General features: G+C 40.7%; 1 protein-coding gene across 1 annotated transcript; it reads left to right on the top strand.

Moving 5' to 3' along the window:
• Positions 1–13,765: 13,765 nt before the first annotated feature.
• Positions 13,766–88,797, top strand: LOC132392881 (sentrin-specific protease 2-like). Its single transcript, XM_059967398.1, has 17 exons — positions 13,766–13,966; positions 20,318–20,373; positions 25,470–25,609; positions 26,991–27,066; positions 32,162–32,237; positions 32,854–32,974; positions 38,945–39,060; positions 44,379–44,479; positions 49,148–49,205; positions 55,368–55,449; positions 57,228–57,392; positions 62,494–62,625; positions 73,848–74,051; positions 75,138–75,217; positions 81,460–81,544; positions 83,315–83,410; positions 88,190–88,797. Exons 1-17 carry the CDS (start codon positions 13,857–13,859, stop codon positions 88,250–88,252), a joined length of 1,761 nt encoding a protein of 586 aa, XP_059823381.1. The 5' UTR covers positions 13,766–13,856; the 3' UTR covers positions 88,253–88,797.
• Positions 88,798–123,183: the final 34,386 nt, after the last annotated feature.

Raw genomic sequence — 123,183 nt, 5'->3', positions numbered from 1 at the left:
CTCGGAACCCCATGTAAATATCCCCTGAACATTTGCCACATTTCTTCCGTACATTTCCCCAAGAACATCTGTTTTGAATTTATGCTTCCAAGTTCCCAACTGATAGCCTCATATTTCCCCTTACTCCAATTAAACATTTTCCTAACTTGTCTGTTCCTATCCCTCTCCAATGCTATGGTAAAGGAGATAGAATTGTGATTACTATCTCCAAAATGCTCTCCCACTGAGAGATCTGACACCTGATCAGGTTCATTTCCCAATACCAAATCAAGTGCAACCTCTCTTCTGTTGTAGGCTTATCTACATATTGTGTCAAGATACCTTCCTGAACACACCTAACAAACTCTAACCCATCTAAACCCCTCACTCTAAGGAGATGCCAATCAATATTTGGGAAATTAAAATCTCCCACCACCCTGTTATTATTACTCCTTTCCAGAATCTGTCTCCCTATCTGCTCCTCGATGTCCCTGTTACTATTGGGTGGTCTATAAAAAAACACCCAGTAGTTACTGACCCCTTCGTATTCGTAACTTTCACTCACAGAGACTCCGTAGACAACCCCTCCACGACTTCCTCCTTTTCTGCAGCCGAGACACTATCTCTGATCAACAGTGCCATTCCCCACCTCTTTTGCCCCCTCCCTGTCCTTTCTGAAACATCTAAAGCCCGGCGCTTGAAGTAGCCATTCCTGGCCCTGCACCATCCAAGTATCTGTAATGGCCACAACATGATAGCTCCAAGTGCAGATCCATGCTCTGAGCTCATCTATTTTATTCATGATACTCCTCGCATTAAAATATACATCTCAAACGATGGGAATGACCGTGTCTGTTCTCTATCACCTGCCTATCCTCTGTTCTGCAACGTCTCCAAGCTTTCTCTATTTGTGAGCCAACCTCCCCTTTCCTCTGTCACTTCAGTTCGGTTCCCACCTCCCAGCAAACCTTCCCGCCAGGATATTGGTCCCCCTCGGATTTAAGTGCAACCCATCCTTTTTGTACAGGTCATACCTGCCCTGGAAGAGGTCCCAATGATCCAGAAATCTGAATCCCTGCCCCCTGCTCCAATCCCTCAGCCACACATTTATCCTCCACCTCATTCTATTCCTATACTCACTGTCACGTGGCACAGGCAGTAATCCCGAGATTACTACCTTGGAGATCCTGCTTCTCAACTTCTTTCCGAGCTCCCTATAGTCTGTTTTCAGGACCTCCTCCCTTGTCCTACCTATGTCATTGGTACCAATATGTACCACGACCTCTGGCTGTTCTCCTCCCCACTTCCAGATATTGTGGACATGATCAAAAACATCCCAGACCCTGGCACCTGGGAGGCAAACTACCATCCACGTTTCTTTCCTATGTCCACAGAATCGCCTATCTGACCCCCTAACTATAGAGTCCCCTATCACTGCTGCCATCCTCTCTCTTTCTAACCACCCTTTTCTCTTCTCTCTTCCTAACCACCCTTTTACTCATTATATCAATAGAACATCTTGGGATTTTCTTTAACCATACTTGACATATCTGTCTCATACTCTGTCTTTTTACCATCATCAAGGGATTCACTCATCTCTGCCCTTTTCAACCTAATGGAGGCTTTCTTCTATTTCTTGAGCTATGCCTCATTGTCCCTTGTTAGACTGGATTCTCTAAACTTGGCAGGTTTGCCCTTAATCTTGATAGGAACATGCTGCTCCTGGGCTTTTGATATCACTTTTAAAAGCTTCCCTTTAAACTTGTCAGCTGTTCCTTTCCCTTCAGCCAGGTTCACCCATTTGACCTCTGCTAAATCCTACCCAATTCGGAAGAAAGCTACCCTGGGTGATATTCTCCAGATGGTCCATGAAACTGTTCCTTTCACTTATTTTATGTCTCCTTGTCCTTTAAATGTGGGTCTGATACTTTTGGATTCTGTGGTCTATAAGTTTGATGGTGTGTTTTCAGGCGATTGAGCGATCTGGCACTTTGCTGTCTCTGAGAAGGCTCCAAGAGATGAGCAACCTCAAGGCTATGAGGCTTAGGTACCATGATCGATTCCATTTCCCACTGATCTCACTAATTAAAGTGTTGAGGAATATTGAAAACATCGAGGTGACCGAGTGTTCTGTGGAATCTATCAGCCTCTCACTCAGTTCTACCGGAGGAAGGTGTCTGCCTGTGAATGTCTCTCGCTCATTGCTCCCAAGGGAAGGCCCCCACATATGAATAATCTCTCTCTGTCCATGATGCTGTCGCAGGATGGTGCCGGATTAAGGTTTAATAGATATGGTTTGTGAATTGGACTGCAGTTCACATTATGTGTTTTTCTGGTTTATGGTCACTCCTTTTTCTGTTGCTATTTTGAGCCACTTTGAAGTAGGGCAGCTTGTGGATAATGAACACAGAGCTGAACTGAATGTAGATTCTTCAATTTTGTGTTTTATATTTAAGTCCAGTCAAGTCACGTCGCTTTTTATTGTCATTTCTACCATAAACTGCTGGTACAGTACACAGTAAAAACAAAACAACATTCCTCCAGGACCATGGTGCTACATGAAACAACACAAAACTATACCAGACTACAGACCTACACAGGACTACATAAAGTGCACAAAGTAGTGCAGGATAGTACAATAATAAATAAATAAACAAACCAACAATAGGCACAGTAGAGGACAAATTTCAATATAATAATAAATTATATAGATGTCAGACTATGGGTAATGAGGAGTCTGATGGTTTGGGGGAAGAAACTATTGCACAGTCTGGTCGTGAGAGCCCGAATGCTTCGGTACCTTTTGCCAGATAGCAGGAGGGAGAAGTTTGTATGAGGGGTGTGTGGGGTCCTTCATGATGTTAGCTTTGCAGATGCAGCGTGTAATGTGAATGTCCAAGATGGAGGGAAGAGAGACCCCGATGATCTTCTCAGCTGACCACACTATCCGCTGCAGAGTCTTGCGATCCGAGACAGTGCAATTCCCAAACCAGGCAGTGATGCAGCTGCTCAGGATGCTCTCAGTACAACCCCTGTAGAATGTGATTAGGATGGGGGGTGGGAGATGGACTTTTCTCAGCCTTCACAGAGAGATGCTGCTGGGCCTTCTAGGCTATGGAGCTGGAGTTGAGGGACCAGGTGAGATTCTCCACCAGGTGAACACCAAGAAATTTGGTGCTCTTAATGATCTCAATGGAGGAGCCGTCAATGTTCAGCAGAGAGTGGTCACTCCGTGCTCTCCTGAAGTCGGCAACCATTTCTTTTGTTTGGTTCACATTCAGAGACAGGTTGTTGGCACTGCATCAGTCTGTTAGTTGCTGCAGCTCCTCTCTATTCAAGCTCCTAGCTGGTGTGCTGCAAGGAGACACTCTGGCACCCCCAAGTCCCTCTGCACAACAGCATATGGTAATCTCTCACAATTTAAATAATAATCTGGTCTTCTAAGGTGGATGACCTTGTATTTACTAACATTGTACTGCATCTGCCCACCCACTTAACCTATCTATATCTCTCTGCAGACTTTCCACATCCTCTGCACAATTTGCTTTTCCATTCAATTTAATGTCATCACCAAACCTGGATACATTATACTCGATTCCCCTCTTCCAAATTGTTCATGTATCACTTCACATTATGGATCATATACAAAAAAATAAAATCAAAGCAATAGTGATAAGCGTGGACACAGAAAAGGCATTTGATTCAGTAATAGGAATATTCTTTACAGAGTTTTACATAGATTTGGTTTCCATGACACAATTATTAAAACTATACAGGCACTATATGACAATCCTACTGCTAGGATTTAAATCAATGGATATTTATCAAATAGTTTTACCTTAGAAAGGGGCACGAGACAGGGTTGTGCATGGTCACCGCTACTCTTCACATTATAACTGGAACCATTAGCTCAATACATCAGACAAAATGAAGAGATCAAGGGAATTACTATTAAAGGGACAGAGCATAATTTGGCCTGTTACGCAGATGATCGAGGGCAACCAACAAACTCTTTATCTAAATTGATGCAGTCCTTTGAACAATATGGTCAATTATCAGGATACAAGATCAGCAAAGATAAAACCCAATTACTTTCATATAACTATTGCCCACCAAGAGAAATTGAAAGTAGATATCCCTGGGCATAGCAAACAGTTTTTCAAATATTTGGGCATCATTATACCAAAAGATTTAGCGAAATTATCAGAATGCAATTATCAGCCTATACATAAAAAAATTAAGGAAGATATAACAAGATGGAACCTAATTTCCTTTTTTAAGTCTCAGTTCAAGGATTGAATCTATTAAAATGAATATACTGCCCAGACTGTTATATCTCTTTCAGACCCTATCAATAGAGATCAATCAAAATCAGTTCAATGAATGGAACAAAATGTTATCAAGATATATTTGGCAAGGTAAAAGGCCTATAGTTTGTCTCAAAACTTTGCAATTACCTAAGGAAAGGGGGGGGGGGAGGAATAACCTTCTCCTAGAGATTATTATTTTGCAGCACAGTTGAGAGCTGTGATATGTTGGTGCAACCCATCATATCATCATATGATGCTTAATGGAAAAACATTGAGGAGGGGATACTTCCCATTCTCATACTGGCAATTTTGGCTGACAACTACCTACAAAGGTACATAAATACTGTACTATTGATAACCCATGGGTAAAATGGACTCTTAAAATATGGAAAACTATTATAAAAGAATATAAACTAGAGGGAGATATTACAATTCTTAAATGGTGTGCATATGACTCGGATTTTATGTTTATGCCAAATAAACCCAATGTTAGATTTAAGGACTGGACAGCCAAAGGAATAACAGTTCTTTACAATATAATGAAAGAAGGAACACTGTTCAGCTTTGTAATGCTTAAAGAGCAACACTTATTAGAAAAACAAGATTTTTATCGGTGTTTACAGATACGACAATATGTTAAAAATGTATCCAAGGCAAGAACATGTTCGATAGAGCTATTTAGAAAAGCATATAATTCAGATAACGGTAGTAGAATCATCTCAAACGTGTCTAAGGGTTTGTCAAATCTTAAAACACATTCGACTTCATGTGTTAAAACAAAATGGGAGAAGGAAGGAGGGATAATTATATCTGAGGAAGAATGGACAATAATATGGAGGTATCAATGGAAGTGTACCAGTTCACAGAAATGGAGGGAGTTCGGATGGAAAAACTTGATATTTTATTACACCCTCTCAGAAATCCCATTATGACAGTAACCTCCCTGTTTGCTGGAGAAATTGTGGAAATCAAAATGCAAACCATTATCATATTTTCTGGGAATGTTCCATTATCAAAGACTATTGGAGTGGGATACACAATGCCCTACAAGACATCTTTAAATGTGAAATACCCTTAGAAAGTAAGACCACATATTTTGGGTATATACCTCAAGAATGGTTGAAAAGAGATAAGTATTTAATGAATATACTACTGGTGGCTGGTAAAAAGACTCTTACTAGGAAATGGTTATCACAGGAGAGCCCAACCTTAAATGCATGGATGGAAATTACAATGGACATTTGCAAAATGGAGAAGATAACTGTATCTGTTAATAAGTTGGAACAATTTGATTCATACTGGGAAAAATGGTTTAACTACATAACACCTCATAGGCCTGATTTTATCCTCACAAATCAATGAATATGTTGTAAAAGAAAATCACTCCCTACTTGTACAGTTTTCTTCTTTCGCTTGTTCTTTCTTTCCTCTCTATACCTCAGATAAATATTATGTGGAGATTTGTGGCATATATATGATATATATGTACAACATCTGAAATACATCTCATGGAAATGTTTGATGTTGAACTTCAATAAAAAAATAACAAAAAAAACAAATTGTTCATATATATCAAGAACAGTTGTAGGCTCAGCACCAGTCTGTGCGATACTTCACTCACCACTAACTGCCAACCAGAAAAATATCAATTTATTTCATTTCTCTGCTTTCTATTAGTTAACTAAAACTTTATCCATGCTAATACATTACCCTCCTCTCTATGCATCCTTATCTTATGGGTCAAATACAGTCTAGAAATCCAAATACACAACATCCACCCATTCTCATCTATCCACTGCACTCATTATATTCTCAAAGAACTCTAATAAGTTTGCCATACAGGACCTGCCCTTCATAAATCCATCTTGTGTCTGCCTGATGGAATCACTTCTCTCCAGATGTCTTGCTATTTCTTCCTTTATGATAGTTTTAAGCAATTTCCCGACTGCAGACGTTGCTAACTGGCCAATAGTTACGTGCCTTTTGCCAACATTCTATTTTTTTTTATATAACAGTGGTGTGACACTCATTGTCCTCCAATCCATCAGGACTTTCCCAGAATCCAGAAAATTTTGGTAAACTATCACAAATGCATGTACTCTGCCATTTCGTTCAGTACCCTGGGATGAATCCCATCAGGGACAGGAACATGTGTACCTTTAAGCCCAATTGTTTACCTCTTCAGTGATAGCAATTGTACTAAAGTACTCACCTTCCATCACATCCATAAGATCTGTCTCTGGCTTGTTAGACATGCCCTCCACTGTGTCAACTGATACAAAATAATTGTTCAAGGCCGTTTCCACATTACCCCAAAATTAATTCCCCCTTCTCATCTTGCAAGGGACCTACACTCACTTTTGCCACCCTTTCCATTTTATATTATCATAAAAGTGTTTACTTTCTAGCTTACTTTCATAATTTATATCTGCTTTGCTTATTGTTTGCTTACTGATGAAAGGTCTCAACGTGAAACATTGACTGTTTATTCATTGCCTGAGATGCTGCCTGAACTGTTGACTTCCTCCAGCATTTTGTATGTGTTAGTGGTTCTCAATTTTTTTTCAAAAGTTTTTCCCTTCTTCCAGTTCCCCACATACTCTTGGTGACTTTGCCTGCATGAGCTTTTAGTCTGATGCCCTGCTTTATTTCCTTTTGTTGAGCACCATGAAAAATCTCTTTGAAAGTCTTCCACTGTTCCTCAACCATCCCACTATATAGTTTGTGTTCCCAGTCTACGCTAGCCAGCTCCTCCCTCATCTCTTCATAGTTTCCCTTGTTTAGGCATAATACACTGGTTTTTAAACTATTACACCTTCCATTTGTATGAGGAAATTTAATCATAATCTAATCACTCTTTCCAAAAGGATCCCTAACTACAAGATAATTATTTTTACCTGTCTTATTGCTCAGTACCAAATCTAAAATAGCATTTTCCCTTGCAGGTTTAGTAACATGCTGTTAAAGAAATGTATCATGGTGCATTCTACGAAGTGGTCCTCAAGGCTGCCTTGACCATCTTAATTTGTCTGTGACACTTTGCAAAGTACAAGTTCAGTACTATGTTTCCATATAACAGAAATGATTATTTTTAAACTTAGTGATACAGCATGGTAGCAGACCGTTCTGGCTCAACAAGACCATGCTGCCCAGCTGCACCTATATGACCAACAAACCAACTAACCCATATGTCTTTGGAACACAGGAGAAAGCCAGAGCACTCGGAGGAAAGCCACACAGTCATGGGGAGAACATACAAACTCCCTACAGACAGCAGTGAAATTGAAACTGGGTGGCTGATATTCTAATAGCATTACGCTACCATGCCATCCACAATGTAATCACAATTAAATGACTAAAGTATATTTGAATGCTTCTACAGCAATCATGAAAGCCTCTAGATAAATATACACACATACGTCCTGAGGCCTCTTCCAATGCTGATGATGAAAGGTGACATTGAACACTAATTTTGGGCTGTGGGGAACCCACATAGGGAAGGGCAAAGAAGAATGGAGGCACCCATCATTCCCAGCCCTTCCCCTGCTGTCAGACTATCACTCTGAACCTATACTTGGATTATCAATATCAGTGATCACGTAGAGCATTATACACTGTGGCTACTTTATTAGCTATAGGAGTGTACCTAATAAAGTGGCATCAGGAATGGACTGGCATGGTCTTTGGCAGCTGCTGCTGTTTCCACACCAAGGTTCAATGTATCGTGTGTTCAAAGAGGCTCTCTTCTGCACACTACTGTTGTAATGGGTGGTTATTTTGTTAATTGTCACCTTAGTTAGCTTGAGCCAGTCAAGACATTCTCCTCTGAACTCTTATTAACAAGGTATTTTCACCCACAGAATTTCCAGCATCTGCAGATTTCCTCATGTTTGCTCTTTGGATGTTTTTGCTCCATTCTCTTTAAACTAATGAGACTGTTTTGCATGAAAATCCCGGGAGATCAGTAGTTTCTGAGAAACTCAAAACATTCCTTCTGGCACCAACAATCATTCCATGGTCAAGAACACATTTCTTCCCCATTCTGATGTTTGGTCTGAACACCAACTGAACCTCTTGACCACGTCTGCATTATTTTACACATTGAGTTGCTGCCACATGCTTTGGCTGATTAGATATTAGCATTAACGAGCAAGTGTACAGATGAACCTAATAAAATCACCACTAAGTGCCTGTTAAAAGTAAGCTTGCTATCTCTTGTCTAACTTGGAGAAGAAACACATTAAAAAGCACATGACCTACATTGTTGTGAACCCTATCTTCCTGTCACCCATCATGTCCATTGTCCTGGTCTTGCTTCTTCTGAATGCAGAGCAAGAGATTACTCGGCCTTTCACATCTAAACACTTGTGAAAACCTAGACAAAGCAGCTCTCTGTCCAGTAAAGAACTCAGACAGAAGCTTGTACAGATACATGAAAAAGATAGAGGGAGATGGGCCAGATGCGGGCAAATGGGACTAGATTAGATGGGAACGTTTGTTCGTATATAGGTAATGATAGGTCCCTTAATAACCATTGAGGTACAGAGAGATCTTGGCGTCCAGATCAATAGTTTACTGAATTTGGCTAAGCAAGAATCAGAATCAGGTTTAATATCACCATCATATGTCACGAAATTAGTTAACTTTACAGCGGCAGTACAATAAAACAAATGATAAATATAGGGGGAAAAGTGAACTACGATGTGTGTATACATATATATAGTTAAATTAAATTGTGCAAAAATACAAATAAAAAACTATTAAGGTAGTGTTCATGGGTTCAATGTCTATTTAGGAATCGGATGACAGAGGGGAAGAAGCTGTTCCTGAATCACTGAGTGTGTGTCTTCAGGTTTCTGTACCTCCTTCTCGATGGCAATAATGAGAAAAGGGTATGGCCTGGGTGATGGGGTCCTTAATGATGGACTAAGGCACTGCTCCTTGAAGTTATCCTGAATACTGTGGAGGCTAGTACCCATGGCAGAGCTGACTAATTGTACGAGTTTCTGCAACTTACTTTGACCTTGTGCAGTAGCCTGCCCCCCCACCCCCCATACCAGACGGTGATGCACCCAGTCAGAATACTCTCCATGGTACATTTGTAAAAGTGTTTGAGTGTTTTAGTTGACAAATCAAATCTCCTCAAACTCCTAATGACAGAGCCACTGTCCTAAAGAGTTGCATCAATATGTTGCGTCCAGATTAGGTCCTTACCGATATTGACAACCAGGAATTTGAAATTGCTCGCTCACTCTCTCACTTCTGATCCCTCCATGAGGATTGGTCCATGACAAAACATTTCACAAACATTTCACTTCTGTAGGTGTGAGTGCTACTGGACAATAGTCACTAAGGCAGCTCATGCTGCTCTTCTTGAGCACTGGCATGCTCAATGCTTATGGTTGCCCTTTTGAAGCAGTTGGGAACTTCTGACCATAGCAATGAGAAGTTAGAGATGTCTTTGAATACCCCCACCAGTTGGTTGGCAGAGCCCTAATAGGTATTTCATTAGTGTATGTCACCTTGCGAGGGTTCACCTTCTTGAAAGACAGCCTGGTGTCGGCCTCTGAGCTAGAGCTCACAGTGTCACCGGATGCTGCAGGGATCTTTATGGATGTGGTTTTATTTTCCCTTTCAAAGCAAGCATAAAAGGCAATGAGCTTGTCTGGTAGGTTGTAAAGAGGTTAAGGCTTGCCAGGTCTTGCCAGGGTGCTGAATAGAAGAGTAAGGAAGTCATGCTGGAGTTCTATAGAACTTCAGACACTCCACACTTGGAGTATTGTGTGCAGGTCTGTTCACCCTGTTGGAGGAAGGATGTGGAGACTGTGGAGAGGATGCTGTCTGAAATAGAGGAACTAAGCTAAAAAGTGGCAAACTTCGACTGTTTTTCCAAGAGATGAGGCTGAGGGGGGACTTGATAGAGGTTTTAAATAAAGTATGACAGACATAGATAGGGTAGACGGTCAGAATCTTTTCCGTAGGGTGACAATGTCAAGCACCAGAGGACATACTTTTAAGGTTAGAAGGGCAAAATTTAAAGACGATGTGAAGCAAATTTCTTTGTATGTAGGTACCTGGAATGGGTTACCAGAGACAGTGGTGGAAGCAGGCAGACTGGTGGAGTTTAAGAGGTTTTTAGGTATACACATGGACACGAAGGGAATGGAGGGATAGGGATGATACACAGGAGGAGGGCATTTAATATACACCGCCTAGCCAGTGTTATAATTTTCTGTGTTCTAAATAATTTTAATTTTTCTGAGGGGAGGCTGGACTTGCAAATTAGTAAGTTGCTCTTGATGGTTATGGTAGCAAAGAAAGTTTTAAGATACCAGTGAGGTCCAAGTGGTGGGAGAGCCCATTTGGCCAGTGGCCTGTTTCTGTGCATATGTGGCATCTAATCCTATGTATATTCTCCAAAAAGGAGGCAGATCCAGTTGGAGACTGATTTTAGGTAATGTAGTCAATCAGAGTTAACTGCGGTGACAATATTCAGCAACCACAACTTTGACTTTAACTGTTGTCTTGGTGAGGGATAGGAGCAGATAGCATGGGAAAGTATTTAATTGTGGAAAGGCAAATTATCATGCTATTAGACAGGAACTGAGGAGCATAAATTTGGAATGGATGTACTTAAGGAAATGCACAACAGAAATATGGACATTGCTTAGGGAGCATTTGTATGGGGTTCTGGGTAGGTTTGTCCTGTTGAGGCAGGTGAAGGAACCATGGTTGACAAAAGATGAGGAACATGTAATCAACAGGAAGAAAGAAGTTTACTTAAGGTTTAGGAAGCAAGGATTAAACAGGGCTCTAGAGAGTTACAAGGTAGCCAGGAAGGAGCTGAAGAACGGACGTAGGAGAGCTAGAAGGGGGCATGAGAAGACCTTGGCAAGTAGGATTATGGAAAAGCCCAAGGCGTTCCATGCATATATGAAAAACAGAAGGATGGCCACAGTGGGTTTAAGACTGATTATAGTTGGTAAAGGGAATCCTTAATGAATACTTTGTTCAGTACCCACCCAAAAGAGAGACATTTATGAGAACAGTGTAAACATGCTGATATGCTAGGACACGTCAACGTTAAGAAAGAGGACATGCTGGAACTTTTGAAAAACATCAGCATAGCTAAGTCCCCAGTGCTGGACGGGATATACCCCAGGTTACTATGGAAACAAGAGAAGAGATTGCTGTGACTTTGACAATATTTGCGTCCTCACTGGCTACAATAGTAGCAGATGATTGGAAGGTAACAAATGTTATTCCTTTGTTCAAAGAAAAAGGAGTAAGGATAAACATGGGAATTATAGAACAGTGGGAGACAAATTTATTGGAGAGAATTCTTAGAGACAGGATTTACGAGTATTTAGAGAAGCATATCTGACTAGGGATGGTCAGCATTGCTTTGTGAGAGGAAGGTCGTACCACACGAGTCTGATTGAATTATTTGAGGGTGTGATAAAACACATTGATGAATGAAGAGCAGCGGATGGTGATGTTTATGGATTTTACTAAGGTGTTTGATAAGGTTCTTTCATGGTTGGCCCATTCTGAAAGTCAGAAGGCATGGCAACCAGGGAAACAGGGCTATGTTGATACAGAATTGGTTTGCCCATAGAAGGCAGAAGGTGGTACAGATGGAGAGTCAACTGCCTGGTGGTCTAGATGTTCTAGAGGCATCTGTTCAGGGACCCCTGCTCTTTCTGATTTTTATAAATGACTTGGATACAAAAGTGGAAGAGTTTAGTAAGTTTGCAGATGACACGAAGATTGGTGGAGTTGTGGATAGTGCGAAGGGTTGTTGTAAGTTGTAATGGGACATTGACAGGATGCAGAGCTGTATCGAGAAGTCACAGAGTTCAACCTTGGAAGGTCAAATTTAAATCAGAATTAATATCAATGTCATATGCTGTGAAATTTGTTACGGCAGAATACAGGGTAATGGCAGGATGTTTAGCAGTGCAGAGGAACAGAAAAATCCTGGGGTCCACGTCCACAGATCCCTCAAAGCTGCTGCACAAGTTGATAGGGTTGCTAAGAAGGCATATGGTGGGTTGGCCTTTATTAGTCAGAAGATTGAGTCAAGGTAATATTGTAGCTCTATAAAACCCTGATTAGACCATATTTGGAATATTGTGTTCAGTTCTGGTCACATCATAAGAAGAATATGGAATCTTTAGAGAGGGTGCAGAGGAGATTAACCAGGATTCCACCTGCACTAAAGGACAAGTTTTATGAAGATAGGTTGTGTAAGTAGGGTTTTTCTCTTTGGAGCAAAGGAGGATGAGAGGTGACTTGATAGAGGTGTAGAAAACATAAAAAGGCGTAGAGAGAGACTTTTTCTTCCAGAGCAGAAATGGGTAACACAAGGGAGCATAATTTTTTAAGGTAATTGGTGGAAAGTAGGGGGGGGGGGAGAGAAAGAATGTCACAGGTAAGTGCTTAACAGAATGGCAGGTGTATGGAACATCCTGCCAGGAGTGGTGGTAGAAGCGGATACATTAGGTGCATTTAAGAAATTCTTAGAAAGGCACAAGGATAAGAAAATTGAGGGTTATATGGAAGGGTTAGGTTGATCTTAGAGTAGGTTAAAAGGCTGACAATAAGACATAGAATTAGCCTATTCAACCTGTATAGTTTACTCCACCATTTGATCACAGCTGTTTGATAGTTAGTCCCTCTCAAAGCCATTTTCCTGCCTTCTCTCGATAACTTTTGATGTTCTTACAAATCAAGCTATCAATCTCCGCTTTATATATATCCAATGGCTTGGCCTTCACAACAGCGTATGGCAGTGAATTCCAGATTCACCGCTCTCTGGGTAAAGAAATTCCACTATTCTCAAGGGACGTCCTTCTGTTTTGAGGCTGTGCTCTCCAGTCCACGACTCTCCCGCTATTGAAAGCATCTTCTCCACATCCACTCTATCCAGGCCTTTTAATGTTCGATATGTGACTTCCCCGCCCCCCCCCCCCCAATTTTCCACATTCCAGCGAGAACAGGACCAGAACTATCAATCTCTTCTAATAAACTGACCCCTTCATTACGTTTCTTCCTGTAAACCTCCTCTGGAGCCTCTCCAACGCCAGCATATCCTTTCTTAAATCTGCATTACTAAAGGCCAACATGCAGGTGAATTTAAGCAATTAGAAAATGGCATTTCACCCTCGTTATAAAAGGGCTTGCATACAAATAATGTTTTCCTGCAATTATTAATAACCTTAACGAGACTACATTGGGTGTACTGTGTATATATATTCCTGTCTAAAAACATTCTAAAAGTCCGTAAAGGACACAAGCGGCTGTAAGCAGCCCACAAAATGAAGGAAAACGCTGGGATGTCACACAGCAGTGCGGCTCTACACTAAACTTCGTGTCCTGAGGTTACTCACTGACCGTGGAAGGTAACGAGATTAACTAAAGCAGAGTCTGTATTTTCACACAGCGCCTGTAACCTCGAGATAAAGTCTGCGAGGTTGCTTCATCCCGCCGCCACCAGAACGCACTACGCCTGCGCGTCTGCTTTTGTTTCCACGGCAACGGGCGGCCTGGGGCCTTGCAGCTCCGATGTACCAATGGATCCGCGGCAACTTCTCCTCGCTCTTCCCCCCCGGGCCGGAACCTCCACCACCCAGCGATTCTAACTGCACCGGCCCTTTGAAAAGAACCTACGAGAGGTGGGTGTGAGAAGCGGGCGGGCCCATGGACGTATGGGGGCGTTAACCAAGCGTATCTCCGCAGTTCACGACCTCGGGCCTCTTATTGTTCCTTCGCGGCTTGTGGACTACTAACCATTGTCATGTGTAACTTGAGTTCCAAATAATAAGAAAAACACGTAACCCACCACTGCCGAACCATCAACCATGGCTTCTATACCTGCACGTTTGACTATTCCCATGCATTCTTGGTTGTTGCACCTCACAAGGTCATGGTGTGCGTATTAATCAACTTTTTGTCGGATTTTAGACCTAACTGAAAGTGACAGACAGGGGAATACCCAAGTACGAGCAATCCTCTGCATCCGAGCAGCAGATTGTGACCCAAAACTTTAGCAGTTTGGCCTCACTCCATTTGCAAGCTTCTCCCTAATTAGAATGGTATTTTCCACATTTTTTTTTGTCGTGGAGATTTAAAGAACAATGTTACAATAATTTGCCGTTTAGGAACTAACTACCGTGACAGTCATTAGTTGTGTCTAGTTTTTTGAAAATGTACCTGTGAAGTGCTTTAGAAAGTCAAAACTGCTACACAGACTCGTTGCTATTTTTCAAGTTTTGCTGTTACATTAATTAATGTTCAGTAGACAGCGCTGTAAATGTGTCTCCAAGCCTTCAGAAGTTTATGTTTAAACTACATTATGTGCAATGAAATAAATACATTGCAAATGTCACTCCAATCTTTTAGAAGGGAGAAAGGCAGAAAAGAGGAAATTATAGACCAGTTTGCCTGACTTCAGTGGTGTGATGATGTTGTACTGTAGTCCTTTATTAAGGATGAGGTTTTGGGGTACTTGAAAGCATATGATAAAGTTGGCCAAAGTCAGCATGGTTTCCTTAAGAGGAAATCTTGCTTGACGAATTTGTTAGAACTCTTAGGGGGTGGGGGGGAACAAGCAAGATAGACAAAGGAGAATTAGTGGATATTGTTTACTTGGAATTTCAGAAGACCTTTGACAAGGTCCCGCACAAAAAGCTGTTTAACAAGCTAAGAATCCATGGTGTTACAGGAAAGATCCCAGCATGGATAGACAATTGGCTGATTGGTAGGAGGCAAAGAGTTGGAATAAAGGAGGCCCTTTTATGTTTGGTGGCCGGTGCCAAGTGATGTTCCACAGGGGTCAGTTTTGTGACTGCTTCTTTTCAGGTTATATGACAAAATTAATGGCTTTCTGGCTAAGTTTGCAGATGATACTATGATAGGTGGAGGGGCAGGTAGTGCTGAGGAAGCAGGGAATCTGCAGGAGGGCTTTGACAGGTTAGGAGAATAGGCAAAAAAGTGATTGAATATAGCGTAGAAGATATGGTTTTGCACTTTGGTAGAAGGAATAAAGGCATAGACTATTTTCTAAACAGGGAGAAAATTCAAAAATCGGAGGTGCAAAGAGACTTGGCAGTCCTTGTGCTAGATTCCCTAAAAGTTAACTTGCAGATGGAGTCAGTGGTAAGGACAGCAAGTGCAATGTTAGCATTAATTTAGAGGGGAATAGAACATAAGAGTAAGGATGTGATGCTGAGGCTTCATAAGGCATTGGTCAGACACACTTGGAATATTGTGAACAGCTTTAGGTCCCTTAGAGTCATAGAAAGCTACAGCACTGAAACGGGCTGTTCAGCCTATCGTGTGGGAGGCAGAGTGTGAACTGTGAGTGGCCCAGAACCTATGTAACAGGCTCTCATTGGCTGATTAAGTGTTTACTATAATGGCTGTTGCTCTTGAAGTTTTAAGTGTTGTTTAGAATGAATTTTTTGTCATTTTTAACAATTTCAATAAAAAAAGAATAACCGCTTTGTAATGAATCAGTGCTATGCAGGCTATCGTTATGCAGGGTCTGAGTGTACTCTTCCAATTTTATTTACATCTTTCCTGTAGGTAAGTGACCAAAACTGCAGACAATGCTCCCAATTAGGCCTCACCAATCTATCATACAACTTCAATATAAAATCCCAACTCGTGTACTCAGTACTTTGATCTATAAAGGCCAATTCTCAAAAGCTTTCTTAATGACCCTATCTACCTGTGATACCATCTTCAATGAATTATGGTCCTCTATTCCCGGATCCCTTTGTTCTCTTTGTTCACTTTTCTGTGCCCTCTCTCTCACTGTGTAAGACCTATCCTGGTTGGTTCTCCCAAAGTGCAACATCTCACACTTGTCTGCATTTTATTCCATCTGCCATTTTTCAGCCCGTTTTTTTTTCCAGTTGGTACTGATCCCACTGCAAGCTTTAATAGTCTTTCTTACTGTCCATTACATTCCCAATTTACCTTGAAACTAGTAACATTATGATCACTACATGCAAAGTGGTCGCCTATACAAACTTCTGTCACCCGCCCTGTCTCATTCCCTCATAGGAGATCAAGTATTGCAAACTCTCTCATTGAGACTTCTATGTACTGATTAAGGAAACCTTCCTGAGCGCATTTGACAAACACTATCCCATCTAGTCCTTTTACAGTATGGGAGTCCCAGTCAACATGGAAAGCTAAAATTATGTACAAAAACAAACTTGTGTTTCTTGCTACAATCTGTGATCTCTTTGCAAATTTGTTCCTCTAAATCCCGCTGATTGTTGGGTGGTCTATAATATAACCCCATTAATGTGGTCATACCTTCCTTATTCCTCAATTCCATTCGTAAAGCCTCACTAGAAAGTTATCCAGTCTGTCCTGACTGAGCACTATTGTGACATTTTCCCTCACTAGCATAACACCATCCCTCCCCGTTTTATCCCTTCCCCCTCTATCATATCTAAAACAACTGAACCCTGAAACATCGAGTTGCCCATCCTGCCACTCCTGCAACCAAGTCTCATTAATAGCAAACAATATCATAATTCCATGTGTTGATCCATGCCATGAGCTCATTGCTTTTCCTACAATACTTCTTGCATTGAAATATACACAGCTGAGAACATTAGTCACACCATGTTCAACTTTTTGCATCCTGACTTTGTCTGAGGTCTTAACAATATCTGTCTCCATAACCTCTCTACTATCTATTCTGGCACTCTGGTATCCATCCCCCTACATCTCTATTTTAAATCCCTCCTGCAGTACTAGCAAGCCTTCCCACAAGGGCATTAGTCCCCTCCAGTTTAGATACAAACTGTTTCTTCTGTACAGGTCCCACCTTTCCTGGAAGAGACCCCAATGATCCAAAAATCTGGACCCCTCCCTCCTCCACCAACTCTTTAGCCACATGTTAAACTGTATGATTTTCCTGTTTCTGTCCTCACGGGCATGTGGTATGGATAGCAATCCTGAGATCTTGGTAGTCCTGTCCTTTAACTTAGCACCTAACTCCCTGAACTTACTTGCAGAACCTCGCCCCTCTTCCTACCTATGTCATTGGTACCAATGTGGACTATAACCTCTGGCTGCTCACCCTCCCACTTCAGAATGCTGTGGACTCTATCTGAGGTGTACTAAGCCTTGGCACCTAGGAGGCAACATACAAACAAGAATCTCATTCTCATTCACAGAACCTCCTTTCTGTTCCCCTAACTAACAAATCTCATCACCACAGCTTGCCTCTTCTTCTCCTTTCCCTTCTGAGTTACAGAGTAAGACTCCGTTCCAGAGACCTGACCACTGTCACTTTCCTCAGCTAGGCCATACAACCAACAGTATCCAAAGTCTTCTACCTGTTGACGAGAGGGATGGTCACAGGGGGACTCTGCACTGGCTGTTTAACTCCTATCACCCTTCTGACTGTCACCCAGTTTCCTGTGTCCTGCACCTTAGGAGTTCATCCAGATCTAGCTTCAGCTCTTAACACAAAGTGTTATAGAAGCTGCAACTGGATGCTGTTCTTGCAGGTGAAGTCGTCAGGGACACTGGAGGTCTCACTACCTTCCCACAACCCACAAGAGGAGCATTCCACTATCCTGCCTGGCATCTGAATTGCCCTAACTGTACAATAATAAAAGAGGAAATAATAATAAACTGAACACTATCTTTATCTGACAATAGATGTACTGGCATTGGAGATGGTCCAGAGTGGGTTCAGAAGAATAATTCTGAGAATGAAAGGGTTAACATATGAGGAGCATTTGATGGCTCTGGGCCTGTACTCACTGGAGTTTAGAAGAATGATGGGGTAACTCAGTGAAACCTATCAAATATCGAAAGGCCTACACAAAGTGGATGTGGAGAGGATATGTGTGAGTCTAGGACTAGAGGGCACAGCCTCAGACGTCCATTTAGAACAGAGGAGAGAAGGAATTTTGTTAGCCAGATGGTAGTAAATCTGTGAAATTCATTGCCGTGGACAGCTGTGGAGGCCAAATCATTAAGTATATTTAAAGCAGAGGTGATAGTTTCCTGGTTAGTCAATGCAGCAAAGTTTATGGGGACAAAGCAGGAGAATGGGGTTCACAGGGATAATAATGCAGCCATGATGGAATAGTGGAGCAGATTCGATGGGCCAAATGGCCTAATTCTGCTTTTATGGTTTATTATCTTATATTCATAAGGACTATCATGACTACTTATTCAACTGCCTGCAGGCAATTTTTTAAAACCAAATTACAGATGGATATGAGCACTGAAGTAGTAAATAAGTAAGCATGCCAAATACGATTTTCTGAAGAATATGGTCCTCTGACTAAACAGTTCGTATAGAGGAAAAGCTCTGACTATTCTTAAAACTGAAGTTTTTCTTTTGGAAGTAGTTTGCTGAATTAAAAACTTAAAATGATGTAAAATCTCAGGTCAGGCACCATCAATGGAAAGAGAACTGTCAACAATTTGGGTCTGCAACCCATCATCAGAACCAGAAAGAACCAGTTTTCAGTAGAGGAGAAAGGAGCGGGATTTGTTTGTGATAGGATGTGTTGAAATGGCTTAATGACTATTTAGTTAACAGCACCTTAAGCTGAAGACATAAGAGACCAACGAATGCCAGAATTTAGAGCAAAAAAAAACTGCTGGAAGAACTCAGCAGGTTGAACAGCAACTGTTGGGTGGGGAAGTAATTTTTGATATTTTGGGTGGAAACCCTGCATCAGCACATTAAGCTTAAGCTGTTTGATCTGTGTAACAGATAAGGTAATGGAATTTGCCCAGTAGTTCGACTTAGTGAGTAGGATTAAGCAAAACTGAGTCAGCATGAGGAACGAAAATAAACAGAAAGCACTGGAAAAGCTGGACAGGTCAGGCAGCATCTGTGGATTGAGAACCAGTTAAAGTTTCAAATGAAGTACTCCTATCAAACCTGACAAAAATACATAAGTGAGTCCATACATCTGCAAAATGTGGATGAAACAAAGGTAATTTGTCGGATAAAATGAAGGGTAAGGTTAAGTCATTATCTTTATGTAATGTTACTTTTGTGGTTTTTGACAGTGGGAGTTGCCCAATAGGCTAGAATATGCACAGAGAAGAAAGAAAGGATGGCAGGTAGAAACAGTTCTTGTATAGACAGGAGAAAACAAAAACATGATATAGTAACACACAAGATGCTGGAGGAACTCAGCAGTTCAGGCAGCATCTATGAAGAGAAATGAAGAGCCAACATTGCTGGCTGAGACCCTTCATCAAGACTCTGTTTCTCTGGATTTCCAGCATCTGCAAAATGTTTTCTGTTTATGATATCTAAAGCTGTGTCCAAAAGGCTTTATTGTGTCTTGATGGAAGATGAGGTGTTTGTCAGAAACAGGTCATTTGCCTCAACCCGCTCATGCTGAAGAAGGTATCTTCCTGAGCTGGTCCCATTTGCTTGTATTTGTTTTGAGTGCCTCTATAACAGCAGCAGCAGGCTAGGTTACATATGGGTTATATGTTACCTTGGTCAGTGTTGTTCCTTGGGTTTGCATTGGGTCTTATTTTAACAGTGCAAGATGCCGCAAGCAGATAAATCAGAGTAGGAGTGGGATGGAGAATTAAAGCAGCAGACAATGGAAGCTCAAGGTCATTCCTGCATCCTGAGTGCAGATGATCCATAAAGTGATTGCCCAAATTATGCTTCATTTTGCCAATACAAAGGGGGCCACAATGTGAGCACTCAATGCTATACCCTAGATTGAAAGAGATGCAGGTGAATCGCTGTCTGCGTCCAAGAATGGCGAAAAGAGATCTCCTCAAAATACAGAGAAGGGAGTATGTGTCCAGTCTGGAGTAGGGGGAAACTGCAGTTTGTTAAATGTGGAAGGGCCAGGGGAACTCTGTTCTTGTCCTGTCCAGAGGGAGAAAGGGTGAAAGTAGAAGTGCAGAAAATAAATGAGATAAGCTGTACCAAGGACTGTGTCTACTGCAGTAGAGGGGAAGTCATGGCTAAGAAAATTTCTGAATATTGTCTCTTGCTCTAGTGTCCAGGCTTCCGATGATGAAACTGAATGGATATCAGTAAAGAGGCAAAAGCTGGGTAAGATTTTTTATGTTAATATCTTTTATTAAGCTAACTATGTTGTATAACCAGTTTTTCATCTATACTTAAACAAAGGCCTGGTTTGGCCATACCCAGGATTCCATGAGCAGTTCAATTGCAAAGAGAGTAATTAAAAATTGGAACTTGATTGTCAACTTTAAATTTGAGATTGATGGATTTTATATTCATCAAAATTGTGAAATAATGTGAGAAAAAGGAATGTGGTTTAGGTCACAGATCACACAGATTCTCAGTGTATTTAGTGGCTATATTTAATTTAAAAAATGTCATTTCCCCCTCTCTGGCTCAAAAACTGTTTGTTTGTTTGCTTGCTTCTTTGCCTTTGTGGTAAATTGGCTCAAATATTACCTGTTTTCACAATGTGTGGAACCTTTACTGAACAGATAGGAGAACAATTTTGGACAGAGTGAATAATTAGTATAAATTGAAATCATAGCCATGTGGAATGAGTTAATATCACAGTAACTCTGTCTAATATCTGTTGATTTAAGTTTCATACTGACATTTCACATAAGACATAGTCATACAGCACAGGCAGAAGCCTTTTGGCCCATTTAGTACTCGCCAAACGTCAAACACCCGTTTACACAAATCTGACACTAATCCCATTTTATTCTCCCTATGTTGCCATCAACTCCAGTCCTCCCACTCATAGCATACTTGTGTTGCTCACCAACAGACTAGGGATAATTTACACAGGCCAATTTATTTAATAATTTGCATATATTTAGAGATGTGAGAGGATTCAGAGTATCTAAAGGAAATTTGCATGGTCACATGGAGCCAGCATAAACCAACACTGATATCATCAGAGGCCAGGATTGAAATCTGGCCACTAGAGATGCACCAGTCCCACTCCAAAAGTTGAATTAAGATAACTGAAATGTTATTAGATCTTGTTTTTTCTTTAGCTGTCCCTTTTCAGGGGAAAGAAGTATTTTGCTAGATGCAGGACAAAAATGGAGTGAGTGTGAAAAGATTCGGAGAATACAAGTTGTGATTACAAATGAAATAAAATGGGAGCATTTAAAAACATTAAGAAAGAATAAATGGTTTGGGAAGAAGCTCCAGAGAATTTAGGCTTATTGCAGTTGCCAGCAATCCACTGGTGGATGTAGGAGAAGAGAACTGAGATTGTATTACAGGGGAAGAGTATGACCAGTAGCTACATAGGCTTGGAAGATTACTGGGAAGCTGGGTACTACATGCTAAGAAGGAGAATCTTGCATTAGTTTTGTTTAGGAGGATATTGGAGCTTTGGAAGGCTAGAATAATGGTTTGTTCATCGTTTGAAATGAAGCAATACTGTTTTGAGCTACATTTAGTGGCCACTTTGTTTGGTACAGCTGTACACCCGCTTGTTGATGCAAATATCTAATCAACCAATCATGTGGCAGCAACTCAATACCTAAAAGCATGCAGACATGGTTAAGAGGTTCAGTTATCGTTCAGACTAAACATCCGAATGGAGAAGAAATGTGATGTAAGTGACTGGCCATGGAATGATTGTGGTGCAAGATGGGGTGGTTTGAGAAACTGCTGATCTGGGATTTTCACTTACAACAGTCTCTAGAGCTTACAGAGAATGGTGTGAAAAACAGGAAAAAACATCCAGTGAGCAGCAGTTCTTTGTGTTTTTAAAAAAAAAAAATTTTTAAAAATGCCTTGTTAATGAAAGAAGTCAGAGGTGAATGGCCAGACGAGCTCAAGCTGACAGGAAGGCGACAGTAACCCAAGTAACCGCACATTACAACAGTGGTGTGCAGGAGAGCATTTCTGAATGTACAAGTTGCCAAACCTTGAAGTGGATGGGCTACAGTAGTAGAAGACCATGAATGTACACTCATTGGCCAGTTTATTAGCACAAGGGGTACCTACTAAAGTGGCCACTCATGAGTATTCCTTTTGAGCTGCTGTATTATACTTCAACATGCACTATTGGTATAAATATTTCTCTTAAGATGCAGAACAAATGTGGATAAGTCTGCACCATAATGTTTACAGTATTGTTTGCACGTCTTTCACTGAATAATGTTGGTATAATAGAAAGCTAGGTGCAGGTCAGTTGGTGAAAGACATGTTTATTAATTTCTTTTTTTAAGAATGACTGCAGGGATAAGTCAGGTAACTACAGATTCGAGTGCCTTATTTTGGCAGTAGGGAAATTATATTAGAGAAGATTCTAAGGAATAGGATTAATGGAATTGGTGGATTAATCAGGACCAGTACATTTTGGCCCAATTAAGTGGTTGCCCCAACTAGCTGAAGTTCCATGGAAGTAGTTAAAAAATATAAAAAAGACAAACTACCCCTTAACTGAGTAAAAAATATGTATTTAAATAAAATACAGAACAAATTAGGATACTACTCATACTACTATTGTACTATAAAACTGTATTAGTTCCTAATAATTATCAACAGAGGCATTCATCCAGTGTATTCTACCGTGTTTTTTGGATTAACCTGTAAATTTAAAAAAAGTCAGTGCAGATGCCTAGTGCAGATAGTGGACTGCATTCATATAATGCTTTTGATGATTGCATCCTCTGAATCTTCATTTTGATTTCAACATTCAAGATGATTGTCAATACCTTCAAATTCTTAGTAGTTCTTAGCTGCTTGAAGTTGTGAAATCATTTCATTTTCACTCCCAGCTGTTTCTAGTATCTCCAAGCCTGAATGCTTGCAACTGCAGTGAGCAAATTAATTCTGAATGCCTTGTTGTTTATGTCTCACCAACTATCAGTGACAAAAATTACTACTTTTTGAACACAAACTAAAGCAAATGACGCTATTTATAAACTGTTCACTCTAAGTACAGTGTAGTGTCTAACAGCCATGCAAGTGCACACAATTGACATTAGTTACAAACTTTAACAACACTGTCCTGTCCCAATTAAGTAGCTAATGTCCCAGAATAAATGATTATATTTTCTTCTTTAAGTGTCCCAATTAACCGATGGCTCAACTATCCAGAATCCACTGTATTTACAATGGCAGGGGCAGTTTTTTGAGATACTCAAACCACACTGTCTCGCATCAGTACTCCATGGTCAAAGTCACTTGGATCACAATGCTGGGAAGGTTGATGATTAGGTTAGTCCAAAATGTGTAGGTGATATAAATTGAGTCTTTCAGTCAGTAAAATATGAAAATAGTGACACTGTGCATTGGAACCCCAGTATCATTAAAATGGTGGGTGCAATAGTGCACCCGCTTAGTTGTGTGCAATGAGTGAGGAAGCTATTGTGCCAATGTGGTTTTTCATCTCCAGGAAGGTGGCTCCCATTTGCTATCATATCATTTTATTTTATTGGCTCCACTCAACCTTGGAACATCTGAAGATGCATACATCAGGGTGCTCTTCATTGACTACAACTCTGCATTTAATGCTCTCAACCCCTCAAAAGTAAACAATAAGCTCCAAAACTTAGGCCTCAATACCTCCTTGTACAGCTGGATCAAGTTTGCTGATGACACTACTGTCACTGGCCAAGTCAAAGGTGGTGACAAATCAATATATAGGAGGGAAATTGAAAATCTGGTGGAATGGTTGTTTTCATTGTCAATTAAAACAAAGGGCTGATTATTGACTGCAGGATGAGGAAACTGGAAATCCAAATGCTAGTTCTCCACAGGGGATCAGGGGTGGAGAGGGTCAACAACTTTAAATTCCTCAGCATTATAATTTCAGAGGATCTATCCTGGGTCCAGCATGTAAGTGCCATTACAAAGAAGGCATGGCAATGACTCTGAAGTTTGCAAAGATTCAGCATGTTATCTAAGACTTTGACGGACATCTATAGATACAAGAGTATATTGACTGGTTACATCATGGTCTGGTATGGAAACACCAATACCCTTGAATGGAAAAGCCTACCAAAAGTAGTGGATACAGCCCAGTTCATCACGAGCAAAGCCCTCCCCGTCATTGAGCACATCCACATGGAACAGTATCACTGGAAAGAAGCATCCATCATCAAGACCATGCTCTCTTCTCGTGGCTGCCATCCGGAAGGTGGGACCCACACCACAAGGTTCAGGAACAGTTATTACCCCTCAACCATCAAGCTTTTGAAATATCAGGTTCACTCAACTTCACTCTGCCAAACATTGATCGGTTCTAAGGAGTTTTCATCTCATATTCTTGATATCTATCTATCTATCGTCGTCGTTGTTGTTGTTGTTTTGGTTTTTCTTTCTTTTTGTATTTGCACAGAGTTTGCACCAGTGCATTTTGGCCCCTTAAGTGACTGCCCCAATTAGCTAGAGTTTCATGGAAATAGTTAAGAAAGACAAATGAGTAATAAATTATGTATTTAATTAAAATATAGAGCACTACTAATAGTACTACAGTACTATAAAACTGTGTGTTAGTTCCTAATGGTTATTGAAGGAGGAATTCATCCAGTGCACACAATGAACAAAATCAGCACAGACACCGAGTGCAGACACAATACTTCCTTCATATAATAATATCAATATTGCATCTTCCAAATCTTCATTTTCATTGTAACATTCAAGATGAATGTTTAGTTCCTAACTTGTTGAACTAGTGAAGTTGTTACATTTTCACTCCCAATTGTTTCTGGCATCTCCAAGCCTAAATGCTTGAAATCACAGTGAGCAAAATAGTTTGGAATTGTCTTACTACTTATTTCTCGTCAACTATCAGTGACAATGAACACAGCTTTTTGAACATAGATGCTATTTAAAAACTGTTCACTCTAAGCTAGTGTAGCGTCTAAGGGCCACATGTACATGCAACTGACGCTAGTTAGAACCTGTTCAGAAGTCTCCTGCCCCAATTAAGTGGCAAAGGGAATTCCGGCAGTATTCTTGATTTTTGTTAACTTTAAGAGTTGTCCCAAATTAGTAGCTGACCCAATTAACAAGAATCCACCGTACTTTAATAGTTTATTTAGAACTTTGAACAACCTTTCAATGAACTGCAGGCTTTAGCTGGGGCCCTGCAATATACCTTCAGTCTGTCTTGGCAAGCAAACATGGTCAGAAGAGGGAAATGGAGCAAAATTCAGTCACCAGAAGAAAAATTGTTCTTTGTTTTCTAGATGACTTTGTGAATGCCATTAAGAAGTCTTTAACAACATTTGTCAGCTATATAAAATCAGTGTCACCTTTTGGTTACCAAGTCATGCAAGTAGAATTCACATCCTCAGTGCAGAGGAATTCGAAACAACCATCGAAACAGGTCAGTGATGTGATCAGTCATGCCTAATTTTTTGAAAATAGTTAAGATAGTCAAAGGAAACCATCATGATAAATGTATTGTCTGTAATACTGTAACTATAAAGTTATAACTTGTAGAGGAGATCCATGGGGAGGGTATTGGAGCTGTTTCTCCACAGCTATCCCTTATGATATGAAGAGCCTCTCTGTTACTTCAGTGTAACTGCTGTTCAGGGAAGATCATGTCCGTGAATTATGCGAGCCTCATAGATGGATGCCTCGTAGTTTTAAATACTTCTTGTGTTCCCTCTAGTTCCTTATTCAGTCAAGCTTCTTGAGGATCTGGTTAATAACTGAGAGTCTCAGCATCTGACTTGCATCATTCCAAGTAGCTAGCCATAACCTGCATTAATTTTGTTCTAGCTTCTTAAGTTTTTTGCTGCATCCTTAGATAAATGTAAAGTTAATGTTTTTTGAATCTTGGACTTGATGTACTTGAACCATCCTGAATGAACTTCCCCACTAAGCGACCATGGGCCAGAAATTCCCAACAGTCAGTAGAGATGTTGCATTTCTTTTCCATGGGGGCACAGAGCATGTCTTTGAATCTTGTCTATTGTCAGCCTTGTTATATTGTCCTATGATGTGATTTAGATTAGTGTCTGTTTCAAGAATCAGTGATATACAAGCGACAAGGCTTGTCCAATACAGCCGTGGTGTAATTAGGGCCTCATTCTGGAGATGTTGACCGGACAGAAGATGCTGACATTGGCTGACTTATCATTCCATTGCATTTAATAAAGGATTTTCAGAGAAGGTATTGGTGGTATCTTTACATATCCTAGGAATTATCTCTCAGTGATTAGATCTTGTTGATGAATTTTACCATCACCTTCCGTATAGCAGCGCAGCTGTTGACCTCTTGAGGAGAAGGGTATGTGAGAACAAGCAAGGCACTTAACATCATAACGTGATGTACTGGGTAGCAGTGAACCCTACCCTCCTGTATTCTCCTGAGTTCTGGACTACTTACAGTAGCACCATAAATTTTGTTCTTTAATGGGCAGATAAACAGCATTTATGAAAATTACAGAGGTGATGTCCTTTTTTGAGTCCATTCACCACGTGACAGGAGTCTTTTAATTATTAATGTGGTATTTCACATCTCGCAAGTTAACTCTTTCTCTTCAGCCAGTAACTAATGATTTGCATTGTGCATTGCTTTTGTACGTAAATTATTGCCCAATTTAGGGGATAAACAAGGTGGGAAAATATGGAAAAACATTGATTAAGTTAACATTTTAGTGTATTTGACTATCCAGAATCTTTATTTTTACAACGCAGTAATAGATTATTATGTTTTGTTTATATTAGACATTACTAATCCATCTCCCTCCTTTAAGGAACTTTCTTCCTCCCTGACTGATCTTCGTGACCCCAATTCTTGGCACCCTTTATCAAGAGCGGATTTAAAATTGGGTGAGTCTAAGCTTACATTTGTTGGTACAGATCTTCCCGTAGTCTGCCACGTATTTCTATGTAATTCTCTATCTCTTGTATATATTGAAAGCCTGGACTTGGAAGGAAGAATGGTTCCCCTGCAGTTCATATTGGAATCTTCAGAGATATGGAAGCTGACGTTGGCTCCCACTCTGTCTCAATGGTTCTCTCAAGTGATGTTATGCCTTAGTTTGGAGAAAATTGGAAGTTGAACCTTCGAACCTATGTTTGATTTTGAGAAAAGATGAGGTTCATTTGCTCGTTACTACCATTTGAGTTCATTGGTAGATTTCCTCCACAATCTAATTGTAAATTTTGGTATAATTTTTTTTTGCTGGCAGTTTGATGTTTCATCTTTTGAAGCTTTTTGTATGACGCATGGCTCCGAGGTTGAACACCTAATGGGTTTTTTTTTCACCTTTTTCTTGCTTTAGTAGGTTTTTTCTTTCTTTTTTTTGTGTCACCATATTTTTCAAACCTTAATATTTTTTTTCCCTTTCAGACATTGTAAATGTTATACTTACTTCGATGTACTCTTGTTATTTTGGATAATAATAATAAAAAGATTTTAAAGTAAAGGTATCTTCGGGGATCTAAGATGACTGATATTAACATCTAATCATCCAACAATTCTAACTAAACCATCTGATCAGAACCAGTGAAGTCTGCTCTTCTCAATGTTAATGTCATATATCATCTATAATATAGAAAAAGAAATCTATAAAAACAAATACTGGAAATCTGAAATTTAATAAGAAAATATGAAGTAGTTTAGATAGCCTCTGGAGAGAAACTTGCTGAAGATTTTCAGAACATTTGATGTATTTTTAGAAATTAAATCCTACTGTTGCTAAATCTCCACTATATTTTAGGGCTCTCTGCCTAACTTTCATCTTCTGAGATTGATTTACAACCTGTAGTTGTGATGAGCCAACAGGTGTTGAAGCTTCTTATTTTGTTCTTATTGGGCTCCTGCTTCTTGTTCTTTGTTAATTGCTTTTGAGCAGAAGTTTTTGGCATTCTAAATTTTTGATACTAGTTTGTGTGCAAATTCTCATTGTGTGCAATTCTGGTTGCTCAAGCATTACATGAAGGGCATATAGAATTTGAAAAGGTTGCAGAATGTTGCCTGGATGAGTCATTTTAAGCTGTAGGGAAAGGGTGGACAGCCTTATTTTCTCAGGGGAGACCTAATATAATTTCATAAAGTTGTGAAAGGAATAGACAATAGACAGTAGGTGCAGGGGTAGGCCATTCGGCCCTTCTAGCCAGCACCGCCATTCACTGTGATCGTGGCTGATCATACACAATCAGTACCCCGTTCCTGCCATCTCCCCATATCCCTTGACCCTGCTATCTATAAGAGCTCTATCTAACTCTCTCTCGAATGCATCCAGAGACTTGGCCTCCACTGCCTTCTGGGGCAGAGCGTTCCACGTATCCACCACTCTCTGGGTGAAAATTTTTTTCCGCATCTCTGTTCTAAATGGCCTACCCCTTATTCTTAAACTGTGGCCTCTAGTTCTGGACTCACCCATCAGCTGGAACATGCTTCCTGCCTCCAGTGTGTCCAATCCCTTAATAATCTTATATGTTTCAATCAGATCCCCTCTCATCCTTCTAAATTCCAGTGTATACAAGCCTAGTCGCTCCAATTTTTCAACATATGATGGTCCTGCCATTCCAGGAATTAACCTTATGAACCTACGCTGCACCCCCTCAATATTAAGAATGTCCTTCCTCAAATTTGGAGACCAAAACTGCACACAATACTCCAGATGGGGTCTCACCAGGGCCCTGTACAGCTGCAGAAGGACCTCTTTACTCCTATACTCAATTCCTCTTGTTATAAAAGCCAGCATGCCATTAGCTTTCTTCACTGCCTGCTGTACCTGCATGCTTGCTTTCATTGACTGATGTACAAGAACACCTAGATCTCGTTGTACTTCCCCTTTTCCTAACGACTCCATTTAGGTAGTAATCTGCCTTCCTGCTCTTGCCACCAAAATGGATAACCTCACATTTATCCACATTAAACTGCATCTGCCATACATTTGCCCACTCACCCAACCTGTCCAAGTCACCCTGCATTCTCATAACATCCTCCTGACATTTCACACTGCCACCCAGCTTTGTGTCATCAGCAAATTTGCTAATGTTACTTTTAATCCCTTCATCTAAATCGTTAATGTATATTGTAAACAGCTGCGGTCCCAGCACCGAACCTTGCGGTACCCCACTGGTCACAGCCTGCCATTTCGAAAGGGATCCGTTAATCACTACTCTTTGTTTCCTGTCAGCCAGCCAATTCTCAATCCATGTCAGCACTCTGCCCCCAATACCATGTGCCTAATTTTGCCCACTAATCTCCTATGTGGAACTTTATCAAAAACTTTCTGGAAGTCCAGGCACAGTACATCCACTGGCTCTCCCTTGTCCATTTTCATAGTTACATCCTCAAAAGACTCCAGAAGTCTAGTCAAGCAGATTTTCCCTTCATAAATCCATGCTGACTCAGACTAATCCTTCTACTGCTATCCAAATGTATCATAATTTCCTCTTTTATAATTGACTCCAGCATCTTTCCCACCACTGACGTCAGGCCAACCGGTCCACAATTCCTTTCTCTCTCTCCCTCCCTTCTTGAAAAGTGGGACAACATTAGCCACCCTCCAATCAGCAGGAACTGTTCCTGAATCTATGGAACATTGGAAAATGATTACCAATGCGTCCACGATTTCTAGAGCCTCCTCTTTAAGCACCCTGGGATGCAGACCATCAGGTCCTGGGGACTTATCAGCCTTCAGACTCAACAGTCTATCCAACACCGTTTCTTGCCTAATATAAATTTCCTTCAGTTCATCCTTTACCCTAGTTCCTTTGGCCACTATTACATCTGGGAGATTGTTTGTGACTTCCCTAGTGAAGACAGATCCAAAGTACCTGTTCAACTCGTCTGCCATTTCCTTGTTCCCCATAATAAATTCACCCATTTCTGTCTTCAATGGCCCAATTTTGGTCTTAACTATTTTTTTGCTATTTATATACCTAAAGAAGCTTTTACTATCCTCCTTTATATTCTTGGCTAGTTTACCTTCGTACATCATTTTTTCTTGGTGTATTGCCTTTTTTGTTATCTTCTGTTGCTCTTTAAAAGCTTCCCAGTCCTCTGGTTTCCTGCTCATCTTTGCTATGTTATACTTCTTCTCTTTTATTTTTATACTGCCCTTTACTTCCCTCGTCAGCCACGGCCACCCCTTACTCCCCTTAGGATCTTTCTTCCTCTTTGGAATGAACCGATCCTGCACCTTCTGCATTATTCCCAGAAATACCTGCCATTTTTGTTCCACTGTCTTCCCTGTTAGGGTATTGTTCCATTGAACTTTGTAATAACTAATTGTAATTGTATCGTAATAACTAATTTCAAAACACAGCAGATGCTGCAAGCCTGAAACGGAAAAGTTTAAAGTATATAAATCCTTGAGATTCATCTTTTTGCAGAAAGCATTTATGTAGAGCAGCATTAATGGAGAGAAACAGGAGCAAAAGAAAAATAGAAGCCAAATCTCTACCTGATATTGAGTACCTCCTTAAGACTCCATTTGCATTTCCTAACCTTTTCCCTTCTCTCATTTAGTCTTCAGGATTTCATCCACAGACCTTTTCTTCACAACCCATTTAATCTGTATCCCTCAATATCTTCATCTTTTCTCATTTGTGATGCAAAACCATTAACTGGAAATGCAGCATTTGTAACAAACGTGGACAGATTCAAATAGCTGGCATATGCAGTCAGAATCTTTTTCCCAAGATGGAAATGTTAGAAGACATACATTTTAGTGAGAGGAATATAATAGTGTGTTAGGAGACATTTTAGATAGACTTGCAGGGAATGGAGGGATATGGATCATGTACAGGCAGACAAAATTTAGTTTGGCATCATGTTCAGTGTAGACATGACAGTCTGAAGAGCCTGTTCCTATGTTGTTTTTATTCTATTTCCTATAGTCCTAATCTTTGTTTCCCTCTGCCTAGATTTACCATTATCTTTTGCCTTTCACCTCCATTTCCACTATGATCCCTTGAAGCTCCTTTCCAATCATAGGCTATTTATTTGGTTTGGAAGATAGTTCCCTTGGACACGTTGTCTCAGTCTAGAATAAAGGCATGGGAGCCAGGTTCTGTATTGAGGCACAGTAATGGGCTGGTGAACAAGAGAAAATCTGCAGATGCTGCTGAGTTCCTCCAGAATTTTGTGTGTGTTGAATGGACTAGTGAAAGCCATTTTTGGTCATGAATAAAACCGAGCAAGGACTATTTGGAAAATTTGTAAGAAGCCCATGGAGTTGGGAAAATACTGGGTTTCCTGCTTTCTTTGAAAGAAAATGGGTGGGGATCACTTGCTTTGTCTGCTGGGTTTGGAGCTCCTTTCCAGGGAACACACTAAGATGGTAGTGTGATATTAATACACAGCAGCCTCTCCGGACTCTGGATTGGGGATTGCCAAACGTTATGTGGATTTTCTGGTGTAGTCTGTTTTGTCATATGCTTTTGTGATATCATTCTGGAGGAGTTGTCTCATTTTTTTAACTGCTTTGTATTTGTGGTTTCTAAATGACAATAAACTGAAATTCAATTCAATTCACAACCTAGTAAAAATCTTAGTCATGCTGATTTAACATAAATTGTAATGCTGTATTTTGTTACTATGTCCAAGCATCATTAGCAAATTTTAGAACCATTGTGTATTTCACACTTAACTGTATATCTGTATTATTTTTACAATAAATTATGATTAATTCTATCTCAGTATTCCTTAGAATTGTCTTGATCGGAATGTTTCCATTTAGTGTTGACATTTTTCTCTATATTTTGTCACATTGACCTTCCAGTGACAATTTTAACATAAGTCAAACAAGGAAAATGTAATTAGTGAGATTCAATGCTTTATATAATTTAGCACATTAGATGTGCACCTTTGACTATTCATTGTGTAATTAAAGCAACTTCTTACAGGGATGATCTGGCCTAAAGATGCAGATTCATGGTGCTTTTTGGTTACTAATTTTGTTAGATGTTGACCAAGAACTGAGGAAGGAGATCCGTGGGAATGAAAGGAAAGTGTGTGAATTTGACAAGATAAAGCAAAAGTAAGTATAGCTTGATGTGTAACAAAGCCAAGTTATCTGTTATTTTTGTTGGTCTTGAAATACATTTGTGTGTTTGCAAGCATTGCTTCAGTGGCATTATGCAGCAGGAATACTGCTAAGTACTTGAAGACAAGTCACTAAAACTGCTGGAGAGTAGCATCACACTACAAAAACACTGAGATAGAATTTTAAATTTTGAATAAAAAAAATAGTATAGTACCGAGTACATAGTATTCTTCTATGTGAAATTAATAAAATATTGAAAAGAATTTTTAAATTCTAAAAAATCTCTATTTTTGTGTGATTCTGCTTGCATTTTACCTTAAATGAAATGTAAAAGAAAATATATAAGACTGACTGTCCTACTTTAAACAAGTAAAATCTTTCTCCCAACTGAACAATGTTACTCTTGCTATACTCCAAAGATATTTCCAGCCAGTTTCTCGTGCTGAACAACACACAGCATTGGGGTCATTATTTGCAACTTCTCATTCCTAAATTGTCCATTGGATGGAACATTGCTCGTGTTCCTGGACAGGGACATATCAACAGCATTATAAAGGCACTGAGTAAATTTGAAATGGTGCTTAATAAATCCTGTATTTTTCTTTGACAGGAAAGTCCATCAGCTTCCAGGAGAAGCTAGTGAACTGTGTTCTTTTCCCCGACAGCACCACAGTCTTCCATCGACGCCGCCATCAATAAGGAAAGATGTCAGGCACAGTACTGTGAACCAGGTGAACAATAGAGCTGAAATAATATTAGAAATTGCTGGCAATTCTCACCATTTGTCAAGTGTGACTAGACAAGTTGGATTTATTTTCCTTAGAGCAAATGAGTTGAAGGGGAACTGATAGAGGTAAGCAAGATTTTTGAGAGGCAAGGTCGTGGTAGATAGTAAGAAATTTTTTCTCCGTATTCTAAATCTATGTCCTCAAGCTTTTAACACCATCATCAGGGGAAAAGGTTTCACTGGAATCTGGAACACCCTGACTGAGGGGGTGGTGGAAGCAGGTACTCAAACAGTATATATCTAGGTAAGTACTTGAATTGCTGAAGCATAGAATGCTATAGGTTAAGTGCTGGTAGGAGGGGTTAGTATAGCTGGGTACCTGATGAACGCCTGGATGTGGTGGGCCAAAGGGGCTATTTGGATGCTGTATGGCTTGGATTGTAAGACATTCTGTGGTTTGATGGCATGGAAAGATAATGGTACAAGGCAAAAAAAAGAGCAGTTGGAACATTGCAGCACAGTATAAGCCCTTTAGGTAACACTGTTGTGCCAGTCTTTTAACTGACTCTAAGATCCTTCCCTCCTACATGTAATCCTACATAACCCCACCTTCCATCCTAAGATCCTTCCCCCTCCATGCTTCTATCATTCATGTGCCTCTCTAAGAGTTTCTTTAATGCCCCTAATGTATCTACCTCTACCACCATCCCTGAAACCACTATTCACTGTGTTTTTAAAAAAGCATCTTTCATATCCTCCCCCTAAACTTTCCTCCAATGTGGTTTATTGTCTACAACCATTTATTTTGCATCTGTGTACACATAGCATGCTTATAGATGTTACTCAGACACTGGCAATCACCATTCGAGGTTTAGCTTCAGGTGGAAGTCAACAGGCTGTAACGGGTAGCTATGAACTGGTGTCAAGCAACCGGAAATGCGATGCTACTAAGTGGACCAATCATAGTTGTTGCGGTCTCCGTTGCTACGACGTGTAGTAACATTTTTGGGGAGGTGTGTGTCAGGCTAAGGCATAGGGTATGTGGCTATGCCATATGGCGTAGATTTGACACAGATGTATAAATTGGCCTTTAGAGGTCGCTCGACCTATTTTCATAAGACATGACCTCTAGTCTAGGCAGTATTCTGGTAGATTTCTTCTGTACTCTCTCTAAAGCTTCTACATCCTTACAATAATGAGGCGACCAGAACTAGACACAACATTCCAAGAGTGGTCTAACCAGGGTTTTAGAGAGCTACATCATTATCTCAATCCTCTGACTAATGAAGGCCAACACACCAACATACTGATCAACTCTTTGGTCTTGTTGACATTGAGTTCAGGCACCACTCGGCCAGATTTTCGAGCTTCCTCCTATATGCTGATTTGTCACCACGTTTGATTCAGTAATGCCAGTAGTGTCATCAGCAAACTTAACTATAACATTGGAGTTAGGGCTTAGCCTAAATTCATAAGTATAAAGTGATTAGACTAGGAGGATAAGCACACAGCCTTGTGGTGCACCTTATGCTGATGGAGATTGAGGAGATGTTTTTACCATTTGAAACTGAAGTCTGCAAGTGAGGAAATTGAAGATCGAATTGCACAAGGTGGTATTGAGGCTAAGGTCTTGAAACTTGTTGATTAGTTTGAGGTGATGATGGTATTGAATGCTGAGCTGTCGTTGATTAAAAAGCATCCTGATGTATGCATCTTCACTGTCCAGATGTTGCCAGGTTATGTGAAGAGCCAATGAAATGGCATCTGCTGTAGACTTGTTGTTCTAGGCAAATTAGAACAGATCCAAGTCACTTCTCAGGCAGGAGTTGATATGTTTCATCACCAGCCTGTCAAAGCACTTTATCACAATCAGGCTCATGAGGCATGATTTACCTCTCACAAAGTCATGCTGACTATCCCTAAACAGACTATGCTTCTCCAAATACTCATAAGTCCTGTCTCTAAGAATCGTCTCCAATAATTTGCCCACCACTGAAGTAAGACTCTCTGATTTATAATTCCCAGGATTATCCGTACTCCCCTTCTTGAACAAATAAATAACATTTGCCACCTTCCAGTCACTTGGTAGTACTCTTGTGGCCAGAGAGTATGCAAAGATCTTCACCAAGAGTGCAGTAGTCTCTTCCAAAATTAACCTGGGCAACATCCCATCTGGCCCTGGGGATTTATTTATCCTAATGTCTTATAGAAGTTCTAGCATGTCCTCTTTATTAAAATCAACATGACCTAGCTTATGTTTTACATTGTCTGCATAATTGTCAAGGACTCTCTTGTTATTTTCCTACTGAAGAACATATTCATTAAAGACCTCCCCTACCTCCTCTAACTGCAGGCTTGTGATTATTTACCATCCCTGATTAGTCCTACCCTCCTTCTATTCATCCTCCTGTCCTTCATATACAAGTAGAACACCTTGGGGTTTTGCTTAATCCTACTCGCCAAGGTCTTCTCATGCCCCATTCTAGCTCTCGTATGTCCATTTTTCAGCTCTTTTCTGGCTACTCTATAATTCTACATCCCTGTCTAATCATTGCTTCCTTAACCATAAGTAAGCTTCTTTCTTCCTTTTGACTAGATATTCTTCATCTTGTGTCAACCATGGTTCCTTCACCCTGCCACCCTTTCCCTGCCTCAGTGGGACAAACCTATCCAGAACCCCCAGCAAGTGCTCCCTAAACAACCTCCATATTTCTGTTGTGATATTTCCTGAGTACATGTGTTTCCAATTTATGCTCCCCAGTTCCTCTTTAATAACATAATTAAATATTTTCCCCTACCGTCCGCTCCCAATCCTCTCCAAGACTATGATAAAGCTCCGAGAGTTGTAGTCACTATTTCCAAGGTGCTCATCCGCTGAAGGATCTGCCACCTGACCTGTTTTATTGCCTAGCACCAAATCTAGTATGGCCTCTCCTAGTCGACTTGTCAGCGTATTAAGTCAGGAATCCTTCCTGGAAATACCTAACAAATTCTGGACCCATACAAACCTTTTGCACTGAAGAAATACCAATCAACATTAGGGTAGTTGAAGTTCTCCCGTGACAACAACCCTGTTATTTTTGCAACTTTCCGACTGTTCTTCCTGATCTGTTCCTCAGAGTCCCTGTTGCTATTGAGGGTCTATACCAGGCATGGGCAAACTACGGCCCGCGGGCCATATGCGGCCCGTTAAGTTTTTTAATCCGGCCCGCAGAACTTGATGAAATTATATTAATAAACCTTGTTAACGTTTTTTTCCCCGCAATTCTGGCGTTTTCCCAATAGATGACGCACTCTATATAGATTTGTGGCAACCCATTTCCTGGCACATCCCAACCGGCTCACAATTAGCCAGCGTTCCGGCTAAGGGAGATAGCCTGCGGGGATGTGCGTGCACAGAGCTTTGGAGCCTCTGTGCCACGGGTGGCAGGTTGAGGGAGGCTTAAAAGTGAGGCTGGGGATTTCGAATAAAGTTTTTTTTCTTCGACTGCAGTTACCAACTCCATGTCGTAATTTTAGCACTGCATGTAGCACACCGCTACACATTGATCTTTGTTGAGGTGCAGCGTATTACTCCACATTTGCGCTTTACTCTTTGTTCGGCTCGACCTATTTGTGTGAACAGGCGTTCAGCGTCATGAACATCAACAAAGCCAGCCACAGATCCAAGTTAACTGACCAACACCTCAGATCCATCCTAAGAATCGCCACAACAAAACTAAATCCAGACTTTGATGCGCTGGCTAAAAAGGGAGACCAACAACACTGTTCCCACTGAAATTAAAAATAAGTTTCTTCGTTGTGTTATGTAAAAAATGCATTTGAAAATATTTTTCTCAATAAGCCTTACATGTTACATGTCATTTCTGTTAAGTGATGGACATGAGTAGTGCGCAGGTGCACGTACGTTCTCAAAATAAAAAATGCACTCCAGATCAAATAACGCGCTCCGCATACTGGCGCGCTGTCAGTGTTCTGTCTTTGTGCTGGTCGTTGTTGAGTTTTGGCATAGGGGACAATTGAATAAGAAGGAGCAGGACAAGTAGACCTGCATCTCCTACCGTTTTTGAAATAAAGACAGTCAGGAGGAGAGTGATGATGATAATATCTTGAAGGATAACAGAATTTTCAGTGCTCTAAGATAATAACTGTTACTATTAAAAAAATCTGTATTTTATTCATTTAATTTTAAGTGTTTTAAAAGTCATTTCAATAAATAGCTAAATACCATGGGACTTCAAAGACAGATATTTTGTTGTAATGCATTTGTTCATTTTCAATTGAAATTAAAGCAAATGTTTTCTACTTATCCCATGATATTTTATTTTCTCTTATGAGGTGTATTACCAAAACACTCCGTCCATCTGCTCCTGGTCCCTGTCAAATTTTAGAACCCTTTGTGGCCCACAAGTCAAAAAGTTTGCCCACCCCTGGTCTATACTGTAGATGACTCCTAATAGAATGACTGTTCCTATCCTGTTTCTGACTTCCACCTACACTAATTCAGTGGACAATCTCTCCACAACATCCTTTCTTTTTGTAGCTATGATATCATTCCTGATTAGCAAAGACTCTGCCCACCTCTTCTACCTCCTTCCCTCTTCTTTTTGAAACATATAAAATCCCGGAGCATCTAGTATCCAGCCCTGCCCTTGTGACAACCAAGTCTCTGTAATGGCCACAACATCATAGTTCCATGTACTGACCCATGGTCTAAGTTCATTGCCCTAGTTCCTAATAATTCTTGCACTAAAATAGACACACTTCAACCCATCCCACAGACTGGAATTTTGCCCTATAAACTAAGTGCCTATCTTTCCTTGCAGACTCTGCACGCTTCCTCTACCTTACACCAATTACCCCATCCTTGTACCTACAACAATCTCATTCAATATCAGCAAAACCAAAGAGCTGGTTATCAACTACAGGATGAAGAAGCCGGGGGTCTATGAGCCACTCCTCATTAGGGGATCAGAGGTAGAGAGGGTCAGTATCTTTAAAGTCCTTGGTGTTATCCTTTCAGAGGAGCTCTCCTGGGACCAACACGAAAGTGCCATCCCTAAAAAGGCACAGTAGTGTCTCTACTTTCTTAGTTCATAAATTTGCCATGTCATCTAAAGTGTTGACAAACTTCTATAAATGCACAATTGAGGGTATCATAACTCACTACATCACAACCTAGAATGAAACATCAATGCCTGGGAATGGAACAGCCTTCAGGAAGTGGAGGTCACAGCCCAATCCACCACTGAAAAAACCCTCCCCCCCCCCCCCCCCACCCACCATTGAGCACACTTATAAGGTGCGCTATCACAAGAAAGCAGCATTCATTATCAAAGACCCCTATCACCCAGATTATGCTGTCTTCTCACTACTACCATTGGGTAGGAGGTACAAGAACCACCAAGTTGAGAAATATTTATTACCCTACAACTGTCAAGCTCCTGAACCACTCCTCTCCCCTTCCCCCCCCCTTGCTTTCCTCCTTCATTCACTACATCTCTAAACTTATTCCACAGCCTACAAACTCTCTATCAAGGACTCCACAACTCATGAGTTTGCAAATGATGTTCTGAGTATTATTTTTTTAATTACACAACTTGTCTTCTTGCGCACATTGGTTTTTGTCAGACTTTGTTAATGTATAGTTCTTCATAAATTCTTTTGCACTTCTTTATTTTTCTATGAATGCCTGCATGAAAATGAAGCTCAAGGTAACATGGAGGTGCTTTGACAATAAGTTTACTTCGACTTTGAACTGTTGTTGGTTTCTGTTCTTGATGGTTATTCATGATCCATCTATCATGCAGGAAATGTGCATGTGACCAATGATTGAACTGTCCGGCACTAACAATCTTGATTTGCATGTATAAAATGGTGCCACAATTCTCTACTACTTTTGTATGAACTTTTGGAAAGGAAGCCTTGGGAGAGATGTTCACAATTTAAATCTTGTTTTCTACTTTCTTTGTAGAGCATAGAAAAGGATGAGAAGGAGAAGTATAAACTCCTGCTACGCCTGGTAGCTGCAGGATTAGAGAAGAAGTCTCAACAGCAACCCTCAGTTTCTACTTCCAAAGCAATACATGTGTTAGTACCAGAGATTTATATTTCAGTCTGTTCCAGTAGTAACTTGTTTTTATTCTGTGTCTGCATTCAGTGCAAGACTGAATGTGATTCAAAACATGATGTTTCTCAAAGTATGACATCAAGGCTAAGCAGGATGCTGCCTGAACTAGAGAAAATTGACAATAAAGAAAGGTAGGACAACCAGGGTTGTTCTCTCTAGAGAGTCAGGGGCTGAGGGGTTTTCTGGTGGGAGAAAATAAAATTTTATGGTGTAGATAGGGTAGATAGTTAAGAGTCCTTTCTTCCCAAGGTGAAAATGTCAAATACTAGAGGCCATAGCTTTAAAGTGAGAGAGACAGAATTTATAGGAGATTTTCAAGGCATGTATTTTACAGAGTTGTAGGTACTTGCAACATGTTGCTGGAAAAGGTGATGGAAGCAGACATGATAACATAATTTAGACAGAAAGGTGAACAGGTGTAAATGGAAGGATACGCAAGCAAATAGGATTAGTTTGGATTGACATGGAGTCATAGACTTTGAGGGCTGAAGGATCTACTGTGCTATACTGTTTTATTTTCTAACAAAGTGGTACTGGATGGGTGATCAAAAGCTTGGTTAAAGAATTATAATTTGAACTGAAATATAACTCAAATATTGCTATGAAAAGAGAGGCAGAATGTTGAGAAAGGAGTTGTTGGAAAATTAGGAGTGATCAGAAGTACAGAAATGAAAGGTTGAAGTTTTCTGATGGTTACAGGACTTGATCAAAGACTGGGAGCGGCGATACACTGTGAAATCTGAAAAACAGAGTTCGTTATTTTTAAATTGAGGCAGTGACAGAATAGGATAGAATAAAATCCTGGTTGGTTAGTGAAATGAAACAGCTGTCCCTCCTGACCATCCATGGATGCAAGTACTCCTTTCATGTAAAGTGGCAATTCACTTGTACTCTTCCAATTTAATGCATTGCATTTGGTGCTTGTGACAAGCCTGTATAGCAGAGAAACCGAATGACTAGTGGTGTTCCGCAGCGGTCGGTGTTGGGACTTCTTTTTATGCCTTATCTCAATGACATAGATGATGAAAGAGATGGCTATGTTGTTAAGTTTACAGATGATACAAGGATTGGTGGGGGGCAGATAGTTTTGAGGAAACAGGTAGGCTACAGAAGGACTTAGATTAGGAGAATGGGCAAGAGAGTGGAAAATGAAATACAATGTTGGAATGGTCATGCATTTTGGTAGTAGAAATAAATATGTAGACTAATTTCTTACAAGGAAGAAGATCCAAAAATCTGAGATGCAAAGGGTCTTGGGAGTCCTTGTGCAGAACACCCTGAAGGTTAACTTGCAGGTTGAGTTGGTGATGAGGAAGACAAATGCAATGTTAGCATTTATTTCAAGAGGTCTAGAATACAAGAGCAGGGATGTGGTGCTGAGGCTTTATAAGGCACTGGTGAGGCCTCACCTTGAGTATTGTGAACTATTTTGAGTTCCTCATCTGGTTTTGGAGAGGGTTCAGAAGAGGTTCACAAGGATGATTCCAGGAATGAAAGGGTTATCACACGAGGAACTTTTGATAACTTTGAGTCTGTACTCACTAGAATTTGGAAGGATGGGGGGGGGGGGGGAATCTTATTGCAACCTTTTGAATGTTGAAAGGCCTAGACAGAGTTAGTTGATTTGGAAAGGATGTTTCCCATGGTGGGAGAGTCTAGGACAAGAGAGCACAGCCTCAGGGTAGAGGGGTGTCCATTTCTTTAGCCAGAGGGTGGTGAGTTTGTGGAATTTATTACCACAGACAACTGTGAAAGCCAGATCGTTGGGTGTATTTAAGGCAGAGTTTGATAGAGTTTTGATTGGACAAGGCATCAAAGGTTATGGGGAGAAGGCTGGGGAGTGGGGCTGAGGAGGGGCAAAAAGGATCAACCATGATTGGTGGAGCAAACTCGATGGGCCAAATGTCCTAACTCTGCACCTATGTCATACAGTCTTGTAGTCTAAACCAAATGCAGATTGGATATTTTGCTTTGTAGAGCACCTCAATTTACAAAACATCCTCTCAAGTCTTCAAGGTTGTTTAATGTAGTTTCCAGTATACAATTGTAAAGGGGAAAGAAATAATACTCTGGCTCTAGTGCAGCACAAAAATAAATACAACAAGATAAAGAACACAATAAATATAAATACATAAGATTGCTTATAAATATTGATTGTATGTTCATAAAGTGACGCTACGCACAGGTGTGTCTGTATGTAAGGAGACTGATGGGAAATGACAAAGTAGTGGTAGAAGAGGGTGTGGAGGGGTGGGTTAATGGTTATGTCCTTGATGGCAGGTAGGCTTGTGCCAGTGATGCTTTGGGCAGCTTTGACTACCTGTTGTAGAACCTTTCTGTCAGCCATAGTGCAGTTTCCATACCATGCTGTGATGCAGCTTGTTAGGCTGCTCTCTACTGTAAATCTGTATATCGCTGTGAGCATGGATGTGCAAAGTCCAGCTCTCTTCAGCTTCCTCAGAAAGCAGAGGCATGGTGAGCTTACCTGATTATATAGAATGTGTGCTGGGGCCATGAGAGATTGAGCAAATTGTGCAGTTCCAGAAGTTTGAAACTGTTTGCAGTTTCCACCACTGCGCTGCTGATGTAAAGAGGGGTGTGAGTTCTGAAGTCAATAACCATCTCCTTTGTCTTATTGACATTGAGGAGGAGGTTATTTGCCTGTCAAAAGGCCACGAGCTCTTCTACCTCCCTCTCAGGTGATGAACCCCACCACTGTCTTGTCATCAGTGTACTTGACAATATGATTACTTGGGTGTTTATTTGTGCAGTCATGTGTGAGCAGAGTGTACAGCGGTGGGCTCAGCACACATCCCTGGAGGATGCTTGTATTGAGGATGATGGGGGAGAAAGAATGGTTATGCATCCTGACCATATGAGGTCTGTTGCTTAAGAAGTCCAACATCCAATTCCATAGTGGTGTATTTAGACCAAGGGTAGTCACCAAGGTCTGTGGGACCGAACTGAAATCCAGAAACCACAATCTGACATGAGTCAGAACAGATCTAACAAAAGAGGCATTGACAAAGTATGACAAAGTAGTTAAGAAAATTATCCAGCGGTTAGATTTGGGGACCATTGATTCTGGGATACAAGTTCAAATTCAACCAAAAAAACTGGGGAATTTAAATTCTAATAATATATGTTGATTGAAATTTAAAAATTAGTTTCAATACCAAACAAACAGTAATCTGTGCTTTGCTGTTTAAAGCCTCATCTGTTTTATTGATGTCTTTTAGGGAAGGAATTTGGCTGTCTTTAGCCAGTATGGCCTGTGTGTGACTTCAAATCCAAATGTATTTGACTGCTAACTTCTTAAGGAGCAATTGGGGGGTGGATAATAAATACCAAACCTTGACCAGTGACATCCATTTCTTGCAAAAAAAAAAAAAATTCATCTAGACTTATCATCCTGATTTAGAACTTGGTTACAAGGAATTGAATTTGCACTCCTAAGCAACTTAGAAACTATTCAAGAGTTGATTATAGTGTAAAAGCAAAATTCTGACCAGCTGCAGGGAAACAGGAGATAAGGATATTTTATTATTGTGGTCACTCAACTCTTTCATTTCTTTGTGGCAGTATACTGACAGAAATGTTGTTAGGATAAATATCATGAAAAATTATCATGTTAGTTTAACTACTGCAGTCATTTGGGTGACTGGATGCCTGTCTTTTGTTTGTAGTTTATATAATAAAGGTTGATAAAAATTTAAGAGATATTGATAGGATAGATAGCCAGAGTCTCATGGTAAGGGTGTCTAAAACTTGAAGCCATAGGTTCAAGATGTCAGGAGGGTGCTTTAAAGGGGATCTGAGGGGTAACATTTTCGTACAAAGTAGTTGGTATCTGGAACAAGTTGGCAGAGAAGGTAGTGGAGGCAAGAACAGTAACACCATTTAAGAGAAATCTGGACAGGTATTTGTGTGAGCAAGGTATAAAGGGATATGGAACATGCAGGTAAGTGGAATTAGTATAGATAGATATGATAATGTATGATATTCGATCATATAGATACGATATCATCCATACTTCAACTTTTAATTTTTATATAAATCTTTATATTTTACAATTATTGAATGTTGTTGTTTTTGTTCCAAGTTGTACCAACACACCACAGCAAATTCTTAATACATGTAAATGTATATGGCAAATAATGAAGATTGTCAGCATAGATAGAAAACCTACAACACAATACAGGCGCTTCGGCCCACAAGGATCTAAAGGGCCAAATGGTCTGTGTTCAGTGTTGTGCAATTCTGTGTCTCTATTCTGTCCTAACCTACCCTTACTTAAGGCATTACATTTTTTTTCACACCTCAGTAAATAACGAGAAAAGATGGTAAAATACAAAATTGCTAGAATTGCATTTATTACATCTGATGTACTTTGTAGTTTTAAAATAAATATAAGGAGACTCAAACAAAACAAGATGGGACAGATTTAATGGGGATTGCAGGATTAGAATGACCAGGTGTGGGATTTATACACACAAATATCTAAATGTGGTGCAACCATCATTCTTTGAATGTTAAATTTCTAAATGAAGACATGGTCCAAAAAACAGGGTTGTTTTCAGTGAGGTTTCTACTAGGCTAGATCTGAACCTTTGCTGCTGTTCACACTGATGAACTACACCCATAACAAAGCTAATTTCTTTGCCTCTAAAGTTTTTCTCTCTCTTTGTCCAACAAAAAAATTACATGCATATTCACCCATTATTTCATTTTCTCAGCAATTAATGTTTTCATCAAGTTTTATTAAGTTTTTTTTACTTCAAGAACATACAGAACTGAGAACATGTGCCTGAAAAGATATTGGTCATGTTCTTTCAAAATAGTTGTTTTATATATAGTCTCATAGTCTTTTGTTTCCTCGGTCTGGAATCCTGCAACTTGGTCCTATTCCCTTTTAAATTTATGACTCTAACTTCCACCAACTCTTTAAATAGACCATTCCAGATCCTGGCAACAATGTAAATATTTCTCCTCATTTCCTCCTTGTATATTTATAATCCTCCATATATATTATCCTCCATTTATTAACAACATTCAGTATTTATATTTATCATATTGCAATGGGGCTACCAAAAAATTTTTCAAAATTGCAGGAAACTCCTGAGTATTCTCAGCAGTCTTGCGTTTTTGCTTAATTTAGTTTTGTTAAGATAAAGCTTTCCATTTGAAAAGTGGATATTAATCAGAAGATGATTCCTAATTATTTTCACTTGACACCAGACTTCTCAGCAGGCTTCACACATATTGCCTTTGTTTCCAGATCAGCCAATCCCCACCAGTGCCATCAATCAAGGACAGGATACAAGGAAAAACAAGACCGCTTTGAAAGTAAAGCATTATCACTCAGAGTGGATGAAGTAGGTGAGTGGGGCTACTTTAGCAACCTTTACTGAGAGAAGTTTAAGTTTGATTAATGTTGGAAGATCTTCAAAGTAACTTAATGGTTACATGTGGTGGAGACAATAAGCAAGGATCTTAATTTGGAGATCAGAATAAAATAAACATGCTGAATATGAAATAAAAACAGGAAATGCTCAGTGAGTGCAGGTAGTGTGTCAGAAAACAGAAACAGTTAATGTTTTAGATCAAAGACCCTTCATCAGAGAGTTTGATATTCATGTTTACCTTTCCATCATAATTTGGAGGTTCAAATTAGTGGTGAAGCATTGAAGCAAGCCATACCATAGCTCATTTACAGTTCAGTAAATCACCTTCTCTTCCTTCTGCAATCAAAATTATTTCCAAGTCCCACTTTTGCTTGTACCTTCACCTTTCCAAAGTAAAATATGCCAGCCCTCTAAAACTTCCTCAATAACTAAAGACAGTTATACCTGGTAAAGGCTCTTTTTTGAACAATATTTTTTGAACAAGTAGAAAAAGTACAAGAAGAAAGATTAGGTTAATTAAGCTTATAAACACCTACAAAATTCTAATAATACAGGAGAAGCTACATGCAGGTAGGGTGTTCTGGATGGCAAGGCAGTCCAGCTGCAGGATCACAGTCCACAAATGAAGGATAAGCTATTAAAGACTGAGATGAGGAGAAATTTCTTTTCCCAAAGAGTAGTGAACCTGTGGAATTCTCTACCACAGAAAGCAGGTGAAGCCAAGTCATAAAGGAGTTGTATGTTATTCTTGGGGCTTGGGTGGTGGGGGGGGGGGGTTAAGGGATCTGGAGAACAAACAGAAACAATTATCATGTTGAACGGCAGAGCAGATTCAAAGGATTGAATGACCTACTCCTGTTTTCCTGTGTTTCTACGAAACATTCAGTACACCAGCTGGAAACCATATATGCTGCTTCTATGGAATAGAATTCATTGAGAGTAAAGAAAGCTCTAAACCTCACCACCTTTCACCACTCAAAGAGTCTAAGAACAAATATATCTTTGGATCTTCTAGGTATGCAATACTCTGATGTTTATCCTGGCTCACTCATAATCTTTCAAGTAAGATGCTTAAATTCCCCACCTTCAGCAGTTAAAAAGGGAAGTCCTGAGGGCAATGAGGACGAATGTAATATTAATGACTGTCACTGCATTGTTCAGATTCCACAAATTTTGCAAAATCTACCATAAGTGACCCCAAATTTGATTTACTGGTGGAGTTGATAACCACAAAGGATAGGATTACAATGTAATACAAGGGAATCCAATGAAGGGTAGATGTTGGCTTAATAAATTTACCTACCTTGTACTTGATCTCGATTGAACACATGCTGCGCTGGTTTAAAACACTTGAACTGTAATGCTCGCTAATTAGCACGACACAATGAAACTGGCGTCAGCTGCTCTAATATGACACCTCATCAATAAATTTTCCAATTTCAGCCCATGTGTTCCTTTCCTACTCTCCCACTTTGGCAACCTAGATTCATTACCCTTCCCCCATCTGCCCGTCATCCACACACCTTTTTATTCCACAGTCTACTTTTCCTAACCCAGCTGGCTCCATCTGCTCATCATCCTCTATGACGCTGGATCCATCATTTGTCTACCAACCCTCTCTCTCACCTCTTTATATTATTTGTCCTCACTCTCTCAGTTCTGATGCAGGGTCATGACACAAAATATTGACTATACCGTTGCCTTCACCAGTTTGCTATCAGTTCTGGTTCCATGTTTCTGTCCAATAGCATCTGGATCAGTCAGATGAAAATCAGTCAAGGATCCTCTTCCTATCTAATGTCATTTCTGTTTAAAGACTAGAAATCAAACAGCTATCTCCCCCTACTCTTTAATGAAGCAGTTTGATCCAATGCATTAACTCTCCATTTTTCTCTAGATGCTGCCTGACCTACTGAGCTCCTGCTTTGTTTTTTGCTTAACTTAGATAATTTTGTTTCTTTGTCCTATCATAGATATTTTTGGCACAGGAAGAAATCTTTTACCCCATCATGCCAATCACTAATCCCAATGTCTTTTTTTCTCCCAAGATAAATATAATCAGTTTTGCCTTAATGGGATTCTGTCACAATTCTGTCACAAAGAGAGCCTATAGTAAGCACTCCAAATCTACAAAGTAGTTATAGACTAATAATGACATCTTGCAAGGCTCATCAGCTGTATTATTCTATCCACTACCACTTAATAGTTTCCCTGATGTACTCAATTCACTATCTACTTCTGAGAAAGCGCCCATTTTCTTAGTTTCTTAAGTCTTTTCTCAAATTCCTGTTATCTACTAAGAACTTTGGTGTCAGAGCTGAGTATGTTACTGAAGGTGTTCTCTAACTAAACAATTGTAGAGAAGCCATTCTCTGTCTTCTAGTCACCTAAATATATTGTGCAGTTGACTTTGATATACGTTCTTTATGTTAAAGGTGCATTGTTCTCAGTAATACACTTATCCTTTAACTGAGAATCAGAATCAGGTTTAATATCATTGACATATGTCATGAAATTTGTTGTTTTGCGGCAGCAGTATAGTACGATACATAAAAAATACTATAAATTGCAATAAGACACATAGTAAATATATTTACTATAGTGTTAAGCGGCCTCTGCATGTGTATATATAGTAAATATATTTACTATATATATATATATATATATATTCAGACTTCACGTAATGCTGAGGATGCATTCCTTGGAGGTAGAGTGCTATGTAAATTGTGACATGCAGAGTCATTATAACATAATGTAAATAGACATGTGTCCCTGATTTAAAAAAAAATCAAGCCCGTGATATATGATATTTTATGTATGCTCAATAATCCGTTGGTAAACAAACACAGGAATAGGCCTAACCTGTACATCAGTGGAGGGAAGCGGGTGGTGGTTACATCTTAGAGGAGGGACCAGGCTGTGGGTCCTCCTTCTTCTTCATGTAGGCATCAAGATTTGACTGCTTTTTCTTGAGCTTCCTCTCATGAAGCAGTTCTCGGTAGCAGGAAACCTCTCTTTGCTTTGTTGCTTCGTTCCCTTCCAGAGCCATTATCGATGAACTGGTCCATGACTTTTGTGATCGGGGTGATGCTACTGCTGAGGAACTTTGTGGTGAGGTTTCTTGCTGGAGTTTTCTCTTCTCCATCCTTGTCCTCAGATTCACTCAGGATGCGTTGCTCTGCTAATTCTCACAGCTCTTTGTTATTAAGGCTCTTGTGGTCTGTACTAGTCACTTCACCAGAGATACATATGCTATGGAGGTTTTCTGCACTGCTTAACTCTATCAAGCTGGCCTCTGCTGGTGGTGAATGTTACTAACGTATCTCTTTCTTCCTCTTGAATATAATTGAAGAAGCTTCTTGCCTTTTCCATTATTATCAGCTAGCTTAGGGCATGTTTTGTTATGTTTGGTCATCCACCCTTATATTAGTCTATTTTCCATTTTTTTTCAAGCAAGTGGCTCCTTGAACAAGTCACCTTTGATAACTTTTGAGGTCTTTGTTGCAGAAACTTTTATCTTGTATGCATTTTTAAATAATTTTTCTGATTGTCAATATACTCAATTTCAAAGAGACACCAACATCAACCTGACGCTCACCAGCTTCTAAATGCCATAGCACTTGCAGTGTCACATCCATGCTAATAACTTTTCCAGACATCTTTGATGTACTACCCTCACTGAAAGTTGCAGGTCATTTTCCAGATATTTTGGGTAAAAAAAAAATGGAATAAATCAGTGAGGGAGCAAGAACATTTACACACACGGGGGAGCAGATCGTGAACTAATACATGATTGGCTGTGAGTGGTGCGGTGTATTAAAGAGCTCTCATTGGCTGATTGAATGTTTACTGTAATGGTGCCTGCTAAACCTACTGTAAGGTTTAAGTGTTGTTTAGAATGAATTTTTGTCATTGTTTAAAAAATTTCAATAAAGAATTAAATAACCATGTTGTAACGAATCCATGCTCTCTGAGTATAGTGGTGTTTTACTATACATGCCTGAGTGTATAGTAAAACTAAATTAAATAAGTAGTGCAAACAGAGAACAAAAATAGTGAGGTAATATTCATAGGTTAGTTCATTGTTCATTCAGAAATCTGATGACAGAGGGGTGGAAGATGTCCCTAAAACGTTGAGTACGTGTCTTCAGGCTCTTGTACCTCCTCTCTGTTAGTAGTAAGAAGATTGCACATCTTGGGTGATGGGGGTTCTTGAAGATGGATGCTGCATTTTTAAGGCATCACCTTTTGAAGATGCCCTTAAAGCAGGGGAGGCTATTGCCCATGAAAGAACTGGTTGAGTTTGCATCCCTCTGCAGTTTTTTCTGATCCTGTGCATTGGCTCCTCCATACCAGACTATGATGCAACCTGTAAGAATGTTCTTAGCTATTTCAATACCATTCATGAACTGTTTTTGCTGTCCATTAATTTCTTTCCATCTGTACAAATTCAAATTCAGCTCCATCTATTCAATTAATTGTGCTGTTTAATTTACATAATTTGTCATTGTTAATCTGAGAAATAATGTTCCCTCTGATTTGTATCTGCAAATTTCTTCATTTTGTTAAGAGTTCTGAATAAAAAATATTAATGCAAATTAGAAATGCTGTATTAATTCATCAGTAGTACTATTACGCCTAGGTCTGCCTGTGTGGAAGGATTCCCATGCCAAATCAGTATCAGGGAATATTAACACAAGGTGAGAAAATAAATTTAATCTCTGTCAATAAGTCAGATAAAACTAAAAGGACTTTTTTCTTCTCTCCCCTTTCCCTCTTCTATTCCCCGGTCTGGCCTCTTACCTCTTCTCCTCACTGCCTATCACCTTCTCCTGGTGCCCTTTCTTCTTTCCTTTCTCCCATGGTCCACTTTCTTCTCCTATCAGATTCCTTCTCCTTCAATCCTTTACCTTTACCTTTCCCACCCACCTGGCTTAACCTATCACCTTGCTAGTCCTCCTTCTCCCCTCCCCCCCCACCACCTTTTTATTCTGGCATCATCCCCGTTCCTTTCTGTGGTGAACTACATATACCTGTCTGAACACGCCCCTCTGCTGACTGCTCCTGTGGGTCCTCCCACAGACCCCTGTATAAAGGTGATTGGAGGCACTGCTCCTCCCTCAGTCTCCAGGATGTTGTGTGGTGGTCTCTTGCTGCTAATTGTGGTCTCTTGCAGCTAATAAAAGCCTATCGTTTACCTCCAGTCTCCGAGAGTTATTGATGGTGCATCACTTTCCAGTCATGAAGATGGGTCTCAGACCAAAATTTCAATTGTTCATTCATTTCCATAGATGCTGCCTAATCTGTTGGGTTCCTCCAGAATTTTGTGTATGCATCTTTTGTGATACCAAAATATTATCATCAATGAGCAACATAGTCATTTTTAAATATGATCAAGACAGTGCAGAAATTTGAAAATAGTTTTTAAATCTGGTAAGTAACAATCTAAATCCAGCTGGAGAGCAGAACTCCAATGTTCAATGGAGCTAAAATGAATGATTTGGAGTGCTTGCAGATAACTTTAGTTAATTGTAAAAGAAACTCAAACTTAAGTAAAATGAAAGTTAGTAAAATGAAGAGCACAATACAGGCCCTTTGGCCCACAAAGTTTTGCCGATCATGTCCCTACCTTAGAAATTACTAGGCTTACCCATAGCCCTCTATTTTTCTAAGCTCCACATACCTATCCAAGTCTCTTAAAAGACCCTATTGTATCTGCCTCCACCAGCGTTGCTGGCAGCCCATTCCACGCACTCACCACTCTCTGCGTTTTTCAAAAAAAAACTTACCCCTGACATCTCCTCTGCACCTATTCTTCAGCACCTTAAACCTGTGTCCTCTTGTGGCAACCATGTCAGCCTTTGGAAAAAGCCTCTGACTATCAACACGGTCAATGCCTCACATCATCATATACACCTCTATCAAGTCACCTCTCATCTTCCGTCACTCCAAGGAGAAAAGGTTGAGTTCACCCAACCCCGTTTCATAAGGCATGTTCCCCAATCCAGGCCACATCCTTGTAAATCTCCTCTGCATCCTTTCTATGGCTTCCACATCCTTCCTGTAGTGAGGTGACCAGAACTGAGCACAGTACTCCAAGTGGGGTCTGATCAGGGTCCTATTTAGCTGCAACATTACCTCTGGGCTCCTAAATTCAAGTCCATGATTAATCAAGGCCAATACACCATATGCCTTCTTAACCACAGAGTCAACCTGCGCAGCCTGATTGAGCGTCCTATGGACTCGGACCCCAAAATCCCTCTGATCCTCCACATTTAGTTTTTCTCTTCCTTTACTAATTCCTCTTTGAAAGTAATGATTGAATCTGCTTGATTGATTTTCTTGAGTTAGCAGACCAAATGATCACTGCAAATTGCCTTTAAAGTTTGGGTGAGTGGTAGGAATTTGAATTGAATTGACTTTATTTCTTGCATCCTTCATATACACGAGGAGTAAAAACCTTTACGTTATGTCTCCGTGTGAATGTGCAATGTGTAAATTATAGTAATTTGTAATAAATAGTATGTACAGTAAGGTATACAACAGAACAGTCAGTATAGGTTAGAAATACAGTTATATCAGTGGGAATTAATCAGTCTGTCAGCCTGGTGGAAGAAATTGTTCTGGAGCCTGTTGGTCCTGGCTTTAACGCTGCGGTACCATTTCCCGGATGGTAGCAGCTGGAACAGTTTGTGGTTGGGGTGACTTGGGTCCCCAATGATGCTTTGGGCCCTTTTTACACACGTCTCTGTAAATGTCCTGAATAATGGGAAGTTCACATCTACAGGTGTTCAGGGCTGTCTGCACCATTCTCTGCAGAGTCCTGAACTTAAGGGAAGTACTGGCAGTGATGCAGTCAGGCTGCTCCATAAGATTTGAGGACTCATGCCAAACTTCAACTATCAGAGTTGAAAGGTGCACTGTTGTGCTTTGTTCACCACGCAGCTGGTATGTACAGATAGATAGATAGATACTTTATTCATCCCCAAGGGGAAATTCAACATTTTTCCAGTGTCCCATACACTTATTGTAGCAAAACTAATTACATACAGTATTTAACTCAGTATAAGTATGATATGCATCTACAATCACCCTCCCAAAAAGCATTAATAAATAGCTTTTAAAAAGTTCTTAAATAGTTTACTAATGTGCATTGAGTGGTAACTTAAGCACAGTCCTAACCCCGGCACTTTAACATGTCTTGCCCCGGTGGTTGAATTGTAGAGCCGAATGGCGTTGGGGAGTAATGATCTCTTCATCCTGTCTGAGGAGCATTGCATTGACAGCAACCTGCCGCTGAACCTGCTTCTCTGTCTCTGGATGGTGCTGTGCAGAGGATGTTCAGGGTTTTCCATGATTGACCGTAGCCTACTCAGCGCCCTCCTCTCTGCCACCGATGTCATACTCTCCAGTTCTGTGCCCACGACAGAGCCCGCCTTCCTTACCAGCTTATTAAGACGTGAGGGGTCCCTCTTCTTAATGCTGCCTCCCCAGCACGCCACCACAAAGAAGAGGGCGCTCTCCACAACTGACTGATAGAACATCTTCAGCATCTCACTACAAACATTGAATGATGCCAGCTTTCTGAGGAAGTACAGTCAACTCTGTGCTTTCCTGCACAGGGCATCTGTGTTGGCAGTCCAGTCTAGCTTCTTGTCTAACTGCACTCCCAGATACTTATATGTCTTAACCTGCTCCACACATTCTCCATTAATGATCACTGGCTCCATATGAGGCCTAGGTCTCCTAAAGTCCACCACGTGAGATCCTCAGTGATGCTTATGCCGAGGAACTTCAAGCCGTTCACCTTCTCTTTTTTTCTTTTTCAATCTTTTTATTAGTTTTTTATATAAAAAAACATAACATAGTATTGTATTAAATAGGTTATGAATACATTAGACTTAGAATTAAATTAGTAACAAGATAACAATATCTTATTAAACTATCAGCAAAAAAAGATCATATAATAATCAATCTAACCTATATTGATTATACATGAAAAAGATTAAAAATAATCATCAAAAGAAAAAAAAATATAAAATACAAGAAAAAATGTATATTTAAGGAAATAAAAAAAATAAACCTAAACTAACATGGGCAATAATAATAGTTTGTATGTATATGATAGTGTCAGAAACTCCGGAATGCCATACCAGAACAAGAATAAAAAGAGTAAAGGTCTGGAAGAAGCCAAATTAATTCATATGAAAGTGTCGAATGAACGGTCCCCAAGTTTCTTCAAATTTAATTGATGAATCGAAAATAGTACTTCTAATTTTTTCTAAACTTAAACAAGAAATAGTTTGAGAGAACCACTGAAATGTGGTAGGAGGATTTACTTCTTTCCAATTTTGTAATATAGACCTCCTGGCCATTGATGTTACAAAGGCGATCATTCGTCTAATTGAAGGGGAGAGTCGACTATCATCTTCATTTGGTATACCAAAAATTGCAGTGATAAAATGAGGTTGTAAATCAATATTCCAAATTGAGGAAATGGTAGCAAATATGTCCTTCCAATAATTATGTAAGGTAGGACATGACCAAAACATGTGGGTCAATGAAGCCACATCTAAATGACATCTGTCACATTGAGGATTAACATGAGAATAAAACCGAGCAAGCTTATCTTTAGACATATGAGCTCTATGTACAACCTTAAATTGTATTAGAGCATGTTTAGCGCATATAGAAGAAGAATTAACCATTTGTAAAATTTTTCCCATTTTTCCATTGATATGTTGTATTGAAGTTCTTTTTCCCATTCCTGTTTAATTCTGCCCAATACCTCTGGTTGTATCTTCATAATCATATTATAAATAAGAGCCACTAATCCCTTCTGACAGGGATTTAAAGTAAAAATCATATCTGAAAAATCTATCAAAGTTGAATTAGGAAAGGATGGTAAAACTTTATATAAAAAAATTTCTAATTTGTAAATATCTAAAAAAAATTAGATTTAGGTAACTTAAATTTGTTAGAAAGTTGGTCAAAAGACATCAAACTACCTTCAGAAAAAAGATCACGAAAACACATTATACCTTTCCTTTTCCATATGCTAAAAGCTTGATCTATTAAAGAAGGTTTAAAGAAAAAATTAAGTAAGATAGGGCTATCAAGAACAATGTTTTTCAGAGTAAAAAACTTACGAAATTGAAACCAAATTCGTAATGTATGTTTGACAATAGGATTAGATATCTGTTTATTAAGTTTAACTAAATCAACAGGGAGAGAAGAACCAAGAACAGAGAATAAAGAATATCCTTGTGCATCATTACATTCTAAATTTACCCACTGTGGGCACAATGGTAAATCTAAATCTAGTTTCCAATATATTAAATTTCGAATATTATTCGCCCAATAGTAAAATCTAAAATTAGGTAAAGCTAAATCCACCTTCTCAATCCCAGATCCATTGATGTCAATAAGGGGGAGCCTGTCTCCATTTCTCCTGTAGTCCTTTGTTATTGAGACATTGAGGGAGAGGTTTTCTTGACACCACTGTGCCAAGGTGATGACTTCTTCACTGTAGGACTGCACAAGTATGTATGCGCTTGTTGGAGGAAGGGGTGGGTAGTTAATGGGTAGTTTATGGGTAGTTAATTTTGGCAAAAACTCAGGCTACAGAGCACTGTTCCCTCTAATCTGCGCTGGTACATGGCTGCGTAGTAACTGAAATGCTCCCACGCACATAGCCTTTGTTGCCGTGCAGCTGGAATTTTATTTTATGTGATGTTAAGATAATGTAGAAATGCATGTTAATATAATTGTGAAATTGCCTGTAATTGAGTTAATGAATATAATACATAAATTTTCTAAATAATAAACATACCACTATCTTTACTTTGAAACATTTTAGAGCTTCAATGTATTTACATTGTCAGTGTTTCAAGTACAAACTAGTGTAAATTATAACAATAAACATAGAATGGAAGTCAGTTGGTCATTGTTAATAAACTGCTGGCCTACTGAATGCTGACACCATCTAGTCAAAGCATTTTACTTTTGTCATTGTGCCTGTCAGTTGCTTTGTCTACCGAGCATTCTCTGTGTTGTGAGTAGTGATTTTTCAATTTTCATTGTATGCATATTACACAAAAAAATTTAACATGCCTTGCTGTTTTCAGGTCATGTTAAAATTTCCTGCTCGGAGCAATGGTTGGTCTGCGCAGGTGTGGGGGAAAAAGAATTATAGCGGGAATGTTCCTATGGAAGCCTGTTCTTCTCCTGTATGACTCCATATTCACTTTCTTTCAGCAGATGTCCAGTGCAGATTTCCAGTTCAGAAACAGGCAGTGAATATTAGTTTAAAGGACAGAACAGACCATTGGTTGACATTTATGGGTAGATAGGTAGTGAAGCCACTAACATGAGACTTTACAGTGCCAGCAATTGGTTCAATTGCCATAGCTGTCTGTAAGGAATTTGTACTTTCTCCCAGTGACTGCATGGGTTCCATCTAGCTGCTCCAGTTTCCTCCTGCATTCCAAAGACACATTGGTTAGAAAGGTAGTTCTGAGAATGCTGTTTTGGTGCTGCAACCTTGGTGACACGTGTGGGCTGTCTCCAGTACATCCTCAGACTATGTTGGTTGTTGATGCAAGCAATGCATTTCACTATATGTTTCAATGGATGTGAGACAAATCTATCTAATTCTATCTTATAGCAAAGTAATTGGACCTAGTAGCTACTTTAGAGGACATGAATGGTACTAATTAAATCTCCTATATTTTTCAGAACGATTACTAGGTAAATGCATCTGGAGGGGATATTGACAAATCACCCTAGCAAATTACATTTTAGAAATATGAAAGGTGATGGAAAAATTGGAACTGACCCTAATAATTCTCTTGGTCCAATAGGCAGAGCCTTTTTGATCATCAGTCAGAAATCTCACAAAACACTGGAAGAAAGCCTGCTGTGGGAATAAAAGCACTTGCAGAGGTAAGGTGTAGGTTGCAGTTATGACTGTTATAGAAGCACAAGTGTAGCGCCTATGAAGAAGTATTTTTTGAATGTACATGTTTGTGCGAGGATTTTTTAAAATCTGTAACATTTATTGTTTTCTGTTTTAACCTCTAATCTCTATTACTGAGTTGGTTTCACACAAGCCACAGCTGGGTGCCACGATAGGGTAGCCATTAGCATGTTGTTATTACAGCTTGGGGTGTCCTGGAGTTCAGACTTCAGTTTTGGCACTGTTTGTAAGAAGTTTGTATGCCCTCCCACAGTCCAGAGATGTTCTGGTTAGTAGGTTAATTGGCCATGGTAAGTTGTCCTGTTATTGGGTTAGGGTTTAATAGGTGGGTTGCTGGGTGGTGTGGCTCATTGGGCCAGAAGGGCCTGTTCCACACTGTATCACTAAATAAATAAATAAATAAATAGATAGATAGATAGAAACGATCAAGGCCAAAGCTTTATCCTGACTAGTATGTTCGTGAACAAGAGCAGTAACCCTGACTGATTTAGAGCCATAGAATAATAGAATTGTGCCGTATGGAATCAGGTCATTCAGCCTGACTCATCCACGTCAACTAGTTCAGCCCTTGAACCATAGCCTTTATGCCTGAGAGATTCAAGCACTCGATGGGACACTTGTTAAATGCTGCCAGCAACTCAACTTTTCCCACTCTTTAAGGCAGTCCAATTCCAGATACAAGTTACCATCTGGATGAAAAGTTCTGCTTTATTATCCCATGTAAATTTCTTTCCTCTTGCCTGATACGAGAAAATGTTTTCTGTAGTACCCCTTATCTAGACATTTATGATAAAATGTGTGGTGTGCAGAGATAATCTCTGAACGCACATGTCGAACCTTGAAGTGGTAGCCATAGCACAGGATTGTAGGAGGCTTCAGAAGTTTGTAGACTCAGCCAGCTCCATTATGGGCACACGTCTCCCTGTCATTGAGGGCATTTTCAAAAGGTGATGCCTGAAGTAGGCAGTATCTCACATTAAGGACCCTCACTGTTCCATATTGCGTGGAGCAAGAATGACAATGGAGTAGTATGATTAAACGGTTTTACTGAAACGTGTTACTAATGGTACATACTGGGCAACTTAAGAGTGCAGGAGCAACAAATCAAGCTCACTGAGCCAAAGAACATGCACTTGAAAGCCCATGCACAACAGAGGATGCCCCCTGGTCATAGCAAGCACAGTCAAATGGCCGCAGGTGCATTCGCCACATTTATTTATTGATAGATTGCATTGCAGCATAGAACAGGCCCTTCTGACTCTTCAAGATGTGCCGCCCAGCAAACCCCGATTTAATCCTAGCTAAATGATAAAACAATTTACAATGTCCAATTAAGCTACCAACCGGTACGTCTTTGAACTGTAGGAGGAAACCGGAGTACCCAGATGAAACTAATGCAGTTACGGGGATAACTTACAAACACTTTACAGACACCGGTGGGAACTTTCTCTGATACAGAACACTCACCATCTGGGACATGTCCTCTTCTCATTACTATCATCGGGAAAAGGTGCAGGAGCCTGAAGACCACATTTAATGTCTTAGGAACATTAATGTCTTCTCTGCCATCACATTTCTGAATGGTCCATGAACACTATCTCACTATTCCTCCTTTCAACTATTTATTTATTGCTGCAATTCATAGTAATTTGTTATGCCCACACTGTATGAATGCATAAAATAAGTTTTATGACTAATACCAGTGACAATCAACCTAATTTTGATTCATTTTCCTTTCTTTCAGAAACAGCACATAGAACAAGACCTATCACACGAAGTAGCAGCTCGATTATACCTGGATGAGGGAAATGCCACAGCAGCTGTTGATGTGCCAGCCTCTGAAAGCCTGAAGGAAAATCTGAGCATTTTAACAAAAGAACAGAGAGGCAATCTTCCACAGTTTACTGAGGTGTGGTTTATACAGGTTTCAACATCGGTCTCTGTAATGCAATGTTTAGTCTCCTTATAAACTGAGTCATCCAGTCCTTTGTACATCCTTGTGAATCTTTTCTGCACCCTTCCAATTTAATGACATCCTTCCTATGGTCAGGTGACCAGAACTGTACATAATACTGCAATCACACTCTCACCAATGTCTCGTATAGCTTTAAAATTTGACTTTGAGAAAAGAAACAGCAGTAAAGATGTATTGCATCAAATTTGAGATCCTGACTAGACCACCCCTTAAATATTGTGTACAGGTTTGGTCTCCTTACCTAAGAAAGGATTCCTGGAATGGCAGCTTTGTCATATGAGGAGATATCAAGTGAACTCAGCCTGTATTTGCTGAGAGGGGAGCTCATGGAAGCATATAAAATTCCTACAGAATAGATACATAGACAGGTTGGGTTGAAGGGCTTGCTTCTGTGCTGCATGACTGAAGGTCAACATACACTTTGCCTTTCTAATTCCTCACTGAACCTGTGTATTAAATTTCAGTCATTCTTGTCCAAGGATACTCACGTGTTACCTCTGCATAGCCTACATCTTTTGTTCTCTTGCCAACTAAAACATAATCTATGTTTCTGTAGTTTGACCAAAGTGGCAGTTGCAAAGTTGTTCACCAAGTTAACCTTCACTAAAACAGAGTGACAGCAGAGTCCACATGAAGGAAGGAATTAAAATAGCAATTGACAGGAAGCACATTGTTAAACTTGTGAACTGAATGAAAGTATTCAGCAAGCCTATCACCCAATCTGCATTTGATCTTCCCATTTGGTCGAGGAACCCTGATCATGAACAGTGAACAGTATATTAAATCCAAAGGTGAATTGCTGCTTTCTCAAAGGGCTTTGGACACTGGAACAGGAGATGAAATGGCAGGCCTTACTACCCTTGTACCTTTGTTGGAAGGGAAGTAAGTTTTGGGCTAAAGTAGGAGTTTTCAAGAATATCATGAAGGGAAAGCTCCCTGGTCAGTCTTGGTAATAAATAGGATATGAGTTTTGAAAGAGTCAGATAGGACACCAGGAGAACAGAAGAAGGGAATTGACATTTCAATGTTAAAAGTGTTATCTGAAAATACAGTCACAGAACCAAGGGTTGGCAGACAGCATATAAGTTAAGCCGTAGGAGTAGTTTCTGAAAGACGTAGCAGAATTGTGCTATCCGGCCCATTGATTCTGTTTCGCCATTCGATCGTGGTTGATTGTGCTGGCAAATATTGCAGGTATTATACCTGCAAATCATGACAGGACTGAACCAGGAGGAGATTAATAATGGAACTTTGCAATACAGTCCTGCTACAGGTAGAAGAACATATTATCAGACACAATCACTACATTTGGATATTTAGAAGTGGAACTTCAAAAAAATTGGGCAGGGTTTGTTGTGATGCAGAGCAAGTAGTAGAGAAGGACAGCATATTTCTCTGCCTCATTTCTGACAAAAAGATAAATGAGCAGAGAAAATACTCCAGTATTGGAGAAAAATTTTGACAAGACTAATATAACTTTATGGAGATACAGAGATTGCAGCTGCTGAAATCTGGAGCAACACTTCTTCTATTCCTTCCCCCACCTCTTCATTCCAGCTATCTCTCCTTTGCCTTTTAGGACAGATGAATGGTTTCAACCTGAAATGTTGACTGTCCATTTCCTTCCACAGATATTGCCAGACCCGCTAAGTTCTTCCAGCGTTTTCTGATTACAGTTTTAAATTGGGTGGTTGACTGGAATAGACAAGAGATTTACAGAAAGTGAGGCTTCATTCAGATAGGATAGAGCTCACATAGTACAGAGTGAGTGAACTGAAGTGCAGAGTAGATTTGATTCTGTCGCTATAAATGCAATCATGGGATCATTAGTGAAGGTATATTGCTGTGGAGGGAACATGTTGATTCAGTTAAGCCACTTATTAATAATGATTATGCGGACAGGAGCTTGGTACCATGTTGGATAACAATGGGTAATGGTGTTGTTGGAAGGACAGGGCAGTGATATTCTGCAACTAAGTGATAGCAAGGACCTTCTGCATTGTCAAGGTTGCCTACAACTCAAAGGCCCAGTCTATATAGTGCTGCAAGCAGAGGAGAACTTGTCAGAGACAGAAATACAGACTGGGCCTGTGGTGACCAGTACTCCAGCATCAGGGCTCAAATTCAATGCAGTCAACCATGATGAGCAATCAACTTCTGACAAGATGACATTTCAAGGATGTTCTTAAGGTCTCACTGGTGTGGGAGGGGGTGTAGCATCCACATTGAATGATGGGAATTAAAAGGAGCCTCTGGGAAGAGATCAAGCACTTTTTGAGTCTTCTTGGGAACAAAGGCCAAATGAAAGTGAAAAACCCACCCATCCTATCCAGCCCCACGTGATGGGGTCTGCAGATCCTGTATAACATGCCTCGGTCACCCCAGACCACTGAAATGGAGTGAAAGCAAATTATTCTGAAACTTGAAGGACTGGGTAATACTTATAAACCTGCAGGAATGTAAGCCTTCATGTCTGCCTTGGTCATTGTTGAAGCCTTATTCTCAGGATCGGTAGATAATCTGAATGGGGAAAAAATGCAAAATTGGGTTCTATGGATCAACCAGCTACAGCAGAACACTGGTCAGTGGATTGGATAGAAGTTGTTGGACGGAAGAAGTATAATGATAAATTTGCCGGGTAGAACAGAGGGAAATGTACATCTGTCACTGAAGGAGTTGGGGATTTGAGGATTCAGTTACACAACCTCAAAAACTGGAACCACATGGAAATCCCTTGATTTCCTGACAAACAGTAAGGATAGACAGCAGCACTTTTCACCATGATTATTCTTGACACTGCTGCCTCACAAGGCTGCATTAACATCCCCCAACTCTACTTCCTATACACCAAAGACAGTGTGCTCAGATTCTGCTGCAACTCCATCTACAAGTTGCATATGATACCACAGTGGTGGGCCACACCTCAAATAATGTGTTAGAGTATGGGAAGGAAATGGAGAGTCTAGTGTATGTCAACAAAACAAAAACCTGGCCATTAGTTTTAGGAAAGGGAGGTGGTGCAAATGTTCCTGTTTACATCAGTGCTAATGAGGTCAAGAGGGTTGAGCGCTTCAAGTTCTTAGAAGTGAACATTACCACTAGCTTCTCCTTGTCCAACTACTTATGCACCACAGCCAAGATATCTCATCAGCATCTGTATTTCCTCAGGAAGCTAAAGAAATTTGGCATGTCCTCTTTTTAATCTGACTAATTTGTATTGATACACTATAGAAAGCAGCTTACCTGGATGTATCACCTCTTGGTATGGCAACTACTCTGCAAAGAGTTGTGGACATAACTCAGCACATCCCAGAACCAGGTTCCGCTCCATGGACTCTGCCTAAACTTCTCACTTCCTTGGTAAAGCATCCAGCATAATTATAGGCCTCACCCACTTTGGACTTTCTCTCTTCTGCTTTCTCCCATCAGGCAAGAGATACAAAAGCCTGAAAGTATGTCAGAATCAGAATTACCATCACCGATGTATGTTGTGAAATTTGTTGTTTTGCAATAGCAGTACGGTGCAATATATAAAATGACTACAGAACTGTGCAAAAGTCTTGGGCATCCTAGCTTCTGCAGATGTGCCTAAGACTTTTGCATAGTACTGTACTTAGTAATTTCTTACCTGTATTTAACAGAGCTCTTAATCATTTTTGGATGAAATTTTACCTATTAAGAAATTGTCTCAGCTTAGTGTATTTGATGACTTCTTGCTATCAGTTGCCCATAATGATATCCAGGAGTAAAATTAGGCCATTTGGCCCATTTGAGCTTGCTCCGTACTTTTGTTCCGCACTATCATGAACTGGGGATTGGTGCAACCTGTGATCAGCATTGAACACTTTCATAATATTTGAAGCACGTTGGCTGAGATCAACAATGTGATGTTGGTTATAGTGCCTATGCTGGATGCTGATTCCTTGTATTATATAATAACAGCCAGTCTGTTTATAACACTTGGGATAATGGAAACAGCATCACTGGTGGTTCTTCACTGTTCCCAGCTTTTCATACAGATCAGTTGAGAGCTGCAATGTCTGCCCTTTTGATCATTCTGCACTTTTCATTGACTGCATCGTGGACATGTAGAAGGAGGATCACACACATATAAGTGTGCTCCCTCCTCTGCCTCTCTCATATCCATTGCAGCATCAGCGAGCACCTTGATGCACCATCAATAACTCTCGGAAACGTGAGGTAAGATATAGGCTTTTATTGGCTGGAAGAAAGAACAAGCAGCAATTGACCACCACACTACATCCTGGAGACTGAGACCGGGGCTGTGTCTCCAATCGCCACGGGGTCTGTGGGAGGAGCCACAGGAGCAGTCTCAGCGGGGGGGCGGGGGGGGGGGGGTGGGTGTCCAGACAGGTATATGTAGTTCACAACACACCTTTTAAAATCAGTGATCAGAGTGGCGACAATGCAGTGACTGCTTTTTTTTTATGTACAGATTCCCTTTTGCTGTTGATTTCAGGTGCAGTCTTGATGCTATTTTTATCCATGTCGAGAGAAACAACATGGAAATGGTCCCTTTGGTCCACCAAGGCTAGACTGACCATCAACCACATATTTTTGCACTTGCACTACACTTGCCATCTGGTCCAGAGGCCTTGGCTATCACTCTAGGAGCAGTTTACAAGGAATAATTAACCAATCAACAGTCAACCTATCAACATGTTTTTGGCTGTGACCTTTAGTCCTTCCACAAATTTTTATAGAAGTCTAATTGGGTATCAGTACTAAATATGGCAGTTGATTAGTCCATCATTGGAAAGTAAAATCCAATTTATAAATAATCAAGTTTTTTTTTCAAGAAAATGCAACTATGTGTAATTGCTAAATATGTAAATGAGCACGTGGAGACCAAAGTGAAGTCATGCAAAATGTAATTGTTGGTTAGGGTCCTGTTGAATTACTTTGCAGCATGATTTGCTCTCCAGGCAGCTGATCCATCTATGTTCGGAAACTAGTTTTTCTTCAGGTTTGCGTTTTGCCTGCAATTTTAGTAATTTTAGATTTTCCGTTGCAGAAAATGGTGGAGGAGGTGAGGAAGGCTCTTGACTATGGAGAACCTGATGAAGTGCTCAGCACTGGATTTAAACTGAAGATAACACGGAAAGATATCAGCACTCTCTGTAATTATAACTGGCTCAATGATGAGGTACAATGCCCTTTTACCTAATATGCCTTTTTTGTTTCAGAATATTTTCTCACTGGTTTTCTACACATCCCTACCGTCTACTTATTTCCATCTTTTGAACGTACTGATTTGTTTGAGTATGTGCTTCTATCTGCCCTCTAGCTCTTTATCTGAGATAGTTTCTCTGTGCAACTGAAATAAAAATATATTATTTTCCCCAATTTCCCAGTGGGATGTGAGGTATTGCTTGGAATGTAGGTTCCCCCTAACTCTCATCACATGCCCAAAGTAGCCGCACTAGACAGTCAACAAAGCTTACTGCCTGCACCCATCGTGTTCCCCCTTTATCACTTTCCAGTTTTACATGGTTACTTCTACTCTTAGCTATATTGTTTTTACTATTCAGTGGTGAGTTTTACCATTCATTATTAAAATACTGTGAAATCATTTGATTATTTAATTTGTTAAAGATGTAATTTGTTTTTAGGTTTTATTATAGCAAATGGTTATAGTTTCAGGCACAAAACTAGGAATCAGGAGAAACAAAAATGAAAGTTGAGTGGGGTAGTAGAAGTCTTTCAAGTTCTAGGATAATACGTGCATGCCAGTGATGTACAGATTGAGAAGCAGTGGGGATAAAAGATAATGCAAAAGCAGGAGGAATGGTTAATTATTTAGATCCAAGAAATAGGAGGACCATAAAGTGGCAAGTGAAACTTGGTGTAACTGTGAGATAGAGATAGAAGCTGGAACCTGAAGCAATAAATAATCTGTTGGAGGAATAATCAGTGGTCAAGCAGCAGTTGTGCAGGACTGGTGCTGTGTTTCAACCCAAAAAATTGACCGTTCCATTCTTCTCACAGATTCTGCTGAACCAGCTGAGTTCTTCGGCGGGGGGGGGGGGGGGGGGGGTGGTGTGTGTGTGTGGTCAGACCAAGCAGCTTTGAATAGTCATAAAGTTATAGAACACTACTACACAGATGAAGTAGGCCCTTTGGCTCAGTTAGTATGTGCTGAACTATTATTCTGCCTAGCCCCATTGACCTGCACCCAGACCATAGCCCTCCATATCCTTCCCGTCCATGCAATTATCCAAACATTTCTTAAATGTTGAAATTGAACCTGCATCCACAAGTTCCGTGGCAGCTTGTCCCACACTCTCACCAGCCTTTGAGTGGAAAAGTTTCCCCTCGTGTTCCCCATAAACCTTTCACCTTTCATCTTTAACCTATGACCTCTAGATCTAGTCTCACCCAATCTCTGTGGGAAAAGCTGGCTTGCATTTACCCAAAGTACCCATCATAATTTTACGTACTTCTATCAAATCTTCCCTCATTCTCCTATTACCAGGGAATAAAGTCCTAACCTGTTCAACTTTTCCCTATAACTCAGGTCCTCCATTTCCAGCAACATCCTTGTAGTCCTCTGTACTCTTTCAATTTCATTGTTATCTTTCCTGTAGGTAGCTGACCAAAACTGCACACGATATTCACAATGTGGCCTCTAAATTAGAATGGGATTGGTCTTGTGCTGTGAATTGCAATAGGTCTTGAGGAGGAGTTATGGATGGATGCAGGTTGATTGTCCATTGATTTCAACAATGACGATTGCGTTTGTGCACCTCATTTGATGTGCATTTGGAGGTAACAGTAGAGACCGATTCTTGAACGGGGCAAGGACCTTAATCTCCACCCATGTACTACCTCCCACCCTACCCACAAAGCTTATGCTCTGCAGGTCCCTGGTGATTGTTTCTGCACTATGAATCCAGGAGCTAAAGGTGAGAGTTTAAATCACACCACTGTTCCTAGAGAATGTAGTCAATTAAAATAAAATGTAAAAAATGAATTTGGTATCAGTAATAATGATCACAAATATACCAGAATATCATAGAAGTGCCTACTTCACTAAAATCCTTTTAGGAGGGAAATATTTATTTGGTCTTCAACAACAATTGGCATCTGGGATCGTGTTTAAAATGCAGGTTTCCCCAATATTGCATTACTTTTCATATCCCCAAAGTATTTTCTTTGCACTAGTGTTCAACTGCACCCTATCTACCCTCTCATCCCCTTGGCCACTTTCATGCATGCTTTGTTTTGTTAGTTACCCTAGTTTTATGGTCCATCAGTAAAAATTTGACAGGATTGTTGAATGATGTACAATGTCTTCACATTGTCCAAGAGCAAGGGCAAATAGAGATTAAATGTACTGCTACAGGTTGTGAGTGGCTTTAGGAAAGCTTTAGAAATTTTCACTTTTAACAAACTACAATTTTAAAACTCAGTGTATATCACAAAGGACATTAATTTCTCTCACTATGGAAAATTTGTTTGGGGAGATCAAGAAAGAAGAGGATCCATTCTTTCCTATTGATTAGCTCAACAAAAACTTTTTACTATTTCATCTGAGAATTTGAGGTCTCTAGTTCAGATTGTCTTGCATTTTCAGTGTCACATTTTCCCATCCCTCACCAAGAGTTTTAAAGATTAATGCATTGTAGCCCTTTTTTTCAGAGCTTGAACAGCGGCCAGTCTGAGTTCGGAAGCGAAAAGTAATGGTGGCTTCACCCAGGTTGAGGACAGAGCTTTAAAAATCAGTGCTTCATAGATTTTTTTCAGAGCTTGAACAGCAGCCATTTGGAGTCCAGGATTCATTAGCAAGTTGAATTAAAAATAAAGCAAGGGCAAGCGAAGCGGCAATTGTTGGAGTAGGCAGTGTTAGAGTGGGAAGACTTTTGGCTTGGGCAGCAACAGATGTAGGTGACATAAGTATCTGGTAAGTTTTTCCTTGCTCATTCTGCTTCTGTAGCTGTACAGTTAGGACAGTCTCCAGGGGCTGTGTTTTGTTCTTTTCTAGCCTCCCAGATTACCACATCTGCACCAGGTGCATGAGCTGCAACTTCTCCAAGAATGTGTTAAAGAATTGAGCTGCAACTCGATGACCTTCAGCTCATAAGGGAAACTGAGGAGATGATAGATAGGAACTACAGAGAGGTAGTCACCCTAGGTGCAGGAGGCAGGTGAATGAGTGACTGTCAGGAGAATGAAGGGAAATCGGCAGCCAGTCCAGAGTACCCCTTTAGCCATTCCCCTCAACAACAAATGTACCGTTTTGGATACTGTTGGTGGAGGGTATCTACCCAGGTGAGGCGGCAGCAACTGAGTCTCTGGCACTGAATCTGATGCTGTGACTCAGAAGGGAAGGGCCAGAGGAGGAATGCAGTGGTCTTGGGAGATTCCATAGTAAGAGGAGTAGATATGATGTTCTGTGGATGCAGTAGAGAGACCCAGATGGTATGTTGCTTCCCAAGGTGCCAGGGATATCTGATTGTGTCCACAACGTTCTAAAGGCGGATGGTGAGCACCTGAGCATCTGGTACAATGACATCGGAAGGAAAACAGAGGAAATCTTAAGGAGGGAATTAAGAGAGCAAGGTAGAAAGCTGAAAACAGGACCTCCAGGGTAACAACCTGTGGATTGCTGCCTTTGCCATGCTTTAGTGAGGGCAAGAATAGGATGATTTGGCAGATGAATGTATGATTGAGGAACTGGTGCAGGAGACAGGGTTTTGGATTTATGGATCATTGAGATTTCCTCTGGGCATGACTGGTACAAAAGAGACAGGCTACACCTGAACCCAAGGGGGACTAATGATCTGCGGGCAGGTTTGCTCGAGCTCTTGGTGAGGGTTTAAACTAATTTGGCAGAGGCATGGGAACTGGAGTGATAGGGCTGAAGATAGAGATGTTGGCTCTTGTTGTTTGTAAGCATAGAAAGTGTATAGTGAGAATGTCAGGAAGGACAAATGATAATTGCAGTCAGTGGGATGGGTTCCAATGTAAAGGGGGGGACAAAATTGAAAAGGGTGACAAATACAAGACAGAAGGTGTTAAATTTGAATGCAGGCAGCATATGAAATGAGGTAGATTATCTTGTAGCACCCTGGAGATTAGCAGGTACGACAGAGTCATGACTGAAAGACGATTGTAGTTGGGAGCTTAATATCCAAGGATACACAATCTATCGAAATGACAGGCAGGTAGGCAGAGGAGGAGGAGTGGCTCTGCTGGGAAAAAAATAAAATCAGATCTTTAGAAAGAGGTGACATAGGGTCAGAAGATGTAGAATCCTTGTGGGTAGAGTTAAGAAACTCTGGAGGGTAAGAATTCCCTGATGGACAGACAGTAGCCAGAATGTGGTCTACAAATTACAGCGGGAGAAAGAAAAAGCATGTCAAAAAGGCAATGTTATGACTTCTGGTATGGCACAGATACAGCCGGCAGCATAATCAGTAAGGGCTCCCAGATGGTCTTACTTCCCCCTAAATAAGAAACGGTTCTTTAAATAGAAAAGTGGGTCTAGTAGCATGAAAGCGGGAAACAAAAGAAAGACGAGAGGAAAACCGCAACAAAACCCGAGACAAGCGATAAAATACTGACTGACAGTGAGGAGAATAATGTCGGTGCTAGCAACCAAGCTGAACACAAGAATATGGAGGCTGTTCATGCAAACATTGTGGCCAAAATACAGGCGCTTGGTTTGGATATGAACAAGGAACCGAGTGATTCCATGGGTTTTCTAAAGAAGGAACTGGTGGATTTCAGAGAAGAAATTAACCAGAAGTTGAATGCTATTGTTGGTGATTTAAAAGAAATAACGGGCAGAGTTGAAGAGATGGGGCAAAGGGTGACAGAAGTGGAGGAATGGAAAGCCGAGACCAGGGAGGTTCTTTCCCATGCACCGGAACTTCAGGGGATTACTCAAGCTCGACTAATGAACCTGGAGGCGTGTTCATGCAGGAATAACATATGTATCCATGGAATTTCTGAGTGGGCGGAAGGAGACTATATATAGGAATTTCTGGAAAAATTTATTAAAACAGAGTTGTCCCTTCCCAATGTCGCCCTTGGCCTACAACGCTGCCATCGATATCTTGGATCCAAACAACCACAAGTTTCCAACCCAAGGTCTGTGGTCATCTACTTTCAGGAGTATAAAATTAAAGAATTGGTGCTTCACTTGGCTTGGAAAAAACGAGAGATTTATTAAAAGAGTATTTTTTGATCAAGGCTACCCGGCCGAAATACTTATGGAAAAAAAGGCTTACTCCACCATCAGAAAAACGCTTAAAGGGGCTTCGGTTCCATACTCTTTATCCAGCCAAACTTCGAGTGTTTTTTAGTATGGGACAAGTCACCTACAGTAATGCATCAGAGGTGATGGAGGATCTGAAGAACAAGAGTTTTCCTGGACTGTGCCGGAATCATGGCCCCTGTGGAAGGCATGGCCATGGCGAATCTGAGGTGGCTGTCCTGGGAGACGGCGGGGGCAAAATCCCGTTGGGATCGAGAAACCCATCTGAAACTCATCCAGAACAAGCTAAACGAATTTCGACGCAACAAAGATACTGCATGAGAGCTCTCAAAAGTATAGTGATAAAATATCCTTCCAGCTAGGTCGGTAAAATCACATGTACCCTAACAACAAACTATAATTGACTTTGGATTAAGAACTTAAAAATAGAACATAAATTATTTTTCCTCTGTAAGCTCTTATTACTATAACTGACCACAAACCTGGGAGCTGATCTTTGATTTTGTTCTTTTTTATGCACTGTCTTGATTTCAATTATTCAGAGGCATCAGCCTGCACTAGGAGGGGCACCTTTGGGTTTAAGGGCTTCCCCCCAACTTAGAGGTTTAGTTTAAACTTCAAAGATGGAAGTCACGGATGTTATATGTGTTGTTTACATGTTAAATGTTAGCTTGTTGTACAGACAGAAGCTCATTCGTTCAGGTCATCTAGGGATCTTTTTTTATTGGTGTGGAATGCCGTATCAAGAATACAGATTAATCACCCTTAATATGAGTGGGTTATAGAACCCAATCAAAAGGAGTAAGGCTATAGCTAAAGTGAAGAGAGAAAAGCAAGATATACAAACATTTGTAATTTTTTGGCAAGAAAGATTTTCAAAGATTGAACATGAGAAGTTACGTAAATTGGGATGTAAAAATTGTTATTACATTTCTTTTGAGAGGGGAAACACAAGAGGAGTTGCGATGTTAATCTCAAATAAAGTAAATTTCCGATTTTAGATTTTATTTGAGCCTGAAATGACTTCTTCACTGTACATTTATCTGGTTTGAAGAACTTTGATTTATTTCTTCTTATGAGGGAACCTGCAGAATGGACTTTAGAGTTATGAATCTTGAGGTCCCCTGAGACTTTGAAGGACAATTATCGACATAAGAGTTTGGTTAACTTTGATACAGCAATGTAACCCATTTTGCTATTCATTTTTTTCTATTATAAGATATGGATTTTACTTCCCCTATGATGACCCTATCTGTCTGTTTGTTTTTATCCTGTTTGGCAGAACAATTAAAAATAAAGTTTTAAAAACAAAGGCAATGTTACATTAGTTATGGAGGATTTCAATATGCAGATAGATTGTAAAAATCAAGGTGATACTGGATCACAAGAGAGAGAGTTTGTTGAATGCCTCTGAGATGGTTTTTTGGAGCAGCTTTTGGTTGAACTCACGGGGTCAGCAGTTCTGGATTGGGTGTTGTGTAATGAACTGAATATGATTAGGGAGCTTAAGGTATAGGTGCGCTGAAAAAACAGTGATCATAATATGATAGCATTCACCCTACAGTTTGAGAGGGAGAAGTTGTAGTCAGATGTATCGGTATTACCAGGGAGTAAAGGGAATTACAATCATAATATTGAGAGGGGAGCTGGCCAAAGTTGATTAGAAGGGGACACCAGCAGGGATGATGGCAGAGCAGCAATGGATGGAGTTTCTGGGATCAATTGGGAAGGCACAGGGTAGATACATTTCAAAGAAGATGTATTCTAAAGACAGGATGATGTAACCATGGCCAACAAGGAAAGTCAAACCAACATAAAAGCAAAAGAGAGAGCATATAATAGAGCAAAGATTAGTGGAAAGTTAGAGGATTGGGGCATGTTTTTTTTCAAACCTACAAAAGGTAACCAAAAGTAAACACAAGGGGGAGAAAGATGAAATATGAAGGTTAGCTAATCAATAATAATCAAAAATTATACCAAAAGTATTTTTCAGGTATATAAACAGCAAAATAGAGAAGAGAGTGGATATTGGACTGCTGGACAGTGATGCTGGAGAGATAGGAACAGGGGACAAGACAATGGCAGATGAACTGATTAAGTATTTTGCATCAGTCTTTGATGTGGAAGATGTTTGTAGTATGTGGAAAATTCAATAGTTTCAAGAGGAAGGAGTGAGTGTAGTTGCTATTACTACAGAGGTGGTGCTAGGGAAGCTGAAAGGTCTGAAGGTAGATGAGTTACCTGGACCTAATGGACTACACTCTAGGGTTTTAGAACAGGGTAGCTGAAGAGATTGTGGAGACATGAGTAATGGTTTTTCGAGAATCACTAAGTGCTAGCATGGTTCCAGAGGACTGGAAAATTGCAAATGTCACTCCACTCTTCAAGAAGGGAGGGAGGCAGAAGAAAGGAAATTTAGGCCAGACCTCAGTGGTTGGGAAGGTGTTGGAGTCGATACCCTGGAAGTCTCAGGGTACTTGGAGGCACATGATAACATAGGCCAAAGTCAGCATGGTTTCCTTTAAGGAAAATCTTGCCTGACAAATCCATGGAATTATTTAAAGAAATAACAAAGCAGGATAGACAAAGGAAAATCGGTTGATGTTGTGTACTTGGATTTTCAGAAGGCCTTTGACAAGGTGCTGCACGTGAGGCTGATAAACCAACTCTGAGGCCAGGGTATCACAGAAAAGATACTAGCATGGATAGAGCATTGGCTGATTGGCAGGAGGCAAAGTGTGGGAATAAAGGGATCCTTTTCGGAGTGGCTGCCAGTGACTAGAGGTGGTCCACAGAGGTATGTGTTGGGACTGCTTCTTTTTGTGTTTAATGTCAACAATTTGGATGATGAAATTGATTTTGTGGCTAAGGTTGCAAACGATACGAAGATGGGTAGAGGGGCAGGTAATGTTGAGGAAGTGCAAAAAAGGCTGCAAAATGACTGGATTAGGAGAATAGGCAAACAAGGAGCAGATGGAATACAGTGGCAAGAAGTGTATGGTCATCTGTAGACTATTTTCTAAACAGAAAGAAAATTTCAAAATCTGAAGTGCAAAGGGATTTGTGAGTCCTTGTGCAGAGTCCTGAGAGGTTAACTTGCAGGTTGAATTGCTGGTGAGGAAGACAAATGCAATACTAGCATTCATTTCAAGAGGACTAGAATATAAAAGCAAGGTTGTAATGTTGAGGTTGTAGGCATGGGTGAGGCCGGACTTGGAGTTTGTGAGCAGTTTAGGACCCTTTATTTAAGAAAGGATGTACTGACATTGCAGAGGGTTCAGAGGAAGTTCACAAAATTGATTCTGGGAATGATACGGTTATCATATGAGCAGTGATTAATGGCACTGGTCCAGTATTGGCTGAAATTTAGAAATATGAGGGAGGATCTCATTGAAACTTATTGAATGTTGAAAGACCTAGATAGAATGGAAGTGATAAGGATGTTTCCTATACTAGGGACTTCTGGGACCAGAGGGCACAGCCTCAGAATACAAGAATGTCCATTTAATACAGAGATGAGGAAGAATTTCTTTAACCAAAGGATGATGACTCTGTGGGATCCATTACCATTTATGGATGTGGAGACCAGGTCGCTAGGTACATTTGAGGTGAAGGTTAATGGGTTCTTGATTAGTCAGGGAATGAAAGGTTACAGGGAGAAGACAAGAAAATGAGGTTGACAGGGAAATGGCCCAATTCTACTCCTATGTCTTAAGGTCTTATCTGCCATGTAAACACACATCCCTTCTATAAGAGGCAGTCAGATGGCTCTCAGTCTCTACGTAACTTGATTTACCCCCCCCCCCCCCATCCATCCAACCTGCTGATGAACCACCTGTAGAAAGCCTGATCTGTGACCTTGAATAGCAGTCCATTGTACCAGGGGAGACACTGTATTAAAGCTGATCCTGATCCCTGTTCTGTTTCATTTATGTACACATATTTACGTAAGCCGAGATACACTGTATTGTTGGTCTTAGTCTTGGAGGGTCATCAGATGGACAGCTAGAAGACTGCCAGTTATACAGTTGCTTTATTCTGCCCAGCAAGTCCACCTCCCGAATGACCACGACAAGGTAATTGTCAAGGTGTTTCTTCTAGAGAGTTTGAGCTTGGGGATGAGATTGGGGGCAATCATTTAAAACTGTTTTTAAGGTTGCTTGAGATTGTCATAGCCGAAGTGAGAAGTGGGGATGAGTTCTCACTACCGATTAAATACTCCCCATGTCAATGTCTCAAATAGCTTCGGACAACCAAGTTCAACTCCTTGCCTTCATGTGTGGCTTAGTTACTAAGCTTGGTGGAACCATTTTTACTTACAGAAGAAGGGGCAAGGGCGGGTTACTGGCCCCTTAAAACCAGTCGCTTTGGGCAGATGTGGCTCATCAGCCGCAGTAGGCAGCTCATCTAGGAGAAGGAAAACTCTGATTTCAAACTAATACTGCCTTGCAGCTATACCCACCCATTGGGAAGGCTTTGGGAGTAAATGTCAAGGAAAAATCTGGAACTGGAGTCCCTAAGGCAGACCTACATTGAGTTCAACACTGATTGGCAATTCCTATGATGCCGGTGGTGCCAAGCTGTATCAGTCTTTGCTGTTTCTTTGATTTTTCAGCTGCATGGAGCGAGGAAGCCTGCTGCATGGACATCAGCTTGCTCTCTATATCGTACTGCCTTGGCTTGGATAGGTAGACAGCATCCATGGTCGACCTCAATCAACAAAAGGCATACTTCATTTAAGACAGAGCTATGCAGGAATTTTTACTAGCAGAGAATGCAAACCTCTGGAACACTCTATTGCAGAGGGTTATGGGGGCTAGATCACTGGGTGTATATAGAGGGCAGTCAAATAAGTTTTGAAAGAAACGAATACCTGAGGATTTTGAGAGGCTGGAACAGAAGAGAAGAGGCCTGGGACAGATCAGCCATGATCATATTGAATGGCAGATTAAGCTTGACTAACTAAAGTTCAAAGTAAATGTGTTATCAAAGTACATGTATATCATTATATATTACATTGAGATTCATTTTTTTGCAGGCATTTACAAGAAAATAAAGAAATACAATAGAATTTATGAAAAATCACATGTAACAAAGACCAATGTGCAAAAGAAGATATTTTTCAAAGCTTTAGAGATTGTAGAAAATAAAGATTTCCAAAACGATTTTAATGAAGAACATGACCAGAACATATGTGACAAAGTAGCTACTTCAGTTTTACGTCTATCGCAATAAATATCTATACTAGGAAATATTTTAGATAGTCTGTCCTTTGTTAAGTAATAATAGCTTTGAAAATTAATTTACATCCTAATAGATTGACTGTTCTATTTGGAATAGTTCCGCATCATATTCAGGGTATCTCATCTTCAGATCAACATGTAATTGCATTTGTTACATTATTAGCAAGAAGAGCTATGTTATTAAAATGGAAAGATAATTGAATGGTTTTCCCAAGTGATGTTATGTATTAGTTTGGAAAAAATTAGAAGTAGAACTTTTGATCCTCGATTTGATTTTGAGAGAAGATGGGGTTCTTTTGCCAAATATTATCACTTAATTTAAATTAAGTTATATGGCATACCTTCCAATTTTATTTTTTTATATAAATATGAAATGGCAGTTGATGACTTTTTTTATATATTTAGATGATGGTCAAATGTATTGCTCCGGGGGGTTGATTCCTAATGGGAGTTTTTTTTGGTAGTTAGTGGGGGGGGGGGTTTCCTAATTAGATGGGGTTTTTTTTCCCCCAAATAAAAAAGAGAAAAAAAAGATAAATCATGCAAATAAATAAATAGATAATGCTGAGAACATGAGTCTTTGGAAGTGAGTCTTATAGGTTGTGGAGTTAGCATGGATAATTTCACTCACCTCAACACTGAACTGTTTCAAGAACTACTGTTCCTGAACCTGGTGGTGGGGAATCTTGTACTTCATGACTGTTGGTCATTGCAAAAAGAGAGCATGTCTGGATGTTGGAGATCCTTGATGATAAATGTTGCTTCCTTGTGGCAATGTTCCTCTTAAATACGGTCTTGCCTGTAAAAAGGGTTTTGCCCGTGATGGACTGCCCTATATCCATCACTTTTCTGTTCCTGAGCATTGGATGAGATTATGAACCATCTTCTGCTGATGTTTTACAGGTGATTAACTTCTACATGTGTTTAATTATGGAAAGAAGTAAAGAAGCTTATTTTCCTGGAGTTTATGCGTTTAATACGTTTTTCTATCTGAAACTGCACACTGGAGGCTACCAGACTGTAAAGCAATGGACAAAAGGAGTGGACTTATTTGAAAAGGATCTTATACTGGTACCAGTACATTTAGGAGCACATTGGTGTTTGACGGTAAGCAAGCATTTCCTTCAGTAATGTTTCAGTGCAGGCTCATCTGCATGAGAATCTCTGAAATATTAGGAGATTGGGGGGGTAACCTTACAAATGATTATAAATAAGGGGCATGATAGATAGAGTAGATACTCCCAGGACAGGGAACCTAAAACTAGAAGCCACAGGTTTAAGAGGAGAGTGGAGAAATTAAAAGGATCTTTTTTCACACAAGGGATGGTAACTATCTGGAACATGTTGCTAAAGGAGCTGATGGATTCATAGGGTTATACAGCAGTAAATCAGGCCCTCAGCCCATCTGGTCTGTGTTGACTAAGATGTCCCATCCAAGTGAGTCCATCTGCCAGCATTTGTCCAATAACTTTCTAAACCTTTCCATGTATCTGTCCAAATGTCTTAAAAAGTGTCAGACTAGGGTATTAAAGTGACAGGCCACAGAAAACTCAGGGTCACCCTTGCAGACTGAATTGGGATGTTCAGCAAAGAGATCAGCGTAGATGAGACCATTTTGTGAGCACTATGTGCAGTACACTGAATTGCAAGAAGAGCATAAGAATTACTGTTTCTTTGGATGGTGGGAAAAGAAGAGGGAAATGGCTCTCCCTTTTAACTCTGATTTGTAAAGCTAAAATGTGCATTGTGGTCTGCCACTTAGATCAAGCAAATTCTTTTCACATAATAATGTGACATTTGCCTTGGAGCACAACAGTAAGATGATAAAAATATCTCACCGAACAGATTATTTCTTCTTGTATTGCACGTGGATATTGTTTTAGTGACTGAACTACGCCGTGGAACAAGGGTACATTTTTAAATGTGCAAGATTTTGTTCAGATCATTTTTTCAATACATGGGCAACAATGTAAATTATGCTTGCAGGAAAATATATGGATAGGAACAGGAAGCTGTAGGTATTTTTAGCATCAAAATTCATTTTGCCACTCTACACCTTCATTTAAGGTCAGAAAAATTGGCCAGGTAATTGAGGCAGGATGTGTTTCTGATCTTGGTGACTGAAAGCTGGAGCACTGAGTTGGTAATATGAAATACAATATAAAGTTAAAATCAGAAATGTTTATTGAACAGGTTGCAGATTTAAGGAAAAAGATAATCCTTCACCTTGATTCCATGGGTCAGTGGAATGACAATGTGTGCTGGACATTGCTGTAAGTATCCCCATTAATGCTTTGTTCTATTTCCTTCAGTCAAATCAGATTTCAGGTACTGGAGAGCATGTTTAAATACATCTAGGAAGTTATGCTGTAAATAAAAATATGCAAATGATGTTTGAGAATAAATGAATGCTACTGAAATAGCAAATACGAGGAAATCTACAGATGCTGGAAATTCAAACAACACACACAAAATGCTGGTGGAACACAGCAGGCCAGGTAACATCTATAGGGAGAAGTGTCCTGACGAAGGGTCTCGGCCCGAAACGTCGACAGCGCTTCTCCCTATAGATGCTGCCTGGCCTGCTGTGTTCCACCAGGATTTTGTGTGTGCTACTGAAATAGTTTAGATTCTGAGAAAAGGGATCCCGGTAGAAGATAGAACATAGAACATTCCAGTACAGACTGTAATTGAGTGACCCTTCCTCTTGCACTTCAAATATTGGTGAACCTTTTTCTGACTTGGCTGCTTCACTGCAGAAACCCTCACCTTAGCCACCTCTAAGTGTGATTATTACAACACTCTCCACCCCCCCCCCCCCCAACCCATCCCGTCACCTGAATCTCTCCATCTGAATCCTTCTGGGCCAGCTTCCACCTCCCCTTGCCCTGTGCACATTGAGGCTACAGTTACTTGGCATCACACCCCTCACAGTTTTTCACCACCCCTCCACAGACTGGCTTCACACCAGCCATGACCCTTTAGCCCATGATATCTTTGCCTGTTCATGATGCTGGATTAAACTAATCTCTCCAGCTTGCACATGGTCCCTATCCCTCCTTCCCTGCATATCCAAGTACCTACCTAAAAAATCTCTTGAACACCACTATTAAATCTACTTCCGTTAACCATCCCTGGCAGTGAGTTCCAAGCAGGCAGCACCCTATTGTGGTGGAAAATGAGCTTTAAACTTTCTCCCTCTCACATTAAATCTATGCTCTTTAACAGCAGATATTTCTATCCTGGGAGAGGAGGATTCTGACTGTCTACTGGATATGCACCTCACATAATTTTATTAACTTCTGTAAGATCATCTCTTAGCCGCCAATGATCCAGGGAATACAATCCAACTTTGTCCAACCTCTCCTTATAGCTAATACTCTCTGATCCAGGCATCATCTTGTAAACCTCTTCTGTATTTCCAAAGCCTCCACATTCTCTTTATATTGGGGCAACCAGAACTATGTGGCCTAACCAAAGTACTACACAGTTGCAATGTGATTCCTGACCCTTATATTCTATGCCCCTAGTAATGAAAGCAAGCTTTTAATAAGGGGCTTATAGATCTTGATAAGTACAGAGCAATACCAAAACTGAGGTGCATTCACATGATAATAAATGGATGGGCTGTTCAGTTTGTCCACAAAGCCTTGCTCCCAGTACAAGATCATTATTTGGTCATTAAATGAATCTTGGTCCTCTCTTTCTATATGTATTATCCCAAAGGCTATTTCATGTAGTGATAGCAACAGTGTCAACTCAGTTGGTTTAAGTGGAATGTAACTAACAGCACAGAGCAGGGAAAACCCTGATTCAGTATCCAGCCTGTGCAGAGTTAACCTGAGGTATGATAAGTCTCGGTGCACTCTGAGCTACAGGCTGATAAGCCAGAGTTCTGATTCCTGGTGATTACCCAGCAGCATCTGTTACAGATACAGGTACTCGTGAGGTTGCAAGAGGGTTCTGTCCTTGTGAACTGTTTGCAACTGAGAAATGCAGCCACAACAGAAGGTGCCTGCAGCAGCCCCACGGCAGTTGGCAAATTCATCCTGCCAGTCTCCAACTCACTTGTTCATTCATATTCAGATTTTTTATCACATCTACATGGAAACATCCAATGAAATGCGTTGTCTGAGTTACCAACACGCCTAGGGCTGTGCTGAGGACACATGTTCCAGCGCCAACATAGCATGCCTACAATGCTTGGCAGAACAACGCAGAACAGAGCAAAAATACAGAACACACAAGCAACAAAACAACAACAGCAACACAAGTCCTTTCCTCATTTCCACCCACCCTCCCTTCTACCCACCCACATACAGTGACAATTCTCTAAGACAGGCCTCCGGCCTCCAGGCCTCAGGCTTTAGGCTTTGACTTCCAGACATCTGATTGTCTTTCATGCTTTGGTCTAGCTATCAACACACAAACTAACTGATAATGGGACCTCAAACTTCAGACAACTCCAGGCTCGCCGACTGACTGGTTCTTGTGCCTCATGCTTGACGTACATCCAATCCTGGAACCCATCAACCTGGGACTGCCTAACATTCATGGATGTCTTTTATAACCCATCCACAATGCTGGCCTTCGAGCAAAGAGCAGAGGCCCAGACTCTGGATGTCCTTTGTCTGCATGGCTGGACTTCAAATGCAGAGCTGGGGCCTGGACTCCAGATGTTCCTCATCACCCATCCATATCACTGGTCTTGGATTGCCTAACAGAGGCCTGACCTCTAACTCCTTCAGATCCCTGTCTGTAAAGCCTAACCTGATCTCTAACTCCCTTTCATCCCCGTTTCTAAACCCTAACCTGACTCCTAACTCCCCTTTCTGCTCCCAAAACAATTACTACAAACTTAAAAACAAGTCTGAGCCACTGTCTCGGTGGAGACTGGGGCTTGGTGCCATCTTGACTAGAAACAGATCATTGCCTAAACAGTGACCATGGAAAGTAACAAATATTCCCAGCACTTTCTGTTTCTATTTCAAATTTCCAGCGAACTATTTTCTTGCTTTTATTAAGGAACTATTCTTGTTTCAGAGTCACACCCTTCCATATCTCTAAAATCTCCTTAGAGCTATCTTCGACATCTACAATCTAGTCCTAAACCCAAAAGATTGTGCAGATGCCAGAAATCTTGAGCAACACACACAAAATGTTGGAGGAATTCAGCAAGACAGGCAACACCCATGGAGGGGGATAAACAATCAATATTTTGGGCCAAGACTCTTCATCAGAAATCTACATATACAGTGTAGGGGCTGTACAAAAGTTGGGTATTTTTAAACTGGGGAGAACATCGAACCAATTGCATTTATTGCTGTTGCCTTCAACTAAATAGTGTCAGAGCCTGTGCCCACACATTGTGGCTGCAAGAAATGGGGCCTAGACAAGAGAATGAACACAATCGGAGTGGTAGGCCACCCACCTGCCGTCTCTTCAATATGATCACGGATGATTCACCCCAACCTCAATTCTTCCCTCTGAGCCTGATCACCATGGCCATTAATCCCCCAGTTTTTCAAAAGTTTTTCTACTTCCATTTTAAATACTTCTGGCTTCTGCAACTCTCTGAAGTAGGGAATTCCAGAGATTCACTACACTCTTTAAGAAGAAATGCCCATACATGTCAGTCTTAAATAACCAGTTTTGAAACTTTATCCTGCTTTGTAAAAGTAGACATAGGAGCAGAATTAGGCAAATCAGCTAATCGAGTGTGCTCTGCCATTCAATCCTAGCTGATTTGTTTTCCCTCCCAGCTCCATTCTCCTGACTTCCTGTAACCTATAACTCCATTACTAATCAAGAACCAATCAGCTTCCACCTTAAATACACCCAGTGACTTGGCCAGATTCACCATCCTCTTGACTGAAGTAATTCCTCCTCATCTCTATTCTAAATGAACTTCCTTCTTTCCTGAGGCAGTATTCTCTGGTCTTACATTCTTTCATTTCTGCCAGGACTGGGGGGGCTGAGTTTTAAGGAAAGGTGAATAGGTTAGGACTTTATTCCCTGGAATATAGAAGATTCAGGGGAGATTTGATAGAGGTATTCAAAATAGAGGGGTATAGATAGGATAAATGCAAGCAGACATTTTCCACTGACGTTGGGTGGGATTGCAGCTAGGGTCATGGGTTAAGAGTGAAAGGTGAAACGTTTAAGGGGAATATGAGGGGAAACTTCTTCACTCAGAGAGTGTGGAACGAGCTGCCAGCGCAAGTGGTGCATGTAAGCTCAATTTCAACATTAGGAGAAGTTTGGATAGGTACATGAATGGCAGGGGTATGGACGACTGTGGTTCTAGTGCAGATTGATGGGAGGAGGCAGTTTAATGGTTTGGCATGGGCTAGATGGCCGAAGGGCCTGTTTCTGTGCTATACATTTCTGTGATTCTAATGGAAACATCCTCTCCACATCCACTCTGTCTAGGCCTTTCAATGTTCAGTAGACGTCAATGAAATCTTTCCTCATTCTTCTAAACTTCAACAAGTACATGACCAGAACCGTCAAACGTACCTCATATGTTAAACCTTCTATTCCCAGAATAGCTTTGGTAAGCCTCTTCTGTACCCTCTCAAATACCAGCACATTCTTCCTTACACGTGGGGACCAAAACGGTTCACAGTATTCCAAGCATGGTCTGACCTATGCCTTATAAAGCTTCAGCAATACATCTTGCTTTTATATTCTACTCCTCTTAAAATGAATGCTAACATTGCATTTGCCTTCCTTACTACTAACTCAACCTGAAAATTAACTTTTAGGGAATTTTGCATGAGAACTGCTAAGTCCTTTTGCACTTCTAACTTCTGAATTCACTCCCTGTTTAGAAAATAGTCTACACCTTTATTCCTTCTACCAAAGTGCATGACCATACACTTTCTTACACTGTGTTCAATCTGCCACTTATTTTCTCATTCTCCTAATCTGTCCAAGTCCTCTGCAAACTTTCTGCTTTCTTGACACTACCTGCCTCTCCACCCGTCTTAATATCATCCACAAACTTGGCCGCAAAGCCAACACTTCTGTCATCCAGATCATTAACATATAATGTGAAAGGTAGCAGACCCAACACTGACCTTGCTGAATACCACTAGTCACTGCAGCCAACAGAACAAAAGCCCTCCTTATTTCCCCCCCTTTGCCTACTGCCAGAAAATCTTCTATCTATGCTGGTATCTTTCCTGTAATAGCATAGGTTCTTGTCTTGTTCAGCAGCCTAATGTGTGGCACCTTGTCAAAGGCCTTCTAAATATTCAAGTAATCAACATCCTTTCCTTTGTCAATACTGCATGTTACTTTCTCTAAGAATTCCAGCACATTTGTCAGGCAATATTTTGTCTTAAGGAACACAAGCTGACTTTGCCTCTTTGCCTAACTAACAAACAGAATGCTTGTGGCTCTCAGTGGGTTAAGCAGCATCTGCAGAGGGAAATGGTCAAAGTTTTGAATTGAGTCTGAACCCAATACATCAGCTCTGTATTTTCCTCCATAGATGCTTCCTGATACTTGGTTCTTACAGCAATTTATGTGTTGTCCAGGTTCTAATACCTGTGGTCTCCTGTGTCTCAACTTCTATCCTCTCATTGCCCCCATACAATTTTGTATATCTGAATAAGGTGACTCCTGATTATTTTAAATTCCTGTGAATATGGACATAACCTGTTTAATTTCTCATCATAAAACTATCCTCTTATCCCAGGGATGAGAAGGCTGAATTCTTTTGGACTACCTCCAAAGCTAATTAAATCCATTCTTGAAGAAGGAGAGCAAAACTGCACAAACAATACAGGTGTGGCCTCACATTTTTTTAAAAAAAACCTTACCTATTTCTAAGCTACAACACCTTTGCAATAAAGGCCAATATGTGGTTTGCTTTCTTCATACCTTGCTGCACCTGCCTGTTAACCTTTTGTGATTCATGCACAAGGATACCTAGATTCTTCATTCATTTGCAGTCTCTTTCCTTTTAGATAATAATCTGCCTTTTGATTCCTCCTACCAAAGAGCATAGCTTCAACTCTGTTGCCCAAGTATTGCCCAGTCACTCATCCATTATATGTCATGTGGCTGTTACAAAATCTTCATCACAGCATGTCCTTCCACCATATTTTGATTAGGATAATAAAAACTGTCAGTTGGAAACTAGGAATTAGAACTCTGACCCATGATTAATTGTACCTCAAGTTGATTCTGCATAGACTAGATTTTGAATCTGGGTCTTCCGTGCCCTGCACTGTTGTTACATTTCACTCAAATCAACAAAATTAAGAATGAGAAGATGACTGGTAGAACAGACGTTGGGTGAAATCAGTAAAAGAAAAAGGAAATGCATCTTCTTGGAACTGGGGTAGACTTGGAGGCTGCTGCTTCTTCACTTGTGATTGCTCTAGCTATTTTATTACAGCACAATTATTAAAAACCATACAGTGATGTTCTTGTGTCCTCTTCTGGTTGTGCAGTGTTATAAAGTAATAAATACCTTCACTGTTTTTCACTTATTTGATTTTAGACAATACTTGCAGGAAGAAAGCAGGAACAAAAAAGGCCATCAGTTGGATTCCTCTGAGTGGGTCCTCCGCAGCATGAGATCTCATGTAATTACCAGTAACTTTACTGCTACGGATTTCATACTAGACTGACAGAAGATGCGGTCACTTTTGGGAAAGTAAAAATTAGTCTTTGGATTCAGACCAATACTAGATTGCCTGGTCTGTGATGTGGGCTGATCTCAACAAGTGTGGGCACTAAACCTGGAATTTAGGAACACATTCTTTGGATGTACTTAATTTGATACAACTATATCAGAATTGTAAAATATTTCCAGGGCTTAGAGCCTTGGAAGTTTTTAGCTCCGCTGCATAAACTCATAAGGTCATACAAGGATGGAAACAGGTACTTCCTCCCATTGTGTCTCCTCTGGAATCTCCATCAACTCCACCCCACCCTTCCTCTTGCCAGCTTCTTATAATAGGATCAATTTACAACAGCCAGTTAACTGTCAGCTTGCACGTCTTTGGTATGTGGGAAGGTGGCAGACCATCTGTTGGAAACCTATGTGGTCCTAAGGTGAACTTCACAAAGACAGCACGCAAGGTCAGGGTTGGACTTTGGTCCAATTACCAGCAACGTTTACTGTTATGGATTTCATACTAGATTGACAGAAGATGTGGTCACTTTTGGGAAAGTAAAAATTTGACTTTGGATGCTTCAGACCAATACTTGATTGCCTGGTCTGTGTTGTGAGCTGATCTCAACAAGTGTGGGCACTAAACCTGGAACTTAGGAAAACATTCTTTGGACATACTTAATTTGATACAACTATATCAGAATTGTTAAGACAGATTGACTAAAAAGTTATAATGAGCATTTTAATAGAAGGAACAAAGATGGGGAAGTTTGGAAAAATAATTCTGGGGCTCAGAGCCTTAGAAGATTTTAGCTGAGCTGCATAAATTCATAAGGTCATACAAGGATGGAAACAGGTACTTCCATTGTGTGGAATCTCCATCAACTCCACCCCACCCTTCCTCTTGCCAGCTTCTTATAATAGGATCAATTTACAACAGCCAGTTAACTGGCAGCTTGCATGTCTTTTGCATGTGGGAAGGCGGCAGACCATCTGTTGGAAACCTATGTGGTCATAAGGTTAACTTCACAAAGACAGCACCCAAGGTCAGGGTTGGACTTTGTTCTCTGGGGCTCTGAGGCATCTTCCGTAACCATGTCACTTAACAATGACAGTGATTAGAAAACCAGAATTAAAGCAGCACAGCTATTTTAGAAGGTTATACAGTTGGAGGCAACCGAATCTCAGGGTTGTATACGGTGACATAAATGTACTTTGATAATAAAATTTACTTTGAATTGAGCAGCAAACAAAACAGTTGCAAATTGAGTGGTACAGAAACATAGCAATTAACACAATTACTGATAGTGACAGCTGTAAGATCAGGGTTCAATTTTGCCGCCGTCTATAAGGAGTTTGTCTGTCCTCCCTGTGACTGCGTGTGTTTCCTCACACATTCCAAAGACATAGGGGTTAGGGTTAGTGAGTTGTGGGCATGCTATGTTGCTGCTGGAAGCATGGTGACAATTACAGGCTGCCCACACTCATTTTACTGTGTGTTTTGATATTTTGATTTACATAAAACAACTAAAGGTAATCAATTTTGTTTAATTACTTGTGAAATGTTAATTCCTCTGAAGTAAGATAGATGATGGGTGAGGAAAAATTGAGTTTCCATAAAATGCAAAATGAACAGACTAAGCTTACCAAAAAAAATGAGATGCCCTTTCTGACCATTTAATGGATGCAGTTCAGTTTTGGCTTCCTTCTTTACTAACATGTCCTTCTTATCGAACAGGAGGTTCCACAGCAGCTGAATGGAAGTGACTGTGGGGTATTCGTCTGTAAATATGCTGATTACATTGCCAGAGATGAACAGATTACCTTTACCCAGGTAAGAAATTATTCTTTTAAAACATCACATTTTCTGCTTATTAAGGCTCAGATGTTGGGGATCAGAGAGTAGTTCTGACTTGGGAATTAGTATATTCAAGTCAGATAATGACAGAACATGATAGGTCCCCTTCTATTCACAATAACAACCTCTAGTAACTAATCCACATTATTCCAAGGAAATGACTCTTCTATTTACTACACCAGCTCTACTGTGGTCTTACTCAATGAGAGTGATAAAGTCCCTTTGACTCCAGTAAGTACTAGGTTATATTCTTTGAAAAATGTCAAAAATTAATAAAATTTTTGGATCATTGGGCTCTTTTCCAGGGAAGGTGAGACCTGTACAGGAGGGACGGTTTGCACCTGGACCGAAGGGGGACTAATATCCTAGTGAGTTCATGCTGCATGGTGGGTTTAAACTAGAGTTACAGGGGAATGAGAACCAGAGTGCCAGAACAGTGGTGGAGACAGATGTTGGTAAGACCTCAGACAAAGTCAGGAATCCACACACCCCGGCCACTTCCTGTTTGACTTGCTTCCGTCCAGCAAAAGGTTCAGGACATTAAAAACCAGAACAAATAGACTGAGGAACAGCTTCTACCCCAGAGCTGTGGCATTCATCACACCACTCCCACAGAACAACGACTGAAACTGTGAGCACACACAAGGACTCAAATACTTGCACTAACAGCACTTTGTGCATTACTGTGACATTCTGGTGCTGCTGTAACTTATTTTATGCTACTTATCTATTTAATACCATTTTTCTATTACTATCTTGTTCTTATCTACCACTTTGTTTGATTGCCTGAGAGAAAGCCAAACAGAGTTTCATTGTACCTATGTATAATGACAATAAAGATCATTCAATTCAATTCAAAAGGTTGAGCATGGAACGACTAGTGTCCTGAACTGTGTATATGCAAGAAGTATATTAGGAAAGGCAGAAGAGCTCAGGGCAAGGATCAACACTTGGAATAATGATGTTGCAGCCATTAGTGAGACTTGGTTGCAGGTGAGACAGGACTGACAGCTTGATATTCTAGGGTTCCATTGTTTTAGATGTTACAGTGCAAGAAGGATTAAAGGAGGAGAGGTGGTGTTACTGATCAGGGAAAATGTCATGACAGTGCTCCATCAGGACAGACTGGAGATCTCGACCAGTGAGGTGTACTAGGTGGAACCGAGTAATAAGAAAGGTATGACCACATTAATGGGGCTGTATTACAGGCCACCCAACAGTCCACGGGATTTAAAGGCACAAATCTATAAAGGGATTGCAGACTATTGCAAGAAACATAAGGTTGTTTTAGTAGGTGATTTTAACTTTCCACAGATTGACTGGGAATCCCATACTATAAAAGGACTTGAGTTTGTCAAATGTGTTCAAGAAACGTTCCTTCATCAGTATGTAGAAATCCCAAATAGATAGTATGCAATATTGGATTTATATTAGGAAATGAGAGGGCAGGTGACAGAAGTTTGTGTGGGGGAACATTTTGCATCCAGTGACCACAATGCCATTAGTTTCAACGTAAATATGGAAAAAGACGGATCTAGACCACGGATTGAGATTCTAAATTGGAGAAAGGCCAATTTTGATGATATCAGAAGTGATCTGGCAAGTGTAGATTTGGGACAGTCTGTTTTCTGGCAGAGGTATACTTGGTAAGTGAGAGGCCTTCAATAACAAAATTTTGAGAGTACAAAGCTTGTATATGCCTGTCAGAATAAAAGGTAAAGATAACAAGTTTAGGGAGCCATGGTTTTGAGGCCCTGGTTAAGAGAAAAAAGGAAGTGCATAGCAGGTATAGGCAAGTGGGAACAAATGAGGTGCTTATGAAATAAAAGAACTGCAAGAGAACACTTGAGAAAGAAATCGGGAAGGCTAAAAGACTGCATGAAGGTGTTCCAGCAGATAAGGTGAAGGAGAATCCTAAGGGATTCTACAGATGTGTCAAGAGCAAAAGTATTGCAAGGAACAATATTCTGGAATATTCTGGAAGACCAGAATGGTAATGCATGTGTGGAGCCAAAACAGATGGGGGAATTCTTTGCATCTGTAGTTACTCAGGAGACAGGCACACAGACTTCAGAAGTGAGGCACAGCGGTATCAACTTCATGGACCATGCACAAATTACATAGGGGGAAGTGTTTACTACCCTGAGGCCGATCAGGGTGGATAAATCCCCGGGCCTGATGAGGTGTTCCTTCGGGCCCTACATGAGGCAAGTGCGGGGGCCCAAGCAGTGATATTTAAATCATCCTTAGCATCAGGAGAGCATTGAAGGATAGCCAGTGTAGTTCTGCTGTTTAAATAAAGCTCTAAACATAAACCAGGAAATTATAAGCTAGTGAGTCTGAAATCAGTTGTGGGAAAATTACTGGAAGATATGCTACAGGACCGGATATATAAGTATTTGGATAGACGTGGACTGATTAAGGATAGTCAGCATGGCTTTGTGCATGGTACGTTATGTCTAGCCAATCTTAGTGTTTTTTGAGGAAGTTGCAAAGAAAGTGGATGAAGGCAAGGCAGCGGATGTTGTCTACATGGACTTTAGTAAGGCATTTGACAAGGTCCCACATGGGAAGCTACTCAAGAAGGTTCAGTTGCTCAGCATTCTGGATGAGGTAGTCAATTGGATTAGTGACTTTGTGGGAGAAACCAGAGAATGGTAGTAGATGGTTGTCTCTCTGACTAGAGGCCCATGACTAGTGGTGTGCTGCAGAGATCAATGCTTTTTTGTTTGTCATCTCTATCAATGATCTAAATAATAATGTGGTAAACTGGATCAGCAAATTTGTGGATGACACCAAGATTGGGGGTGTAGTGGACAGTGAAGAAGGCTATCATGACTTGCAGAGGGATCTGCATTGGCGGGGAAAATGGCAGATGGAGTTTAATGCTGACAAATGCGAGGTTTTGCATTTCAGTAGGACCAACAAAGTGAAGGATACGGCACTGAGGAGTGTGGTAGAACAAAGGGATCTGGGAATGCAGGTCCATAATTTGTAGAAAGTGGTGGATAGAGTTGTAAAGAAAGCTTTCGGCACATTGGCCTTCATAAATCAATGTACTGAGTACAGGAGATGGCATGTTATATTGAAGTTGTAGAAGATGTTGGTGAGACCAAATTTGGGAGTATCGTGTGCAGTTTTGGTCACCTACCTACAGGAAAGATGTAAACAAGGTTGAAAGTATGCAGAGAAAATTTTGCAAGGATGTTGCTGGGTCTGGAGGACCTAAGTTATAAGGAAATGTTGAATAGGTTAGGACTGTATTCTTCAGAACTCAGAAGATTGAGAGAAGATTCGATAAAGGTGTACAAAATTATGAGGGGTATGGATAGGGTAAATGCAAGCAGAGTTTTTCCACTGAAGTTGGGTGGGACAACAACCAGAGGTCTTGTGTTCAGGGTGAAAGGTGAGAAGTTTAAGGGGAAACTTTTTCACTCAGGGTCGTGAGAGTTTGGGATGAGCTGCTAGCACAAGTGGTGCATGCAAGTTCGATTTCAACATTTAAGGGAAGTTCGGATAGGTACATAGATAGTAGAGATATGGAGGCCAGGTCGATGGGAGTAAGCGGTTTAAAGGCTTTGCATGGACTAGATGGGCAGAAGGGCCTGTTTCTGTGCTCTCTGACTCTGTTAAGGAAACCAGAATAAAGGAGATTTTCATCTAAGGTTTGTACCTGCAGTGTAGCCTGACTTGACAAAAATAGGCTATTAAGTGCATTAGGATAAATAGGCTCCTTTGAGCAGCAGTCCTATTCCTTAGCTCTTTTTCCAAGTCCCTAAATTTTTTACCTTCAGTTATATAGCTAGCCATCTTTGAAAATGACTGAAGAATCTGTCCTATCACTCCTTCTTTTCAAATATTGACTGCTCTTGTTTCTGAACTCCAAATCAAATGCTTCAGATATTCATGATAGGACAATCGTCTTACCCTGAGAAATACCTTTGTGAATCTCATTTGGAATACCTCAATTAGTTTAAAGTATGTGTGTTGCATTCCTTTTTTAACCTACAGTAAGTTGTGAGAATTATTCAGTCTTGCTATTCTGGATTTATCCTTGCATTGTTCCTGCAGGGGAAAAAAGACTTGGCATTCATGGTGGGTATAGCTCTGTCATTCGATAGTACTGCTAGGTACGGGTTGTCACTGTATAGGTACAGTTGTAATAGATTTGGATCCATCAGCGCGTAGCATTGAAATGTAGAGTAGCTGGGGACAGTAAATGCTTGGTTAATCAGCACTTTGCGTTAACCACTGGCACTGTGTGTGTTCTGCACCTGCCTCTGAGAGGCCAGTTATTAGAATGTGCCAGGTTGGTAAGTGCCAATGGAGGAGGGAGGTACAAAGAGAATGGCTGCTCACTCTTCACAGGAAGAAGGTTGAGATTCTGAAATAAATTAACCGCAGAGCTTTAATGTTTAGTGAGTTCATAATGATTTTTAGGTATTAGTATTTTTCAAAATCTGTTAAGTAAGCCCACTGAAGCTTATTCATTATTGGATATTATCTCTAATTGTTAGCAACACACACAAATTGCTGGAGGAACTCAGCAGGCCAGGCAGCGTCAATGGAAGGGAGATTTTAGGCTGAGACCCTTCAATAGTTGACTATTTAATCTTTTCCATAGATGTTGCCTGGCCTGCTGAATTCCTCCAGCAATTTATGCGTTCCTTTGGATCTCCAACATCTGCAGATCATGCTTGTGATTTCAAATTGTTAAATTGTTTACTTTGGAGTTTTTTTTCCTGCTTCTTCCAGCATGATATTCCCTACTTCAGGATGAAAATGGTTTGGGAGATCCTCCACAAAAAGCTGTTGTGATTCTTGGGGAGCTGACAGGCATGAAGAAGTAATATCCTGTGTTCCCTCTGCTGGCTCTGTGTGGCTGAAATAGGCCAAATACTGGCCTCTTCTGGGAACCTGGAGAAGCTGTAACCACCATGATAGTGTTATCCTTTCCCTGCTTTGAGAATTTCAAGATGTGGAGATAGCAGAAGTAAGTATGAACTAGACATTCAGCTTGGCTCTTGTTGTTCAAAAAGCTGAATCTGGTGTGGTTACTGACTTCTGGGTAAATGTGTGGTAGAGAACTCCTGCCTCTCTAATTCACCCAACAGCAATAAGAAGAACGTTATAAGGGTTTCTCCTGCCCTTACAAAACAGTATGTGTAGGTTAATGCAGTCAACGAAGGAATCTTCCTTTTTTTTTGCAACACCTGAAGCAACAGTGTTGCTGTGGTATATTCCTTCTGATGCCACAACTGTGGAATCCTATAGACTTGTAAACCCTTTGGATACAGTTCCATTGTGTTGTGTTGAAACTGAGATTTATAACTGTATTTATTAAATTCTGACCATGTATTATCCTTCAGTTGTGTTGATTTTGTAATTTTGTGTGTGTATGTGTATACAAGCTCATTCAAACTCTGCTACCCATATTCATACTCACTCCACATCTTCTCTGTCCTTCATCGTCAATGAACTGCAATGGCACTTTGGGTGTAATTTAATCTAGTTCCCTCGCCCTCTCAACACTATCTCACGTTTGATGCCTGTGATTTGAGCAGACCTTTGCAGATTTTCTTCCACTTTGCTTCTATGAGATTTGAGGTAGTGGAGAAGGCCAATGCAGAAACCATAGGACCTACCTTTGTGGGACAGGTGTGTGATTTGGAAGGTGGCCATTTTTCTTCTACCTTTTTATACTGGGCTTTTTGTATTTCTCTGACAAATGAACTCTAGGTTCCTAATCAATCCCAAATCCTCCTCCTCCATTTTGAGTGGTCTCATTGTTGAAAAGTACTCTTGATATCTTGGGACATGGTGAAAAGCTATATAAATGGAATTCTGTGTCTCACCCTTCATACTGTGATTGTCCTTCAGCTCTACAACACCACCACCGCTCCCTACCTTCACTTGGTCCTCCTGTCTCGCATTATGTTCCTCCTTTATTTCATGGCATCATTGACAGCATAAAATACTACCATATTATTTTATCCTAACACCTCCTTCCTCTTCCTTTCCTTGAAGATTCGTCTCAAATCTCTGATGAAATTTTTTGTTTACCTGTCCTAATGTATCCAGAGATAGTTGGGTAATGGTTTGGTGACAGTTTGCATTTGATATGCTACTCAGGAATTCAGATCTATCAGTACTATTAAACCGCACAGTTATCAGGTGAAACATTACAACCATGTGTATTTGAGACAACAATAAAGACTAAAAATTATGTTATGGAAGATGGTATCTGAGGGATGAAGACAATTATCAACCTTTTCAATTCAAATAATTTCATTTCTGTATTCATGTTAGTTTGTCATGAGTATTAACAAGATGCGAGCACAATCAGTGCAAGTTGTTGGCTTTCATCTCAAAATACATTGCTCTTCACGTGGTAGAAGTACACTCAATTCAAAGTTCAGAGTAGATTTATTATCAACATACACAACCCTTAGATTCATTTTCTTATGGGCATTCACAGTAGATCCAAGAACCACAATAGAATCAATGAAACAGCTCCCAATAGAATGGGACCACTTTGTTAGGTACACCTGCTCATCAATGCAGAAATCTATTCAGCCAATTATGTGGCATCAATTCATATGCAGGCATGGCCAAGAGGTTCAGTTGGTATTCAGACCAAACATCAGAACAGGGAAGAAATATGATCTAAGTGGTTTTGGCAATGAAATGATAGTTGGTGCCAGATGAAGTAGTTTGAGTATCTCAAAAACTACTGATCTCCTGGGATTATCACACACAACAGTCTCTAGATTTTACAGGGAATGGTGCAAAAAACATCCAGTGAGCAGCAGTTCTGTGGGCAAAAACACTTTGTTAATGAGCGAGGTCAGAGGAGAATGGCCATACTGGTTCAAGTTGGCAAGACTCAGCTACTCATTACAACTGTGTTTTGCAGAAGAGTATTTCTGAATGCACAATATGTTGAACCTTGAAGTGGATGGGCTATAGCAGCAGTAGCAGACCACACCAGGTTGAAAGGTATACCTAACAAAAGTGTACATTGCTGCAACATTGGAAAAAAAAATAACTGGAATATTTTACACTAGATTCATTGAAATATTCTGAAGCACTTCAACATTGAAGTCCTATGGATTTATCTATTGCATCATTTACCCCAGCATCAGTCAGTAGTACAGACACAAATTCTCAACAGACTGCTCCTGAAGCGCCAATGTCTGATGTCGAGATGGAAGAAAAACAAGAGGAAGAAACTGTGGAACTTAAAACAAGAGAACTATATAAGATGTAATTTTGTGTACCTATTTAATTTATATTTTTATTGGTAACTTTAGTTAAACTACATAATTTTAACCTAATATTCACGGAATAATTATATCTTTAAATTAGATTTTATTTCATTAAGACTACCTTCCATGCTCTCTCAACTCTGACAATTTTCATATTATCTACAATTTTTTTTTATTGAGTTGCAACGTGTAAATAGGCCCTTCAAGCCATGCCACCCAGCAATTCCCCAGTTTAATCCTTGCCTAATCATGGGACAATTTACAATGACCATTTAACCTACCAATCAGTACATCTTTGGACTGTGGGAGGAAACTAGAGGAAATCCACATGGCAAACATACAAACTCCTTACAGGTGAGCGGTGGGAATTGAACCCAGGCCACTGGTACGATAATGCATTGCGCTAACAGCTACGCTACCATGCTACCCCGGTCCCCCTCAAGTCAGGATGCTGAAACTAACACATTAAGACTGAGGAACTGATCGTCAATATAAAGAAAGGAAGTCAGGAGAACATACGCTAATCCTCTATTGGGAGGTCACTGGTGGAAAGAGTGAGCAACATTTAAGTTTTTTAGGGTCAACGTCTGACCTGGACACAACACATTGATGCATTTCCTCTCTAGGGGTTTGAAGACATTTGGTATGTCACCAAAGACTCGCAAATTTGTACAAATGTACTGTGGAGAGCAATCTCACTGATTGCATCATAGCCTAACACTGAGAAAACAATGCAGAAAGTTGTAGACTTAGCCAGCTTTATCATGTACACAACCCTTCCCACCTTTCCGGGTATCTTCAAGAGCCAGTGCCTCAAGAAGCCAACATGCATCATTAAAAATCCCCACCATCCAGGATAAGCCTTTTTCTCATTACTACCATTAGAAAGGAGGTACAGGAGCTTGAAGACCTATACTCAACAATTCAGAAACAGCTTCTTCCCTTCGGCCATCAGATTTCTGAATGATCCTAAAAACCCAGAACACCATTTCATTTATTCCTTTTATCCACTCTGGATTTATTTTGTAATTCATAGTAATTTAATATCTTGCACTGTACTGATGCCACAAAACAACTAATTTCATTTCATGTAAGTCAATGATAATAAATCTGAATCCAAACTTTGTGGTGAAGACAGCATTTGGCACCGGAAAGTGTCTGGTTGAACTTCCAGTGATACAGAATGAGCTTTCATTCAGGTGGTACAGTGCCTGTAAAAAGAATTCACTCCACCAACACCCCCCCCCCCAGAAGTTTTCATGTTTTATTGTTTTACGACATTGAAGCACAGTGGATTTAATCTGGCTTTTTTGACACTGATCAACAGACAGACTTTTTCATGTCAAACAGATCTTTACAAAGTGATCTAAATTAATTATAAAAATAAACACAAAATAATTGAAAGCATAAGTATTCACCCCTTTTAGTATGACACACCAAGTCATCACTGGTGCAGCCAATTAGTTTTAAAAGTCACATAATTAGTTAAGTGTAGATCTATTTTTGGAGACCTATGTGCAGTCAAGGTGGTTCAATTGATTGTAGTAAAATTACACAGATATCTGGAAGGTCCAACTGCTGGTGAGTCAGTAACCTGGCAAAAACTACACCATGAAGACAAAAGAATGTTCCATGCAACTCTGCGAAAGCACAGGTCAGGAGATAGGTTCAAGAAAATTTCCAAGTCACTGAATATCCCTTGGAGTACAGTTAAGTCAATCATCAAGAAATGGAAAGAATATGGCACAGCTGTAAATCTGCCTAGAGCAGGCTGTCCTCAAAACTGAGTGACCGTGCAAGAAGGTGACTAGTGAGGGAGGCCACCAAGAGACCTATGATGACTCTGGAGGAGTTACAAATTTCAGTGGCTGAGATGTGAGAGACTTTGCATACAACAACTGTTTCCTGGTGCTTCACCAGTCATAGCTTTATGGGAGAGTGGCAAAGAGAAAGCCACTGTTGAAAAATAAAATCTCGAGAAATCTCAGCTGGAGTTTGCCAGAAAGCATGTAGGAGACTCTGAAAGCAGTTGGAAGAAGGTCCTATGGTCCGATGAAACCAAAATTGAGCTTTTTGGACATCAGACTAAACGCTATGTTTGGCAGAGCCAAACACTGCACGTCATCAAAAATACACCATCCCTACTGTGAAGCATGGTGGTGGCTGCATCATGCTGTGGGGATGCTTCACTGCAGCAGGCCCTGGAGGGCTTGTGAAGGTAGAGGGTAGAATGGATGCAGCAAAATACAGGGAGATCCTGAAGGAAGACTTGATACAGTCTACAAGAGAACTGCGACTTGGGAGAAGATTTGTTTTCCAGCAATACAATAGTCCCATGCATAAACCAAAGCTACACAAGAATGACTTAAAAACAAAATTGATGTCCTGGAGTGGCCAAGTCGGAGTCCAGACGGCAATCTAATAGAGAATTTGTGACAGGACTTGAAAAGGGCTGTTCACTCACAATCCCCATGCAATCTGACAGGGCTTGAGCAGTTTTGTAAAGAAGAATGGAGAAAATTGCAGTGTCCAGACGTGCAAAGCTGATAAAAACCTGTCCAAACAGACTCAAGGATGTAATTGCTGCCAAATGTGCATCTACTAAATACTGACTTGAAGGGGTGAAAGCTTATGCAATCAAGTATTTTGTGTGTAATTGTAATGAATTTAGATCACTCAATAGAGATCTGTTTTCACCTTGATATGAAAGAGTATTTTTCTGTTGATTAGTATCAAAAAGCCAAATTAAATCCACTGTGATTCATAGTGGAAAGCTATAAAACATAAAAACTTACAATGGGGGGTGAATACTTTTTATAGGCACTGTATGTATGGCAAATGGAGTTTAATTCAGATAACTATGTGGTGTCACATTTTAGCAAGATAAATGAGAGTAGGACATTCACAGTTGATGGTAGGGCCCTGAGGAATGTTATAGAACAGAGGGACCTAGGAGTAAGTGCACCCTGGTTCCCTGAAAGTGGTATCACAAATAGACAGGGCGATTGATATGTTAGCCTTCTTTAGTCAGAACACTCAACATAGGAGACGGAATGTTATTTTGCATCTACACAAGCTGGAAAGTGTACAGAAAAGATTTAATAGGGTGTTGCCAGAACTCAAGGGTCTGAGTTACAGAGACAGTTTGAGGCAGCTAGGACTTCATTCATTGGTGTGTGAGGAGAATGAGGAGTGACCTTTATATACGTGTATAAAATCATGAGAGTCAAAGATAGGATGAATACACAGTCTTCTAGGGTTGGGAGATCAAGAACTAGAGAGAATAGGTTTAAGGTAAGATGGGTGAGATTTAATGAAAGACAACTTGTTCACCCAGATGTTGGTTAATATATGGAAAGAGCTACCAGAGTAAGTGACTAATGCAGTCCAGTGAAGCCATTTAAAAAGGTATATGGTTAGGAAAGGTTTAGAGGCATATGGGTCAACTGCAGGCAAATGGGCCTAGCTTAGGTAAGAATCTTGGTGGTTGTGGAAGGCTGAAGGACCCATTTCTGTGTGTATGACTCATCATGTTGTGGATCTCACAAGTCTTGTAGTTATAAGTTTCCAGATCTGTCACTGTTTGCTACCTTGTCCAATTCAGGAACTTCTGCTTTATGATCAGGTGGCTTATTTGACCCAGAGTGCATTAAGAAAGTGTAAAGTGCCTTAATGAGATGATCGCCGGAATGAAGAAGTTAGCTAACCTTTCCATTCCTGGAAACTCTTTATGTGGACGTCACCAAGAACATAATCGAGGTATAATTATGACTCTGTATATCGGAATTTTCCCGTTAAGAGGTATCAAAGGATCCCTTAGGCCTGTGTTCCATCAATCCTCAGCTGCTCAGACATTATCCTGCCTTGGAGGTATATCGTTGTTATTCTATTATTGCAAGATCAATATACAGCACGTCCCGAATTAGCCACCGAGTGTGAAAACTTACAAGAAGCCTTATCTTATCACAAGGTGGTGTCAGATTATAATGCTTAAATCCAACATTTTTTCAGAAGTCAGGAAAAAGGCACCAAACTTGTTGCTTCACAGTCGTTTCATTAAGCATTGATAGAACCAAGGGAAATTGAAAGAAGCAGTGATAGAGGCCTGCTAAGCAAAGAGAAAGACAGAAGAACTGAGTAGCTAATATGGAGCCCAGCATGGAACATTCAAATTCATAGCTGAGAGTTCATCAACTGGATAGCCATTATTCAAATAACGTAGTACCGAGAGAAACTTCCAGAATCATCCCAGTATTATACTAGGGGACTCATGAACTTCTCTATATCCTTACCATGTCCACTAGGAAGCATAGTAAGCATTTACTTGTATATAAGTAATTACATAAAATACAAGCAGATAGTTAATTGTTAAAATGCAAAGCCAATATCAATTAAGCCGTTGGATCCAACAATAGTTCAATATCAGCTTCACAAGGCATAAAGGGATGGGCAATAAAAACAAAAATAATTATTAAGTTACTGAAGTAGTAGCCATTGGTCTGGAGTGCTGATGTGGAAATGCTTGTTCAAATCCTACCATGGCACTGGTAGAATTTAAATTCTATCGTATTGCTTTATTATTATAACATTTACCAAGGTACACTGAAAAGCTTTGGTTTTGAATGCCATTTAGATCATCCCATACATAATTACACTGAGGCAGTAAAAAGGAAACAGAACACAGAATATTGTTTTACAATTAGAGGAAGTGCAGTGCAGAGACAAAAGTGCAAAGGCCACAATGAGGTCAACTGGGAGATGAAGAGTTCTTCATTTAGCATATGAGAGTCCATTCAAGAGGCTGATACAAACAGGACAGAAGCTGTCCTTTTTATGTGCTCTCAAGCATTTATACCTTCTGCCCAAAAGGAGAAGGAAGAGGACAGAATGTACAGGGTGGGAAGGCTCCTTGAGAAAGATGGTTGTTTTCTCAAGGCAGCAAGAAATGTAGATGGAGTCAATGAAGTGAAGGTGGGTCAGCATGATAGACTGGTCTATGTCCATAACTATCTGCAATTCTTGTGTTCTTGGGCACATCAAGCTGTGATATAATAAGATAGGATGCTTTCTGTAGTGCATCTGTGAAACTTGGGGTAGATCAATAGGGACATTCAGAGTTTCTATAAGACCATAGGACATAGGAGCAGAATTGGGCCATTCGGACCATCTGCTCTGCCATTCTATCATGGCTAATTTATTGTCCTGCATTCTCCCTGTAGCCTTTGATGCCCTTATTAATCAAAAACCTATCAGCCTCCACTTTAAATATACATAATGGCAGTTGGTGCCAATGAATTCACCACACTTTGGCTTAAGAAATTCCTCCTCATCTCGAAAGGGGCATCCTTTTATTCTGCACTGTGTTCTCCGGTTCTAGGGCCCCCCCCCCCCCCCCACTGTGGGAAACATCCTCTATATGTTCACTCTATATAGGTGTTTCAATATTCAATAGATTTCAATGAGACCCCATCCCCAGCAAATACAAACCGGACCTATCAAATGCTCCTACTTAACCCTCTCCAACGCCAACACATCCTTTCTTAGATAAGAGGCCAAAATCTGCTCATAATACTCCATCTGCGTTCTGACCAATACTTTATTAAGTCTCAGCATTACATCCTTGCTTTTATATTCTAGTCCTCTCGAAGTGAATGCTAACATCGCATTCCCTTACTTACCACCAACTCAACCTGCAAGTTAACCTTTAAGCAATCCTGCACAAGGACTTCAAAGTTCCTTTGCACCTCTGATTTCTGAATTTGTTCCCATTTAGAAAATAGTCTATACCTTTGTTCCTTCCACCAAAGTTTATGACTGTACACTTCCCTACACTATTTTCTATCTACCACTTATTTATCTATTTTCCTATTCCATCCAAGTACTTCTGCAGACTCCCTGCTTCCTCAAAATTACCTGCTCTTCCATCTATCTTTATATCATTCACAAACTTGGCCATCAACTCTGCCACCCAAGTTATTGGCATATAATGTGAAAAGGAACGGTCCCAACACAAACCTCTTCAGAATACCTCTAGTTACTAACAGCCAACCAGGAAAGGCTCTCTTTGACCCATTCTTTGCCTCCTGTCAGTAAGACAATCTTCTATCTATTTGTATCTTTCCTGTAATACCATGGGCTCTTCTCTTGTTTAGCAGCCCTGTGGGCGGCACTTTGTCAAAGGCCTACTGAAAATCCAAGAAAGCAAAATCAACTGACTCTCCTTATCTCTCCTACCTATTATTTACTCAAAGAATTCCAACAGATTTGTCAAGCAAGATCTTCCCTTCAGGAAACCGTACTGACATCAGCCTATTTAATCATGTGCCTCCTGGTACCTTGAAACCTCATCCTTGAGCACAGACTCCAACATCTCACTGAAGTCAGGCTAACTGGCCTATCATTTCCTGTCTTTTGTCTCCCTTCCTTCTTAAAGAGTGGAGTGACATTTGCAATTTTCCAGTTCTCCGGAACCATTCCAGAATCTAGTGATTCTTGAAAGATCACTGCTAAATGCCTCCACAATCTCTTCAGCTACATCTTTCAGTACCCTGGGGTGTAGTCTATTTCATCCAGGGGATTTATCTACCTGCACACCTTTCAGCTTCCCAAGCACCTTCTCCTCATTAAACCAACTAAAAGGAAAACAAGGGAATTGGGAATATGAGTCTCACAGTGTTTTCTACTTTAAACAAGGCTTATCATGTGTTAACATCACGACATATGCCGTTAATGTACTTTTACATATAAACCACAATGAGTTATGTAAACAACAAAGAATGCTTAATCAAACAATATATTTACAATATTACTCAAATATTACTGGAATATTAAACACACAACACATTCCTGTTTAGCTAAAAACTCCAACTCAATATAAATGCATTTCAACTCTATAAACACTATATAATAGAACAACTATGTAGATATCCACAGTATAGTAAATTTTAAATTGTCCCATTCAGGCCTAAAGATTTAATCACTATGGAAGATTTCTTACTATTGTGGTATAACATCTTTCCCGACGAGGGAGGTCACTCTGCTTGACTGCTGAGACTCGTGGCTGTGAAAACATTCTCAGGTTCTGAGGCTTCCTCCTTAGTGATTGTAGGATTTGACTCTGAGACTGCAGGAAGTGGTTCTGATAGGTCTTGGGATCTACTTCAAACCTTACTTCTCTCCCGGTCCCAGCTTCTCTCTCTCTTTTTATCCCACTCTTTCTCACGTTCCTGCTTTCTTTCACACCTTTTTCTTTCTCATATGTTCTTTCTCTCTATCTCTTCTCTCCTTTTCAACTTCTTGTCTTTCTTTTTCTCACCTTCCTTTTTCTTCTTTTTGTTTCCTGTGGGTATCTCTGTATTTGCTAATTTCTTGAAAAGTTAGATCTCCTTTATCCTCTTCCATTTCCATAGCACTTTTGTCATCCTCTTTCTTTTCCTTTTTCTTCTATCTAGGATATGCATCTTGATCTTGGAAAGGTGCATAGTTCACCAGAGTATTCTCTTATTAATCCTTCTATTGCTCTCATCTCTCTTGGTTTCTTCATCCACAACATTGTGATGAATCCTGGGTTTTGTACCTGCATTGATTCCTTTCTGTTTGTCCTTCCAGTCATCCAACCGGGCTTTGGTCTTTGCATCTATCTGTACGGGCAGCTTTTTCTCTCCCACTTGAAGTTCATGCAATAATCTTAATGCACGCAGAATAGATTTTGATTCTTTATACTCACATAAACTGAATGTTCATAACTTTCCTGAAGCTCTTTGAACTCTCTTCCAGCTTTAAAACCAAGCCACATTTTGCAAGTAACTGGCTGATTAATATATTAGAGGCTTTCGCTGATATGTATCCGACAAAAACTTTTGTAGTCGGACCACTATTTCATCACTTTCATGCTTCCTCTGAGCAGTATTGTCCTTCCTGGGTCCAATGTGCTTTCTAACCAGAGGCACAGAGCTCAGCACCAGTACATGTGTGCTCTCTGTTGTCAATGATTCATGGTGTACAGCATAGAGACAGTTGTGGCAACTTCCAGCACTATTTTTTCACTTACAGTTAACTCCATTGCCAGGTATGTGACATACAAATGGTGGGTGGATCTCCAATCAAGTTGTAGTTGTCTCAGCCAATCACAACCCCACAATGCTGACCCTCCTGTTTTTACCCCATACAAGTCCAGTGTAGCTTGTTGATTGTTGTATTTCACTGTTACGAACGTTACTCCCACAGGAGTTATCTTCTCTCCAGTATAAGCTCTTAGTTGGATATCTGCAGGCTTCTGTTCAGTATCTTTGAAATGCCTTTCAAACTCATTTTGTGGAATGATTGAAACAGCCGAGCCAGTGTCCAATTCCATTTAAATTAATTTGCTGTTCACTTCTGGTGTAAGCCATATTGGTTGTCTCTTGTTCATTTTCATATTGTAAATCTCAAGGTTACTCAGTCCTGTGTTACTCTCAGCACTCTCAGCTTTTTCATCAACAGCTTCCAGATTAGTGCTCTTTTTGAAATTGCCATTTGACTTTTTATTTTTTTCTTCTCTCCATTTATTTTTATCTGTCCAACATGATCTTTGTATGCATCCTACTTAGCATTTTCTGAAAGTTTCACCTCTAAATCTGCATTGGTCAGGTGTACGTAAGCCCCTGCCACATTGATAGCACCATTTGTTCAGCCAAGCTCGTTTCAGTTTAGACACTACAAATTTGTTCCCACTTACTTTCATTCCTGAATGCAACTCAATTACATCTCTGTCTGCTGTTTCCATTGACGCAGTTATTTCAAATGTTCTTTTTAAATTTAAGTTGTGCTTCAGTTAGCAGCCATTTTTGAAAGTTTTCTTGTAAAATTCCACAAACTAAATGATCTCTTAGTGCATCGGGATTACTGCCTGTGCTACGCAACAGTGAGAATAGGAATAGAATGAGGTGGAGGATAAATGTGTGGCTGAGGGATTGAAGCAGGGGGCAGGGATTCAGATTTCTGGATCATTGGGACCTCTTTTGGGGCAGGAGTGACCTGTACAAAAGGAAAGGTTGCACTTGAATCCCAGGGGGACCAATATCCTGACGGGGAGGTTTGCTAAGGCCACTGGGGAGACTTTAAACTGGAATCATTGGGGGGTGGAAACCAAACTGAAGAGACTGGGGAGGAGGAGGTTGGATCATAAATAGAGAAAGCTTGTAGACAGTGCAAGAGGGAGATAGGCAGGTGATAGAGAAGGGACGCATTCAGACTGAAGGTTTGAGATGTGTTTATTTTAACACAAAGAGTATTGTGAATAAAGTGGATGAGCTTAGATTGTGGATCAGTACTTGGAGCTATGCTGTTGCGGCCATTACAGAGACTTGGATGGCTCAGGGACAGGAATGGTTACTTCAAGTGCTGGATTTTGGATGTTTCAGAAAGGACAGGGAAGGAGGCAAAAGAGGTGGGGCTGTGGCACTGTCGATCAGAGATAGTGTCACAGCTGTAGAAAAGGTGAACACCATGGAGGGATTGTCTACGGAGTCTCTGTGGGAGGAGGTTAGTAACAGGAAGGGGTCAATAACTTTACTGGGTGTTTTTTATAGGCCACCCAATGGTAACAGGAATATCAAGGAGCAGATAGGGAAACAGATCCTGGAAAGGTGTAATAATAACAGAGCTGTCATGATGGGAGATTTTAATTTCCCAAAGATTGATTGGCATCTCCCTAGAGCAAGGGGTTTAGATGGGGTGGGGTTTGTTAGGTGTGTTCAGGAAGGATTCTTGACATAATATGTAGATAAGCCTACAAGAGGAAAGGCTGAACTTGATTTGGTATTTGGAAATGAACCTAGTCAGGAGTCAGATCTCTCAGTGGGAGGGCATTTTGGAGATAGTCATCATAATTCTGTCTTGTTTACAATAGCATTGGAGAGAGATAGGAACAGACAAGTTAGAAAAATGTTTAATTGGAGTAAGGGGAATTTTGAGGCTCTCAGGCAGGAAATTGGAAGTAGATGTTCTCAGGGAAAAGAAAGGAAGAAATGTGGCAAATATGCAGGGGATATTTGTGTGGAGTTCTGTATAGGCATGTTCCAATGAGACAGGGAGGTTATGGTAGGGTACAGGAACCATGGTGTACAAAGGCTGTAATAAATATAGTCAAGAAGAAAAAAAAAGCTTACAAAAGGTTCAGAGAGCTAGGTAAGGTTAGAGATCTAGAAGATTATAATGCTAATAGGAAGGAGCTTAAGAAGGAAATTAGGAGAGGCAGAAGGGGCCATGAGAAGGCCTTGGCGGGCAAGATTAAGGAAAACTCCAAGGCATTCTACAAGTATGTGAAGAACAAGAGGATAAGACCTGAAAGAATAGGACCTATCAAGTGTGAGAGTGGGAAAGTGTGTATGAAACCACAGGAAGTAGAAGAAGTACTTAATGAATACTTTACTTCAGTATTCACTATGGAAAAGGATCTTGGTGATTATAGTGATGACTTGCAGCAGACTGAGAAGCTTGAGCATGTAGATCTTAAGAAAGAGGATGTTCTAGAGCTTTTGGAAAGCATCAAGTTGGATAAGTCACCAGATCCGGATGAGATGCACCCCAGGCTACTGTGGGAGGTGAGGGAGGATATTGCTGAGCCTCTGACAATGATCTTTGCATCATCATTGGGGATGGGAGAGGTTCCGGAGGATTGGAGGGCTGTGGATGTTGTTCCTTTATTCAAGAAAGGGAGTAGAGATAGCCCAGGAAATTATAGACCTGAGGGTCTTACCTCAGTGGTTGGTAAGTTGATGGAGAAGATCCTGAGAGGCAGGATTTATGAACATCTGGAGAGGTATAATCTGGAGTAGGCAGCATGGCTTGATTAAGGGCAGGTTGTGCCTTATGAGTGTGAATGAATTTTTTGAGGATGTGACTAAACACATTGATGAAGGAAGAGCAGTAGATGTAGTGTATATGGATTTCAGCAAGGCATTTGATAAGGTACCCCATGCAAGGCTTATTGAGAAAGTAAGGAGGCATGGGATCCAAGGGGACATTGCTTTGTGGATCCAGAACTGGCTTGCCCACAGAAGGCAAAGAGTGGTTGTAGACAGGTCATATTCTGCATGGAGGTCAGTCACCAGTGGAGTGCCTCAGGGATCTGTTCTGGGACCCTTGCTCTTCATGATTTTTATAAATGACCTGGATGAAGAAGTGGAGAGATGGGTTAGTAAGTTTGCTGATAACACAAAGGTTGAAGGTGTTGTGGATAGTGTGGAGGGCTGTCAGAAGTTACAGCGGGACATTGATAGGATGCAAAACTGGGCTGAGAAGTGGCAGATGGAGTTCAACCCAGATAAGTGTGAAGTGGTTCATTTTGGTAGATCAAATATAAAGGCAGAATATAGAATTAATGGTAAGACTCTTGGCAGTGTGGAGGATCAGAGGGATCTTGGGGTCCAAGTCCATAGGACACTCAAAGCAGCTGCACAGGTTGACTCTGTGGTTAAGAAGGGGTACAGTGTATTCGCCTTCATCAATCGTGGAATCGAATTTAGGAGCCTAGAGGTAATGTTGCAGCTATATAGGACCCTGGTCAGGCCCCACTTGGAGTACTGTGCTCAGTTCTGGTTGCCTCACTACAGGAAGGATGTGGAAGGAATAGAAAGGGTCAGAGGAGATTTACAAGGATGTTGCCTGGATTGGGGAGAATGCCCTATGAGAATAGATTGAGTGAATACGGGATATTCTCCTTGGAACGATGGAGGATGAGAGGAGTCCTGATAGAGTTGTATAAGATGATGAAAGGTATTGATCATGTAGATAGTCAGAGGCTTTTTCCCAGGGCTGATATGGTTGCCACAAGAGGACACAGATTTAAGGTGCTGGGGAGTAAGTACAGAGGAGATGTCAGGGGTAAGTTTTTTACTCAGAGTGGTGAGTGCGTGGAATGGGCGGCCGGCAACAGTGGTGGAGGCAGATACGATAGGGTCTTTTAAGAGACTTTTAGACAGGTACATGGAGCTTAGTAAAATAGAGGACTATAGGTAAGCCTAGTAATTTCTAAGGTAGGGACATGTTTAGCATAACTTTGTGGGCTGAAGGGCCTGTATTGTGCTGTAGGTTTTCTACGTTTCTATCATTAAGCCCATCACTGAACTGACAATGCTCAGACAATCTCTTCAATTCAGCCCCGTAAACTGAAATGGATTCCCCTTCCTTTTGATTCCACTTATGAAACCTAAAACATTCTGCAATCAACGATGGTTTTTGTTCTATCCTGCATTACTTTCACAATATCAGCAATGCAGATTTCGGCTGGTTTGGTTGAAGCATTTAAACTTTGAAGTCAGCTGTGTGCCTTTAAATCCAATGCTCTCAGCAAAACTGGCACTCACGTCTCATCAACTATTCTATTTGCTTTAAAATACAGCTCAATTAACTCAATATACATGAGCCAGTTATCCACTGAGGAATCAAATGCATCCATCTTCCCACTGTAGCCAGCCATTTCTGCATTTTTTTAAAATTTATGATTATTATCACCTGGTTCTCACTGTTTATGGACCTGTGAATTCTTCAGTTTTCTTAACTTAACAGTTTCTCTCTTCCCCTTCCAAACAGACATGTGCTGCTCTACTTTTATTTTTAACTTGAACTTCTTGCTGCTCTTCTTTAAAAATTTAAACATCTTACTGCATTTCAACAGTTAAGTAGCTGTCTCACATTCATTTAAAACTTACCTAATACCACTGTTACGTTGTGTAACTCCAAACTTAAGTTATAACAAGGGAGTCAAGAATGCGAGTCTATCTTCATTTTTTTTACTTTAAGCGCACTTATCAAGTGTTAGCATGATGATATGTACTTTTATTTATAACCCGTAATGAATTAATTAAATAACAAAGAATGCTTAATCAAACAAGATATTTACAATATTACTGAAATATTACTGATATCTTAAATGCACAACAGTAGCAATTACTTTCACTTCTGCTCTCTGACAGTTTCAAATTTCTCTTGTACTGCTGATGTCCTCACCATTTCTTTGTTTCTCTTTACTTGCGCGGATCCAAGAGTGAGGAACAACTTGCTGTTTGATCGAGTTAAGTGCCGGTCCAGATTGAAAAGGTCAGGGTGTCGAGACCAGTAGAGAGGGACAGGCTGCTGTTTAGCTCACTGGTTGCCAGTTTACTTGTCTCTATGCTGAACTGAGGCTGTGGCCAGCAACGAGTGGGCTCCTGGACTGGCTGTGAACTCACTTTTGTGAATTTAAGCTCTGAATGCTATTTGCTTACTTTCATTGTTTGCATGATTTGGAATTTTTTATGCACATTGGTCTTTTTTTTTAATGGGTTCTATTGGATTTCTTTCTTTTGTGGCTGAATGTCAGGAGATGAAACACCAAGTTGTATATTGTGTTGTTACGAACCCCGCAACTGGGTGTCTTACCAGCAAAGATAGAAGTGTCCATTGGAGTCTAGTGTTACTATTTTCAACAATATTTATTAGGAAAAATATACAAAATAATATCAATGCGAATATACTGTGAATATTCATTAGCAATACTAAACTTAAAAGTGCGGGTATAATAATAATCACTAATGAAACAAGCTCTATCGTTATTTAGGGGATAATGAATTGTCAGATGGAAATATAAATTTCAGTTCAGTTCATGCAGGCTGCGGTTGTTGTTGGTCGCTGTGTTGCAATTGTTGGAGAGAGAGAGAGAGAGAGAGAGAGAGAGAACAGTAACAGCTATTGACTTGCCAACTTCCCTTTATGATCTTGATCCATCGATGCGTTGTTGTTGTGGCCATTCACTTATGACCCCTCCGTCCTTTAGCTAGACCGTTCTTTCGTGGAGGACTCGTCACCCAGACAAGGGTGGACACACACACAAGCCCCCACCGGTCTTGTAGCGTTTCTCCTGGTGCGTCTGAGGGGTGTTCCCCAGACCCTACTTTTATCCCCACTCACGGGGTCTCAGGTGTCAATCAGGTTGAGATGATGCAACCCATCAAACCAGCCCACTCTGGTTGCCCCCTGAGGGGTTTCAATGAATAGAACAGTACCAAGTACACAAACCTCCTCCAAAAGACAATAGCAGTAATCAATGGTTCTGTTCCGCTTTTGTTAGGAGGAGACATTCCACTTTGTGTATCTCTGAGCTGTCTCTCTCTCATTAATTTTTCATGAGCCGTTATCAATAACAACTACCCTGGCAGAGTCCTGTCTCTCTCTCACTTCCTTGATAACAGCATCGGAATAGTAGCGATTTGCGAATCTCCAAAGGGGGGGGGGCATTGGCGATTTTGTACCCTTCTGTCCATCAGAGTTGTTCATCATTTGTAACACCCCCATCCTTCTAAGAATTTTCACCAAAAGGGGAAAATTAACTAATACAGAGTCTTACAGAGTTTCAGAATCTAACACAATACAAAAGAGTTTTCACTACAGAGTAATACAGATATACATTCAACTTAGCATCTAAACCATTAGCGATTACATTGTCACTTCCTTTAATATCTTAATAAATTCCTGTAGCATCAATTTAATAACCACCTATTTTTATTCCTTTTCTTCAGCAAAAACAAAACTAAAGAGTTGTGATCTTAGCTTAAGTGTATATTACAAAATGTGAACCAATACATGTGTGATTATTCTGTAGTACATTACAAAAGTTTATGCAAATAATAATCTTTATTTTACTTTTAAACTTAACAGTCAATCTTCCATGGTGTTGTCTTTATTATTTACATGCTTTGTCGAAATCCCTCAAAACCAGATCCTGTTATTTAAAGTGGCATTTTGTCAACCTTTGCCTTTTTTCCACTTAACTCTCACGTGGTTAGCTTGCTCACCAGTGTGGAATAGGCTTTCGCATACTCCTTTCATAGGAGTTAACTTATCAACAATGTTTTCCAAACTTAGCCCATCTTCTGAACTTCCACACAATTCTTTATTTTTAAGCAAGTAATTAATTTTATCTTCAGGACCCTTCATTCTATTAATTTTCAGTTTCACATCTGCAAGGTGTTTACCTTTAAATTCCAGAACAAACTGCAATTGATTCATAGGCACCTTGTTAACTAGCCATTGTTCCTTCAGCCTGGTTACTGCTTCTGAAATCAATCCAGACTTTAAATTTTTTTTAGTCAATTTAGGAACTACACTTTTCCCTTCTCCTTCAATAATAATATTCACATCACCAGCCTTCTCCTCACTAACTTTTAACACACCTTCTAACACAAACAACTGGGAATTCTCACTTCCCACTAGTACCAAGGTTAACCCTTTCTTCACTGAACCAAGTCCATCTGACCCAAAAGGACTGCATTCCTTTTCAACTGAATCAGATACCTCAGACTTTTCCTAAGTTTCATTACTAGGTTCAGTACCACGTGCATCCACATCTTAAACACACTCAGACGGGACATCTGCCTCTTCCAGGCTTTCAATACCCGTCCCCTTTTCAAATTCTAAGTTCCCCTGATCCTCCCAGTTACTCTCTGGGCAACTCCCTTCCGGAGTAAACTCAACCCTGCGGGTTAAAACAATTTCATCTGCTAACCCAGCAGACTCCTTCAAGGTAATGGCATCCTTTTCATCTAGGATTGCCCTTATTTCATTTTCGGGAACACATTTAAAATTTTCAACTTCTTCAAACAGTTCTGTCAAGCCAGACAGATCATCCATGTCCAACCCTGGACCTTCTAACTGCCTTATCTGTTTCTCATCTTTACTCCGTGCCTCTATACATTCCCTCCTGGCTAAGGGTAGGTCTACCTCCTCTCCTTTACTCTCTTTCACCTCCCTATTCTCTGTTTTACCACCCTCTAACCCCTCTTGGTACAGGGTCGGTAAAAACGTCTCCGCCAAATCAACACTGGACTGATTTAAACTGGTCTCTTTCTCAGCTGCCTTTCTCGACATTCTGCAAGTGATCGCGCATGCGGGATAGATCTTGGAACCTAGGGGTTGGTCCTCAACACTTACAGGCTGGCTTATCAGCTTCATTGCTGACCAAACCTCACCACCGGCTAAATCATTACCATGAAGGACGTCCACGCCAGCTCTCGGAAATTCTGATCGCACCCCTATTTCAACTGGTCCAGATACCAGATCACAATTTATAATGATCCCATGCAAAGGTACAGCTTCTGTCCCTTTTCCTATGCCTCTCAAAACTACCTCTCCAGTCTCAGTACCAAAATCTAGTACCTTACTGAGAATCAATGACAGCTCAGCTCCAGTGTCTCTCCAGATCCGCACTGGAACTGGTGTTTCTCCCTCTTTCACAGACATGGTCTCTTCTGAAATAAATGTCTCACACCCCTCTCATATTTTATCTACCTGGGGCTTTCTCGTCGATTTGATGATCAACACAATACACCCTTTAGGGACTGCTGCGTTCCCTTTTCCTGTCTCCTTCCATGGAGCAAAGCACTTCGATGCAATATGACCAACCTTTCCACAAATAAATCAGGTCAAGCCAGGAACCCTCCTGCCAGCTTGCCTTTCTTCCTCCTTACCTTTACCACTGGCTCCCAGCTGAATCTCTGCCTTAGCCGGCGGGCTTTCTCTACCGTCCCTACGGTCTTTCTGGTAACTCTTAGTCGAGGAAATCTTTGTCTTGTGGGCTAGGGCATATTCATCTGCGAACCTGGCAAATTCTGATATAGACTTATTCAGCTTCTCATTCAAATACATGCGGATATCGTCTGAAACACAACCTTTAAATTCCTCAATCAGAATTAACTCCCTGAAACGATCGAAATCCTCCTCCACCCTGTCTGCCGCACACCAACGATCCAAGAGCACACCCTTCTCATGGGCAAACACTGCATATGTCTGATTCCACACTTACATAAAATCTCTGAATTTCTGTCTATATGCCTCAGGTACCAACTCATAGGTCCGAAGAATGGCCTGTTTTACTTCCTCGTAATTCTCATACTCCTCCTCCTCCACAGATAATGCTGCATATGCCCGTTGCGCTTTCCCTTTTAACACACTTTGTAACAACGTCACCCACTGATCCCTGGGCCACTTCTGACTCACTGCCACTTTTTCAAAATGCAAGAAATAACTATCAACATCTGTCTCCTCGAACGGAGGTACTAACCTAAACTCCCTACTAACATTAAACCTCTCCTCTCGGTCTGCCCCTTGGACCCTTCTCTCTTGCTTTAACTTCTCCATGTCCAGCTCATGCTGCATCTGTTTCTCCTTCTCCTCATACTCCCTCTGTTTTTCAGCTCTTTCCTTCTCCCTGTCAGCTCTTTCCTTCTCCTTTTCAGCTGTTTCCAGCTGTTTTAACCTAAATTCCTGCTCCCTCTGTTTCTCTTTCTCCTGTACCTGGAACTCATACTCCCTTTTCTTCTGTTCCAACCTTAATTTTTCCAACTCTAACTGAGCCGTCCCAATAACTGATACCTTTACAGGGATATTTGCCAATATCTCAGCCAAAAACACATCCTTCTTAATATAATACTGAGTTATGGCCCTCCGCATCTCCCACTTTTTCATTGACGACCTCACCTCTGTGAGATTTAGCCCTTTCACAATATTTATCAAGTCCGACTTTGTGGCAGTCTCTAGCGCCTCCGGAGTCGGGTTTTGTGTAAATTCGTCTACATCCATCTTTGCTGGTTTCCCGTCTGGTTACCCACGCAACCAGATCCAAGTCTGGACTTAAAACCCTGATTCACTGGCCCTTCAATTTGGTATCAAATCTCGAGACAAGGCCCCAAGTTGTTAAGAACCCTGTAACTGGGTGTCTTACCAGCAAAGATAGAAGTGTCCGTTGGAGTCTGGTGTGACTATTTTCAACAATATTTATTAGCAAAAATATACAAAATAATATCAATGCAAATATACAGAGAATATACATTAGCAATACTAAACTTAAAAGTGCGGGTATAATAATAATCACTAATGAAACAAGCTCTATCGTTGTCTAGGGGATAATGAATTGTCAGATGGAAATATACATTTCAGTTCAGTTCATGCAGGCTGTGGTTGTTGTTGGTCGCTGTGTTGCAATTGTTGGAGAGAGAGAGAGAGAGAACAGTAACAGCTATTGACTTGCCAACTTCCCTTTACGATCTTGATCCGTCGATGCGTTGTTGTTGTGGCCATTCACTTATGACCCCTCCATCCTTTAGCTGGACCATTCTTCCGTGGAGGACTTGTCACCCAGGCAAGGGTGGACACAAGTGTTTCTCCTGGTGCGTCTGAGGGGTGTTCCCCAGACCTTACTTTTATCCCCACTCACAGGGTCTCAGGTGTCAATCAGGTTGGGATGATGCAACCCATCAAACCAGCCCACTCTGGTTACCCCCTGAGGGGTTTCAATGAATAGAACAGTACCAAGTACACAAACCTTCTCCAAAAGACAATAGCAGTAATCAATGGTTCTGTTCCACTTTTGTTAGGAGGACATTCCACTTTGTGTATCTCTGAGTTGTCTCTCTCTCATTAATTTTTCATGAGCCGTTATCAATAACAACTACCCTGGCAGAGTCCTGTCTCTCTCTCACTTCCTTGATAACAGCATCGGAATAGTAGCGATTTGCGATTCTCCAAAAGGAGGGGGGGCATTGGCAACTTTGTACCCTTCTGCCCATCAGAGTTGTTCATCATTCATAACAGTATACACTCTTTGGTAATTAAGGTTCTTTGAACTTCTCTTGCAACATTTTGCAGTGGTCCAATATCCACTCTCGCCACTCTTTATATATGTGAAAAAATCTTCTGGTGTCTTCTTTTGTATTACCTTCATATTTCATCTTTTCTTTTCTTATGGCTTTTTATTTGCCTCCTGGCTGACTTCTGGTAAGATGCCAGCACTTGTAGATGCAGCAGCCTGTCAGTGGCCAACCAAAGTTACTGCTTCCTTTGTTAAATGTATTTTCTTTTATTGTTAAGTCTACACTGGGCTCCAATAACTACAAGTACAGCAGTTCTACTGCATCAGTGAGCTGCTTGTTGTTTGGAGTAGCTGGCCAGCAGTTCGGAGAAGGGGAGACCAAATATCAGGCCACAGGAGGAGATTCCGGCCACTGGACTGCAGGGGGAGCTGCATTGGGTCCAGAGTAGCTGACCTGGGTGCAAGCCATGCTGCTGCCTGCGTCTCAAAGGCACCAGAGTTGATACGCGAAGGTGACGTGCAGAGGAGCTGTGTGACTATCTTGTACATTTCTTTTGCAATTGCAAGACCCTGTTGAACATTGAGAGCCATAGGCCTGTTTCCCTTGTTTAGTGGTGAGACAGGAGGCGAGGGAGCAGTGTTTCTCTGTTATAGCGAGGACTAGGCCTCAGGCCATGGCCTTGCCTGCTGCCCTCCAGTGTTGGATCAGTGGAATTACAGGCTGGACTGCTGGGAACCATTAATTTGTATAATTTGTTGCTCAAGGTCTTAGACTAAAAATGTGTTTTCTTGCGTAACCATGTTCTTTTTTTCTCTTCCATTATTTTTGAAAGCACGCATATATTTTTGCACCTTGGGTCCAAAGGAACACTGTCTCATTCAGCTGTATCCACGTATAATTTAAATGATAATTAAACTTGATTTGAATTGATTGGTTTCTAAAAGCTTACCAGTCCTCCAGCTTCCCACTACTAATACTATTGTGCAATATTATTTTACGTGCTGTATGTGACATAAGCACTGTGTTTTGCACCTTGGTCCCTGAGGAACATTATCTATGTTTACCTGTGTATGTGTGTACAGTCAAACGATAATAAACTTGAACTTTGATATACTCATCTGACTGAGCTGGTGATTGTAACGTGCAGTGTCTTATTGGTCTTGGTGACGCTTTGTCACACAGACACCACCTGGATGAATCACCAATGAGACAAATGAGGACAATGCAGCCCAATAGCCAGACTCAGAACTAATTACTTCAAAACAGAGGTCACCAGCATTATGCTCCTCCTTCAGTTTTACTTGTTTTGAGTATGCAGCCACTCTCAGCTGCAGCCTCATTGAATCCAATCACATACTGACAGATCTGCCCATCAGCAACTTTGGTAGACGCCTCCCCAGCAGGGAAAAGGGATTAGATGGAGAAGCATGCTGAACTTGATCTTGTCAATCTATCTTCAGAATCAGGTTTATTATCTCTGATGCACATTGTTAAACGTGGTCTTTCAGTTTGAACTGTTCTTTCTACTGAATCACTTGAAGCTGGGTAGTATGATAGTATAGTTAATTTCATTTAGTTGCAGCACTGAAACAGGCCTTCACTGCCAACAAAGTTGTCTACTTGATCCAGTCCCATCCCTCCATGAGTTGTCAGAAACTACTGGAGGACTCCTGAGCTCCACTTGACGGTGCTGCCTTGCCTTCACTACATCCACAAGTGCGTAGTTATCTGCCAATTCTGTCTCTCTCTTTGCAGATACTTCACAATACATGGAGTACGTGTGGACATTCTCTGTCAGAACGTAGAACAGTACAGCTCAGGAGCAGGCCCTTCCACAGAACTCATTAAATACCTAACCAAAGTAGTCCTGTCTACTTACATACTGACCATATTCCTCCATTTTTTTCACATTCACATGCCAAAGAGCCTCCTAATGTCTCTAACGTGTTTACCGCTCTGGCACTCACCACCTTCTGTGTAAAATACTTGCCCGGCATATCTCCTTTGAATTTACACCCTCTCACTTTATCCTCTTTGGTATTGGACATTTTGACCCTGAGAAAAAGATGGCGGCTCTGTACTCTATGACTTTTATAACCTCTCCTCAGCCTCTGCTGCTCCAGAGAAAACAACCTAAGTTTTTCCATCCTTTCCTTACAGCACTTGCCTGTGAATCCAGGCAGCATCCTAGTAAACCTATTCTGCACCCTCTCTACATCCTTCCTACAATGTGGTGACCAGAATGGAATGCAATACTTTTTGGTTTAGATTTCCAGTATATGCATTTTCTTGTCCTAAAGATGCTCAACTAGTTCAAAAGAAGTTACTTCATGTAGCTTCCACAGCATTTTCTGCAATCTTTTCCTTCATACTGTCTGGTTGTGACATTCTCCTCTGGATCAAATTTGACTTTCACATCTTGCATTGAGCCAAGTCCTTCGTGGACCTCGAGGTGTGGTCGATAATCAATTTGTTCATGCGCTTCTTCTCTCTAGCATTATCTTTGGTATCTATTTTGGCTTATCTAATTTGCTTCTTGTCTTGAAAGAAATAGTGATCGCCAACCCGTCGATCGTGATCAACTGGTCGATCTTTGAGACTTCCCCGATAGATCCCAAAAAAAAGAAAAATGAATACACAAATACTGTTGAGAGATTGTTTCCGGGTTGCGGAGTTTTAGTTCCGTTCTGTCTGCCCAGTGTGCATGCGTATAGCTCCCCCACCATGCTCTAGTCCCCAAGGAAACAATACAAGTCAGCTGCACCTTTCCTCATTCCCTGTCATGCCCACTGTTGAACTTGAATACACACGAGGTCATTATGCAAGCGCGTCAGGGATCACTGGTTGGCCTCGGGTAACCGGTCGCTCCGTGAGGCCGGCGAGAAGTGCCGTTGCTACTGGCCTGGAGCGCAGACAGGTGGGTACTGCCTCTGAACCTGTTCAGCACACCAAATGGTCGTGGGGAACTCGGTGCTAAAATATTCACAGACGACCTAATTAGGGCACAGGGTTCCGTAAGTAGCAGAGCAGATACAGCACTGCAAACTACTGAAACAAACTTTTGTCGCCGATAGATCCTACAAGAGGGGTGGACACGTCCTGTCGCACTCCTCGCTCTCTCTGGACTGCAATCGCCGCGGTTCCGGTACAGGAACAGACGCACCTGGCCAAGGCAGCGGGCGGGCGGGCAGCTGGAGCTCGGGCCCGGAGGCTGTCTAATGAGGCAATGAAGCCCTCAAAACTGCTTCAGAACTCTGAGTCCAAGCACCCTGCACTTAAATACAAACCTACTGAGTTTTTTTTCCAGCGTTAAAAACATGAGCAAGTGGGACAGCAGCTAAGTGACGAGAGCCATGTAAACTAAATTGCGCAATAGACTGGACATAAGGAACCTGCTTCAAGTATCGCTGTATTCCGGTTGTGTTTAACACCCTTCCCCATCGGCCGGTCCGCAAGAATATTGTCAATATTAAACCGGTCCGCAGTGCAAAAAAGAAGGGTGGTGACCCCTGGTGTTCGTACATTATTTCTAATTCCAGGTTGCGGGGTTTTACTTCGTCTTTTCTGCCCCAGTGCACATGCGTGTAACTAATCAATTTGGAGTCAATCTTGCCTTTCACTAAGGCCGAGGTAGGGGATCTTGGGCTTCGAAAGGTTGGTGACCACTAAATTAGAAGAAAAAGTTTGCTAGATTCTTACTACTACAACAATATATTTCTTTCAATGTACACTCACATATGAAAAAGTTACATCAAATGTCTATGTGATTCAGGATGGTTTATTGTCATTCTTCAGTACAAAAGAGAATGAAATGAGTGTAACTGTATCTGACACAGCATAAAAAACATAATAAACATAAATAACACAATAAATATAAACACAATCCTATAAAACACAATGTACAAGTGACTTATATACGGAGTATGTAGATGAAGTGACGGTGGGTGATGGTGGGTTAATGGGTGGAGGTGTTGATCAGTCTGATGGCTTGAGGGAAGTACTGTAACTGTTTCTGAGCCCAGTGAATGCTCTGCTGCTTCTTCCCTGCGGGGAGTGAGATTAACAGTCCATAGGCAGGGTAGATGAGATCCTTCATGATATACACATACAAAATGCTGGAGGAACTCAGCAGGCAAGGCAGCATCTAGGAAAAGAGTACAGTCAATATTTCCTTCCTGATATGCTGGCCTTTTCCCAGCATCTGTCTGTACATACGTCCCTGCTGGTGAGTAGGCTGGTGCTGGTGATGTGTTGACTAGTCTTAACTACCCATTGTAGAGCCCTCCTGTGTTCCAATAACAAGGTTATTGTCATCCAATAACATTATCACCTCCACCTAGTTGATCGATACAATGACATTGATCACTATTTTTTTCCATATTGTTTTCATACTGCTCCATTGTCAGGATTTGCTCTGGGCTTGCTCTCTTTTCAAGTAAATTGTTAATGAACTTCCTTGACACTACAATAATGAACAGGTTGCTCTGATGTCACGTGCTGCCATAATGATTACATTGATCTTCTCCTAGAGCTGCTGGTGCCAACTCAGTAAAAATCTGAGCTTTCTCTGGTTCATGTGCTTGTCCAGCTACTGTTTCCAATGCCTGTGCTAAATAAAGTGCCTGCTCGAATAGAGTTTATTCTCATTGTAGCGGACACTCGGAAACAAACCAAAACCACTGAGAGACAGAGTACAGGAGTTCACACAATTTGTACAGGAGTTGACACTATTTGTACAGTAGTACAGGTGTAGTACAGAGTACAGGAGTAGACACTATTAGTACAGGAGTCGACAGAGTACAAGAGTTAACTATTTGTACAGCAGTTGTACAGAGTATGGGAATTGACACTGTATTTGTACAGGAGTAATACAGAGTACAGGAGTTGACACTATTTGTACAGTAGTACAGGAGTAGTACAGAGTACAGGAGTTGACACTGTATTTGTACAGGAGTAGTACAGAATACAGGAATTGACACTGTATTTGTACAGGAGCTGACAGAGTACAGGAGTTGACACTATTTATACAGGAGCTGACAGAGTACAGGAGTTGACACTTTTTTTACAGGAGTTGACACTGTATTTGTACAGGAGCTGACAGAGTACAGGAGTTGACACTGTATTTGTACAGGAGCTGACAGAGTACAGGAGTTGACACTATTTGTACAGGAGTTGTCCCTGTATTTGTACAGGAGCTGACAGAGTACAGGAGTTGACACTTTTTTTACAGGAATTGACACTGTATTTGTACAGGAGTAATACAGAGTACAGGAGTTGACACTATTAGTACAGTAGTACAGGAGTAGTACAGAGTGCAGAAGTTGACAGTGTATTTGTACAGGAGTAGTACAGAATACAGGAATTGACACTGTATTTGTACAGGAGTTGGCAGAGTACAGGAGTTGACACTATTTATACAGGAGCTGACAGAGTACAGAGTACAGTGTAGTACTGGAGTAGTACAGAGTACAGGAGTTGATACTACTTGTACAGCAGTTGACACTATTTGTACAGGAGTTGACAGAGTACAGGAGTTCACACTATCTCTACAGGAGTTGACAGTGTACAGGAGTTGACACTATTTGTACAGGAGTTGACAGAGTACAAGCATTGACACTGTATTTGTACAGGAGCTGAGAGAGTACAGGAATTGACAGTATTTGTACAGTAATACAGGAGTAGTACAGAGTACAGGAGTTGACACTATTAGTACAGTAGTACAGAATACAGGAGTTGACACTATTTGTACAGGAGATGTACAGAGTACAGGAGTTGACACTATTTGTACAGGAGCTGACAGAGTACAGGAGATGACACTATTTGTACAGGAGTTGACAGAGTACAGGTGTTGACACTGTATATGTACAGGAGCTGACAGAGTACAAGCATTGACACTGTATTTGTACAGGAGCTGACAGAGTACAGGAGTTGACACTACTTGTACAGGAGCTGTCAGAGTACAGGAATTGACAGTATTTGTACAGGAGCTGACAGAGTACAGTGTAGTACTGGAGCAGTACAGAGTACAGGAGTTGACACTATTTGTACAGGAGTTGACAGAATTTTTACAGGAGTTGACTGAGTACAGGAGTTGACTCTATTTGTACAAGAGTTGACAGAGAACAGGTGTTGACACTACTTCTACAGGAGTTGACACTATTTGTACAGGAGCTGACAGTACAGGAGGTGAAACTATTTGTACAGGAGCTGACAGAGTACAGTAGTTGACACAATTTTTACAGGAGTTGACTGAGTACAGGAGTTGACATTATTTCTACAGGAGTTGACAGAGTACAGGAGTTGACACTACTTTACAGGAGCTGACACTGTATTTGTACAGGAGTTGACACTATTTGTACAGTAGTACAGGAGTAGTACAGAGTACAGGAGTTGACACTATTAGTACAGTAGTACAGGAGTAGTACAGAGTACAAGAGTTGACAGTATTTGTACAGGAGCTGACACTATTTGTACAGTAGTATAGAGTACAGGAGTTGGCACTATTAGTACAGGAGTAGTACAGGGTACAGGAGTTGACACTATTAGTAGAGGAGTTGACACTATTTGTACAGGAGCTGACAGAGTACAGAGTACAGTGTAGTACTGGAGTAGTACAGAGTACAGAAGTTGACACTGTATTTGTACAGGAGTCGACACTATTAGTACAGTAGTACTGGAGTAGTACAGAGTACAGGAGTTGACACTATTTGTACAGTAGTACAGGAGTAGTACAGAGTATAGGAGTTAACACTATGTGTACAGGAGATGTATAGAGTACGGGAGTTGACACTGTATTTGTACAGGAGCTGACAGAGTACAGAGTACAGTGTAGTACTGGAGTAGTACAGAGTACAGAAGTTGACACTACTTTACAGGAGCTGACACTGTATTTGTACAGGAGTTGACACTATTTGTACAGTAGTACAGGAGTAGTACAGAGTACAAGAGTTGACAGTATTTGTACAGGAGCTGACACTATTTGTACAGTAGTACAGAGTACAGAAGTTGGCACTATTAGTACAGTAGTACAGGAGTAGTACAGGGTACAGGAGTTGACACTATTAGTAGAGAAGTTGACACTATTTGTACAGGAGCTGACAGAGTACAGAAGTTGACACAATTAGTACAGGAGTTGACAGAGTCCAAGAGTTGACACTATTTGTACAGGAGCTGACAAAGTACAGGTGTTGACACTATTTGTACAAGAGTTGTATAGAGTACAGGAGTTGACACTATTTGTACAGGAGTAGTACAGAGTACAGGAGTTGACACTATTTGTACAGGAGCTGACAGAGTACGGGAGTTGACACTGTATTTGTATAGGAGCTCACAGAGTACAGGAGTTGACACTATTTGTACAGTAGTACAGGAGTAGTACAGAGTATAGGAGTTAACACTATGTGTACAGGAGATGTATAGAGTACGGGAGTTGACACTGTATTTGTACAGGAGCTGACAGAGTACAGAGTACAGTGTAGTACTGGAGTAGTACAGAGTACAGAAGTTGACACTACTTTACAGGAGCTGACACTGTATTTGTACAGGAGTTGACACTATTTGTACAGTAGTACAGGAGTAGTACAGAGTACAAGAGTTGACAGTATTTGTACAGGAGCTGACACTATTTGTACAGTAGTACAGAGTACAGGAGTTGGCACTATTAGTACAGTAGTACAGGAGTAGTACAGGGTACAGGAGTTGACACTATTAGTAGAGAAGTTGACACAATTAGTACAGGAGTTGACAGAGTCCAAGAGTTGACACTATTTGTACTGGAGCTGACAAAGTACAGGTGTTGACACTATTTGTACAAGAGTTGTATAGAGTACAGGAGTTGACACTGTATTTGTACAGGAGTAGTACAGAGTACAGGAGTTGACACTATTTGTACAGGAGCTGACAGAGTACGGGAGTTGACACTGTATTTGTATAGGAGCTCACAGAGTACAGGAGTTGACACTATTTGTACAGTAGTACAAGAGTAGTACAGAGTACAGGAGTTGACACTATTTGTACAGTAGTACCGGAGCAGTACGGAGTACAGGAGCTGACAGTGTACAGGAGTTGACACTGTATGAGATGCCTTCATATAACTAAGTTCCAAGTTGGAAAAAAAAGTATGTTTTATCTTTTATTACGAAACTAGCAAAGATGAACAATCTTGTAGTGATATAACATAATAAGTGTTCCAATTTGCTCAATTAAGTGTGATCAAAGTAGAAAATAGCAAAATTAACTCAACAAAAATACTCACATTCTCCAGCTGCCTCTCTCAACAAGACTAATGAAGACAAGGCGAGAATACAGAATTGTACTCATTTTCTTCTATCATGGCTTCTACATTACAATTACCCATAACAAACGTGCAGCACAATACAATACAGATAAACAAAATTAGATATGTGATTCATATATCCCTGCCCCCAGTTATTACACTATAATAATTACAAATTCCTACTTTTAAAAATAGGAGACATGAAATCTTCAAGGATAAACAGCCTGACATTTAGGAAAATATCCTCTTTCTTCTACCGGTCAAGTAAAGGTTGTCTACGTCAGAGGTTACCAGCACAGAGTGACCTTTACCACCACGCTCTGTCAAGTCATAGTCATGAAGCTTCTAGATCTGTAATTCCTTCAAACCTCTGCCTCATGTAGAAGACAGATTTTGGTTATAGATCTTGGTCTTGATGAGCCACACAAATCCTCTTCTGCCTGGAAAGACTTAAATGACTCTTCCCACAATCCATGAGTCTTCAAGGCACTCTGTTGTCAACTGTAAGCACAATGTCTCCTGGGAGGAAATTGTGTTTTATTCCTCACCATTCCTTGTCCCACTGTTTCAAAACAAATTTGACGTGTAATACTCCCCAGCTCTTCCTCCGTTGCATTGACAACTGCTTTGGTGCTGCTTCATGGACCTATGCGGAGCTTGTCAATTTTATCAACTTTGCCTCCAACTTCCACCCTGCCTTTAAATTCACTTGGGTCCATCTCTGACATTTCCTTCCCCTTTCTCGATTTCGTTGTCTCCCTCTCTGGAGACCAACTGCCAACCGACACCCTTTATAAACATATTGATTCCCACAGTTATCTCGACTATTGCCCTTCCTACACTATCTTCCGTAAAAGTTTACTTCTGTTTTCTCAGTTTCTTCACCTCTGCCGCATCTGTTTGCAGGACACGGATTTCCATTCCAGAACATCAGAGATTCCTCCTTCTTTAAAGAACAGGGCTTCCTCCCTCTGCTATTGATGCTGCTCTCACCCCCTTCCCCTCCATTTCCTGAACATCTGCACTCCCCCCCCATCTTCCTGCTGCCTTAAAAGTGATAGAGGTCCTCCCCATCAGCCTCCACATCCAACACATTATCTTGTGCAACTTCCACCATCTCCAAAGGGATCCTACCATTAACATACCTTTATCTCCCCCTGCACCTCCACTTTCTGCAGTGTCACACCATCTGCAATTCCCTTGTCTGTTCATCCCTCCCTACTAATCTCCCTCCCAGCACTTATCCTTGCAAGTGGCCTAAGTGCTACACCTGCTCATACACCTTCTACCTCACCTCCATTCAGGGCCCCGGACAGTCTTTCTAGGTGAGGCAACACTTCACCTGTGAGTCTGCCGGGGTTATCTATCACATCCGGTGCTCCCAATGCAGCCTCCTCTACATTGGTGAGACCCGTCATAAATTGGGGGACCGCTTCATCAAACACCTCTGCTCTATCCCCTGCAAGCGGGACTACCCAGTGGCCAAACGTTTTAATACCCATTCCTATTCCCATTCCCGTTGCGACATGTCAGTCCTTGGCCTCCTCTTGTAGCTAGATGAGGCCTCGCTCAGATGGAGGAGCAACACCTTCTCTTCCATCTAGATAACCTCCAACCTGATGGTACAAATATCGATTTCTCCTTCCAGTAGAAAATTCCCCCCCACCACCACCATTCCCCCCCCCACCATTCCCCACTCTGACCTTTTGCCTATTACTTCCCCTTAAGTTCCCTTCTCCCCTCCTTCCCTTTCTCCTATGGTCCACTCTTCATTCCTATCAGATTCCTTCTTCTCCAACCCTTGACCCTTCCCATCCTCCTGGCTTCACCCATCACCTTCCAACTAACCTCCTTCCCCTCCCTCCCACCTTTTTATTCCGCCATCTTCCCCCTTCCTTCACAGCCCTGAATAAGGGACTCGGCCCAAAACATCGACTGTCTGTTCATTTCCATAGATTGCCTGACCTGCTAAGTTCCTCCAGCATTGTGTGTGTGTGTTGCTTTTGGCATGTATTGGACCTTCTTCCATCCTAGACAAACATAAATGTCTTCCAAAAGACATTTCTTGGAACTTTCCTGGTTGTAAGGATAGTGAGGTCTTCAGAAGCAATAGATGGTTGGCTGTTAGTGCTTCCTAATCATTGGGATTGGAAGATGCTTTTGTAATTGGACGGCCACTGATAGTCTCCGCTTCACAAAGGACTATGTGGAAACTCTCTTTGTCAAGACTCTGTATCTTCATGGTGGAAATGAGGACCTTTCACACAGACCTGATCAATCTTTCCCATATTCCTCCATGAACTAGTCAGAGGGTTAAAGAAGCACAGCACTGATCCATGAATGATTCCATTCTCAATGGTTTCTCAAAACTTACACTCAGCTCCAACAAAGTTTGTCATATTATCAGACCACAGTACACAAACTGGTCTTTGTCCTGTTATAAAGCTTTGAAGTGCATTAATAAAGGAATCTGTGTCTAAACAAGATGTCACTTCAATGTGAACAGCTCGTACAGCTAGACAGGTAAACATGAGCCCACAGCTCTTCACTGTACTCCTGCTCGTCACCTCAAAAGGTCCACTCCTACAATGTAAACGGAGGTTCCTCAGGAGAGACCCTGTCCAGAGGTAGATCTGCCAATGTGCTGGCATCCTGAAGCTGTGTGCAACCGTCAACAAGCAACACACTTAGACAGGATCCTTCTTATACTCGTATTGTGCTGGGAATCCAGTAGTTTTAGTGCAGCCTGGATAACACGTGGTTACTGCCACTGTGTCCCACCCCTTGTTGTACATGCCTCAGAATGATGCCTGAGGTATGAAGATCCTTTGCCAGTATACAGGATGTTTACACTCTTCAGGCACGGCTGCCCTACTAAGCTGTTCATCAACACTCAAGACACTATCTTCAAGTACTGGATTGAGCTTGAAAATATGACTGTTCCTTTTCATACCTTCTCCCCTTTGCAAACTTGAGAATTCATCTGGAAATCTCTTCCTTTGGCAAAACCCAATGATCTCCATTTCCACCTTTCTGAGCTCATCCACTGAGAGACGACCTCGGCCAATCTGACCTTTGGTCCTCTCAATCTTTCGCTCCAAAGACTACCCTTGTTCTTCATCCAAGTGAGACTGAGAAAGTGTGCTGTTCAATTGCTTTCTCTTCTGACTAAGAAATAAGAGCAGGTTCTTAAATCTAAGAGTCCAGGCCAGGTCTTCCTCAAACAGGTCTAAGATGGGAAGTGATGGATTATACATGTTACCATATCCACTTCCTCTTCAATCAGCATGGTATTCATTGAAACACTTCTCTTGACTTCCAGGTCATTTAGCATAAGTTCTCCAGAACAATTGGGATTCACAGGCCATTCCCTTTCAGGATGAAGAAGATACTGAGACCCTCAACACTCTAGTGTTTACATACGTACATTGAGATGCTTCTGAGACTCTAAGAGTTTCTGAAACTTTGTTTGCAACAAAGGTTGGGAACCTGAAAGTTTCATTCTTGATATACTATAGCACAGAAGGCTGAGTCCAAAAGACTGAGTCGTGAAGTCGCATGTGAAAGTCCTTCCTCTACAATGTGTCCATTCGGGTTCCTATCATAGCAGTGATGAGGTCCATGTGGGGGATGGAAACTGACTTCAGCCAACTTAGTCAATGTAGCATTAGGATGGAGTTCATGTCTGCAAGCAGTGGACGCAACCTACATGGCAGTCATGAACATTTTTAATATTGTGCTGGATCAGAGTTTAAATGTTTAATACCTGCATTCAGTGCATACTTTACTGACTGTGAACAGTGCCTCTCAAGTGACAGCTGCTCAGTGGTCCAGGTTGTCCACTGTTCTTGAGGCATCCAGTATCATCATCCAACGAGCAAGTCCAGCAACACTGTTGCCAGTGGACATAGAAGATTATGACTGTGCAAGACCAGTAACATGCCAAGAAGATGCAAATTACCTCAAAGAAATGTCTTTGTTGAACTCAGAACTGATTCTGTACACTGCTCCTCAGCCATTGAGGGAGGAATTCGAATGGCTGTGGTCACAGAAAATGAAGTGATACCCTCAGAAAACATGGCTCCTGGTACCTCTGCACAAAGGCAGAACTGAAAGCTTTGAGTGAAGCCTGTAAGCCAGCAGAAGGAAGATCAGCTAATATCTACACAGATTCTCAATATGCTTTCAGAGTCATTCATGAATTTGGAAACTTATGGAGACAAAGAGAATTTCTTAGTGGCATGGTAACTCCAATCAAGAATGGCCAACTAGAGAAGTTATGGAAGCCACACAACTGCTATCAGAAGCTGTTGTATTGAAATGTAAAGGTCACTCCAAAATGACCACAATGGAAAGCTGTGGAAGTATATTTGCAGACAAAACTGTGATAAGAATAGCAAGGGAGGCAATAAAGTAAGTGGAAGAGATAGAAGAAAACCTGGTAACTGAAATTATGGAAACCAAGTTGAACTCTATATCACAGACGAACATACAAGATATTTGAGAAATGCAAGGTCAGTGCTCAAATGAAGAAAAGTGGTATTGGATGGAAAATGGTGGATTGTTAAATGAGAATGGAGTATGGAGATAGGGAACTAGTCATAGTGTCATAGCCCCAGTTGAGCTGCTTCCTTAGCTGGCACAGCAGATACTCTCCTTCGGACACATTGGAGTACAAAAGATGGTTAACAGATTCTCCCAACGGTGGTGGAATCCAACGTTCAGGTTACAAGCTCAACTAACAGTTGAGAGATTATGACTTGCCAGAAAACCCCAGATCAACGGAGAAGCTAACTCAACCAAGTAATCCTGCCCCAGCTGTCCATTATTTTACATCTACAAGTGGACTATATTACTCTAACGAACTGCCAAGGATATTCAGATGTTTTAAGATGGGTGGAAGCCATACCACGAAGAAAAGCCACTGGCATTACACACAGCCAAAACTCTGAAGAAGGACTATGCTCCTAGATGGGGATTGCCATGCCACACTGACTCTGACCAAGGAACACGCTTCACTGTTTGTCAAGAATTATGTCGAGTGATGAACACTGAATGGTCTTTTCATTGTCCACATCATCCAAAGTCCTCAGGACAAGCTGAAAGAATGAATGGCATCATCAAACAACGGCTGACAAAGTATCACTCGGAAGGCATGCCGTGGCCTTCAGCTCTTCCTTTGGTTTTATGCAGCATGAGAGCAGCCCCAAACAAGAAAACAAACTGAGTCAACTTGAAGTAGTAACAGTGTCACTACCAGGAGCTCTCGGTCTCAGAGAGGCTGATATACACATTATGTCAGATAGTTTAGTTGATATTTGTTTGAAACCAACACAAGCTGTACAGTCTTCTTTGGAGTGGTCCATTAGAAGGAGGACAAATCTTGATTCCTGGTGACTGAGTCCTGATCAAGAAACCACATGAAGAACTACTGGTGGGAAGGTCTTTACCATTAATGTCCAATTCAGCAATGAAGATAGAAGGTAAAAGTAAGTGGGTACACACCAGCCACTACAAGCAAGCTAAAGAGACTCTCAATTAAGACAGGTACTGTGGGAAGACCTTAAGTATGAATATAATTACTGGACATTATGATTTTAT

The sequence above is a fragment of the Hypanus sabinus genome, chromosome 4 (genome assembly GCF_030144855.1).
Source record: "Hypanus sabinus isolate sHypSab1 chromosome 4, sHypSab1.hap1, whole genome shotgun sequence".
Taxonomy (NCBI): Eukaryota; Metazoa; Chordata; class Chondrichthyes; order Myliobatiformes; family Dasyatidae; genus Hypanus; species Hypanus sabinus.
The sequence above is the reverse complement of the archived record's forward strand: the minus strand, read 5'-3'. Positions and strand labels throughout refer to the sequence as shown.

Excerpts from the sequence above, each read along its gene's own strand:
- LOC132392881 (XM_059967398.1), top strand. The coding sequence starts at position 13,857 with ATGTACCAATGGATCCGCGGCAACTTCTCCTCGCTCTTCCCCCCCGGG. Across the intron at positions 27,067-32,161 it reads AAGAGCGGATTTAAAATTGG|ATGTTGACCAAGAACTGAGG; the intron begins GTGAGTCTAAGC and ends TAATTTTGTTAG. Across the intron at positions 74,052-75,137 it reads GAGCACATTGGTGTTTGACG|GTTGCAGATTTAAGGAAAAA; the intron begins GTAAGCAAGCAT and ends TTTATTGAACAG.